This window comes from Heloderma suspectum, chromosome 5, assembly GCF_057233095.1.
Source record: "Heloderma suspectum isolate Gila_16-S chromosome 5, 16-S_ref, whole genome shotgun sequence".
Taxonomy (NCBI): Eukaryota; Metazoa; Chordata; class Lepidosauria; order Squamata; family Helodermatidae; genus Heloderma; species Heloderma suspectum.
The window spans coordinates 4,111,495-4,243,032 of record NC_139462.1 but is presented as its reverse complement, the minus strand read 5'-3'; the positions used below and the strand labels follow the sequence as shown (position 1 = coordinate 4,243,032).

Below are 131,538 nucleotides of genomic sequence, written 5' to 3'. Positions count from 1 at the left end.
AGGCAGCCAGTGCAAGCCAGAGTCGGTCTTATATGTTTGGACCTTCTGGTCCCCGTTAGCAATTTGGCTGCCGCATTTTGCACGAGCTGCAGTTTCCAAGCTGTCTTCAAAGGCAGCCCCATGTAGAGTGCATTGCACTAATCTAACTTGGAGATTACCAGAGCATAGACAACTGAAGCCAGGTTATCCCTGTCCAGATAGGGGCGTGGCTGGGCCACCAACCGAAGTTGGTAGAAGGCACTCCGTGCCACTGAGGCCACCTGAGCCTCAAGTGACAGAGATGGATCCAGGAGGGCCCCCAAGCTACGAATCTGCTCCTTCAGGGGGAGTGCAACCCCATCCAGAACAGGTTGAGCATCCTCCATCTGGTCAGAAGAACCACCCACTAACAGCATCTCAGTCTTGTCTGGATTGAGTTTCAGTTTATTAGCCCTCATCCACTCCACTGTCACAGCCAGACATTGATTTAGCACATCCATAGCTTCACCTGAAGAAGATGAAAAGGAGAAATAGAGCTGCGTGTCATTAGCATACTGATGACAATGTGCCCCAAAACTCCGGATGACTGCACTCAATGGTTTCATGTAGATGTTGAACAGCATGGGGGACAGAACTGACTCCTGTGGCACTCCATCCTGGAGAATCCACGGGGCCGAGCAGTGTTCCCCAAGCACCACCTTCTGGAGCCGACCCTCCAAGTAGGAGCAAAACCACTGCAATGCAGCGCCTCCCCCTCCCAGCTCAATCGCCCCAGAAGGATACCATGGTCGATGGCATCGAAAGCTGCTGAGAGATCAAGGAGAATCAACGAGGTCACACTCCTCTGGTCTGTCCCCCGACATAGGTCATCATACAGGGTGACCAAGACTGTTTCTGTGCCAAAACCTGGCCTGAACCCGACTGAAATGGATCTAGATAATCGGTCTCATCCAAGAGCGTCTAGAGCTGAACCACCTGCTCAAGAACCTTGTCCAAGAAAGGAACATTTGCCACTGACCTAAAATTACTAAGATTTTCCGGGTATAGGGAGGATTTCTTTAGGAGTGGTCTCACTACTGCCTCTTTGAGGCAGCCTGGGACCACCCCCTCTCACAAACAGGCATTAAGCACCTCTCTAGCCCAGCCAGCTGCTCCTTCCCTGCCAGTTTTTATAAGCCAAGAGGGGCAAGGATCCAGTACAAAAGTGGTTGCACGAACCTGTCCAAGTACCTTGTCAACGTCCTCGAGCTGTACCAACTGAAACTCATCCAGGAGAACAGGACAAGGCTGTGCTCTGGATACCTCACCAGATTCACCTGCTGTAACACTGGAGTCTAAGTCCCGGTGGATGCGAGAGATCTTATCCTGGAACTGCCTAGTAAATGCGTTACAGCAGGCCTCTGGGGGGTCTACAGTGTCCTTAGGGCTGGCATGTAATAGACCCCGGATGGCTCTGAAAAGCTCCGCTGGGCAGCAGAGAGAAGATTCAATAGAGGCAGCAAGATCATTTTTTTGCTGCCCTCACAGCCCCTGAATATATGTGACCATTGGCACATACAGCATTCGATTGCATCCACTACGAGTTCTTCTTCATCCATACTCAAGCCATCTCCTATTTTGTTTCATCGCTCTCAGCTCTGGGGACATTAAATTACCAATTTTAATTGGTCATTTGTGAGCCATGGGGAGCATTAATATGAATCCTTTCAATGAACAAATATATTCCCTAGGATCACGGTCTGCTCCCAGCTGCTGGCCAAGGCCTCCCAGACAATCTGGGTTTCTTTCTGACAGCTGAAGGAGGTACAAAATTATCAGCCTCGTGTAAGCAGAAGATACTGTTGTCTCTGCCAAGCAGGTTTCTATAGTGCTTCAAAAAAGGTTAGGTGTGGGTAGCGAGATGTCCCAAGAGCATGTGTTTGATATGGGGGAAGGCTTAGTTGCTCCAAGGGTGGTGGGGGGGGGATGGGGGGAGAAGTGTGTGTGTCAAAATCTGGCAGGAAGGGGAAGACTTTCTAGAACGTAGTGATAGGTGGGTGAAAGGATTCAGAGTGGTCATGACCGACAGGCTTGTGCTGGATCCAGGAGCGGACATGAAGTGATGCAAGGAGGGGTGCCTCAGGACTAGAGTGACGAGAAAGTTTTGCCAGACTGCTGGATGAGCGTGCAAGGGCTGAGACAACACAAGACCAGAAGGAAGGTTACAACGTTTGGGTCTCTTTAGCTTAAAAAATAGGCAAGTCAGTGGGGTCATGACAGCGGAGAACAAAATGATACATGGTGTGGAGAAAGTGGACAGGGAGACCCTTTTCTCCCTCATAATACTAGAACCCAAAGGGGTCCTCCCATAAAGCTGATGGGTGGGAGATTCAGGACAGATGAAGAGACAGACTTCTTCACACAGTGCAGAGTTAAACTATGGAGCTCGCTACCACAAGACGTAGTGATAGCCACTAATTTGGACGGCTTTTAAAGGGGATTGGACAAATTCCTGGAGGTGGTGGCTACCGATGGCTATTAGTCCTGATGCCTCTATGCCAACTCCAGTATCAGGCAGCATGCCTATGTCCACCAGTTGCTGGGGAACATGGGCAGGAGGGTGCTATTGCACTCATGTACTGCTTGTGGGTTCCTTATAGGCAGCTGGCTGACCATTTTGAGAACAGAATACTGGACTAGGTATGCCTTTGATTTAATCCAGCAGGGCTCTTCTAATATTCTTAGGGTGCAATCCTATTCAGATAGGCGGCCGCCTCCGAACTTGGAGGCGACCGCCTATCCAATGCAGGGCAGAAGCACAGAGGGAATTGTTCCCTCCCCACTCCTCCTGCCCTGCATTTTCAGCTAGACAGCCAATTGAGGCTGTCTAGCTACGGGAGGGCTGAGCGGGGGAGGAAGCTGCTGTACAACACATTGGGTGTGTCGTACAGGCATTTCCGCTCTCCCCGCCCTGGAACACCCTCTGGGAATGCCCCCTTTTGGCCACTCAGCGCTCCTTTTGCGAGTGCAGAGCACAGGGTTGTTCCTTGCTCCCTCCGAGGCAGCGCGGCAGTGGGGGGGAGGTCAGTTCCTGGAAAACCAGATACCTATGCCTGTCTAGCCACTGTCCAGCAGCCATAGGATTGCTCCCCCCATGGCTATTGTTCCTAAGCAAAAGACGTTCACCAGGGCAGCCTCTGCTGCAGGTAGTTCCCATGAGCCCTGCTGGATCCAACCAGGTGGCAGCGGTGATCTCTCCATCTCATCCAGCCTCCTGTTTCCCACAGCAGCCAGCCAGATTTATTTGCTGTATTTGTATTCATTTATTATTTCAGAAAAAAATCACAATTTTTCATTAAAAAATAATAATGACCCCAGAGAGGTTCACAAGTAAAACCATAACAAAATACAATAAAATCAATCTATACTAAAATAAAGATAAAGCAATAAAATATCTCATTAAAAGAACTCGGGGTAGCTGGCACTGCTAACATATGCCTTCCGTTGGTGGTGGAAACATTCCACCCAAGGAGCCCACCCGATCTTGACAGGGAGATTGCTCCACATGGTGGGCGCCACAACAGAGAAGGCCACCCTCCACACCGCGACTGTGTGAGCATCCTTCGCCGCAGACCCTTGGAGACTGGGGGCTGGGCGGCTGATATGGGGGAAAGTCCTGAGCTCTTCCGCAGCAGCGCCTTGAGCACAGCTTGGTAGCCCACTGGCAGCCAGCACAAGCCTTCAGCGCAGGAGTCGTATGGGCCCTTCGAGGAAGCCCACGTGGGCCGCAGGAAGGAAAGAGCCTTCCCTGTTGCTCCCCTGCTGGTATTCAGAGATAAAGCACACCTTACTTTTGTTTGTGTCTAGCAGCTACGTCTTTTATTTTTCGCCCTAAAGTAGGTGCAGGAGCTCCCATCCCAACCTTAAACCCCCCATGCCCCCTACAGTAGGGTCCCAACCCAGATCCGGCTCCCTGCACCTGCCCTAGAGTGAAAATGAAGAAAAAAGGCGGAGCTGCTGGGGACACATTTAAAAGAATGGCTGCTTTGGCCCGCAGACTGCCTCCGGACACGCGCTCGGCTATCGCAGGCAGCGGGCAGGATGAGCTCTCCGCCGCCCCTCGGCCTCCACATTCGGGTTGACGAGGCGCTCTGCCAGACGCGAAAGCTTGCTCCACCGCGGCTCCTGCGAGCGGGCGCCTCCTCGACGCCAGCCGCCCGAGAGCGAGGGTGCGTGGAGACGCTCGCGCGCGACGAAGCGCGCAGCCGCCGCCCTCCGAGGGGCTCCGCCCGCCCGACCCGAGGGAGCGCGCCATGGGCGGCTTCCCCCCGCCCCCCTCCCCGCTCCGCGCAGGCGCCTTGTGGGAGACGCGCGGGGCCCTGGCGAACGGCCCACGCGGGAGGGGGAGGTCGCTGCACGCGTGCGCGGCGGCCTCCCACGGCGAGGACCGCGCATGCCTGGGCGGCGGAGGCGGGAGCTCCGCGGCCCTGAGGCGGCCGGCCGAGACAGGCGGGCGCGTGGCGGGAGCGGCGCGGCAGGCCGCTCCCCGGCCTCCTCGTCCCCTGCCTTCTCGGCCTCGCTGCGGAGGCCGGCCCGCGTTGGGCTGCACGGGCCGGAATGGCCGTCCGTGGGGGGGCGGGAGGGGACCCCTGCGCGTGGAGAAGGAGCGCCTTGGGGAGAGGCCCAGCCCAGCCCTCCCGCGACGCGCTCCCTTTCTCTTCTCCGCGCTCGGCGCGGGGGGCGCGGCCTGTCCTGCGACCGAGCCGCGCTCCGGAGCGGTGCCGGCCCACGCACGGGCTGACCACCGCGGGGAGCGCGAGGCCTCCCTGGGGGTGAGCGACGCAGCCGCCCAGCGCCCCGCCTCGCCCGCGCGCTTCCCGGTGCGAGGGGGCCCTGGCGAAGGGCGCGGTGGCGCAGGCGCCTTCCTCACGCCGCGTGCTTAACTCGCGTGCCTCCCTGTAGCGCACCGTCCCCGGCGCACCATTCCCGGCTGGGGAGCCCGCCGCGCAAAGGAGACGGGCGAATTTCACACCCGTGTTTCAAGTTTCGTGACATCGCTTACGCTCCTTGTGGATTTGGGGGAGGCTACCGTTTTCAGCTGGCGCGTCGTGTGGGGCCTCTGCAGCTCGCTTAGATTAAGACGCCGTGGTCTCTCTGCAGTTGAATTCTCCTGCTTCAGACCATCCTGCAGCGCTTGGTGCTTTGCTGAATTGGTCAGAGCTGTACACTGTCATGACATGGGGGCCAGGAATTGGAAACCCCCGCGCTGCCCCTGCAGAGCCTGTCACCTTCACCACCTGCAGGCTTGTTGGCTTGGAGAGGGGTAACCTGGACAGGCAACACACCACATCTTTGCTATGAAAGGCCAGGATTGGAAGTGGTGGCTGCTGTGGTGCTCTGAGCATGCTGGGGTCAGCCAGGTATAGGATTTGGGAGGATGACATGGAATCAGCACTGTCTCATCCCTAGGAGCTTCGATATCTCCATGCAGCTTCGAAATGAATTCTAATTATTTAGATGGGAGACCTAGCTGCCTTTATCTCGCTTGTAACTTTTGTGTTTTTTATCCAAATTTCATAATATTTTCAGGCCTTCTACTCTCCGTCCAAAGGATTGGATGTGACAAATTTCAGATAGAGAGGACAAAAGCTTTCCATTTTATAGACCCCAATTTATGTTGGTCAAATTCGCTTTACTCTTCCTCCCCTGCAGCCCTAATATCTTTTCTATGACCTGTAGAGACTGTTCCAGACTTGCCATTTTCCTTCCCAGTAAAAACAAATGAAAAATAAATGCAAAGTATGAAAAACAATTTTTATTTGGGACACATTTGTCAGAATTTCCATTCAATTTTATAAGTAGAATGAATGAAACAAATGGGGTCATTCATTTGGTTTTTAGACAGTTATTAAACAAATGAAAACCCCTAATTTGACCTATGGTGCAAAAGTGGGAGAGCATCCAAAATAGACCCATGAATAGAAGAGAAGCCTCTCAGGATGCTGAAACAAAGATTCGCTACAAAGCCCAGTTTATCTATCCTGCAGGAATGGCGAGATGGCAGCCCCCAAATCATTTTGCTGCACTTGCTGGATCAGACCTGTAAAGGATTTTTTTTTTTTTTTTAAGATTGATCAGGTAACTTGGCCAAACTTCTCTCTCTCCCTCTCCCTCACGCACACACACAATATCTTGGTACAAGACAATTAAAATCATACAAGGGCAGGGGGTGAAATTATGTCAACACTGTTCTGTATGCCAAAAAATGTTTAAAAGATAAAAAAGAGTCTATAATGACTGTGCAGATGGAGAAATTACCAAACACTAAAAGTGAACATAGTGAATTCACATTCTGGATAGCCATACATGGAAGGGGCCAATCCTTCAGGTAACCTAGCTGCAAGTTTTTTAGGGATTTAAAGGTTAAAACCAGCACTTTGAACTGAACCCAGAAACTGACTGGAAGCCAATGTAGCTGACAAAGCACTGTCGTACTATGTTCAAAACGTTCGGCGCTACTTAACTATCTTGCAATCCTGTTTTGAAGTAATTGAAGTTTCTGGATCATTTTCAAAGGTAGCCCCGTGTACAGCTCATTAAAGTGGATCTCTCTCATAATACTCAAAACTTCCAGTTTCAGAGGCAGTATTCATGTGTATACCAGTTACTGGGAAACAAGAGCAGGAGAGTGCTTTCTTATTCATGTCCTACTTACCAGCTTGCTAGAGGCATCTGGTTGGCCGCTGTGTGAACAGAATGCTGGACTAGGTAGGACTTCAGCCTGATCCAGCGCAGTCCTTAAGTTCTTAAAGCAGGAGGTTACCAGAGCATGGATCACAGTAGTCAGGCTGCTGCTGTTCAGGTATCGTTGCAGCTGGTTTACCATTTTAATAGGTCTCCCATCCTTGCAGATGGGAAAGGCTGTTGAGAGACTAAACCTCAACGGCAAGCGGCCTCATCATCACAAGGGTGTGCCTTTACAAGTAGATGACCATCCCCCTGCCTAACAGAAAACACAATCATAGGAACATAGGACACTGCCTTATGCTGAGCCAGGGCATCGGCCCATTTAGCCCAGCACCGTTGGCTCTGAGTGGCAGCAAAGGCTCTCCAGGGTATCAGGTGGGATTATTTCCAGGTCTTATCTGGAGATGGCAGGGATGGAACGTGGGACCTTCTGCGTGCAAAGCAGTGGCTCCACCACTGAGCTATGGTCACTCCCTTTTGAGTGCGTGTCCTGTATGTATCCCCTTCATGGATCACTGCCTTGTTGTGGTGAAGGGGCTTGCGTAACTCAGTGAAACCATAAGCTATGCCGTGCAGGGCCACCCAAGATGGACAGGTAATGGTGGAGAGTTCTGACAAAATGTGGTCCACTGGAGAAGGAAATGGCAACCCACTCCAGTATTCTTGCCAAGAAAACCTCATGGAACGTATCACAAGGCTAAAAGAGATGATGCCGGAAGATGAGCCACTTAGGTCGGAAGGTGTCCAATATACTACTGGGGAAGAGCAGAGGGAATTCCCAAGTAGCGCCAGAAAGAGTGAAGAGGCTGGGCCAAAGCTGAAAGGACACTCAGCTGTGGATGTGTCTGGTGGTGAAAAGAAAGTCCGATGCTGCAAAGAACAATATAGTTTAGGAACCTGGAATGTCAGATCAATGAATCAAGGTAAGCTGGAGGTGGTCAAACGTGAGATGGCAAGATTGAACATCGACATCTTGGGAATCAGCGAACTAAAATGGACAAGCATGGTGAATTTAATTCAGGTGACCATTATATCTACTACTGTGGGCAAGAATCCCTTAGAAGAAATGGAGTAGCACTCAATACTCAACAAAAGGGTGGGAAAAGCAGCACTGGGGTACAATCTCAAAAATGATAGAATGATCTCAGTACAAATCCAAGGCAAACCATTCAACATCACAGTAATTCAAGTCTATGCCCCAACCACTGAGGCCAAAGAAGCTGAGGTTGATCGGTTCTATGAAGACCTACAACACCTTCTAGAAGTAACACCAAAAAAAGATGTCCTCTTCATCATAGGGGATTGGAATGCTAAAGTAGGAAGTCAAGAAATCACCGGGATAACAGGCAAGCATGGCCTTGGTGTACAAAATGAAGCAGGACAAAGGCTAATAGAGTTTTGTCAAGAGAACACGCTGATCATAGCAAACTTTTCCAACAGCACAAGAGGCGACTCTACACATGGACGTCACCAGATGGTCAATATCGAATCATTGATTATGTCCTTTGCAGCCAAAGATGGAGAAGCTCTATACAGTCAGTAAAAACAAGACCTGGAGCTGACTGTGGCTCAGATCGTGAGCTGCTTCTTGCAAAATTTCAGCTTAAATTGAAGAACGTAGGGAAAACTACTAAACCATTCAGGTATGACCTAAATCATACCCCTTATGAATATAGAGTGGAGGTGAGGAATAGATTTCAGGGATTAGACCTGATAGAGTGCCTGAGGAACTATGGACGGAGGTCCGTAACATTGTTCAGGAGGCAGCAACTCAATCCATCCCAAAGAAAAAGAAATGCAAGAAAGCAAAGTCCCTGTCTGATGAGGCTTTACAAGTAGCTGAGGAAAGAAAGGAAGCGAAAAGCAAGGGAGAAAGGGGAAGATATATCCAACTGAATGCAGAGTTCCAGAGAATAGCAAGGAGAGACAAGAAGGCCTTCTTAAATGAACAATGCAAAGAAATTGAGGAAAACAATAGAATGGGAAAGACTAGAGATCTTTTCAAGAAAATCGGAGATCTCAAGGGAATGTTTTGTGCAAAGATAGGCATGATAAAGGAGGGACCTAACAGAAGCAGATGAGATTAAGAAGAGGTGGCAGGAATACACAGAAGAACTATACAGGAAAGATCTGAATGTCCCTGATAGCCATGATAGTGCGGTCACTGAACTTGAGCCGGACATCCTAGAGAGTGAAGTCAACTGGGCCTTAGGAAGCATTAGTAACAACAAAGCTAGCGGAGATGACAGTATTCCAGCTGAGTATTTAAAATCCTAAAAGATGATGCTGTTAAAGTGCTGCACTCAATATGCCAACAAATTTGGAACACTCAACAGTGGCCACAAGACTGGAAAAGGTCAGTTTACATTCCAATGCCAAAGAAGGGCAACGCCAAAGAGTGTTCAAACTACCGTACAATTGCACTCATTTCACATGCCAGCAAGGTTATGCTCAGAATCCTACAAGCTAGGCTTCAGCAGAATGTGAACCGAGAACTACCGGAAGTACAAGCTGGGTTCCGAAGAGGCAGAGGAACTAGAGAACAAATCACCAACATTCGCTGGGGATCATGGAGAAAAAAACGTCTATTTCTGCTTCATTGACTATGCTAAAGCCTTTGATTGTATGGATCACAACAAACTCTGGCAAATTCTTAAAGAGATGGGAGTACCAGACCACCTTACCTGTCTCCTGAGAAACCTGTACGAGGGTCAAGAAGCAACAGTAAGAACCAGACATGGAACAACCGATTGGTTCAAAATTGGGAAAGGAGTACGACAAGGCTGTATATTGTCGCCCTGCTTATTTAAGTTATATGCAGAGCACATCATGAGAAACGTGGGTTTGGATGAATCAGAGGTCGGAATTAAGATTGCTGGGAGAATTATCAACAACTTCAGATATGCAGACGATACCACCCTAACGGCAGAAAGCGAAGAGCATCTAAAGAGCCTCTTGTTGAGGGTGAAAGAGGAGAGTGCAAAAGCTGGTTTGAAACTCAACATTAACAAAACTAAGATCATGGCATCTAGCCCCATCACTTCCTGGCATATAGAAGGGGAAGAAATGGAAGCAGTGACAGATTTTATTTTCTTGGGCTCCAAGATCACCGCAGATGGTAACTGTAGCCATGAAATCAAAAGACGCTCCTTGGGAGGAAAGCTATGGCAAAGCTAGACAGCATAGTAAGAAGCAGAGACATCACCTTGCCGACAAAGGTCCGTATAATCAAAGCTATGGTTTTCCCAGTAGCAACGTATGGCTGTGAAAGCTGGACTATAAGGAACGCCGAGCGCTGAAGAATTGATGCCTTTGAACTGTGGTGCTGGAGAAGACTCTTACAAGTCTCCTGGACTGCAAGGAGGTCAAATCAGTCAATCCTAAAGGAAATCAACCCTGGCTGCTCATTGGAAGGACAGATACTGAAGCTGAAGCTCCAATATTTTGGCCACCTAATGCGAAGAGAAAACTCTCTGGAAAAGACCCTGATGCTGGGAAAGATTGAAGGCAAAAGGAGAAGGGGATGGCAGAGGATGAGATGGCTAGATAGCATCACTGATGCAATGAATATGGACTTGAGCACACTCCGGGAGAGAGCGGAGGACAGGAAGGCCTGGTGTGCTATGGTCCATGGGGTCACGAAGAGTCAGACACGACTGAACAACAACAACAATCTGTATGTATATTGTGCCATTGACATTTTGGGACAGCCTTCTGGTTGTCAAGGCAGTCGTGAAGTCCTGAGCTGTCCCAGATCCAGTGGCCTCACCATTTATGTTGAGATCGTCCGGGACAACCATCCTGGGAGTTCTCAACACCAACTCTGGTACTGCCTCCATAGCATTTCATAGCAGCACTAAGGGCAGACTGGTAAGACAACCAAGCACCTTCTCACTGGGTGGAAATACTGAGGAGGGAACAGCCATGAGGTGATTAACCATTCTTTTCTTCAACTGGCTAGTCAGTCCCACAATGCTATTCCTCCCCTTACCTGTAACTGCTTCAAGAGACATACCCGCTCCCTCTCCAGGTCATTCAGTACCTCTCCCAGGCACATCACTACTGCTTAATCAGGGCCTGTAAAAGAGACAGGCAAGAGCAAAGCAAAACAATAGCAGGCATCTTAAAAACAGGCCATCAAATGGAACATGTTCAAACCCTTAAAAATACATAAAGTGGTCCTTGCCCTCACATCACCCCACATGGCTCCCTGCCCCCACCCGCCAAGAATCAAGTTAAATCCTTATAAGCAAATTTGTATTTACCTATAAAGTGCTTTGCCTGTTAGAAGGAAGCCTTGGATTTCTGAGGGTTCTGCGTGTCCTATGCTCTGCTGGGTTGCTGCCAGCAGAGGTAGAGGAGCAACAGGCAATTTTCACCTCTCCATCCTCTTTTTTTCTTTTTCTTGTAGACAGGCCTCTAAGCTCATCTAGAGGCCTCTAAGCTGCTGGGGGCAAGGTTGGGGCTGGAGAGGCCATAGGATTTTTCGTATCAAGCCTCTCCCCTTCCCTCCCTGCCCACCAGAGTTCCCTCTTTTTAGCCTCTACGAGGCCATCCAAGGTCATAAAAGCAGGAGCTGCAGTTCTTTCTGCTGCAGCTGGGGGGAGGCGGGGGGAGGGATCGGATCTTGAAGCGTCCCTTGTGAAGTCGTAGCAATGTCTTTGGCTTTGGGAGGGGGAATCCAAAAAATTCTGTGGTCCCTGGGATGCTCTCTGGGGACCGTAGGATTGCGCCCTTAACTGGAATTTAGTCATGTGACTTTGGTGACTAGAACCCATTTGTGTAGGGAGAGAAGAAAGGCCATCGCTTCTTAAATCATCCATTGCTGCGTACTGAAATTCTGTTATTGGGCATTGTACACTGTCTTGAGCACTGGAAAAGCAACTAATAAAGGATTTAAATATGTGCATCCATACATAAATATAGTTTGTGTCCGGAACAGACAAGGAGGCTGAGGCTGTGACCTTGGATGTTCCAAGAGGCTGTGACTCTTGGATGTGTGTAATCCAGACTGTTAAGAAAACAAACCCAACACTGTGTGTGTCAGTTGCCCAGCCACATTCCAGGCCTCATGTCCTTCTAGCCAGCTGGAACTGAGTGACAGGCAGCGGTGCTTTGGGGCTGTGCATTCCAGGGAGAGCTAATGAAACCCGCTCAGCACATGGACACCGTGGAGGACAGCAAGTCCCTTCACGACAGGTGGCTGAGCTTTCTTTTTTTTCTCAGCTGACTTCTTCTTGCCATGAAAAGGAGGGAGACTGTTCTCTTGAGGACAATTCCAGCTACAGGGATAAAGAGGAGAAGGCTGGGAGATAATAGATACAGCCAAGGTCAATGGGGGACTAGGAGCTTTAACTAGATGTGGTGAGAAGGATCCCGTGTTCCCAGTGCCCTTCATGTCCTCTCGGTTTTCCAACACACCCAACATTTTGGAAGGGGGATTCTGGTCTGAGCACAAACCCTGTCCATTTGGGGTTTCCCTCTCACGTTGGTAGAGAAGCAGAGAAGTAGGATCAGGTTGGATTGGATCCCCTTGAGCAAATAGCTCATGCTGAGCCCGCTGCACCCTGGTGATGCTCCCAAGAAGTCCTGGAGAGAAAACTTTCTGCACAGGTTCCTACTGGCTTCTCCGATGGGAAAATGCAAGACAGCAAGAGAACAGCCGACCCCAGCAAGGCACAGTGCGGGGAGCTGGCTGCTCAGCTGCCTCTTGATCCGCTAGGACGGTAAGTCAGCGCTGGAGCAAGGGGGTCTAATCTGGAGGGCGGGGGCCTAGAATTCATGGTGGCAGTGCAGTGACGACCTTTCTGTTGGCTGACAGTCTGCCCCATCCGTTGACAAGACTTGGAAAGGCTTTTAAGGGACATCTCATCCAAGCTCATATACCCAGATAATAATGCCTGGATGTTACTCCAGTTTTCTTATCTTCCAGGGACACAGTTGCTCTATATTCCTAGGGCACTTTGATCCATTGCTCAATCATGCTTTGGTGAAGGAGCAGGTTTATTTTATAACATGTATAAATAAATGTTTTAAAGCTGACAAAGAGACTGTTCAGGAGAGAAAGTGAACGATGACCAAGTATTGTGCTCCAACCTGAACACGACAGTTCAAGAGGGATGCTCAGTAACTATGAGTGATGCAGAGAAGAGTGGAAAACATGACCAAGGGTCTAGAGTAGTGGTGGGGAGTTTCTGTCCTGTGGGCCAAATGCAGCTCCGGCCAGCCTGCATGGTCTCCTCTTCCCCCCATGCAGGCATCAGACTTGAAAAGAGGCTTCCATTGGAGCCCACAGAAGCCCTTTTCCAAGTCTAATAGCAGTGCAGCAGAAAGGGACATCTTCCTATGTGTACGAATACATGTGTGAATGTGTGGGCATACATGCGTACATGAATTAATATATGTGTTGAGTGGGAATGTATATATGTGGGGGGAGGGGATGTGGGGTGGCCCTATCCACTTTTTGGGTGAGTCACCGACCTTTGCCATGTGTTAGCCATAAGGGAATGTGGCCCTTGGGCAAAAAAAATATTCTGGTGTAGAGGGTGCATTCTGTAAAGGGGAACCAAAGGAATTGGGTATATTAAGGGAATACAACAATGGCTTTCAGTTGTTTAAAAGATTGTTGGAAAGAAGCCATGATTATTTATTTGTTGGGAATTTCTTTTATAAATGGCACCTTCATCCAAAAGAGGATTTCAAGGTGTTTCACATTAAACATCCTCAACACAATACAATATAATATAATAAAAGCAATCTAAATTATTTTAAACCACCTGGAGATAGAGTTAAACATGATGAAGAACCTGTAAGAGCCTTTCTAGATTAAATAAACCCTCTCACATATATTTAAAAAAAAAACATTTTAGGAAAGCAGAAACTACTGTGAGAAAGGTGAATGGATTCTTTATAATACCTAAGTAAAAATTCTGCAGTGGATTTTCAAGCAGTTATAATACAACAAGCTCTTTATAGAGTCTATATGCAACCTATTTCCTGTGATGTTTTCAAAAAGAGAATGGACAGGCATGGTCAGGTATCATCTGTCAAAAGCTCTCTATGATCTGGTTCACACGTAATGACAACCCAAGGTAAGGGTAAAGTATGGGTTGAATTGTGGGTTGTTAGGTGCGAACCCTCTACTGTGGTTTAACTATGGGTGGTTACCCATGAACAACCCAGAGTTCACAGCTCAACAACATACCATGGGTTCTCTTACTGGGTTTTCGTGGTTAATAACCCATAGTTAAACCATAGCACAGGGTTTGCACCTAATGACAACCCACAATTCAATGACAACCCTTACTCAGCCCATACTGCGGTTTGTCGTTACATGCAAACCAGGTCTCTACAAAAGTGCTAGCTTCCCCATTTGCTCTGGAAGAATATGCAGCTCCGCATGTCTCTCCCTTTGCACTCAGAGCTGTCCTCTCTATTGAAGGAAGGCACTGTATGCTCAAGAGTGCATACTTTGCATGCAGAAGGTCCCAGTTTTGTTGCTGGTATCTCCGGTTGAAAAGAGCTCAGGTGGCAGAGAATGGAAATGCCTCTCTACCTGAGCCCCTGGAGAGCTTTTGCCAGTACGAGTAGGGAGCACTAGACAAGATGAATCAATGGTCTGACTTGGTACAGCAGCTGAGAAGTAAGTTAATATACTGGATTGAGGCAGATTGTTCTAAAATTCTATGTCACATAATAATTATGAGCCCTTCTGGCAAAATCCAGAAATGAAATTAAATTGGTCTCCTACAGGAGAAGTGCAGGGTTGGCATCTTGGTCTCGTGAGGTCCTGAAGCTCTGTTCAGTATGGACAGTACTTTCTGGTGATAGTGGTACAGTTGGGTACCTTTTCTCTGCTTTGGCTGAATTGGAAAGACCAATAACTGGTTTCCCATCTAAACAAGGACTGCAGCAAACCTGCTCCTGCATCCACCATGTATTTGCGACTTCTGGGCCAGTGTCTTCAGAGCAGGTGGCAGGTCGGACAATGGATGCAGGCAAGTAGCTGTCATCAGAGATTGCATCAGGCCATGGGAAATGCCTCATGCCCAGTCCTGACTTCCTGCAATTGAAATCCATTGGGTACAGGATGCAGGGAGCTGCTCCTGCACAAGCCAGCTGAAGTGAATGGGAACTGCACTGGAGTATATCTATAGCGGGGCTGGGTGACAATATAGTTAGGACCATATTTCTTGGGCAGCAGGAGGGGGAGAGAGCAAGGGAAGGGAGGCATTGAGGGTAGATGCAGACTTGAGCTGGCATGAAAGAGCAGCCTTACCTTCAGGGAGATGATTCCACAGGATTCTGCGGTGTGATTGAAGCTCCTGGCATGAGATCCTCCCTGGAGATCAAGTGCAGGGGATTTTTGTAGCTCAGTAGTTTCTCTAGCCTCAACAGTGAAGGAAAACTAGGCACCTTTGGAAAAATAAATGTATTAGCCCAGCACGTGAATGGTTAGTTCCCCTTGGTCTGATATTTCACAAAACACACAGCAGCAGCTGCAGCAGCAACAACAAACCCCCAATTGTAGTAAAATAGGTGAAGACATTTATTTGAAAATATGCAAGATGGGATATGGTAGAGGTAAGTAGTAAGAGATTTCTAAATGAAATTGCAAATTTACCCTATATTGCATACTCTGTCTTTAAGGCTAACTGCTTAAGATGCTTCTGAGGATGCCCATTTCATTTCCCTTCTAATCAACCACCCATACTTGTCCTGCAATTCTCCTATTTATCAGAACTGGGCCAAGATATTTTGCCACACTTGCATGGTCTGAGCAGTCCTTGCAATGTTATGGAAGGTCTGTGTGTGCAGATGGTGCAATCCAAGAGTTGCACCCCACCATTCTCAGAGGCATTGCAAGAAATTCTGGGGCACTTGACTTTAACTGCATTTTCTCAGGTGCCCCTAAAAATAGCGCTGGCCCAAAAAGCTAGGTTGCTTTGTGCAGCCAGGGGTGGTGGAGGTGGAGCAATTGTTCTACCTTTGTTCTGTAGCCGTTCCCCCCACACCCAAGCCACCGCTTGAAAAAACCCTCAGTAACTAAGCAGCAGCCAGACCAGGCAACATGGCTTTAGCCTCCGTCATTGCAGGTCATCGAAGGACCTTTTCAGGTGTGTTCTCACTGAGGTACTCAACCCGTGTCTGGGCTGTACCACTTCAGACTATGAGTGGAGCTTCACATGATGAAATCTCTGCCATGCAGCATAAAAACGTAGGAAGTTGCCTCATACTGAGTCAGAGCATTGGTCCATTTAGCCCAGTATTGTCAACACTGACCAGCAGCAGCTCTCCAGGGTTGTGGTCAGGAATTTTTCCAGCCCAACCTGGGGATGGCAGGGATTGAACCTGGGGCCTTCTGCATGCCAAACAGGTGCTCTATACCACCGAGTTACAGCCCCTCCCTCCAAAGAAAATCCCCACAAATAGAAAACTATGTGCTAGGCTGGGCTTCAATTCTTTCTGACATCCGCGCAGGGATTTTTTGTCATGTGAGTGCTCAGCTGTCCCCTGTCATGGTGCAGCCCAGACACAGGTTGGCCATCTCTGAAAGCTGTAGGCCTAACTACCATGAATGAGCATCCGTTGTCCCCATCAGCTAGGTTGTTCCACCATAATCAAGACAGAAGACATCGCCTTTAATTGTGAAAAAACTCCATGCTCTTCAGACAAAAGTCTCCAGGATATGCTCTTGCATAGTGTCCTGCCATTCTGCCTCATTCCTCCCTGGGTGCTGCTGCTGCTGATAGGTCAAATGACTAGGGCATATTGACAGTGTGCTTTTCCAAGTATCATGACCAGAAGCTCTTTGACTTATTGCCCAGAGCCAGATGTTTGAACAGCTATTCATGCATCCCTCTGTCTTCTGGTTGCTTCGTAACTGTGGGCAGGGAAAGGGCTTTCTTTGATAATGCCCTTCAGAAATAAAAAAATATTACCTTGGTTGGGAAGGGCTGGCAAGATCCAACCCAAGAGGAGTTTAGGCTTAACATTTGCCTTTTGATATGGAATATTTCCCTTCATGCAGGCTTTGCAAACAAAGTTCTCTGATGTCATGGTAACAGCCCAGGCCAAAAAATGGCAACCCAGGACTGAACAGAGATACTTAAGGGCTAGAAGCTGATGGAAATTACTGATATGTGAATCAGTTGTAGCAAAAACAGCACAGAGCATCACTGAAAGACTAACAAATGTATTGTGGTACGAGTTTCAGAGTTCCTTAAGAACTTACTTAGGCCCAGCTCTTGATGTGCGTAGTGGGGGCAGGGGCAGAGTCTATCAGGATTTTTTTCAGCACAAACATCAGAGAAATTAGTGGAACATTTGCAAGAGCATGGATAGGTGGTGTAGGGAGGCAGCCCCAGACTGGAGTTTCAGGTGGGATGTAGGTATGCAAGCTACTTTGGGTGGCTTTGGAAAGACCATTATTGGTAGTGGCCAGTATCTCTAAGAGAGCTGTCTTTTAAACGATAACAAGAACTGAATGCAGTGTGGCTTCAGCCAGGCATGATACTGTCCGTCCCCTCTGATGTTCTGTCCTCTTGTACTGCTGAATGAATAAATCTCTGTGCTGTCGCCTCCTGTGGGGGATATCACCTTGCGAAACTGGCAAAATGTACACAAAGAGCGCCGGGTGTCAGCCACCCTGTGTGCGCCGTTTCACATTTTCCAGGAAAGCGATGGAAATAAGCACACGCTTGCTTGGATTCTGTGCGTGTGGCGGGGAAAACTTTCCTAAGGCAGGACTTGAGGAGGCAATGCTTTAATGGTCACTGTGGAAACCATCTCTGTGTGTGTGAGAGAGATAAATTCAAGGGGAATTACAGAAGGTATTAATGAAATAGTGAAGGATGTGACAAATACATGACTGCAGAGAAGACTGAATGGAGAGATCTGCTTGCAGGCGCCAGGGGTTGTGAGCCTGCGAGCATTTCATTCAGTCCTCTACCTGGTCTGAAGCGTGGGTGACAAGATAACTTGAGCTATGAGGCTTGTTGAGATCATGAAGCGTTTCCTAATTTCAGCAAAGGGTGTGTGGGCGTGTGTGTGGGGGGTGTAACTGTCTAGGTATGTGGGCATTGGGGAGTGAGGAATTGGGGTGGTGCAAAAGCCCTCAGCAGGGCTTGGCCCTCTGTTGCTTGTTCACTTCAGCCTCAGCCATACGTTTGGAGGGATGCGATTAAGAATGCGCAAATGGAATCCAGAGAATTGCAAGTGGGGGCACGGCAGACTTCTGGCATGTGTCGTCTAACTTTTGCGCAACAGTGACTTCTGTTTTGCTCCAGCTTGCATGCTTTATATCAAAAGTGTAACTCTGTGGAGAGTGGTGACGTGCTGAATAGGCTCGTGGCCATTCCATAGGCATCTGGTTGGCCACTGTGGGAAGCAGGATGATAGACTAGATAGGCCTTTGGTCTGGTCTGGCAGGGCTGTGCTTATGGTGCAAGACTAACCCTTGAACGAACTGGGTTGTTTGGGTGCCGCTGGTCCTGGATTTGGTTGGCAAGTTGTGCTGTTTTGTAAATGAGCAAATAAAGACATCGAAGCCAGGCTGCTGTCACAACAGCACAGTCAGTCCTCACAGGCTGACCTTTGGCATCATGTGTCTATGCCAAATGCAAAGAGATCATCCTGCAAATGAGGAAGCCACAGGCCTGGGAGATGTGACCACCAGCATGGCGCAGCTTCTGATGGGAGAGCAAGGTGTTTGGCAGCAGGCTAAAGAGTCACACCCCCAGGACTGCAAAATAGCCAACCTCTCCGCCGGAAAGGCATGAGCTACTATCGAACTGTAGCAATGCCTGGAGGTGACATTCACTCAGGAGTTGCCAACCTGCCTACAACCTCCAAATGCCTGTATTCCTGTGCCTGTATTAGCTGGCTCTGCTGGCCTCCCGCCTGCTCCATTTATGGCACAGGATGCTCAAAAAGGGACCGCTAGGAATAGCCAGGAGTAGATGGTGCTGAAATAGTAACGGTCTCATTTTAACGAGCAATGTGCTATTCTGCCAAGATGCCGAGTGCCCCGTAGTTTGGGACCCGGGAAGCTATTTAGAGGGAAGAGGCTACGAGAGGATGAGGAGTCAGGCCCCTTCTGGATATTTCCCTGAATGGGGTGTAGCCAAAGAGGTTTCCTTGTATGGCATGTCAAATCACTAAGGCAACAGGTCTGGAGACTCCCAAGGTGGATATGAAGCAAAGTTGACCGCAGTGCTGCCGTCTAGGTTTTAATTGCTGACCCAAACTAAAGCAAAACATACAAAGCAAACGGAATATTGTCTTCTTCCTCAGCCTGCAAATAGCGCAGTATTTCTAAAGCTGGAGTCCCCCCTGCTGTACATAGTTTCCTGTGGGTGGTGAGGTGCCCATCCCTCAGTGTAGGACGTCTGAGTCTCCTCATGTCAAGAGCAGACGCCAGAGGTGTTTGGTCAGCTGGTTATGCCACAGTTCTAGTAGACGGGAGGTTGGGGCTAGAGGAGCGGAGGTGGGTGGGAAGGAACGCCAGCAGCTCACAAGAGGTTCAGGCAAGCCGTGAGGAGCCAGGCCAGTGTCAGCGGTTATAGGTGGCCAGACAGGTCTCTGTTGGCTCCTCAGGAAGGTGTACTGTAGGTCGCCCCGGTGGGCCAGCCGTCTGCAGTGCCGGCACTATTATTATCGCAGAGGGCCAGCCAGCAATTCCGTTTGCCTTCAGCCAGCCCCAGTATGATGATGGCGTTGTTGTTGTTACTGTTGTTAGGGTTACTACGACTATTTCCAGTTATTCCTGTAATGGCATTAAGGATACAATTCCTTTCCAGGTGGCTTACAAATTACATCAGCAATCGTTAATAAAATCACAATAAACTGTATTTCTTTTAAAAAAGGATAAGTGATCAGGATCCTTCCCACAGGACGGTTAGTGGTAGAGGGCTGTGTAGGGGAAGGGGACAGCCTGGCTAGAATAGGCTCTTGGGGGTCTCTGCCTGCCTCTCTCTTCTGGGATCTTAATAGGGCAACTGGGACTTACTGCCAGAGTCCCCAGTGTTCGAACACCCCCAGAACATTGCACATAGACTTTGGTCCGCTGGTATGTTACTGCTGCACTGTTTAATGATATGCTGTGAGAATATTGGGAAGGGTTTCAAATGGGCTGGGCTCGGAATATGGAGTCTGAGCAAGGTGGGTGGAAAAGGGCTGATGCTGCATCAACCAAAATCAGAGGGAGGAGGCTGGCCGAGGTCCTGTCATTGGAAAGATGCCCCCTCTCCCTTTTGGTATAGTGTGTAGGGAGTGGGGGGGCATTCTAGGTTGTGGGGACAGAGATGCCCTTCCTAACCTCAAGTGAGGCCTTCTGCCCAGGGGTCACACACTGCCTCTGTGTGGGGCAAGCAGGGCTCGATGTCTTGAGGTTTTGCAAGACTTTGGGCGACTGGCTGGAAAGGGGCAGACAGGAGGCCCTTCCTGCCTTGGCTTGTGATCACGGGGTGGCCAGTGGTGGAACGGGAACCAGTTTGCGGATCAGGCACTGTTGGCTGAGCGTGAGGCCTCGGCAGGGCTTGTGTGTCAGGCGCTGGTCCTGGTCCCTTGTCTTCTGCTGAGACTTGGTTTCAACAGGGCACCTTGTTGTTCCGTTCATCCACTCCAGGGGTGGGGAACGTGTGACCCTCCAGATGTTGTTGGACTGCAGCTCCCATCATTCCTCTCCATTGGCTCTGCTGGCGAGGGCTGATAGGAGTTGGGATTCTTCCCAAATGTTCAGTTCAAAGGAGCGACAAAATGTACTGTTCATAGTAGGTAGTGCCAATCACTGAAGCTGCAATCCTATATGCACTTACCTGGGAGTAATTCCCACTAAACTCAGCAGGGCTTACTTCTGAGTAGACATGTATAGGGCTGCACTGAAAGTATCCTGACTCAACAGGCCGGGAGCCAAGAAGTGAAATGTTATTATTTGGATATGGTTTAAATGGGTAATGCGTATGTTGAGGTATATCTAGACTGAGCCATGTGAGATTGTATTATAGGTCAGGTTGCAGACTGAATGCTCCTCCATACAAAAACTGATTTCCTACACGCAGAAAACAAACACACCAGGGAGAAGTCTAGGCTTCGTCCCTTCTCCCAGACATGCTTGATTTCTACATGCAGGGGTGTAAAAAATGTTTAATGCGGAGGAACATTCAGTTGCGTGAGCCCCAACTTGCTGCCTGCAGTGGTGCGGCATGGATGCAGCCTCACCACTTCATCTGCTGTTTGTGAGAACCAGGAACAAGCACTCTAGTGCAGTGGTCTCCAAAGCGGGGTGCGCAAGACGATCCACTGAGGTGCGCGAGCTGCCTGGTATGTGAGCAGCCTCCTGCTGTCCTGACGAGCTGCCATTGTGTGCAGTGATGGTGGTGGCGGGGGCAGCAGGCTGGGACGGGCACCGAGGGGGAAGCTCTGTGGCATTCCTCTCTCGGCTCCAGTCCTCTCCTGCCTCTGCCGCGGCCACCAAGGGCAACTGCGCCAGTCTCTGACAGGCATGGCAGAGGAAGGCGCAGTTGCTCACTCAGCCGTGGCTCCGTAGCAGCTGCCATCCTGCAGAAGGAGAGCAAATTGCCCCAAACTCATGCGATGGAGAGAGCATTTTGAAAAAGGATGTTTGGAAATGTTTCCATCGGTATGTGATTTTGTCGCCGAAAACCATGCAAGTGCATCACCTATAAAAACTCTCATATTTGCACACTTTAAAAATGTTGTTGTTGTTGTTGTTGTTGTTATTATTTTAGTGAGAGCAAAAAGGGGTTTGGCACTGTTAATAAAATAAATTATTTTTAAAATGTTGTTTATTTCATCTTTATCTCATCCTTTTTTAATTTCCATTTTTGTGTATGTTTTATAATGTACGTAATATATCAGTACAGTAGTACATGTATAACATTTATAAATAAATGTACATATATTGGGGGTGCTCAAAAATATTTACTGATGGGGTGCACGATCAAAAAAAGTTTGGGGGACGCTGCTCGAGTGTATTAGTGGCTTCTGGGACTCAGGATAAGTGTACTGCCTGCGCCTTCTGTTTTCGACAAGATGCGGGGATGGCCGTTGGCTCCAATAGCTTCAAAGGGGGTTAGACACATTCATGGGGAGTGGAATGTGTTTTGTGCTAGTTGCGCATCCTGTGCTGTTCTTGATCTACAAGTGGGAATGCATGCTGTAGACGCTGCAGAGATCTGTAAGAAAAATCAAGTCTGGACATAAGCCCATCTTCGCTAATTAAAGGCCAGCTGGTGAAACCTAGTTAGTGAATTTGATTTAATGCAAGGAAGTGCAGACACGCCTGGCAGGGCTCCTGAGGAATGTAGGCCAGATGGCGAAAGCTGGAAGAGGCCAATGTGGAAATAGGAGCTTCAAAAGTAAACACTTGAATAGGGCTGCGCCATTTGCTTTTATTAAACATTGCATTTGTTCTGTCATTCTTTCAAGTTTACTTTGTTGATATTAGTCTCTGTTCTTTCCATGTCCTGGTTCTTTGCCTCCCAGGGCAGTGGCAGTAGGAGAGTTGCCTGTGGTGTCTGTTCCTCTGGCTTCCGTTCCGCCCCCCATCCCCAGCGTGTCCCATGTACCTAGGACATTTTGGGGAGGGTGTTGGAATGGTGGCCACCATGAATACCCACTGAAGTCAGCTCTCCTGCTCCCACCAAGCATAGGTCATCCACAGATATACCCCGAATGGTAGGAAGGGGAAAACTGAAACATGTTAGCTTTGGAACAAATGAAAATTGAACTGAGTGGGCCCATTCAACTCAATTTTTCATTTTTTCCAAAACAAATCCACACCCTTATACCTGAAACGGTTGTCCTTATCTGTACCCACTCATATACACACATTTGCCCACACAGGCATGTGAACTGTGAATCTAAAGCTCACACTCATACCGTGAATGAAACTGGACTTTGGTCTATTTCCCCCGGTTCTTCTCCTTTACAGGCATCTCTAAAAAAAAAAAAGGTAAAGGTGTCCCCAACCAGTCGTGTCCGACTCTAGGGTGCGGTGCTCATCCCCGTTTCAAAGCCGAAAAGCCAGCGCTGTCCGAAGACGCTTCCGTGGTCATGTGGCCGGCATGACTGAACACCGAGGTGCACGGAACGCTGTTACCTTTCCCGCCGAGGCGGTACCTATTTCTCTACTTGCAATTTCTTGCTTTCGAACTGCTAGGTTGTGGCAGAAGCTGGGACTGAAGACGGGACCTCACTCCGTCACGCAGCACTCGGGTCTCGAACTGCCGACCTTCCAGTCTGCAGTTCAGCATCTTAACCACTAAGCCACCACGGCCCCCAGCCTAAAACTCTGCATTTAAAACGGTAGCAGAAAGCCCCGTTTTTGCGTTCTGCTTCCATTTTAAATGCAGGATCACGACTCCCCTTTTCACCCACTTCCTTTCCCCCTCCTTCCCCCTGTATCTGAGCCTTCCATCTCTTTCATGGATCTTGATCCTCTCCTTGCCGCTTTTCCTCTTTTCATGTAATTTAATAGCTCATTATCTGCAATCTATTTAAAAACGGAACAAAGGGCATTTAGCGCAGGAGACGCCCTGGAGGGTCACGGCGTCATGTAAAGAGCCTGCAAGCTTCCGTGAAGGAGCAATCACAATCGCAGGATAAAAGCTCCATGTGAAGAAAGACTACATTTAGATGTATGGCCTGGGAATGCCAAGTGATTGAGGTAGGTAACAGTGACCTAAAATAAATGTTATGTGTACAATTAGGCAGAAAATCACATTGTTAACTGCTATCATTTCAATAACATTTGCAGCATATAGATGCTGATCAGTCTATATAATGAAATATTTGTTTAAAACTAGGATGATATTTTATTAAGATATTTGGACACATCCATCATGAACAAATTCTAGGTTGATGTACACAGTTTTTGAAACAACGATTAAAACTGGAAAAAACACAATAAAACAGGCTAATTAAGCTAGGTATTAAAATCAGCAAATGTGTGGTTAAGCCAATAAGATTAATAGACATAAAAACACCATCAGGGTTGGTGCCTGTCATACTGTAGGTGGGGAGAGAATTCCAGCGGCATGTCACCACAACCAAAAAGGCCCTAGATGCTGTCAAATGGACATGTGCAGGTGATAACAAAACCAGGAGGCCCTGATCCGTAGATTCCAATGAACGCGCAAGTTAATATGGCAGAAAGTGCTCCCTTGTGTATTTTGGTCCCAAGTTATTAATGTAAGTCAATAACATCTACTTGAACTTGGCCCAATAACATATTGGCAGCCATTGTGGTTCTTTGAGCAAAGGTGTAATGTGCTTGTGATAGGTTGCCCCACTCAGTAACCTAGCATTCTGCGTGAGCTGCAATTGTCAGATCAGTTGCAAGGGAAGTTGCAGCAATCCTATCTTGAGGTTACCAATGCATGGATTACTGCGGCCAGGCTATTCCTGTCTAGGAACAGCCACAGCAAACATACCAACAAGCTGGTAGAAGGCATGCCTCGTCCTTGGGCCACCTGGGCCTCCATTGACAGAGACTGGTCAAGGAGTACTCCCTAATCTATGAACCTGCTCAGGCCAGCTAATCAAATAATTATCTGACCGTGTCCTAGCACTTGTGAGCAGAGGATCCGAGGGCTAATACAGCTGAGGGACAACTTGATGCAGTCCAACCGGAACCAAGCAACCTGGGTGAGTCTCATTCTCACAATTCTACCACATCTCACAGCGGTCCAGCTCTAGGGCCCTGGAACGCTCCCTTAGGGTCACTTGGCCTGGCATGGCCATTTTTACTTTCTCAGGTTTTCTTTCAGACCAGCTGCTGTCATGATGGGCACAGGTGGCCTCACAACCTGCCATGCCTTCTTGGATGGTTACATGCAGCCAGAGTTGGCAAGGAGCCATGGCTAGCTCTGCCCATGGGTCTTGGCCCATGCCATGGGTACCAAACACTAGCTACAGTTTGGACCCAGTCCATACTTTACGATATGGTGAGACTTCCTTGTCCCTGGATGCCCACCTTCTGCCCGTCACAAAAGAAAATATTTAGGTGGTGAATACATAGATGCCTTCTCCTTGCTCTTTTGGCAGCTGGAGGAGGAGGAGAAAGACAAGGAGAAAGACCAGGAATCTGCCAGGAGACACCAGCTAGACAGGAACTGGGCAAAATGGGTGCCTGGGTTTCCAGCTTATGCAGGTGCTGTCCTTCAGGTGAATCCAGAGAGGCGGGGGGCACTGTTTAAAAATCTCTGGGCATTATATACCAGGCCTATACAGACTTCTCTATCCTTCGGCATAAGGGCAGCCTTTACCCCATCCCTCAAGTGGAAGAAAGAGGACCCCTGCAAAACTAGTCCAGGGTGATCAGGTTGATAGTGGTCTCCTGTTGACCTGATCAGCTATGGCGGCCTGGCATAGGTGGTGGGGGTGGGCAGAGGGTCCAACATTCCCTACTATGCTGGGAGTTTTGCTCCCAGAGCTTCTGCAATAAGTGCCTTGCCGATACCGCCACGAGTGCTCAGTTTGTGGTGGGCCACACACCTTTACCGGGCGCTCCAAAGGAAAGGGTTAGGGTGGTGAAGGAAGGGATTTCCAAGGTGAAACAAGGGGGCCAGCTTCTCCCAAGGCCCCAGCCCAATTAAACGTGCCCCCTTATGCAAATGGCTACAGTGCAGAGCAGGTGCTGAATAGGTAAGGTTTTTAGATCTGGTTTCAGAATCTGTTATAAGGGCAGGTCCCCTTCCATTTCCAGGGACATAACATCCCGGAAGGGAATGGAGGTGTGGTCAGGGCCAAAAATAGATAAGGAAGTCCAAGAGGGTTGAGTCATAGGGCCGTTTACCACCCCGCTCGCCCCCAACATCCTGGTTTCCCTCCTGGGAGTTGGTAGCCTATAGGCTAATTCTGCCTTATCCATCACTTGTCTAATCCCATAGGAAGTCAGTAAACAACACCATGCCAGCCCATCTCCGTACAGCATGCTACATATCATTTGATACTGCTGTACAGCTGATTCAGCCATGTGTGTATGGCACAGCGGTGGTGAAATGTGGACCCCCATCCCGCAACCAGATAGAGTGGTTCTGGCAGCTGGCCCCTGGGGCATGTGCCACAGAGGCAATGCTGGAATGGCTATGGGAGATTGGCGGGCAAAAGTACAGCATGCCATCAACCCAGCGCTCAGCACCAGGGTTGTGTGGCTTGGGCTGCTGAAGAGTTTGCTAGATCCCTGGCCAGCCTCACCAGCAATTGGCCCATCCCAGTAGAGGGGTGGGGAACGTGTGGCCTGCCAGACGTTGCTGGACTGCAGCTCCCATCATCCCTCACCATAGGCTATGCTGGCTAGGGCTGATGAGAGTTGTAGTCCAACAACAACTGGCAGGCTATGTGTCCCCCCGCCCTTGCAGTAGAGCATTTTATGCGGTATTGTGTGCAGATGAAGGAAAGTGGACTAGCTCCCCACTCTTTAAAGGGCAGATTGGCCACACTAGCCTTCACAGCAAAGGCCAATGGATGGGAGGACAGAACAGGCAGTTCAGGGTGTGCCGAACGATAGAAGGCTGGGCCAGGGAGAAGGGCCCCCTGAAATGCCAGGCAACTAGTTTTGGCTGGCATGTTGCCACCCTTTTAGCATTTTCCGGAGCCATGCAGTCAGTGAGCTGGTGGCGGCAGCCAAGAAGACACTTCAGGGAGGGCTGTGGATCAGAGGGGCTCATATCCACTTTATTTTTTTATTATTAACATTTATATTTCACCTTATCTGCTAAAAAGCCATCACTTAACGCTGTGGCAGACTGGCCAGAATCAGAAAGGGGCAGCAGTAGTTTCATGCCCAGGCTCTGACCCGGAGTTGTGCCTGGTTAACACCACGAGCGTTTGTTTGGAGAGCAGGGCGAGGAGCCCCTCTTCTGCAGTACTGCCAACAGCCCGTTAACCAGGTATCAGTCTTGGGCCCTTAGGAAGGCTGCCCTAACCAGGCTCGGTGAATGCCCAGTCTTCCGGCAGCCGTTCTTTCCTCTATGGCTGCTGCCCTGGGCTTCCCAGAGCCCAGACAGGTGGCAGTCTTGAAAGTTTAAAAGGTATGTTCACCCCATAACAAGTAGTTATAAGCGTGTATTGTTACTATCTGATGTCCACATTATCGTGTTTTGTTTCAGTTTTGAGGGCCTTGCCATGAGCCACAGTAGTCATCTGTGGCCATGGCATGGTCTTTTGGGCTGCCAAATGGGCTCAGTCTACCGACTTCGGCTCCCAGCTGGGCCTCCGCAAGCTTGCAGCAGCTGAGTGGCTTGGCAGGGAGGGCATGCTTTGGAGCCCTTTCCTGCACATCGTCCTGGGTGAGCCGACTGGCCTGTCCCCACAGGTGCTCCTAGTGCCACCATCAACCTCTTCAGCACCTTGTCCCAACGGGGTGTGTTTGCTATTGGGCAGCAGTTATTGTGTAGCTCTGGGTCCAGGGCAAGCTTTCTCAGGAGCAGGCGCACGTCCGCCTCTTTAAGGATGGCCAGCACCACGCCCTCATGCAGAGATGGTGCCCCAGACCCACCAGCTCAGACCTCCCCAGCTTGCTCAAGCCAGTCAAGATGGGCAGGGATCAAGAGGGCCCATGGTTGGCCAAGTTGCTACCAGCACCTTGTCCACGTTCTCAGGCCTCAGAAGCTGAAACTGATCTCACAGCTCTAAACCAAACAGCTCATTGGAAGCCTCGACTGAATCCGCAATATCAGTGGCCTCGAGGCCACTGCTGAGGTGAACGTCGCCTTCCAAGTACCAAGCCACTGATCGCTGTGAGGCTTTGTGAGTTCCGACAGCCCCTTCACCAGGTTCGATGTTGCCAAACTTCAAGCCACAAAGAATGACTCTGCCGACTGGCTACTAGGTGGTGTAATGGAGGTAGCAAAATAAGTCTTCCTTGCTGCCTTCTCTGCCATGCAGGAGGCACAATTATGTGCCCTAACAGGTGTTTGGTCTTCCTCGCTTAAGAGTCTTTCGCCATTTGTGCTCTAGCTGCCATTCTGCCTGCTTCATTGCCTGTGTCAGGGCCTTGTAGCCGGGATTTGATTAGCAGTCGCCTGGAAGGGCCTGGGCCTATTCTTCCTCTGGAATGTCAGAGTCCGTGTGAGCTTGTCTCTGTCAGCGTTCTCAGAGCAGAGCCGGCGGAGCCACCCAACTCCCTGTCCGCCTGCTGGCCTGGCCTTGGCAGGCAGGGAGGCTGGAAGCGGTCCGTGAGGACCAGCAGAGGCGGGGTGGGGTTTGCCGAAGGGTCGCCCAGGTTGAAGCGTCACTGCCGGAGGGCTGAGCAGTGCCGCCCTGTTCAGACAGCGGCCTGGCTGAAGGGCGAAAGGCCCCTGTCTGTCAAGGGGTCCGGAGGGGGTGTCCTACAGTCACGCCTCCCCTTTTAAGCCGATGCAAAGGCGAAGAGCCTTTGCTCGGAACATCTCGTCTTCATTGCCCGAAGCCTTCTGTGTTTGGGTCCATCATCGTCTGGGCTTCTGGAAGCACTCTGCACATGGACTGGAACTCTGGATTGTTAAGGACTTGCCATGAAAAGTACTGTGAGGCTTTTCATAGTCTTGAACTCTCGTTGCTATGGATTATGTGTGTCTGTTTGTCATCAGCTCAGCATACTGGCAGGCTGGGTTTGATCTATGACTTTTGGACTTTCCTCTGCCTGGACGTATGGAGTGTGGAGCAGAGTTACCAATGTGAAAGCAGTAATATGGAACTCCCTGCTAGACTGGGTTTACCCTTCCTTTGATCTTGATAAGCCTTGACCATGTAGCCTGGAGTTATCAACAATAGATTCAAAGTTGGACTCTCTATGGCTGTGGTTTGTTTAGGCCCTTCAAGAAGTTATCCCGATTACCTGATGGTAATTCCAGGAATCACTCCCTTTCCATGTCCGGGGTTAGAACCCCATGAAAGGATTGCTGGGGTTAGGTGCCCAAAAATCTAGAGTCCCTTCCCTTGTGTTCAGAACCGTGGAGATGGCAACGGGGAAACCACATTGATGAGGATCTCAGTCACGGTAGTAGTGTTTAGCTTTGGACTGTTCTGGAATTACCTAGAGCCTATAGCTACCGACCATCAGCTGTATGACTTCTGAAGAGTGTAACCATTAAGTTTTTGCCATGCGATTTCCTGCAATAAAGAAATCTCACTGATTTGGGTTTCTGGTGTCAGATTGCCTGAGCGTGTGCACTTGGGGGGATCGAGAAACCTGACAGCCTGCAGCTCCCTGGAATACCAAGGAGCAGTGCAAGCTCCCCCAGGCCAGAGGGAGCACTTGGGAGTGATTGTGTTGTAGCCCATTGCATATCGCCATTCCACAGTGAGACTACAGCCTCCACTGAATTACTAGGTCTCTCTCTGAAACTTCTGCAGACCATTTAGGAATACCTTGGCTTCCATAGTCTCTGGAGGCAGACTGTCTTGGTGGGTCCTCCACTCCTGCAGCGGGAACTGTCAACATGATACCAAAGCTCACCAAGAAATGGTCTGACCATGACAATGGGAATCTTTCGACCATCCCTCTCACACCCGGGGGCACAGACTGTGGTATAAACCCAACCCACAATCAGCTTAACTTCAGTTACCATAGCTTTGAACCTTGTTAAAAGTACAGACAAGCTTGTGGTGAGCTCCTCTTGCTTGCGCTGCACGGTCCAAATTACCCATGCAGGAGGAATGTAGCTGCTTCCAGTGTGCATAAAGGGTGTGATCCAAGTGCAAACCACCATCTGACAAATGTCAAACTACAGTGTGCCACAAATGAGGGTCAGAAGGAAGGATGTTATCTTGGTGCATGAGGGAGGGAAGGGGGCCCAGGGAGAGCGTGAGCTTGGGGCTTCTTGGCACTTGTTCACATAATGCCACGTTCCGGAGCTGTGACTGAACGTATCCATGTTCAGCTGCTGTGACCCAAGTCTCTTCTTACCTTGGCATTTAGCAGATGGTGATGTAGCAGCCATATCGGGGTCAGACTAAGTAGCCTCATGCAGTCTCATGCTTCATGTTCTTGCTGAGCTCTTTCTCCCTTGAATATATTGTTGTAAGCTGACGAGACACAGGAATTCCTTATCTTGTCAAAGGTCATACAATTGTATATCTTGTTCTCTGCTGTTCTCTTCTGTTCTCTCCTTATCATGGCTACCCTATAACCCAGTTCTTGTATTATAAACAATGGTGCTAGGAGGAAAAATGTTGAGGATTGCAACCCCATGCGGGAGGGAGAGGAGGAGCCATTTCATATATGTCACAATGTCTATAAAACCAATGTGCTAATGTAAATCGGGGCTTCTGGCTCTTTGGAAACGATTCCAGCCTTAAGCCCGCGCGTTAAATAAAGAATCTCTTTTTCCTTCACTCCGTGGTCTCTCTGACTCTGGGTTCTGCAACATAAATGGTGCCGTGACTCGGATGTGGCAGGCTCTGAGCCAGACAGGTGGCAGTTGCCTGCTCTTGATCGCCGCACCAGGAGGACGAGCTCGGCGCATGCCTCCCTTTCTTGGCGCCACCGACCTTTTTGTCGAGTGAATGGGAGAAAGCCTGCACCGGGATCGCCCAAACGGCAGCGAGCAGCAAGAGAACCTTGGGAAGCGGAGGAAGGAACTTGAGCCCTGCCTATATCGCAGCTGCAATTGAGTTGAAACCCACATTGGAAGCCTTCAGGAGAAAGGCAAGTATATGGGAAAAAGAGGGCCCCGCCTTTAGGGAGAAAGGCCACTGGGCAGAAAAAAAGAGGGCCCCGCCTTATGAAGAAGGTCAGTGTTGGTGGTATACGTATACAAAAGAACCTACTCCTTGCGGGTAGAAGGGGGGCCTGATCACACCCCCGAGTGGGCGCCAGTACCCAGCACGCCAGTACTCAGTAGGAAGCTGAGGAAGCTGGGGAAGCCGTTTTCCGCTCTGGTAAAAAGTGGGAAAAGTGGGTGGCAGGGACATATGGATGTAGTGGAGAGATTGATGATTGTGTGAGTGGCTACTGCGGTTTCTGACGCATACCGTTGACCGTCCGGGTGCCCAGGCCAGTAGCAAAGTGCGTGGTGTGAAAAATCCTCTTGTGTCGGCCAGTGAGACCCCTTACTCACTGACCAATTCCCATTCCCTAATTGTGTCTGTCTTCAATTTAGGAGGGAGGCTATGGGTGGTGGGGGAAGCAAACCTTGCACCCCCTTGAGATGTATGTCAAACAAAGAAAGAAAAAGGTGTTTTTTTAAAGATTCAGAATAGAAAGAGAAAACAGCAAAAAGCTCAAGGTCGAGCTGAGAGGAAAAAAAACAAGATCTGAGGCTGTTAATTAAAAAAATGTTGCAGGACAGTCTGGCTTTTAACAAAGCGTGGGAGCGTGAGAGTGTAAGGCCAAAGAAGTAGCTGTTAGCCTAGCGCGCCGAGAGAGGGGGGGCAGGAAAATTGCCCACAACGTTCTGAGTTGTGCAACATCATCACCTCGCCTAATTGAGATAAAATCCCTAAGAAATGGAAACTGAAAATGAAGACTCAAAAGATGAAGGCAAAATAGAAAATAAAGGTGAAGAATCAGCCCCCAGAGCACAGGCTAGACCCCTCTTCGAGTGAAAAGTGTGCCATAAGACTGTCCCAAAGCAGAATGAAGCGGAAAGACCATGTTGAAGATCTCTGTCAAGGTAACCGTGTTTAGCTTTGAACTGTGTTAGAATTGCATAGAGCCTGTAGCTACTGACCATCAGCTATATGATTTCTGAAGAGCGTAACCATTAAGCTTTTGCCGTGGGATTCCCTGCAATGAAGAAATCTCACTGATTCGAGTGTCCAGTGTTACACTGCCTAAGTGTGTGTGCTAAAGAGACCGAGAAACCAGACAGCATGTTCCTGGCCAAGCCAAAATCGCGCTACTACCATGCTCCTGAAAGCTGCAATAAACTGTGTAAGCTGGGAGACCCAACCTGATTGAGAAGAAAAGAAAATATTGAAGCAACTGTCTTAAAAAACAATGAGATCTGTGTAGCTGGCTGGCTGACGCTGTCAGTGATGTTACAACTTTAAATTAAGACTGTTTTCCTGTTTGAGACCCCAGCGAAGAAAGCTGACCCGAGTTATTTGTTGCCCGTGCCAAAGCAAAGATTTGGCTGCCCTGTACCTCATCCTGTCCTGTTTTAAGCTTGGGATTTACAAATACAAACAAACTGAGAAGCTTGCCTTTGAAGTCCTGCAAATCACCCCACCGCCTCCACGAAGATTAATGGCTGCCTGAAAAATGCAAGTATAAGGCGATGCCCATCACCCCCCAGCGTCCTGAGTTTCGGCACTCAGTGTTTCAGTGCTTTTGTGTACCAGGTTAGAAAAGAAAAAAAGAAAGAGTAAGTTTTTAAAATGTCTGTGAGAGAACCTGACAGAAGTAAATAAAATTTACAGAGGAGTTGCCCAAGTTAAAGCATCATGGCTAGAGAGCTGAGCTGTGCCGCTCTGTTTAAACAGAAGCCTTGCTAAAAAGTTAAAGGCCCTTGTCTGTCAGAAGGGGTGTAGGGCCACACTTTCCCTTTTTAAACTCATGCAAAAGTAGAGAGCCTTTGCTGGAAACATCGCATCTTCATTGCCCAGAGCCGTCTCTGTTTGCCTCCATCATCATCTGGGCTTTTTAGAGACACTCTGCACATGAACTAAAATTTTAAATTGTCAAAGACTTGCCATGGACAGTGCTATGAAGCTTTTGATAAACTTGAACTCTCATCGCTGTGGACCGTGTGTCTATGTTTGTAGTCAGCTCAGTGTACAGCAGGCTGAGTTTGATCTATAACTTTTAGATTTCCTTCTGCCAGAACTCATGCAGCATAGAGTTGCCGATGCAAAAATGGTGACCTAGAACTCTGCGTGTGTGGGTATGCCCGTCCCTTGATTTTGATGAGCCCTGAGCTTTCAGCCAGAAGACCAGTATAATTGCTGGATCTGCTCCATCATGCCTTACCATGCAAGAAGTGTTTTCCATTCATTGTGTTAAATTGCAGAAAAAGTTTGTTGTGTATATTTTATGATTTCTTAAATATCATAAAATATATGTGATATTTGCAGATTAGTGTTAGTTGCAACTCCAAATGATACTAAGTGTGGTTCCCGATGGATAACAAAGAGAAAAGACAAAAGCAAGTAGAAAAAAAGGAATAGAGAAAGTAAAAGACAGATAGAGAAGAGAGAAAAAGAAAAGGCAAAAGGCAAAGAAAAAACATTTGTAAAAAAGAAGCGTGGCCATAGTTGCCCCCAGGGTAAATTAAAAGCAGCTGATTGTGCCTGGAGCTTATTACCTGGGGTAAAGTAGCCACAATAATCTAATAGTTCTTTAAGATAAAGAAAATCTAACTAGAAGGAGAAGAAGAGCCTATCCCAAATGTGTGTCATTGGGACTAGTGTAAGGCAGAAAGGTTTAAGTAAGTGAGTTTAACTTGAAAAAGACAAATAAAGAGACAAGGCTGGTGCATGGAGCAGAAAGTTTTATATAAAAAGTTTGAAACATGATCTGCAATACAGGCAGATCAGCAAAGAAAAAGAAAGCAAAAGAAAGAGAAAAAATTTGTCTTCCCATACTAATAAATAAAAAGTGTTATCAAGCACTTTGGGAAGCGAAGTTGTTTACAGGAAGCTGTGCCTGAGAACCAAACACTTCTAGCCTATGCTGAAAATGTTTGCTAGTGTTATGGGTAACATGTATAGTATAAAAACCCATTTAGTGCAATAGCTCGTGGTTCAGAGAAGCTGTCTGATCCAAAAATTAAGTACGCCTGTGTGCTGTAAGTTACCCAATAAAGTCTCCTTGTAAATAAATCTCCCCCTCGCTGGAATCCCAAAACACAAGTGGGGCTAGAGCGCCTCACCCAGTATCAAACCCTGCTGTTAAAAGCCATGAAAGCAGGTATAAAGAAGTCAATTAATATGACCAAAGTGTCTAAAGTGCTGCAAGGTGCCACCGAGGCCCCAGAGCGTACTTAGAGCATCTTTCAAATGCCTATCGCCAGTACACCCCCCTCGACCCAGAGGCCCAAGAAGACGTAAACGAAAAAAGAAAAGAAGAAGACCCGGCAGAGGCAGAAGATTCTTAAAAAAAGAACCAGTGTGCCCAGTGTGGACAAGATGGACATTAGTGGCATGAATGCCCAAATAAAATAAATCAAATACACAAAGGAAAAAACCAAAGAGGCCAGAATGGGCGAAGAGGGAGACAGCTTGAGAAGGGCCGTGACATTGACTGTGAGGGGCAGTGACATTGACTTCATGATTGACACTGGAGTGGCATCAAGAGCAAGCAAACGTTAGCCTTAAACAAGAAGTCCAAACACTGAGCAAAGGTCTTCAAGCCCAGCGTCGCTTTGTCTTAAAAAAATAAGCCCCCAATTCCCATCACAGAAGTTCATCCTTTCCAACCAAGAGTTAAAGTATGAGTTAAAGAGGGAAAAATAACCCTTTGACTCCCAGATAGAGAAGACTGAAAACTGTCATACTTTCCACCCCCGCAGCTATGAAAGCAGCTAGAGTTAAACCCTAGATACATTGGACACGAGTCAAGAGAGCGAGAGGGGGAGAGTAGACTATAAACAGAAATCCTGAAAATCCTTTAAAAATCATTCTGAAAAAGCAGTAAGAAGACTCAGGCTAGACCTTACTGTGGACACACCGGGAAACTGTCCCCCTGCGTACGGTCAGACCTGCAACTGGAGAATTGAAGAAGGGGACTAGACCCTACTGCAGCTTGCCAGGTGAATAGCTGCCCAGCGTACGGTCAGATCCCAAAGAAGATCAAACATGCGTGTTGTAGTGTTAGTAGTGTTGCATTGTGTCTCCTTAATAAGGTGCAAAAAGGGGGGTCTGCCCCTGGAAAAAGAAGTTTGTCCCAGGGATTTGCTGATAATTACTGGCTTCACCTGGCTAACATCACGAGAGTAAAACATTTTTGTTTGCCAAGAGGTATACCTGCAAACAGGCTTATTAGCTCTTGCCTAATACCTGTCTGTAAACATCCTGGGAACATTCAAAAAGATACCATGTTAAAAGTTTATGGTGTAAGTTTAACTTATTCCCAAAATGCTAATTGGGGCGTGGTTGCAAAGATCCTACCCCCTACAGAGTTCACTCTACGCACCCCCATCATTGCTGAAACAAATGCTACGTGTGCACGAATGCTTAATTGTCAAAAATTTTTCCAGAAAATATAAAGCTATCCCTGGCCCCCTTCCACTGAAATAAAATTCAAAACATATCTTTTAATGATGCCCACATACTTTTGCCTCATGGATAGTTTTAGACATGTAATTCCCGCACTTGGTCATTCATTCCTGCCAACTTGTCTGATAACCACCCATGTTGCCTCAGCCGCCAATTGAACTGGTGCCAATTCTTCCCCTGTAGCCTGAGAAAATCCGTCAACGGCAGCCTCGAGCACTCCAACTAACTAAAAATTGTAATAGTCATGTGCAGTTATATTCTGACTCAGAAAAATTGGCCTTAACAATGTCACTAGTTGGGGTTCCAGGTTTAGCCTTGGCTGATGGTCTAGAAATCAACCGGTTAGCTTGCAGCTTAGCCAAAAGCATAAATGCCACCTCACAGGCATTGTCATTGTTAAATAAAGAGTTGCGTGATCTAAGAGGTGCAGTTCTAGAAAATAGAGCTGGTATAGATTACCTCTTCCTTCTTCATCATTTAAGTTGTGAGACACACCAAAAGCTCTGTTGTTTTAACTTAACTGATAATGGCAATGCTGTAGATGAACAGATCAACAAGCTGCACAATATAGTAGCTAACAAAACAATAAGACAAAACAATTAGCTCAATTAGTTAACCCCTTAGCTTCCAGATCTTAGCTAGCTTAAAAGCATTGTTCATCCTAATTCTACCAGTATTGTTCATAAAAGTTCTGTTATGTCTCTGCGTTCCTTGTCTTATGAGCTGTTTAACCAATCTGTTTTATGTCTCAGCTAGTAAAACTGCTGCCCTCTACGCTCTAATAGCCCAACAAAAGGCTAAGTAATATGTATGTCACAAAAAGCTTTGTATAGTTATCAGAAATGCTATAATTGTAATGAAATTATGCATTTAAGGAGGGAATGTAGCAGCCATATCGGGGTCAGACTAAGTAGCCTCATGCAGTCTCATGCTTCATGTTCTTGCTGAGCTCTTTCTCCCTTGAATATATTGTTGTAAGCTGACGAGACACAGGAATTCCTTATCTTGTCAAAGGTCATACAATTGTATATCTTGTTCTCTGCTGTTCTCTTCTGTTCTCTCCTTATCATGGCTACCCTATAACCCAGTTCTTGTATTATAAACAATGGTGCTAGGAGGAAAAATGTTGAGGATTGCAACCCCATGCGGGAGGGAGAGGAGGAGCCATTTCATATATGTCACAATGTCTATAAAACCAATGTGCTAATGTAAATCGGGGCTTCTGGCTCTTTGGAAACGATTCCAGCCTTAAGCCCGCGCGTTAAATAAAGAATCTCTTTTTCCTTCACTCCGTGGTCTCTCTGACTCTGGGTTCTGCAACAGTGAGATGGCTGAGAAGATAACTGAGTAGACTTAATCTTGGTTCAGTTTATATCTTAGGAGCATTTTATGTTACATTTCACTTAATCTCCTTGTATCTCTTTTAAAATACGTTCACACATGCCTGGAGCCATAAAAAAAAGACATTAGGATAAGAATGGAAATAAATCAGTGAGCGAATTGGTACAAAGTCTGACAAGATTTGTACAGAGAGATGTTAGCCAGAAGGAATCTGCCTCCCGGGGCCAAACAATTCCCTTCTGGCAGTTGAAGAAGGTTTGGCTTTGTGTTCTGCTGTTCTTGAGCTTCTGAAGGATAATTCAGACTCCATTGGCACCATCTCCTCCCCTGGTCCGTGCCCCACCTGCTGTTTACAAATTTCCCCATCTTGTGGCACAGTGCCTTGCATGGAAACAGGACGGGGGAGATGGACTTCACAACTGATGAAATGGCACTCCCATTGCTACGCATGTCAGAGGCTGTATTCTCCTGTATGGAGGAGTGTGGCGTTCGGAGGTAGAAAGCAAAAAGACTCACTGCTAGTCCATCTGCTTCTATCTGTGCAGCAAAATGCTCTGAACACAGAAAGTTTATTTTAGAGTCCATAGCAGGGCCATCTATAATAATAAGAGGTTGTGTGTCTGTCAGTGCCATAGCACCAAGACTGTGAAACCTAGACACCTGAAATGTGGCATACATAGTAAAGGGGCCCTAGAGGTGTGCACCTAGGGGTTTTGATTTTAAAATGCATTAATCAATTTTAATTAATTTTAATGTGTCTGTGTGGTTGAAGCCTGCAGTAACATCTTTAGCCACTATGGCTGAATTTCCTAATGAGCCCCATAGTTTTGCAGTCCATACACTTTGCAGCCAGGGGAGATTAGTAGGCTGAGGGACAAAGTTATACACCTGCCCCTTCCCTCCAGCCTCCCTTCAGGGAAAAGGAGTGGGGAAACCCATCCCTCAGGCAACTATGGGGATGCACCATGGCAGGGGCCATGCGTAGGGGTGCCAGTGGGTATGCCTTCACTCAGGCAGAGTGTACACAATGTGTCCAGCCAGTGGCAACTGGTGCCCATCAGGGCTGGCGGGGCAAATAGCAGGGCAGCTAATAACTGGAGGTGGAACCAAAGGTTCTGCTCCACAGCGTGAACTCGTTGCACAGAAAGGGCGAACTGAGCCGTGCAAGTTAACTTCAGAATCATGAGTTGAAAGGTTTGGGGCATGTCTTGGACCCATACAGCGACACAGAAGTACCCTGTTGAGCTCATTGCTCCAGTAGCAGCCCACTGCAGAGAAAAAAGGCCAACTGAAGCAAGCAATTTCAAAGCACTCCTTGGAACCCACATTTTTCTGCTCCATCAACAACCCATTGCGCAGGAAAATGTAAATTGAGCTAAGTAACTTCCAGAGCATAAGTGCAAAACAGACTGAAAAATAGATGAATAAAAGAGACAACATTGGAAAAAAGAAGGGGGAAAATTAGGGAAAATAGTGAGGTGTTGGTGGTTCTTACAACACGCCCTACAATTGTTTCCATGTCCCCCGGATGCAATTTAAAAGTATACACAGAAAACAGAGAGGGGGGGATTAAACATTAAATAGGAAGGGATTAGAAACTTGAGGGAGACCCTCCCCATACCTTGTTATCACCTGAACACCTCCAGTTTAAAGAGAGATTTTTATATTTGAAAAAATAGGCACTCCCCCCACCCAATTTCTATTCACACATGCACACAAAACTCACAAATGAACCAAGGAAGCTACTTTTGGACTACAGCTGCTGCTTCCTCCCCCTCCTCAGAATTAATGTAGCAAGGCCCCAAAAGATCCCTTTGTCCACCACTGTCAGGAGCGCCCTAGCTGCCTCTTACAGTCCCCTCCAACAACCAACTCAAGACACAGACGAAAAGGATTCTTTTCAAGGCTTTATTCCTTTTACAACTTAATGACTCTTTCAGATGCTAATCACCAGCGACTAAACAAAAAACAGCCCTGGGGAAAGATAACAGAGTGCTCCAGATTAGGCAGTTGGTCCCCGTTTGAAGGGGAACTACAGGAAGACTCTGAACTTATGGACTATGGAGAGATCCTCCCTCTTTCCCTTGGGTCCTCGGGACGCGACTGTTGCTTGCGCGCCAAACTAACGCTGCGCCTCCTTTCCGCACCCTCCATCGCTCGTCGCTCCCTGCGTCTGCGTCGAGCGTCCAGCAAGCCCCCTTCCAGCGCTCTCTTGCTGCCAGGGTCACTATCTATCTCAGGAATGCTGGTAGGAGGAATCTCTGCCAGCTGCTGTGCCTGTGAGGAATGAGCGAGCTCCTCTCCCACAGATTGCTGTTCCTCTTCAGAATCAGAACTGCTCTGGGGTTCTATCGGCTCAGTTTCCACCCTGACATCCACCTATTAATCACAAATAACTTTTCCCTAACTATAAACAATTGCAGAGACTAGAGGATGGGGGGGGGGGAATCTGTAATGCTTTCAAAACTACGCCCCAAAGCAATCTGTTCCGCAGAACAGCCTCCAAAGCAAAAGCTTTAATTCCCAAACACAGCAATTCACAAGCCAAACTATCCTAAAGGGCACGATTGATCGTTTTCCTTACCCCACAGAATACACGCTGGTCTGAATCAAGAGCACCTATAGCGAAAACATTACTACAGAAAGGACAATGACCAGAGCCCAAAACAACTTGTTTCACTCGACTATGCACAATCAGCATGCTGGCCCATTCCCTCCAGTCTCTCTCAAAGGCCCATCAGGCGCACAAAGCTGCAGTTTGAAAACCCCTACAAGTACACTGATAGGCTGTTGGCATCTGAAGGGCTGCCCCCTTCGGATGCAAGTACCTGGATCCTGATTGGCTCTGGGGGAACTGATCAAGGCCAAATATGGAAATCCAACAGAGCGGGCCTCCTGGGCATGCTGCGCCTGCCTGTTGTTACCTTAGAGAACGCCCACGGGGGGGCAGGGAGGAGGGGAGCCTTGGCCAGCCATGACTCTAGAGCAGGGAGTGCATGCTCAGAATAAGTGATTTGGATGGTCGTTGGTTGTTCACCGCCCCCCTCCCATTAATAAGAAACCACCTCTGGGCTATGCAAAGACCGGCGCTCAGAGAATGAATTTGCTATGCATATATAGGGTAGGGTATAGGTCAGGATACGATCACAATCACAAATGGGGAGGGAGCTGAGGAGCCAGAGGAGCAGACTACGGACTGTGGCTGGGTGGCCACAGATGTGCTCTTTTGGACTGCCCATCTCCTTCTCACAGCTGCCACCTGCAGGTTAAGAGCTTCACCTTGCTTAGGGCCGGCCTATTGAGAGAGAGACATTCACAGTCACTAGACAGTTTTACAAGTGTCTCTCCTTCCTGTCCTATACAGTATTACTAATATGGGGGGGCGGGATGGGGATTTGGAGGAAGTGACTTGAGGCAAAGAAAGAGTTTACAACCAAGCAAGGTTGTTAAAAGAAGGAAAGTGTATTAATTTTTTTTTTAAAAATGGTACATACTATGTAATCAAGTTGTCTGATCCAGATTTTAATGCTGTATTTATTGGACTTAAAATCTCTTACAAGCCTCTTAAGCAGGCACCATTTGTTTCAATGGGGCTTGTTGCACAGGAAAACTGAACAGCTTGCACCTCTAGAAAGTTTCTCCTAATGTTTAGCCAAAATCTATCTCCTTGTAATTTCTACCTACTGGTTCTAGTTTTACTCTCAGGAGCAACTTAATGTACACCCTCATTTTCCATTTTGTTTGTGACCATTTTCAGTGGAGAACTGTGCCCCCCCCACCCCCGCTTTGTGTACACACCTTAGGAAAAGATGCTGTGACCTTCCGTGGAAACCAAAACCCTGTGTGGTGCGGGTGTGCTTGTGTTCCACACACTCAGCCAAGGTATACATAGGCCTTCTGGTTGCTAGTGGAGTGTGAGTGCGGACAATTTGTAAAGAAATAGAACTGCACTGTCTGGCAGTGCAAGAAAGAGCCACTCAATGGGCACAATCCCGTTGGCAGAATCTGTTCTGGCCGATTCTGCCACAACATAACAATGAACCTTGTGGCATCTCCAAGACTTAACATGCATTTGTTCTGGCATAAGCTTTTGTGGACACTGTCCATTTTATCAAATGCACCCCTTTCATCAGACAGCGTCCACAAAAGCTTATGCCAAAATAAATGTGTCCGTCTTTAGCCTTAAATAAAAATGGTGGGCAGCCTGAGCCCAGCACTTCATCTTGCCGTGTGCCAAACCACTCGCCTCCCCCAAGGGAAAAGGTACGCTGTAAGTGATGGCAGCATCGGGGGGGGGGGGTGGCTAGTGGGGATGGCAGGAAGTGAAGGGGCTGTTTTGCTTCTGGGGTGTGTGTGTGTTGCCTGGGTTGGGAGGGGGGGTCACTGTACGTTAGCTGGCATGTTTGCTTTCTTTGATGTGTGCGTTTCTCTGAGCATTGCTTGTTGCCTTCTGTGAAATGGGTATTTTGTTGGGCTTTGTGGGGGCAATATGTTTAGAATTCAGACTCCAACTCTTGTCTTGTACTCAGTTTCTTGGCCAAGTTACATGTCCCTGAGCCTCATCAGTTTGCCTTTTGTGCCGTGGACATTAGAGCAGTAAACTGAGGATTCAGACGAGTGATTTTGAGTTTTGGGTTTAAGACCACACCTTGTACTTAGATTTGTTACGGGTTTTGTAGCCTCGCCAGTTTGTCTTTGGAAAATGGATGTTGTGTGACTGCCTGTGCCCATCATGACAGCCATGTGAGTGTGCCCACAGCACTCTTTCAAAATTCCGAATCTATCCCCCCGCCCCTCAAAGTTGGGGACCGCTGCTTTAAGGTGCCACAAGACTCTTCTTTTTGCTGCAACAGACTAACACAGTGGCTATCCCTCTGGAAACTGCCACAATGTTGTTTGATTTAGGACTGCAACCCTTAATTAATGGGTTAGATTTTATTGATTAAATACTTTGTAAAAACACCTCTAATTAACTATGCAACTTTTTTTCATATGTCACTATAAAAAACATGTCTGAGTTCCCCCTTCACCCAGCAGGAAACACCTTAGGATGGCACCTGCTGTGGCATTTGCATGCACCTTCTAGCTATAAAAAGTTATGCAAATATATGCAATTTAATTGGTTGACTAATCAATCAAAACTTGTTGCTTAATTGGTAGTTTCTTTAATCAGGTGTCTGACAGCAGCCATGATTTCAACAGTTCCATTGCAAACAAATCACCAGGCCCAGATGGTATCCGTCCTAGAGTTCTCAAAGAACTCAAATATCAAATTGCTGATCTTCTAACCAAAATATGCAACATTCCCTAAGATCAGCCTCTAGGCCAGAGGACTGGAAGTTGGCCAATGTAACACCAATTTTTCAGAAGGGATCCAGGGGGGATCTGGGAAATTACAGGTCAGTTAGCTTAATGTATGTTCCAGGTAGCATCACCGATGCAATGAATATGAATTTGAGCACGCTCCGGGAGAGAGCGGAGGACAGGAAGGCCTGGCGTGCTATGGTCCATGGGGTCACGAAGAGTTGGACACGACTTAATGACTGAACAACAAATTATTTAAGATAACATTGGTAAGCATATGGAAGGACAATCCCTACTGAAAAAGAATCAATTTATTTATTTATTTCATTTCTATACCGCCCAATAGCCGAAGCTCTCTGGGCGGTTCACAAAAACTAAAACCAAACAACACACAATAAAACAATTTAAAATATATAGAACATTAAAACCACAATATAACAATACAACCACAATAAAACCTAGCAGCGGTACAGGAGTTTAAAATACAGATTTAAAACAGTAAACCTAAAGTCTAGAAAGCTAAAATGCCTGGGAAAATAAAAAGGTCTTCACCTGGCGCCGAAAGGAGTACAATGTAGGCGCCAGGCGAACCTCACTAGGGAGCTCATTCCAGAGCCGGGGTGCCACAACAGAAAAAGCCCTCCTCCTAGTAGCCACCCGCCTCACTTCCTTTGGCAGGGGCTCACGGAGAAGGGCCGCTGATGATGATCTTAAGGTCCGGGCAGGCACATATGGGAGGAGGCGATCCTTCAGGTAACCTGGCCCCAAGCCGTTAAGGGCTTTGAATGTTAACATCAGCACTTTGAATCGGGCCCGGAAATGGACTGGCAGCCAGTGCAGCTGGAAAAGTACTGGCGTAATATGAGCTCGCAGGCCAGTCCCTGTTAACAATCTTGCTGCCCTATTTTGGACCAGCTGAAGTTTCCGGACCGTTTTCAAAGGCAGTCCCACGTATAACGCATTGCAGTAATCCAGACGAGAAGTTATCAGAGCATGGATAACTGTAGCTAGGCTATCTCTGTCCAGATAAGGGCGTAGTTGGTATACCAGCCTAAGCTGATAAAAAGTGCTCTGTGCCACTGAGTTCACCTGTGCCTCAAGTGACAGTTCTGGATCCAAGAGCACCCCCAAACTACGAACCTGATCCTTTAGGGGGAGTGCAACCCCCTCCAGAACAGGTTGATTATCACCTAGCCGGGCAGACGAACCACCCACTAACAGTACCTTCGTCTTGTCTGGATTGAGTTTCAGTTTATTGGCCCTCATCCAGTCCATTACCGTGCCCAGGCACTGGTTCAGAACAGCCACTGCCTCACCTGGTTTTGATGAGAAAGAGAGGTAGAGCTGGGTGTCATCCGCATATTGATGGCACCTCAGCCCACACCTCCGGATAACCTCCCCCAGCGGTTTCATGTAGATGTTAAACAGCATGGGGGATAGAATAGAGCCCTGTGGAACCCCATGGCACAATTGCCATGGCACAGAGCAATAATCCCCCAGCACCACCTTCTGGAATCGGCCATCCAAGTAGGAGCGGAACCACTGTAGTGCAGTGCCTCCAACTCCCAACCCAGACAACCTATCCAGAAGGATACCATGGTCGATGGTATCGAAAGCCGCTGAGAGGTCCAGGAGAATCAACAGGGTCGCACTCCCCCTGTCCCTCTCCCGGCAGAGGTCATCCCACAGGGCGACCAAGGCAGTTTCCGTTCCAAAACCAGGCCTGAAGCCCGATTGAAATGGATCTAGATAATCCGTTTCATTCAAGAGTGCCTGGAGCTGTCCTACAACCACCCGCTCAAGCACCTTGCCCAGGAAGGGGATGTTGGCCACTGGCCTATAATTGTTAACATCCTCTGGGTCCAGGTTAGGCTTTTTCAGGAGTGGTCTAATTACTGCCTCTTTTAAAGCGGCAGGCACCACTCCCTCTCTCAAGGAGGAATTTACAACCTCCTGGACCCAGCCGGACAACTCCTCCTTGTTTGATTTAATAAGCCATGAAGGGCAAGGGTCAAGCACACAAGTGGTCGATCGGACTCGGCCAAGCACAAGCAACACAGCTTCTGCAAAGATAAGTCCTGCCTCACTAACATTTTAGAGTTCTTTGAAAGTATCAATGAACATGTAGACAGGGGTGATCCAGTAGACATTGTTTACTTGGATTTCCAAAAGGCTTAAGACAGAGTCCCTCACCAAAGATGCCTGAAAAAACTTAGCAGTCATGGAATAAGAAGACAGGTCCTCTTATGGATCAGTAACTGCTTAAAGAACAGAAAGCAGAGAGGAGGAATAAATGGAAAATTCTGCCAATGGAGGGAAGTAAATAGTGGGGTCCCACAGGGATCTGTATTAGGACCAATGCTTTTCAACCTGTTCATAAATGATCTGGGATTGGGAGTGAGCAGTGAAGTGGCCATGTTTGCGGATTTGCACCAAATTATTTAGGGTGGTTAAAACAAAAACGGGATTGTGAGGAGCTCCAAAAGGATTTCCCCAAACTGGGAGAATGGGCATCTAAATGGCAAATGTGGTTCAATGTAAGCAAGTGTAACGTGATGCAAGTTGGGGCAAAAAATCCCAACTTTGAGTATAGCCTGATGCTATCTGAGCTAGTGGTGAATGACGACGAAAGAGATCTTGGGGTGTTCAATGGAGATGTCACCCCAGTGGGCAGCAGCTGTAAAAACAAAGAAAAAAAAAAGGCAAACTCCATGTTAGGCATAATTAGAAAAGGGATGAAGACTAAAACTGCCAATATCATACTACCCCTATACAAATCTATGGTGTGGCCACACTTGGAATATGGTGTCCGGTTCTGGTCACCACGCCTATGAAAAGATATTGCAGAGCTGGAAAAGGTGCAGAAAGGGGCAACTAAAATGCTCAAGGGGCTGGAGCATCCCCTCTGAGGGAAGGTTACAACAGCTGGGATGGTTTAGCTTGGAAAAAGGGAGGTTAAGGGGAGACATGAGAGAGGTGTGCAGAATTATGCCTGGTGTGGAGAATGTGGGCAGGGAGACCTTTTTCTCCCTCTCTCAGAATACTAGAACCAAAGGGGTCCTCCCACAACGCGGATCGGTGGGGGATGCAGGACAGATAAAAGAGCTTCTTCACACAGCACATAGTTAAAGGATGGCATTCGCTACCGCAGGACGTACTGCAGGCCACCGATTTGGGCTGCTTTAAAAAGGGGTTAGACGAATTCCTGGGGAAAAGGGCTCCGGGCCCCGATGGCTCCGCGCGGCCCCAGTACCGGGGCAGCGAGCCTCTGTGCACCACTGGCGGGGGCGCTGCGCTCACGCCCTGCTTGCGGGCGCCCGGGCGCCAGCCGGGAGGCCGCTGCGCGGACGGAGCGCCGGGCCCCTCGCGCGGGGCGCTTGTCCTGCCGCGGAGGCTGCTCGCTCGCAAAGTCCGCGGGTCCCGCACACGGCGCGCCCTCCTCCAGCGAAGCCCGCTCTCCGGGAGCCCCGCCGCGCTGTTTCCCGCGACGGGGAAGTCCGGCGTCCCCCCCGGAGCCGCGGGACTTTCGGCCTGGCGGGATGAGGCCCCCGGGCCAGGTGGGCGGCCCGGCCCGGCCCCTGACCCTCTTCGGCGCTTATCTGCAAGCACGAGCCAGGGCACCGAGCCACCGGCCCTGGCAGGCAGCCTGGGAATGCCTCAGAATGAGCGCCCGCAGTAGCAGCGGCGCCCTCGGCACGAGCCTCGCCGCGCAGAAGGCTGGTCCCGACCGCGGGCTGGCAGTTGAGCGCCCCGCGGCCGGCCCAACGGGCCTCCGGCAGAGTTACTGCACATGCGCGGCTGCCGCGACGTAAGACGTCTGCGTGGCCGTTCCTCCCGGAACCCCGAGAGCGCGCACGCGCACAGCCCCCGGACGGGTCTGCGGACTGTTTGATCCTTCCCTCCCGCCCCGAACCCGAGAGCGCGCATGCGCGCCACGGCCGTCCCATCGTCGCCCCGAGTCTACGAAGCACATAATCGACGTTCGGGTTTCCCTCCTTCCTCCCGCGGACTCCGGGTCCACGCATGCGCACGCTGTCCGGGCAGCCCTCCGTGCGGCCTCGTTTCTGCCTCAGCGCGGCCGGGCCGAGCGGCGTTTTCGCGCCCCGGACGGCGGAGCGGCACGAGCAGGGCGCGCGCGCGCGAGCGAGCGAGCCCCCGACCAAGGCGGCGTGAGGGGAGGCGCGCCGCCCGCCTGGGCCGAGCGGCTGGCGGAGGTAAAGGGCGCCGCGGGGTCGGGGGGAGAGGAGGCGGCCACAAAATGGCGGCGGAGGGAGGCCGGGCGGGCGGGCGGGCGGCCGCTCGGGGGCGAGGCTGGCCGGGCCCCGCCGAGGCTGAGCGACGCATCGGGAAGGCTCCTGCTGGCCCCGCCGCCGCCTCAGCGGGGCGCGTCCGCACTGGCCTACCTGGCAGGGCGGGTGCCAGGCGCGGCGCGGTGATGCTGAGCGGGCGGCGCGCTTTGCGGACAGGCCGGGCGGCGCGGTGGGCTTCGCGAGGCCGGGAAGGCGGGCCGGCAGCGAGCGGCGCGGCCGCCTCTGCCGCGGCGCGCCCCGCAGGCCGGCGCTCATTCGGATCGGGCCCCGGCAAGCCCTCGCCGTCGGCCGGCCGGCCCAGCCGCGGAGGCGCCCTGCTCTCGAGCGCGTGCAGGGCGGCGATCCCGCGAGCGCGCGGCGGGTGCGCGCCGGCGCGGACGTGGCCGGTGCCGTCGTCGTCGGGAGCTTTCTCCGGCCGCCCTCCGTGACCCTTGTCTCGGACTCGCAGGTGCGCGCCGATCGGCTGGGGCTACTCCGCGGAGCTGGAGAGGAGGCAAGCCTGCACGCGCCCAGAGGCCCCTCGGCCCCTCCTGCGCTCTCATATGCTCACGGGCCGTGGACGTTGCTATTCAAAATGGGGTCTGAGGCTCCTCTCTGCCTCTCAAGGTAGAGGGATACATTGTGGGGAAAGGACAGTTGACAGACATTCTCTCTGGTGCTCAGCCTCAGTCTTGGCTGTACTACTTGTGGGTACAGCTGGGGGCTTGCGTCCTGGAATGGGCCTCCCTAAAGAACAAGAAATCCTCTGCATATAAAACTGGTGTGTCAGGGAGAAAGAAGGCTAGGCCAGAATCCTTTTCCCTCATATGCTTGTACTCAGTGTGCAAGGAATGCCTCTCTTTTATTGCATGGAAGAGCATTCAATCATGTGAGCCCTCCACTGGCTGTCTGAAGTGGCAGTGCTCAGCTAGAGGCTTGTTACTTTAATGAGAAAAAGAACTAGGCCTGAGGCTCTGTTCTGCACGCAGGATGACAGGATGAAGTCTGAAGGCAGTGCTGTTGAACTAACGGGGGCATAAAGCAGCACCATCAGTATGCATGGTACTTTACAGCAGCCTTGTAAACAAGCCCACAAAAGTTACTACCCCACATGTTTTCTTACCAGACTCCAGATGAAGAGAACAGAACAAGACCAACCCTTGTTACCAACCAACATAATTATTAGTGCTGCTAGGCTATACATCAGTAACAATAGCATACACCAGATTTAGTGCAGTCTTGTTAAATCTACCAAGCTAAGTTAGGAGTCCACAAAATTTCTGAAGAAATCTCTTGTTGCTTCTAGTGTATAGCTAAATCTTCCATTTTTTTGGAGTTCCAAACAGTGGTGTATGGTTAAGCATTCTGTGGCTTGTAAACACAATGGCATAATAATTCCATTAACTCCTCACTGAGTTGGCAATGTTTACAGTAGGGCAGTAATGTACTTCACTGCTGGAAGAAATTATTGTTGTAAATTGCCTGGAAGACATTGTTAATTGGGCAGTATACAAATGATGTAAATAAAATTGATAATGTTGGTACAAAGTCCTCTCAGCTATGATTGATTGGTCGAGGCCTGTATAGTAAACAGAAGTATGACACTGATACTGAATGTAAAGGTTGTCTTCTACACATTGAATGTCTTTGATGTTCATAATTGGGGATTGATAAATTTTGGCTGGTCTTGGTGGCCAACAAAAACCTTGTCAGGACCTTCCTCCCATGGAGCATGGTCTTGTCCCCTCTTGTGCTGTGCTTCTGAAATGCAGCATGAGGTAATGGAAAATTCTATTTTCTTTCTCCAGCTCTAAGCTTGGAGGGATTCTGCCCAATGCAAAATGCCCCCCCCATCTCTCCAAGTCAGTGCTTGAGGTGGTGGTGGGGCAATCAAAGTGTTGCTTCGGTTCTGAGTTTGCTGGCCACTCAGGGGGCCCATCAGGCACAGAAGTAACCTACATGCCTCTGCTTCTTATCTTCAGCTTGGAGCTGGAGATAGGAGGTACCTCTGCTTCCTCTGCCTCTACACCTGATGAGTAGTTTGAGATTGGAGCATCTGCTGGCAGCAGATGCAAGCCCCTGTGTTTCTACCTTCCCATTCCAGCTTGGAGCTGGAGAAGGAGGCTTGTTATGGTTCTTCACCTGACAGGCACTCAGCAAATGCACAGCCAAAACATGTCTCAGGCTTCAGCTGAACTTTGATGCTGGGGTTCCTCTCCTTTGCAGCTCCAGCTTTGGGAGGACACCTTGGGCTTGTCTCACTTGCTAGAGCCTCACTATCCCCTCACCAAGGTGAAGGGGACAAGCAAGATTGTTGAACCCTGTTCATCATTTCTACTATTTATTGAACACTTCATTGATGGAACTTTCCTAGAGCCAGCTAAGGTTTGATTCTTGAAGTAACTTGTAGCTTCAAAGCTCATAAGTGTAGGGAAAGACTAATATCCTTGGATTTGTGTCATCCCTGCATTAATATACACTTCGGTCTGTGAATGTGGTGTTGCTTGGTGGTGTTTTCCTTCTCTTATTAGACTTTAACTGAGGTTTGTGTTATAATGCATCAGTTGTGGTTTATTGCAGGTGGATTCTGTTGCACTATCATCAGCTCTGCATTGAGCATCTCTGTTCCTTTACAGAGCTCCACTGAAATCTGGGAAACTCCACATAAACACACACACCTGGTTATCTGGAAGGACTCATAGTGGGATCTTGTTACAGAAGAAAATGCAAATAAGAGAGGAAAGGCAGGATGGACTGTCCCTGGTCTGGGCATGTGCATGCCCACTCTTACCTTCTCTCTTTCCCTGTTACCTGGCCAAAAAAACTCCTGTTGGTTCTCCTGGACCTCTCAGTGGCTTTCAGTACCATCAACCATTGTATCCCTCTGTAATGCCCCTCTAAAATGGGCCTTGACAGCATGGTGTTACAATGGCTTCAGGCCTTCCTAGAGGGGGCAATTCCAGAAGGGGGTGCTGGGGTACTTCTGTTCCACCCCATGGTAATTGGCCTTGGAGTTCTTTGGCTTCTATCTTGTAGATGTTAAAAAGCATGGGGGACATGAAACTTGAGGACAGTCATCTGGAAATTTGGGTGGAAGTGTCATCAGAATACAGATGAGACAGCTGTACTATCATGTCCATCTTCTAATCCCAGGAAAGTGGTAGAAATCTTAAACTGGTGTCGAGATAGTTCTAGGATGGGTGAGGGCAAACAGATTGAAACATAATCAGATCAGACAGATGTACAGTTGGTTGGGAATACTACTGATCTAGATGGAAGTTTGCAACTGGTTCTGGATGGAGTTGCATTCTTTCTAAAGAGCCAGGTATACAATCTGGGAGTTGTCCAGGACACAGTGTTATCTATGAAAGTGCAGGCAGCTTTGCTGGCTTGCCGGCTTCATCCTATCTGGGAAAAGGACCTGACTTCAGTTACACATGCCCTGGTTACATCCAGACTATATTGCTGTGATGCTATCTACATAGGGCTGCCTTTAAAGAAAGTTTGGAAGCCCCATCTGGTATAGAATGCAGCCTGAACTGTTTGAGACCAAGCTGAACCTGCCTAGGCCGTAAGATTGGCTTCATAGGTGTCAAGAACCATCAGAATGGTAGGTACTAGAGACAGGGCCTTTTCCTTGATGGGCCCATGTTTTTGGACTTCCCCCAGGAAGTGTGTACAGCTTCCTCATTAGTGACTTTAGCCAGCTTTGAGAATTTATTTGTTCCTGTTAATGTTCTGTTGAATCTCATGGTTTTATGCTGTTTTCATGTTTTTGCTGCTGCTGTTTTTATTGGCCTATTTTTAAACATTATTTGGCACAGTATTGTTTAGTTGTGTTTTTGTAATATAAATAAGAACTTAAGAAGAGCCATGCTGGATCAGACTAAAGATCCATCTAGTCCAGCATTCTGTTCCCACAGTGGCCAACCAGCTGCCGACCGGGAACCCACAAGCAGAGCATGAGCGCAACAGCACCCTCCCACCCATGTTCCCCAGCAACTGGTGTAGATAGGCTCACTGCTCTGGTTCTGGAGGTAGAACATAGCCATCAGGACTAGTAGCCATCCATAGCCTTCTCCGTGTATTTATCCAACCCCCTTTTAAAGCCATCCCAATTGGTTGTCATGACTACATCCAGGGGTGGCGAATTCCATAGTTTAAGTACTTAAGTGAAGAAGTACTTCCTTTTATCTGTCCTGAATCTCCCACCAATCAGCTTCATGGGAGGACCCCTTTGGGTTCTAGTATTTTGAGAGAAGGAGAAAAAGGTCTTTCTATCTACATTCTCCACACCATGCATAATTTTGTAGATCTCTATTATATCTCCGCTCACCCTCCTTTTTAACATGTTAAAACAATTCCAGTTGTTGTAACCTTCTCTCATAGGGAAGATACTCCAGCCCCTTGATCTAGTTGCCCTTTTCTGCACCTTTTCTAGCTCTACAATACCTTTTTTAGGTGTGGTGACCAGAACTGGACACCGTATTCCAAGTGTGGCTGCACCATAGATTTGTATAGGGGTAGTATGATATTGTCAGTTTTATTCTCAATTCCTTTCTAATTATGCCTAACATGAAGTTTGCCTTTTTTGCAGTGGCCACACACTGGGTCGACATCTTCATTGAGCTGTCCACCACAATCCCAAGATCATAGAATCAGAATAGTAGGGTTGGAAGGGGCCTATAAGACCATCGAGTCCAACCCCCTGTTCAGTGCAGCAATCCAAGTCAAAGCATCCCTGACAAGTTGCTGTCCAGCTTCATCTTAAATGCATCCAGTGTGGGAGAGCCCACTGCCTCCCTAGGTAATTGGTTCTATTGTCATATTGCTCTAACAGTCAGGAAGTTTTTCCTGATATTCAGCCGGAATCTGGCTTCCTGTAACTTGAGCCCATTATTCCGTGTCCTGCATTTTGGGATGATGGAGAAGCCATCCTGGCCTTCCTCTCTGTGACAACCTTTCAAGTACTTGAAGAGCACTATCATATCTCCCCTCAGTCTTCTCTTCTCAAGGCTAAACTTGTCCAGTTCTTTCAATCTCTCCTCGTAGGGCTTTGTTTCCAGTCTCCTTATCATCTTCGTTGCCCTCCTCTGAACCCTCTCCAGTTTGTCTGCATCCTTCTTAAAGTGTGGTGCCCAGAACTAGACCCAGTACTCCAGATGAGGCCTAACCAGTGCTGAGTAGAGGGGAACTAGTACTTCTAGTTCCCCTCTTTCCTCATTGGTCACTGCTAGCTCAGATTCCATCAGGCTATACTTGAAGTTGGGATTTTTTGCCCCAATGTGCATCACTTTACACTTGCTTACTTTGAACCACTAAATTTTTCATTTAGATGCCCATTCTCCCAAGTTGGAGAGATCCTTTTGGATCTCTTCACAATCCCTTTTTGTTTTAACCACCCTAAATAGTTTGGTGTCATCTGCAAACTTGGCCACTTCACTGCTCACTCCTAATTCCACATCATTTATGAACAAGTTGAAAAGCATTGGTCCTAATACAGATCCCTGTAGGACCCCACTATTTACTTTCCTCCATTGGGAGAATTTTCCATTTATTCCTCCTCTCTGCTTTCTGTTTTTTAAGCAGCTACTGATCCATAAGAAGACCTGTCTTACTCCATGACTGCTAAGTTTTTTCAGGCGTCTTTGGTGAGGGACTTTGTCTAAAGCCTTTTGGAAGCCCAAGTAAACAATGTCTACTGGATCACCCCTGTCTACATGTTTATTGACACTCCCAAAGAACTCTAAAATGTTAGTGAGACAGGACTTACCTTTGCAGAAGCTGTGTTGATTGTTTTTCTGCAGGGCTTGTCCTTCTATATGCTTACTAATTTTATCTTTAATAATGCCTTTAACCAATTAACCCAGAACAGATGTTAAGCTAACGGGCCTATAATTTCCCAGATCCCCCCTGGATCCCGTTTCAGAAATTGGGGTTACATTGGCCACCTTCCAGTCCTCTGGTATAGAGACTGATCTCAGGGACCTGTTGCATATTTTGGTTAAAAGATCAGCAATTTCATATTTGTATTCTTTGAGAACTCTAGGATGGATACCATCTGGGCCTAGTGATTTGTTTTCAGCTTATCAATAAAGTTTAGAACATCATCTTTTGTCACCACTGTTTGCCTCAGTTCCTCAGACTCCCTTCCTGAAAACATGTGTTCAGGTACAGGTATCTGTCCTGTATCTTCTGCAATGAAGAAGAATGAAAAGAATTCATTCAGCTTCTCTGCAATCTCCTTGTCCTCCTTCAGTATTCCTTTAACTCCACTGTCATCCAGTGGTCCAACTGTCTCCCTTGCTGATTTTCTGCTTCTGATATATTTAAAGAATTCTTTATTGTTGGCCTTGATGTTGTTAGCGATATGCTCTTTGAAGTGCTTTTTTGCATCTCTTATTGTCTGCTTGGATCGCCTTTGTGCAAGTTCGTGCTCCCTTTTGTTTTCCTCACTTGGGCAAGACTTCCATTTTCTGAAGGAAGCTCTCTTTCTCTAATAGCTCCCTTAATACTGCTCGTTAACCATGCCATCAACCTCTTGGACTTGGTGCTACCTGTCAAGGGCTCCTTGGAGGCCTCCCTCAGTCTAATCCAGTAGCCAAGTCCAGACACAGACAAAGGGATTCTTTTCAAAGCTTTATTCCTCTTTTACAACTTAACAACTCTACTGTTAGCAACTAGATATGAGCAGCAGAGTACCTTTGCCCTAAGTTGGAACAGTTGGTCCCCGTTTGAAAGGGAATAACTGGCAGACCCCTGAACTTAAGGGCTAAGGAGAGTCCCTCCCCTTTTCCCTTGGATCCTCTGGGCGCAGCCGTTGTTTGCATGCCAACCGGGCACTACGCCTCCTTTCCGCACCCTCCATCTGGCGCCGCTCTCTGCGTCTGCGTCACGCGTCCATCAAGTCTGCTTCCCGCGCTCTGTCACTCCCAGGACTGCTATCTAAGCTAGGAATGCTGGTGGGAGGAATCTCCGTCAGCTGTTGGCCCTGGGAAAGAGGAGCGCGCTCCTCTCCCAGGAGCAACTGCTATTCCTCAGAATCAGAACTACTCTGGGATTCTATGGGCTCAGTGTCCACCCTGACATCACCTTTCCTAACCTGTGGTATACGTTTTAGCTGGGTTTCTATTATTGTGGTTTTGAGTAATCTCCAAGCATTCTGAAAGGGCTTAATCCTCTTGACTCCCCCTTTTAACTTCCGTTTCATCAGTTCCCTCATTTTAGAGAAGTTTCTTCTTTTGAAGTTAAATGTGATTGTGTTGGACTTCCTGGGCAGTTTTCCAGTTAAATATATATTAAATCTGATAGCACTGTGATCACTGTTTCCAAGTGGTTCAACAACATTTACATCTTTTACTAGGCCCTGAGCGACACTACTTAGGATTTAATCCAAGGTTGCCCCCCCTCTGGTTGGTTCCATGACCAACTGTTCTAGGGCACAATCGTTTAGGGCATCGAGAAATTTAACCTCTTTCTGGCGGCTGGAACATGCATTTATCCAATCAATGTGGAGGTAATTGAAGTCACCCAGTATTACAGTATTTCCTTGTTTGGAGGCTCCCTGATTTTGTTTTCATCTCAAGTTCACTCTGAGCATTCTGGTCTTGGGGACGATAGCATGTTCTTAGCACTAAATTTGTTTTGGAGCCTGGTATCATCCCCCACCGCACTTCTGATGAAGAGGCTTCCCCTTTTAGGTGTTCTAGTCCACTCGACACTCTTTGACGTACAGGGCAACACCTCCCCCAATACGCCCTTCCCTGTTCTTCCTTTAGAGTTGATATTCAGAGATGACCGTATCCTACCGGTACTCCCCACTCCACCAGGTTTCTGTAATGCCCACTATATCCAGGTTTTGCTTTAAAATCAAGCACTCCAATTTTCCCATTTTGGCTCTGAGGCTTCTAGCATTTGCATAGAAACACCTATACACGGTATCCTTCCCTAGATGCCTCTGGCCTGTGCATCTTTGGCTATGGGACGTTGGCCCCTTTGATTGGCTATTATGTTCTGCCATGTACTCCTGGCCTATTCCTCCCCTTCTACATCTGGGCAATCAAAAGCATTTTCATTTTCATCCCTCTGGGATGATTTAACCCAAATCAGATGCTTCCGAGTTCCTGTCGGCTTTCCCCCAGGGTTTAGTTTAAAGCTGCTCTGCCACCCTTTTTATGTTTAGCACCAGCAGTCTGGTTCCCTTTTGGTTCAAGTGGAGCTAAATGTGGGAAAGGAAATCCTTGAACTTGACAATTTCCCTGGTAGGCCATTCACTGCTGCAGTCTTCCCATTTTAAAGTTTATCTGTCACAAAGTTTATTTCTCTTTCTGCTGTTGGACTCAAGAAAAAGGCTCGGTGTTCCTCTGAAAGAATAGGGATGCCAAAGGAGTTCAGGAAAGTATCAGTATCGCCTTGTTTGGCTTTATCGGTAGTATATAAATATTGATAGGAATGTCATCAGAACATAAGAGCCATTGTGGATCAGACCAAAGGCCCATCTAGTCCTGCATTGTTTTTGCACAGTGACCATTTGCCATCATGACTAGAAGCCATTGATCGTCTTATCCTCTATGAATTTGTTCAATCCCTTTTTAAAGCCATCCAAATTGGTTCCATCACAACACCTTGTGCTAGTGAATTCCATAGTTTATGTGCTGTGTGAAGAAGTACTTCTTTTTATCTGTTTTGAGTCTCCCATCATTCAGCTTCATGAGATGACCCTGTGCTCTAGTATTATGACTATTATCCACTTTTACCACACCATGCATTATTTATCTTGTCTCCCCTTGCTTGCCTTTTTTTCTAAGCTCGACAGCCACAGGTGTTGTAACCTTTCCTCACAGGGGATCATTTTGGTTGCCTAACATGGAATTTGCCCTTTTCACAGCAGCTGCAAACTGGGTTGATTTTTTCATTGAGCTCAGCTGTCCACCACAACCCCAAAATCTCTTTCTTGGTCAGTCACCGTTAGCTTGGATCCCATCAGTATATACCCGAAGTACATTGGGCCAAAAAATCCTAACAGCAGAACACCAAGAGCCCTAAACTAGTTTGGTCACTGTGGGAACAGAATCCCAATCAGATAGCTATAGGAAGCCTACACACAGGACATGAGTGCAATAGCCACTTCCCTCTCATGTTCCCCATTACTGGAGGTAATATATAGCTGTCATGGTTTAATTTTTGCTTCATGCAAAATAGTTGTTACCTGTTTTAATTTGCTCCCTGCAGTGCACAGTTGAAGCTGACAGATCCTAACGTGCTTGATTTTGTATGGTATTTCAGAGTTATCACTTACTTTCACTTAGTACAAAAGATGGAGTAGTCAGAGGCAAATGAGAAACAAGGGTAGTCTATTGCAGTGGTCTCCAAAGTGGGGTGTGTGCACCCCAGGGGGTGCACAAGATGATCCATTGGGGTGTGCGAGCCTCCAGGTACGTGAGCAGTCTCCTGCTGTCCTGATGAGCTTTCATTGTGTGCAATGATGGTGGTGGCGGGGGCAGTAGGATGGGACGGAAGCTGAGAGGGAAGCTCTGTGCCATTTCTCTCTTGGCTCCAGTCCTATCCTGCCGCGGCCACTGAAAGCAACTGCTCCAGTCTCTGCCAGGCACGGCAAAGGAAGGTGCAGTTGCTTGCTCAGCTATGGCACCGTAGCAGCTGCCATCCTATGGAAGGAGAGCAAATTTGCTCCAAACTCATGCTGTGGAGAGAGCATTTTGAAAATGGATGTTTGGAAATGTTTCCATCGGTGTGTGATTTTGTTGCCAAAAACCATGTAAGTGCATCACCTATAAAAACTCTCATATCTGCAAACTTAAAAAAATTGGAAATGGCATTTTCTAACCTCTTTAAAAATATTCCAAAAGAAGAGTTAGAAGATTTATAGTGAGTTTTGAACCCATTTCTTAAAAATTTAAAAATGCTACATGTTCTGATTAGTTTGCAAGAACAACTGATTGACATCAGGGAAGATGGAAGTTTACTAGCTGAATTTCAACAAAAACCTTTGCATAATTGGTGGATGGGAACGAAACATGAGAATCATGATTTAGTAAGTGCAGCCAACGATGCACTTTCTCCATTTGGATCTACATATCTTTGTGAGGTGTCTTTTTCAGCTATGACAGCCATTAAAAAAGTATCTAAATAAACTGAACTTAGAACTGGACCTTTGAATCGCTGTATCACAAAGTATTAAACCAAGATTTTCAAAAATAATGAAGCATATTCAGTCACATTGCCCCCACTAAAAAAGTTATTAATTTTTTTTTAGTGAGAGCAAAAAAAGGTTTTGTACCTTTAATAAATAAAATACATTATTTTTTAAATGTTGTTTATTTCATCTTTATCTCATCCTTTTTAATTTCCATTTTTGTGTATGTTTTGTAATGTACATAATTTATTAGTACAGTAGTACATGTATATAATTTATAAATAAATGTACACACATTGGGGGTGCGCGCTCAAAAAAATGTTACTGATGGGGTGCACGATCAAAAAAGTTTTGGGTGCCCTGCTGTGCAGGCCCTGCCACCATGTTGCTGAAACAATATGTTGATCTGATGATCTGCAACATTTGAAAATAAGTTTCCAGTATCAAGTCCAAATATGCTTCTTTCCTGGTAATCCAGTCAAATGCAGCAATGCTGTATCACTTCTAATATTACCAACTTTGAATTGGAGATTTGCAGCAATGTGCATTGGTTGTAACAGTGCTCTAAAAATGTTTCACTGATTCTGAAAGAAATTATTTCATAAGAGGCCTTTAATTTTCCCCTAAATTTCAGTTTTTTCTCAATGTATTGGTCTGGTAGGGGTGGTGTGTGTCTGAAAAACCTTTTCCCTGAATTTTTCAGTCCTCCCACCCTCATATCCTGCTTGAAACTGTGGAGAGCCATTGCTGTCCGTCACTGTCCACAATACTGGTCTGGATGGACCAGTGGTCTGACTCAGTATAAGGCAGTTCCCTGTGTCCTTAAGTACCAGTGGTCGCCTAGTTTTTATAGTGTATTAGGTCACAGGAATAATGCTGGTGTTACACTTGCTGTGTCAGACACATAGCTTATATAGGGAAATCCTCTACATGTTTACTCCGAAGTCTGTCCACTAAATTCAGTGGAACTTCCTAGTACAAGGGAGCCCCCTTCACCCCAAGGGCTGAATTCAATTTCACAGAAGCTCTTGATGGCCTCATTCCAGTGATGGGTCGGGCCAAAGGAGCAGGGCCCCAATCCCCCAAATAGCAGGCCCTCTTGAACAAAACTGATTTTCTAGATCCATTTTGGTATGACTCTGGGCCTGCCTTCGGAACAGAAACTGCCTTGGTCACCTTGTGGGATGTCCTGTGTTGGGGAAGGGACAGGAGGAAGGTGACTGTGTTGGTTCTCTTGGACCTCTCAGCAGATTTCGATACCATTGACTATCATATCCTTCTGGATAGGTTGTCTGAGTTGGAATGTGGGGGCAGTCTATTGCAGTGGTTCCATTCCTGCTTGGATGTCAGATTCTAGAAGGTGGTGCTAGGGGATGATTGCTCTGCCCCATGGCAGTTATGTTACAGGGCTCCTCAGGGCTCTATTTTATTCCCCATGCTTTTCAACATCTATGTGAAACTGCTGGGAGAGGCTATCCAGGGATGTGGGGGGAAGTGTCACCAGTGGGTGGATGGCACCCAGCTTTACCTCTCTCTTTCATCTAATACAGGTGAGGCAATTGATGTTCTGAACCAATGCTTAGGCAGGGTAATGGACTGGATGAGGGCCAATAAACTGAAACTCAATCCAGACAAGATGGGGTTACTTGTTGTGGATGGTTTATCTGTCCAGTTAAGGTATTCAACCTGTTCTGGAGGGGGCTACACTCCCCCTAAAGGAGCAGGTTTGAAGTTTCGTGGTGCTCTTAGATCCATCATTGGCACAGGTAGCCTTGGTGGCTCAGATGGTCTTTTATGAGCTCAGGTTGATATACTAACTACAACCCTACCTGGACAGATATAGGTTTGTGATAGTTATTCACATTCTCATAACCTCCTGTTTGTCAGGGGTGCCTCTGAGCATAGGCAGTGGCAGAGTAGCTCAGATTCCGAAGAGGAACCGCAAAACGTGGGGGAGGAACTTTCCCAGACTCTTCCAGACAGGGAGAGACAGACTCCTCAAGTTTCAATAGTCCAGCTGGACGGAGAGGGCCTCTCTTCAAACACCCCTGTGAGAGATAGCAAACAGGGAGAGGTGGGGCTTGGAGAGCCTGAATTCTTAAACGCCAGGCGCAGACGCAGAGCCGAGAGAGATGGCAGGGGCGAAGCTTAGGCAATCTGCCCAATTGGCCCGACGGGAACAGCTACATGTAGAGATCTCACAAGATAGAGGGAGATCCCTCCCCTACCCCTTAAGTTAGGAAAGCGTGCCCACCTTTTCTCAAATGGTGGGCAACTTTCGATCTTTGTAGCTTCCCTTTGAACTCCCTGAAGGCATTTCCTTTGTAGACTGTGAGTTACTGACAATTTGCATCTGTATGACCCATTGAAGTAAAAGGATTAAAGAGCCGTGGATAGAAGCCTCTTGTCTGTGTTTTTGATTTGGGTTCTGAAGTTTACAGCAGGGGCAGAAAGGGAAACCTGACATTGTTTGGATTATTGCAACGCATTATACCTGGGGCTGACTTTGAAAATGCTCCAGAAACTTTAGTTAGTCCAAAATAGGGCAGCTAAACTGCTAACTGGGGCTAGTCGATGTAATCATATTATGACAGTACTTTTCCATCTGCACTGACAACCAGTCCGATTTTGGGCCCAATTCAAAGTGCTGGATTTAACCTTTAAAGCTTTAAATGGCTTGGGGCCAGGTTATCTGAAGGAAGATCTCCCGTATTTACCTACCTGGACATCTGAGACCCTCCTCCAGGTCCCCTCGCCAAATGAGGCGAGGTGGGTGCTGTGGTGGCAACCCATTTGTGGAATGCACTCCCCAGAGAAGCTTGCCTGGCACCCATGTTGTGGTCTTCGTTCTGCGCTGTTTTATTTTTGTTTTAATGTTTGTACTGTATGTCTTTAATGTATTGTACACTACCCAGAGAACTTTGGTTACTGGGTGGTTTAAAAGTACCATAAATAAATAAATAAATAAAGTAATTTTCATTTACAGCTAAAGCGGGTAACAAAATGATCATATTCGCTTCTTACTAAGCATTAGGAGAGGCAATTTAACCATTCAAAATGGGGAAAAACCTTTGCAAAACCTAGAAAACCACCAAATGATTAGTGGCCAAGGGAAAGGGGAGGGCCAGATTTGGCCTGAGGTTCCCCACCCCTGCCCTAGAAAGTATATATAGGATTGCAGCTTCAGCTGTAGATACACTTTTGTATTAGGATTTCTTTTTTCCTAATGGCATTGTAAATAAACTAGCCTTCTTATTCAGATAGAATGTAATAAAACATTTGAAAACTCTTATTGTAGTTGTTACTGACATGAATATCAAGGATTTTGGATTAAAAGCTCATAGTGCATGAACAACATACTTATGTAAGAACCATTAATTGACAAGTGGATGAAATAAATCAACGCATTTGGTAAAATGAGTAGTTATTTGAAAAAGAAATTAAACAATGAGTTTTTCAAATGATTTCCTTACAGGCAGTAGAACCACTTTAGAAAATAGATTAAAAGATGAATGCAATCTAATCTTTGTGTGTTTAACTTTCAGCTTTGTGGTGTTCTTGGAAAGTTTTGCACCCCTTGTGAATTCTCTGAACCTTGGCATTGCTAGCCCATTTCTGTTGGGCCCTCCTCCTTTACAGCTTGCTCATATTAAGACACAGTTGGCTCTTCATCAGTTGAACTCACTTGCTTCAAACCACTCTATAGCATCTTATGCTTTGTTAAATGAGGCATTCCTGAAAATTGCCATGTTTAACCCTAGAGGAAACATGCCTCCAAGGCCAAGGGGACCTAATGCACCTGGTCCAATCCCACGTGGGCCTTTTCAAGGGCCGGGACCTGGACCGGGTGGTCTTCAAAGGCAGCTCTCATCTAGTCCTACTCACAGAATGCCCCAAAGATTCATGGGATCAGAAATGAGGGCAGGATTCCCCAGGCCAAATGTTCAAGTCACTCAACATAGAATTGATCCGAGACAAGCCGGAGAGAGAATAAATATGGAGCGGCAACAGAAGGAAGAGGGATGTGCTACTCGTTGGGATAATCCATTTCCACCTGGAAATATTAGCCGGGGTCAGCCTACTTCAGGAAGGATTGCAGAACATACCACAAAAGTTCAGAGCCGTTACACAAATGAGAGTGCCTCGAGTATCTTAGCAAGCTTTGGCTTATCTAATGAAGACTTGGAGGAACTTAGTCGCTATCCAGATGATCAGCTAACGCCTGAAAACATGCCTTTAATTTTGAGGGACATCCGAATGCGGAAAATGGCTTGTCAGTTACCTAATTTACCTGCTCAGAGCAGAGAGAAGGAAACCTTTCGTGGTGACGATGGCCGTGTTTCCATGGTCAAGAGCAAGGTCATTGATTATGGACATGAAAGCAAGTATGCATATGCTGAAGGTCCACTTGAAGTCAAAGTCTACAATTCTGATGTACCAAACGAGGAGAGCATGAAAGGATTTCAAGCACAGCAGACTGCTTCAGTGACTGCTGCACCCTCCAGTGTCACCAGTAAACAAATGAACGCAGTTGAAGAACTAATACGACAGATGGGGTTCCAGAGAAGCACACCAAATACCCAGTCGTTCTTCCCGATGGATACGTCCAGTGAGGTGCCTGGGTTATGCCTCCCTTCAGCAGGAGCTGGGGTACCTCCAGCAGTCCAGCCCATGATGCCACCTGTGGTACCACCCATGCCTCAGTCTGCGATGCCTCCTGTTGTCCAGCAAGCTTTGCCACCTCCATCTGTTTCCCAGCCCATAATGCCACCTATGAACCAACCACCACCCCCTTTTGTACCTGAAATACTTGGGGGTGTAAACAGGCGTGACAGGATTCATCATGAATCCAGGGCTAATCCTCCTAATGCTCCACCTGGGCCTCCCACTGGCCAGAAAAAATTCCAGAAAGAAGCTGAGAATCCTATTGAGTCTCCTTTTGGTGTGGTGAAAGCCTCTTGGCTTCCAGTTTTTTCACAGGCAGATGCCCAGAAGATGAAGAGGCTGCCAACTCCATCGATGATGAATGATTACTACGCTGCATCTCCAAGAATATTTCCACATATGTGTTCTCTATGTAATGTAGAATGTAGACATTTGAAGGTGAGTCAATTCCCCACCCAAACACACAGATTGCATACATTTATATGTAACATGTTCTGTGCACTGGGGTTTAGTTGGCTTGTGGATACTTGTAGATTTTTTTCCCTTAAGATGTCCAACAAACAAGACCATTGGAAATAAATGCTTCATCTAATTTGGACAATATGCTTCTTTTATGACTGACTATTTCTAAAGAACTGCAGCAGCAAGATATTTGGGGATTGCAACTCCCTGAGTAAGGAAGTAGAACAGTTAGGCTCTGCTCCATGCCAAGGGAGCAGTCCCTTAAACCCATTAATATAAGCAGGGTTGGCTCAGGGCTGCACTGGGCTCAGCAGCTGCCACGGTCTATCTTGGCCCACACAGCAGTATCATCTAAATACTAAAAGTGTGTGTTGGGAGGTTGAGTAGCAAATCAGATTTACTTCAAATTCTTCAGTGATAGCGTGGAAATACCAGCTATATCATTAAACTGCAGAAGAGGAGTTGGCTCTTTCACTGTGAAAATGGACACCAGAGCCCCCTCAGAAATGCAGCCCACCATCTCTATTGGGGTTAACCGTTAAATGCCAAAGAAGAAACCTTGGTACATGACCTGGATGTTTCCAAGCCTTAACAGAAACCTCTAATTTTCCTTTGGATTCCTAGTTCCTTCTTCTGCCTCCTTTATAGTTTGACTTGCTTGAATAGCTTCTGGGGCCAAACATAGTTAGGCTTTGTGAGTGGACAAGGTATTAAAGTTCAAATCCTGTCAGAAACATAATAAAGAAAGCATTTATTATAGCATTAGAAGGTGATGTAAGAGTTAGGTAATAAAGCTATGCATGAGCTACTTAGATTTTTCTAACTAATCCATCTCATTGAACCTTTGTTGTTTGACCTTAGACAACTTTAAATAAGATTTGAAACCTTAGGTTGACCACAACTTTATTAAAGTTTTCTTAGGGCTCAGTCCTAAGTAGATGGGTGGCCGCCTCCAACCTCGGTGGTGACCGCCTACCCAAAGAAAGGCAGGAGCAGCACGCAGGGATCGTTCCCTCTGCGCCTCTCCTGCCTTGCTCTTTTTCGTTGGACAGCTGTTTGCAGCTGTCTGGCAGCAGGTGGGCCGACTGGGAGAGGAAGCTGCTGTACGACTCATAGGATGTGTTGTATGCGCAGCTGCGCTCTCTCCGCCCCGGAACGCCCCCAGCCCCGCCCTTTTCAGTCACTCCACGCTCACCTTCCGAGCGCGGAGGATGGGGCTTCTCCGCACTGCCTCTGAGGCAGCGTGGTTGCGGGGGGAGGCCAGATTTCTATGAACTGACCTCGGAGCACGGGCTCCAAGGTCAGTTCCTGGAGTAGAGCATATCCTATGGCGCTCTAGACAGTGTCTAGTGGCCATAGGATTGCTCTCTTAATAGTTTAAAGATTATTCCAGCCATATGGTGAGCTCTTGAATTGCCTGTGCATGAGAGATGAACTGTTCATCTGCATAAGAAGGAAAGCATGGCTAGGTCAAAAAGATAGGGAGCTGGTTCTCATGATCACTGGAGCCCACCATAACTTATTTAAGCTACAGTGTGTTGTGGCATGTGCCAGCGGCCATTTTGAATATTCAACCACAAGTTGTCATTTTGTCCAAACCTGGGTGACGGGTTGTTTGAGGACTAAACCCCTGCCGCCTGGGTTTGGGTGACACAACAAACCATGGCAACCCTCACCAGGGGTTGAATATTCAAAATAGTCACCAGCACGCATTGTAACCTGCTGTGGCTTGAATAAGCCCAGTGTGCCGCAGTGATTGTGCGAACCTGGAGTTGGATCCAGAGCACATTAGTCACATTTAGGGTCCGTTGAAATCAGTGCATTTTACATTAGTCAGGATTTGACTTTTCACATGATTTCCATGGGATCTAAATACAGTTAACTTGCTCCCTGTTCAGTGCAGAAACTTAGAGCAGCTATGAGCAGCTCACTGTCTTTTAAGTAAAGGGGATACTAAGAACAGGCAGCCATGATTGTTTGCCTGATGGAAATAGAACCAAACGGTGGATAGAACAGAAACCTAATCTCACTTGTGGATTTAGGTTTTTGACCTTATATTATTGGGAGCATGACGCCAGAAGCATAGAAATGTAAAATTGTCAGAAATATTGAGACAAATTGGGCAGTATCCAGTGCAGTGCTACTGCTAATGTAAATTACGTTGCACTGGTGTAAACTATCTCTAGTGCAGTGTCAATAATGCTTGCTGGCAGGACAGGTTTCCCTGGAAAATGTGTCACAAGCAGGTGCTATTGCTGTTGGGCTAGAGGTCATTTACGCTAGCACAACGTAATTTACATTAGTGGTAGTGTCACATTGGTTACTGCCCATCAGGATTTGCAGGATTGATTTTACTTTCATTTTCCAACGTCATCATATTTTTTGCTCTCTAACAATTCTGAAATAGATCTGACATGACATTATCCCAAACCTGTGCATTTGTTTTATGTCTTCATGCGTGTGTGTTTGTGCATGCAGGCGCGCGCGCGCACACACACAAACACACACACACACACACACACACACACTCTTATTTAAAAAAAACCCTTCTGGTTCAAGATCAGAATTAAGGCTATCTCATTTTGGCTCAAGCTCCACAAAGCCAGGGAATTGGAAGCTAAAGCCTCAACAGATGTGCCCCTTGATCAGTAATGATGTTGTGCTATGTCACAAATTGTGCTTACCTGCAACTTACCTTCATGCGCCCAAACTTTTCAGGGTCTTTCAGACCCAAATCCAGATGGGGAGGATAGACTGCCTGGGACTGGCACAGATGCCGCCCATTGTCCTGGTCCTCTGTTGCCTTATGAAGCATATGAGCCTTACTGTATTGCTAGAGGAATCCTGTGAATTGATCCATGCCTGTTTGTTGCTTGTAAGAAAGCACAATTCCTAGGTTGTTTAGTGAAATAGAAGTGGTAGAACAATTGGGAGCCATCTTGCTCTCGCACGCTCACAAACAAATGTTTGATCATGCAAACTGAGGCATAAAGTGCCTAAACATTTTGAAGCTATGTACATATATTGAAAGACAGTCTCTGTCCTCAGGCTCGCAGTCTAATAGGCAAGATATAAAAGGAAATGGGGAGGAAAGAGAAAAGTAAGTGTTAGAGCAGCAGCTCCTTGGGGCCTGGTTGGCCTCCCCCACCTTGCCATGATGTTCTTCCTGGGAGGCAGGGAGTGCAGCCTCCCAGTAGCCCTTGGTCTCCTGGCTGGTGGATGAGGCCAGAATGCACCGCCCTTCAGCTCTTTTGTCCCAATTCAATTTCTCCAAGACTACTAAAGTACTCAAAATCCTTCGGGGATATGAAGGGTGGAGGAAAAAGTGACATACTAGATCACTTCTTGGAGCTGACTGCAAACGTAATAATTCTTGCAATACAGGAATTGGTTTGGAATAGAACAACTTAGTGTGAAAGTGACCTTTTTGTTAATTTTAAATCTTCCGAACGGATCCAGAGTTCCTACATGTTTTTGTTAATTGTGCCAAACAAAATGCAAATATAATTTATTCAAACATTTTTCTTTGGATGTACTGCATTCTGCATACAAGTTAGTTAAACTGTTTATGTGACTGTATACCCTGTCTATTCAGAAGATCCAGACTGCAAAGCATACATTTTCAGCCTGTTTTTAAACATATCTTTTAATTACAAAAAGGGCCTGCAGAATTGGGAGTTCTTGCCATTCCTTTGGAAAATATTTTGGGTTTTGATAACATCCAGAGAAGGGAGTTCTACATTTGTGAGTCAACCAAAAATAACTCTTCTGTCTGGATCCTTGCTTGCCATGTGAACATAGTGACCTGGGTGGTATTGTTAGTAAGATGTTTGATTGTAATGGCCAGGTTGGGAAATAGAGGCTTATATTTTCTGGGACTTTATATGAAGGAAGTGGACCAGTGTAACGTGTTCCCAGCAGCCCTGAATACTTTTCTTTTATTGGAATATTTTACTTCAGATCTTGTTTCTTAAAATGCATAGAGTTATGTAGAGTTTATGACAAAGACATTTTCTATCTTTGTAACCATGTAGAAAGACTTTGGACATATGTATTCCTTTGTACAATTTGAAATGCCTGTTGCTACCTCTTCCCCCTCCCCAGTTGTTACTACCTACTCATCTTGTAGCACTATTCCAGGTGATCTGATGCTGGAACAGGCAGCCAGAATAGTTCTGCATTGCTCTTTCTATCCAGGGAAATACACTGCAGCTGTATTTGTGGCAGTTGTGGTGTTTCTGTCAAATGTGGATCCTTCTGAGCCTGTGAAAAACAGTGAGTTAAGTACGTGGTAGGCCACAATGCTGTGGTGCATCCAGGTGCCATGAATTTGACAGGTTTGAATTAATACAGAATACCATTACTCTGCTGTGTTGATTTCAGATGACTTTAAGTGTATGCTCCCTAAACTGCCTTGTAGGTTATATTGATAGAAAAAGGTTGAGGCTTTCTGTATGAATTTTGGACAAGAAGTATACATTATGGGCCTGTTGTGAGGATAAATGTGTGGGTGCGGGGGAGAACTATGTACACTGACTTGAGCTTCTTGGAGGAAATACGGGATATAAATGTAATTAGTAACAATACCATATCAATGATTTGTGGCTGCCTGTTCTTCCTGTAGGATTGGATTCAGCATCAGAATACTACTGCCCATCTAGAGAGCTGTCGTCAGCTACGCCAACAGTAAGGACTTTCATTTAATTTGTGTACAAATTTTGCAGTGATGGATTTGGTTCCCATCCTTAATGTACCCATTTTAATTTAATACACAAAGTGAACTATTGAATTCTCTGGGATGTGGATTGCAGCTCTAATAATTTCAAACAGCTTGATCTAACAGATAAATGTATGCTAAAAATGAAATGCTTGCTTATAAATGTCCTGCAGTGCTTCTGAAACAAAATCGTGGAAACTTTCAGTTTAGGGAATGACGATTGCTCTGAGGCAGGGTTCTGTAGTTCTTGTTATATATTGCATGGTATTGTTCCAAGTGTTCACTGGGGCATTATGAAACAGTCAGGAAAAACCACAGTGGCATCTGGCCTGATAATTTCTGCTTACAGGAAAGTGGGATAAGTCTGAGAGATAGGCTTGTGGAGGAGGAAAGCCTTTTTGCACAATTAAAGAACACAAAAATAGGTAAATGGCTCAGAGGTGGACTGGAAGATGGCCAGTATAACACCATTTTAAAAAAGGGATTCAGGTGGGATCCAGGAAATTACAGGTTGGTTAGCTTAATGTCAGTTCTGGGTAAATTGTTGAAGGCATTATTAAAGACAAAATTAGTAAGCATATAGAAGGACAAGCCCTGCTGAAAAACAACCAACACAGCTTTCGCAAAGTAAGTCCTGTCTCACTAACCTTTTAGAGTTCTTTGAGAGCGTCAATAAACATGTAGACGGGGTGATCCAGTAGACATTGTTTACTTGGATTTCCAAAAGGGTTTTGGCAAAGTCCCTCACCAAAGACTCCTGAGCAAACTTAGCAGTGGTGGAATAGGAGGAGAGGTCCTCTTATGGAACAATAACTGGTTAAAGAACAGAAAGCAGGGAGCAGGAATAAATGGTACATTCTCCCAATGGAGAGAAGTAAATAGTGGGGTCCCACAGGGATCTGTACTGGGACCAGTGCTTTTCAGCTTGTTCATAAATGATCTGGGATTAGGAGCCAAGTTTGCAGATGACGCCAAACTATTTAGGGTGGTTAAAATAAAAAGGATTGTGAGGAGCTCCAAAACGTTCTCTCCAAACTGGGAGAATGGGCATCCAAGTGGCAAATGTAGGAAATGTCTCAACAATGAAGAAATTAGTTAAAGTTAAAATAAGAGATTTGGGGTTCAAATCCTTAAGGAATTAAAATGTCTACTGCATTCTGCCTAGAAGTTGTTTGTCCACAACCAGTCCGTTACAAGTTGAAGCTTAATTCAGAAAAGACAGAGATACTCCTGATCACTAGAGCTGACACAGGAATAGGGATCCAACCTATGTTGGATAGGGTAGCACTCCCCTTGAGAACCTATTAAAATGGTTTGTAATTTGGAGGTTCCTCTAGACCTGCCCTTGATCGTAGATGCCCACGTCTCAGCTCTGGCCAAGTGTACCTTTGTCCAGTTTAAGCTGGTACATTGGCTACACCTGTTCCTATAGGGTGTGGATCTGACCACAGTGATAACATGCCTTAGTTACATCATGCCTGGATTATTGCAATATGCTGTATGAGTGTCTGCCTATGAAAAGTTTCTGGAAACTACAATTGATTCCAATATTAGACGCAGTATACCTCTAAATACCAGTTGCTAGGGAACACGAGTAGGAGAGTGTCATTACATTCATGTCTCACTTGTAGCTTCCCATAGGCATCTGCTTGGCCACTGTGGGACCAGAATTCTGGACTAGATAGGTCTCTAGTCTGATCCAGTACAGCTGTTCTTATGTTTTTATATGGCAGTCAGGCTGTTAGTGGGGGCTACATATTGGGAATAACTGCGCTTGTTTCCAGTTTGCTTCCAATTTAAAATGTTCATGATGACTTTTTAAACTCCTTTATGGTTTGGGACCAGATTCTCCCATATAAGCATGCCCACCTACTGAGGTCTTCATCAGAGGCCTGCTTGAGTGTCTTCACATCCCCAGAAGTATGCATACTTGGGACTAGGGAGAAGGCTTTTCCAGTGGCTGTGCTCAGGCTCTGGAGGCTCTGATCTGTGTCCGAGGGAGGTAGAGATGGGCTGAAGATGTGTAGAGTTTGAAAAAGAGAAGTATATTAGTGTTCTTTTTGCCAGGTAGATGGCAAATAAGAAGTGGAGCATGAATTTATATTGGACAGAGTCAGCCAATACATTGTTCTCCTCCAGAGACATTCAGCTGCATAGGAGCATGAGTGAAGATACCAAAGAGAATGAGTGAGCCAGGTCTGGGGACAGGAGTGACAAATAGTTCATAAGGAAAGTGTGTTAAATTGTTAGCTTAGGACAGGGATGAATTGAAAGTGGTAAATCCAAGATTGATAGAGCAGGCAGAATTAGCAAAGTAGAGAGGAGAGGACAACGCTGTTGAGAAAGCCATTGATTAAGATGGGGAAGTGTTTAAGGTGAGGTCAGCCACACAGCAGTTCTTAAGTCAAGAGTGTGCAGTGTGTTGAGGAGTCTGTCCAGAGCTGAAGATCAAAGAAAGGGCAAGTAAGAGAAGACTGGGTCAGAGGGATTAGCAATATAATTGTTGAAATCACCAAGGAACAGACTGAGGGTGGTGTAAGAGAAGGCAGACTAAGCATCAGGATCTGAGATGAAGGTTGAGAGAGAGACAGGATGGTGATATGCAACAGCAGCAGATATGCAAAGGGTAGTAGAGCCTCACAGAATTAACTTCAAAGGTAGAAAATCACCATCACCGTGACTCTCGGTGTGGGAGAAGGCGAGACCTCCAAAAAGGTCAGCAATGGTGGCAGTGTTGGAGGGGAGGAGCCAGGTTTCAGTGAGGGCAAGTAACAGGGAGGATCAAGAGAGGAGAAGGTTATGGAGCGTGACTGCTTTATGGGAGAGGGAATGGCAGTTCCAGAGGCAGCAGGAGAAGGGAAGCAGGGAGGGTGATAGACATCAAATGGGGGGTGGATTCAGAGAAAGAAGGCAGGTGGGTGCCGTGATGCTGGAAGTAAATAGGAGAAAGCTAAGGAAACGTGCAGAACAGTGTTAAGTCCTGGAAGAGAAGTTAGGTAGAGGGTCAGGTGACAGAAGGTGCAACTTACCTTGGGGAGTGGCTTGTTCATAAACAGACGCCAAATGGAAGACTTCCTTGCTACCACCTTACACAGCCTCCTTGGTCAGCTGACTGTGTGCTGAAATGGAGGCTGAACTGGGATCCACCCTCAGGCCTTGGCCCCAGATGCTTCTGGGAGAGAGCTGGAGTAATGTGGATAATATGGTCTTATTCAGTAATGTGGGCTTTCAGTGGAAGTTGATTATTGGTATTGTATGTTCACCTTAAAACCTTCCTAAGATACCAGAACAGCTTCTTCGAGTCTGGTTTAACATTGAGAATTAATTAGTAAATGGAGGCTCCAGCCAGTACCCAGAACATGTAGAGGCATTACCTTGGACACCACAGGAGAGGAAGGGTGATAGTTGTCTGTAGTAATATATTACAGTAAAAATAATATAAAATATATAATATTAAAGTAGTAATGCAGCTGGCTAGAGCCTTGCACTGACAGTTTTATTATTGGAACAGATATCCTGACTGGAATCCAGAATCCCATTCTTCATCAAAAAGGTAACTTTTAAAATATGATTATTTTCTATTATGGTTTTTAGGGTGCAGTAATTTTTACTCTTCCTTATTCTTAAAGACAGTATAGTGAATTGGGATATACTTCTGTGGTTAAGAAAATGGCTGCCCTTGGATGATCAGTGGGGGAAACAACGCGTTATGGGTTGTTTCGCTCACCCCTGCATTTGCCAATCCCGTGACCGGCATTTCCTTAATTACCCGCGCTGTGTTGTGGGTTGCCATGTCATCCAAATGTGGCTTCTCACCCACCCCACAACCCCTACTGCAAACCATGGGTTGTAGGGTGGGTAAGAAGCCAGCCCTGCTGTGCCATGCTGGATTTGGATGGCACAGCAACCCATGGTGCAGGTAATTAGGGAAATGTCGGTTGCATGACTGGCACGTAGGGGTGGGGGAAACAACCCATACTGCATTTTCCCCCCTGCTGATCGTCCAAACCCAGTCAATATTAATTAAGCCTGATATTGTAGTAGTTGTATTGCAAGTTGTCCTATGGAGTTTTTGCGACTGCTTTCTGGAATGGATCCAAAACATATGCACACAGCAGCATCAACCTATTGAACTTTGTCTATCCTAGTTATAGAGCATTGTCTTTGTGGAAACATGGGCTTATCTACTGTTTGAGAATTTGAAGAATTGCATTAATTTCTCTTACATGCTAAGAATGACATCAGTGTGAATACCAAAACTGTAGGGGCACACTCCAGCTGTACTGCCTGATGGCCATGACTGTAATAACACCAAACTCTGTGGCAGCTAGATCATTTAGCTGTTTTCACTCCAGCTCTTCTTGCCATCCAGGATCACCAGTCTTCCTTCCCCTTTTTAGATATAGCAAATCTCTGTGTATCATTCTTTGTTGAAATAAGTTTTGCCAGTAGTCTTGATGTGTTTCTCTCTTTCAAATCTGTCCTTGTTTTCACTCTACTATTTGGGACAGGTAGGATTCTCATTCTTCTACTTATTTTCTACTTGTGGCCAAAGGATTGTTGAAGGGCGGGCTTGAGGCCTGTTCCTGCAAACACATGAGGTAGAATCCGAGGGGTCAAGTAACATCTGAATGAGTCCTTATCCTATTTAATAATTCCCTGTGTTCTTTTTGATTTTAATGAATAAAATACTCAAAATCTTATAAATTAAACCTTTTAAATTAACTAACATTAAACTTAAATGAAGTCCTAGTTTCATTTCCACTGAGAAAAAGCCATGTCGTAAACCATTAAGATGGATTATTCCTTTCATTTTAAATAAGAACTGTTGAGCAAGACCTGAGTTTTCTGCCTCTTCTGTCAACAGACGTGAAGGCGACAGAAAGGAAAACCATACCCCAAGGCGACGTTCTGCCAGTTTTAGCCCAAAACGTTCAAGACGCTCAAGCTCTGGCTATGCCAGACGCCGAACTCGGTCACGATCTAGGAGCCCCAGATATCGTAGAACAAGTAGGCCAAGAAGTCGAAGTAGGCCAAGAAGTCGAAGTCCAAGATGGCTGTCTAGTCCCAGACATAGGTCAAGGTCTCCACGACGACCTCCAAGCTTCAGCTCACGCTTTCGAAGGTCTTCCAGCAGAGAGAGAGGGCCAGGAAGATCAACTAGATCCCCAGGTAAGATGGATGTTAGAGAAGATTTTGTGACAGATACAGTTCCTGATTAAAATATTGGAGTTTTTTTTTCACACAGCCACTCTGTGTGATGATTTTTCCACTTTGGTTGCACAAAATTCATTTGAACATGTGAATTTGTATTGCCCATTTTAGGAGAGAAAACAATCCATATTTCACTGAAGGGGAAAAGCAAAAGTTCATTGCTTGCTGGCATTCCCATGCTATACTTCCTTACTGGTTGTCATAAGGCAAAAATCACCATTCTTTTGCACTCCATGCTGTATAAGGAGAAGAGAATTTCAAACCTAGCTAGTTTTGACTGGGTCCTGTGTTTTCATTGTGATTCTTTGTAGCTTCCTAGTCAAAGACAAACCTGAGGCTGGTAGTGAAGAGCAGTGACTTAAACCCAGTGCTGTGTTAGCCACTTACTGATCCGTTTCTCTTTTTTGGGTTCCCTGCAAAAGTAAAACTTAGTATAAAAACTCAGCCTAGAGGAGGACACAGTAAATAGAAGTGGATGCTCACAGCAGCTTTTGAGTGTCTGGAGACTTTACATAAAGATCTGGAGCAGACAAAGGAAGAATCATCAAGCCAGAAACATCCTGGAAATGACACAAATGAGCCGGGGTGGGTAGGGCAGCCACGCAGTTAGCTTGAACACTTGAAATTGGCTCCCCTTCCAGAAAAAGTGTTCTCCAGACAATGTTACTGCTTCAGTCTGGAGGAGCAGCAGGAATGAGCCAAAATGGGGAGGGCAGCCTATTTGCTCCTGGGGATCTTGTCCCAGCAGCTATGTCCCCAGACCTTGTTTTCCATGATTCAGCTGGTTGCAGCATCGGTGGTTCAAGCTGCTTTAATTTCCAGGGATGCCTTGGGTGTGTAAACAAGCTTGAGTGTGGCCAGTGCGAGTCTCTAGCCAAGTATTTCTGTGAGCCCCAAAGTAGAGAAGCAGGAAACTAAGCAATAACTGGTGCCTACAAGCATTTCTCCTTGCTCAGGTCAGGAATGGGGGGGGGGGGGAATGTGTATGTAGAAGGGGAGGTGCTCTGTGTTAGGTGTCTACTTCAGGATCTGCTTTGATGCCATAACAGAAGACAGGCAATATTTTGCACTAACTCTGGTCAAGTTTAAGTGGGTAGAAGCCTCCCCTACCCCTGAAATTATGTAGGCCTGTGGGAAGCTCCAGTTGGCTTCTCTGATAACAAGGTACATGTAATCATGAACATACCTTCACTGTTGTTTCCAGGCAGTGTAAGAAAGTTGGGATCACTTAGCTATTCTGTTGGTCCTGGGAATTGTCTGGTCAGCATTTCCTGATTGTGTGTTACTGCAGCTTCAGTGGCCAATGAGGAGAATGCTAGCTGAGGATTTGGGAGGCATGCCAGTTGAGCATGGGCGTTTTCATTGCTGCAGATGGATTTTCTGTGTTCAAATACATAATCGATCGTTATTGTCCCTGCTAGTTGGAGAAGCAAGCAACTCTGGCCAAGGGAATCTAGATAATAGAGAAAAATCAGTTGTGTCAAAAGTATAAGATGTTTATCATAGAATCATAGAATAGTGGGGTTGAAAGGGGCCTATAAGACCCATCGAGTCCAATCCCTTGCTCAGTGCAGGAATCTGAGTCAAAGCATCCCTGACAGATGGCTGTCCAGCTTCATCTTGAATGCCTCCGGTGTGGGAGAGCCCACTACCTCCCTAGATAATTGGTTCCATTGGTTTATATGGTTTGAAGTTTTGCTGGACAGCTTACAAATCTTCAAGTATGTTAATTCAGCCTTGTATTTAACAACTTGCACAGTAGGCATAGGCTAAAAGGAATTTCATGCAAGCATGTGTAAGCTACTAGTGGATAGATCTCTCCATCCCTCCTCCACCAGCTCACTCAGTAGAAGGCATTTTTCCTAGCCTGCTGTGTATTTCCTTGCTAGACAGGGAGGGGGAACTTCCCTGCCTCCACGGCCACCATGGAAATGCATGCTTCTAGTCTCTTAGCCAGCAAAGTAAATAAAAAAAAAATCAGGTTAGTAACTTTTGTGTGCTTCCAAGGCTGTGTAAATTGAATAAAAAGTCCTATTACTAGAATTGATAATTTCCTGATGTTGCTGGTCAGCATTTTTTAAAGATAATTCTGCATCTATATACTTTGCTCTGTGTATTCTGCTGTAGATTGGAGAGTAGAAAATACAAATTTAAATTTATTTAATGCAAGTGAGAAGTAGGTACAAGACATTTGCCCCAAAGACAAATTTGGATTTTGGTGGTAATATTTTTTGCCTTCTTCAATATATTGCTTTATTGAAAGTTTGTTCACAGAAACTCTTGTCTTGAAGTAATAACTTCTTACCAATTCACAATACCATTGAAAGAAAACATGGGAAGGATTTGTTAATGCAAAATATCTGGTAGGTAACTTAGGACTTCCACCTTACTTGTCACACTCAGTGATCTCAACAGGTATTGGGTGACCTCTCCATCCCCTAGGAGGCAGGCTTTTTCAGCTAGGCTAGGAGGCAGATCAACAGCCAGCTGGCAGGAGCTGAGATAACAGTAATGTTCTTCTCTGAACCTTTTCTCATTCTCTTTGTTTTTGTACAGCAGTGTTGCTGGATATTTTGCTGAATGCCATAGTAAAACTGGCCAAATGAGCTTTCCCTAAGGCAGCCTTTCCAAATCTGGTGCCCTTCTGTAGGTTTGGACTACAATTCTCAGCATTCCTTACCATTGGCCATGCTGGCTGGGGTTGATGGGTCTTGGTCCAAAATATCTGGAGGGCACCAGGTTGGGACAGGCTGCTCTGTGGCTAGTTCCTACTGAGATGCCTGGCTGTACTGCTTCAGAATGCAAGTGGAGCTGATGTAATGTGACACCATACCCTTCCCACAATCCCTCTACAGAGAAAGCTAAATGTTGTGGAGAAAGGTTCTGCCCTCATCTTTTCCCTGTTGTAATAGTTTTCTGTGTGCAATGACTTGTTTTATTTTGTATGGAGGAGTGTTCAATCCTGTGAGCCCCCACAAAAGGTGCAGCTTTTGTTCACATGATTGAATGGGCGTTCATACGATTGAGCAATCTTTTTGTGGAGCACACTACACTAGACTGCTTCTCCATTTTTTGTGTGTGGTGTTTTCTTCCACCCTGCAAGTAATTACACATCAGAAGAACGTTACAAATGGCAAAACAGGTTTGCCCGCTATTTCGCTATGCTGCTGCAAAGTCCATGAAGGGCACTGCATTTTAAAATCCATGGGGAATAGAGTTGATTCAGGCATGTTGGCAAACTCTTCCTCCTGGTACCCTGGGGTATTCCTTCCCTCACTGGTCTAAGTTGGGGAGATGAATTAATAGTTGGGGTTTTGTTCTTTTGTCCCATATGTCTGCCAGAGTTGATCTTAAAATGAAGCAGGAATGCTTGGTCTCAGCTTTGCAATCACAGAAAAGGCCAGGGATGCCTGCTTTGGGAAGAGAATTACAGGAGCAGGGAAGGCTTACTTGTAAGAGAGCAGGGCAAGAGATAGAGGTGGAAGGACTCATATATCGCTTCAACAGCTAGCAAATTAAGTATTGCCCATGGTCATTCAAATGGCAGCGCAGGAAATGTACCAAATAACTTATTCCATTGTCTAAACTGAATTATGGGTTTTAAAACAGGCCATGTTCTGGAGGTAGAAAGGAAGGTTGCTCTTGAAAGGATGGTACAGGTAGATGCTTGTTCTGAAAAGGGAAATACTGATCTGATGGTTGTGCAGCCATGAAGTTCAGCTTCTAAGAGGACAATGTCATCTTCTATACAGATAACTAACTTTCTGACTGCTATTAACAAAATGTGCAATGTCTTATACTGGCTAATATTGCTTTAAACGTGATAAATTCATTTTGGCTGCTGTGTCCTGCCCTTGGAGAATGGCAGCATCTATTTATATTGGCCATTTGAGATCTTTTTCTAGCCGTTTGAAGACCTGGAGGAGACTATTGGTTTTAGAATTCCTGTGTTCCATTGGTTCCTCTCTTCCCTTTCTTTACATTCTGTTTAAATATCCTTTTCTTGTGATTGTGTGCTCATGTGCATAATTATATTTCTCCTGCTATATCTCACCTTTAGACTGTGCTTCAGGGTTGATTTTTATCCGTTACCCTAGCAATATGCACAATTCTGCCTGCCCGCAGATTTTTTTTTCTTCTGTATGCAAAATCTTCTGCTGTTTTGACTCCTCCGAAGGCACAGACAAACCCCATCATCTCCAACTAGATGTTTTGTAAAATCATTCACCCTTTTGTACTGGAGCCCTTTTAACCCTACATATCTTGCAGACCTTTGTTTTCCAGCCAAGCTCAGGGCTCAAACTAGTTTGTATTTTTGCTTCTGTGAGTGTTCCTCAAAAATTCCTTACTTATTCCCTTGACATATTCAGAAAGGCAAGTATACTTTTGCATTTGTAATGTTTTTCATGCAGTATCGAAATATAGAAAAGGGCTTTAAATAATAGTGATTGACTACAAGACAGCCACTATGCAAATGTACTTTCTCTTAATTTTGCAAAAAAATCACAGTAGAAGGATGTTCGAATAGAAAATGCTCAGCGTAATGCAGCAGGTTATATTTAAAAATGAAGTACCAAAAGAGTAAGTGGTCTCCTTGAATGCTCCAAATCAAAACTATACTTTGTGACAATGGAATGTGGTCACCTGTTTTCTTCCTCTCCTCCTGGACTGACATGTTGAATCATAGGACTGTTTTCTTACATCTTTGAATCCCCAAGTATATCCATTTAGGGAGAGTGCAGATGCAAGGCCGTGGGATAGGCATAAATAGGGCATCACTCACTGTTTAACCTGTTCTTCTACACCAGGATGGTGAACCTCCTGCCCTGAGCCTCATAAGGCCTGAGAGTGTTCCTCATCCACCTCCACAGCATCTTCCCCAGGCCCTGCCCCCTTTGCCACAGAGGGAAAAGCTCTTATGTCTGATCAGAAGATCGGAGATGAAGTGGTTTTCTCTGCTAACCACTGAAAAGGGCTCCCTTTCTGAGTGCTTAGTAGGGGAAATCACTTGTCTCTGATCAGCTGCTAATCGGAGGTGGAAACTTTTCTCTCCTTTACCGATGGGGTGGGGCTGTAGGGGGAAGCTGCTGAGTGATTCAGTCCTGCTTTCTTCTGAGGCTTGTTCTGCTTGCTTGTGAGTAGACATGATGCTTTTGTTTGCTTTGGAGTAGGAATGCTCTTTGAAACTGCTGCTAAGTGATTCAGTCTTGGTTCCTTTTGAGCCTTGCCCTACAGAGGTGTGTCCTGCTTATTTGTGAATAAACATGATACTTGTGCTTACTTCTCAGTAGACATGTTTCCAATTATAAATTGGTAACAATAGAATTTCGGGGAGGTATTGGATGTTTCACCCTGCCCACTTTTGCGTTTGGCACTGCCCACCACTGGAATGTGGCTCCCGAAAGCTTCTCCAAAATAGTATCAGACCCTCAAGCCAAATAAGGTGCCCCAACCCTGTTCTATACTGTCTCTGTCTATGCCCTTGGGTACTTTCTCCAACCAAAAGCGTTACTGTGAACCACCCAGAAAACTTTGGCTATTGGGCATATATAAATAGATGTAATGTATTGATGTAAATAGTAGCCATTGGTGGCAGTCTGTGGAAATCTCATACACTGGCAAAATAGTTTATAGATTTTTTTTTCTTTTTGCTCCCCCCAGATAAGGCCTTGGAAGCTGTGGTGAAATGTTTGGGGCCACGTTTTGTTGAACAGTTCAATAAACAGAAATCCTTCCAAGCACTCGGCCGAGAGACTTCAGGAATAAAAAGAACTCCACCTGAGCCAGGGAAGACGCTTGGAAGTGTGAAGAAGTCCCCAACTCCAAAGCCATCCAAGCCGCCTTATCATGGCTCATCTGATATTACAGCCAAGCCTCCTGAGGTTGCTGGTGGGTCAAACAAAGGAGGAATCATATCTGAAGGGAAAAATAAGAAAACACCTTTGGGAGCACCAGCAAAGGAAACAAATGTTTCCCAGCCCATTCCTTACAATAGGGTCAGTAATGTTTTTCTGCTAAGAGTTCTAAGACTTAACAGGACTGCTAGGCTTGGACACCCAGTGTCAGGATGGTGGTGGAGAGTTTTAACCCCCATCACTCCATTTTCCCCAAGTGCAGTGTTGTACTTTTCCCGGTAGGAGTGAATGGGAGCTGTTCACTTGTATGGGAGAAAGCAAAAGAAAAATCTTGTAGGGTTACGGGTTAAACTTATTCCCTGCTCCTAATGAATTCCAGCCATTAACAATCAAGACTTCTCTCCCTTCAGCTTGCATAATGTATTCCTGCTGTCTACTTGCCACACTGGAGCCCTGTTTAGGTGTTCAAAATGTGTGTAGATTAAACATATGAGGAGGGAAATGTGCTAGCCCCACCTCTTCCTCACGTATTTCTGTCGGTCTTTACAAATGGAGGGCAACTTTTTGAAAAGGAGGGCCTTGTTTGTCCATGGAGGCTCTTCGCATGATTTGGTTCTCTTCAGAAAGTTGTCCTCCATGTGTAAAGTGTGATGGGAACACGAAGGGGCAGGGCTAGCTTGCTTTCCCCCCCTCGCATGTTAAGTATACCTACAACCTGAATGCCTGAATCGGGCTGAGATTGTGATGGAATCTTGGGAATTGGTTCTGTTTGTATAGATATTTTTTGCAGTCATTTCAGTGGGTTTTCAAGGGAAATGATAAATGTAGAGATTTTATTCCATGTTTTCCTTGCTGTAAGATCCCCCATAGTATCTGAGTTTTTTCTGAATGTGTCCACTCTTGTTTGCTTATGAGAGCACACATACCAGTAAATAGATTACAATCTACTTTAAAGTGTTGTTTAATTTGCAGCTTTTGACAAATAAAGCCTGGAGTTGTGGCACAGTTCTTCGAATATCTGATCTACCAGATGACGGCTTTTCAGAGCATGATATTAAAAAAATTGTTCAGCCCTTTGGAAAAGTTAGTGACATCTTAGTGCTTCATTCTAGAAATGAGGTAAGCAGCATAATAAATTCCTAACGTAGCATTTCTTTGAAATATCCCTCTTTTCTCTAAGTCATCGTAGTGTGGATAATATTTGAGCCACTAGCATCAGCAGAAGTTTCATGTAGAATCCAGCTTGCATCTGGAGGCAAATGTAAGATCATCTGAGTTTCTGTATGCACCATCAGTTCTTTTCAGCATTGCCTGGTAGAACTCTACGTATTTGTTACATTTATATCGTGACCATTTCTCCAAGGAGCCCCAGGTGGCGTACATGATCCTCCTTTTCTCCATTTTCTCCTCTCAACAACCATGTGAAGTAGGTTAGGTTGAGAGTCAGTGACTGGCCCAAAGTCACCCAGAGCATCATGGCTGAATGAGAACCCAGGTTTCTTCAGTCCCTGCTAGGGGTGTACGAAATACTCACCTTGTTCCATTTTGTGGTGTTCGCTGGGAGGGAGGCAATCCGTCCCTGTTCCCCCGTCCCCGGAATCCTGGCTGGCCGGCTCTGCTCCGCAGCAATTCCGCGGAGTCGCCAGCTGGTTCCGAAGCCCCAGCAATATGGCTGCCATTGCCATATCGCTGGCTGGACTGATGTACCGCAGACGCAAATGGTATCCTACGTAGCGGATGCCATTTGCGTCCCTGCTCTTTGACATGATAGGCTACATAAAGATTTACGTAGCCTATCGCGCGTCGGAACAGGGACACAAATACACCATTTGCGTCCCTGTTTTTTCACGCAGTAGGCTACGTGAAGATTTACGTAGCCTATCATGTCAAAGAGCAGGGGCGCAAATGGCGTAGCAGATGCCATTTGCGTCCGTCAGTCCAGCCAGTGATACAGCAATGGCGGCCGTATCGCTGGGACTTTGGAGCTGGTAGCAGGCAGGATCCGGCCGGCGAGGGACTTCACAGGGAGGCGGAGGTTCTATTGAATCCAGCCTCATTGTGTTCCGTGGAGGATTTCTCTGTCATCCCTACTCCCTGCAACACTCTACACCACACTAGCGCTACACCACACTAGCTCTCTCACAAGGCATACTTGGTGCCTTGTCTTACATAACCATTTTGTAGAGCTTGGTATAAGGAGATCTTTGCTGTTGTTGTCTTCCTCCCCCACACCCTTCATTCTAAAATAGAAAAGAGTGAAGGTTTTTCTCTTATTGGGCTCGCCAGTCCCTTCTGTGAGGGGCTTCTTCCAGGGAAAGCAATTTCAAGAGAAGATTGAGAATTGGGGTTTTTTGTAAGTCCATGAACACCAAGGAACTTGAATCCTCCTCTCTCCCAGTCATCTTCTATTGATCTTAGGAAGCTGTTGGAAATATGTAGAGTTTAGTAATGTGACTAAACACGTTTTTTAATGCTGCAGTAAAGCTACCATTTTGAAGACTTCGTTTACTGCTAACCTACTTACTGGCTATTTGCCTAGCAATAGGAGGAATATTGGATAGTTTTGTTGCAACAGCATTACAAGAACAATTTAAAAACAAGGAAATGTATCTGTTACATTCTCCAGAACATTGTACATTTAGCTGCCATTTGGCAGTTCTCTAGTATTGCTTTTCTCAAAGAAGGCATCTAAAAAGGAAGCTGTTAGTCATAGAGCAAAATGTTATTTTTAAAAAGTTCTCTCTTCATTAGGCCTTCCTCGAAATGAATTATAAGGAGGCGGTAATCGCAGCTGTCAAATATGGCGAAACAGTTCCAGTTTTGGTTAATGGCAGGCGTGTGAAAATAAGTGTAGCAGAAAAGCCCAAAGCACCTCCCAGCCAGGTAAGCAGAGACATATTGGGGCAGTTAAAGATGGGTGCTTACTTAAGTTGTCATACTCCCATAGCATTTGTTTGACAAGATTTTTTTTTTCCAGAAGGGTGCATCGTTACACTACTTTATTGAAAATATTAATATATTGCCTGTTATCCTACTTGATTTCAGGGTGGCTTACAACAGCATAAGAACATAATACAACCAAAATAATAGCAGCAGATAAAGTATTGACATATACTTTGAGTGTCCAGGAAAATTTTAAATGCCTGAGTAAATAAAAATGTTTTTGCCTAATGCCTAAAGGATGGCTAGGTGCCTGGCAGGCCTCCTTCGAGAGAGCATTGCCTATATGGAACACCATGGCCAAAACTGCTGCTTCCTTTGTTGATACCCACCTCATCTCCGATGACAGTGGAACATGGAGAAAGGCTTCAGCAGACGACTGTAAAGTGCAGGAAGGTTGATACAGGAGCAGGTGCTTCTTTAAGTACTTGGGCCCCAGGCTGTTTAGAGGTTTAAGGGTATCAGCTCCTTGAATTGAGCATGGAAGTTAACAGGCAGCCAACGAGCCTCTCTCAAAACTGAGCATGATGTGAGCAAAATGAGCAGTGGCTGTCAAAATTCTGGCATCTGTATTCTGTACTAAGTGAAGCTTCCAAACAGTGTTCAAAGGTTGGTCCATGTGTAACACATTACAGTAATCCAACCGGGCAGTTACCAGAGAATGGCTAAGAGTAGCCAGACTATCTTTGCCTTGGAGTAGTCACAGCTGGTGAAACAACTGTCACTGGTAGAAAGCACTCAGTGTCAAAGAGGTCACTTCGGCATTTAGTGACAAAGCTAGATCCAGGAAAACCTCCAACCTGTGAGCCTGCTCTTTTAGGGGGAATGTAGCCCTGTCAAGAGCATATTGGCTGAGTACCATCCACAAGATCTATCCACAGCGCCTCCTTCGTCAGGAATCAGCTTCAATTTACTGGCCTTCATCCAACCCAGTTCTGAATCCAGGTACTGATTCAGCACTTCCACAGCATAACCTGTCTCACATGATGAGGAGTAGAGCTGAGTGTTGTTTTTATACTGGTCACATTTAACTCCAAATCCTTGGATCACCTCACCCTGTGGCTTCATGTAGATGTTAAAAAGCATGAGGGAGAAGATGGAACCCTGTGGAACCCTATAGCATAAGCGCCAAGCAACCAAACAGAAGTTCCCCAGTACCATCTTCTGGAGCTGGTCCTATCACCATGGAGAAAGGCTTCAGCAGACGACTGTAAAGTGCAGGAAGGTTGATACAGGAGCAGGTGCTTCTTTAAGTACTTGGGCCCCAGGCTGTTTAGAGGTTTAAGGGTATCAGCTCCTTGAATTGAGCATGGAAGTTAACAGGCAGCCAACGAGCCTCTCTCAAAACTGAGCATGATGTGAGCAAAATGAGCCCCCAAATCACAACGCCAGTCTGGAAGGATAGAGTAGTATTAAAAGCTGTCAAGGAGAATCAAAGGGGTTGCCCTCCCCCTGTGTCTACCCTGACAGAAGATAGCCATCAGACTACTGTGACTTCACAGAAGGAAACTGTAGCCAGAGTACTGTGTCTTGAAAGCTGTGACTTCCATGTCTGACTTCGTTGAAAATGAAAGTGACTTCCTAGAGACTTGCTAGAAATCTGCTATGTTGTTTAAGATACTTTTAGGCTGCTTTTGGGGGCGAAGCTCTCACAAGGCAATTTCCAGCATTTAAAATGCAAAATATATAATCAACATTCACATTTACCCATAAAATAACAATAAAACTAACATTAAAATATCAACCTCAGTGGCAATAACAACATCCAGCCCATTATATTAATGGTAAAAATCAATTAAAATATTTAAAAATCAAATCAGCAGCACAATATTTTTTTTAAAGAAAAAGCCATTCTAAACCAGTGGGCCTTCAAAGGCCACTTAAACGCCTGCAATAATAGGACCATACATATCTTAGTTGGAATAGAGTTCCACAAATGTGGGGCTATCACTGAAAAGGACCTGTCTTGATACAGGTTGGTACAGGTAAAGGCAGTCCTTCAGATCTGGTCCTCAATGTGTAGGGCTTTAAAAGTCAATACCAGCACTTTAAAATGGGCCTGGAAATGCACCAGCAACCAGTGCAACTGATAATATATTAGTGTCACACATTCTGGTTGCCTGGCTCCCATCGATATCCAGGCAGACACGTTTTGCACCAGTTGAGGTTTCATACAATCTTCAAAGACAGCCCCATGTAGAGTGCATTACAGTAATCTAGTCTGGTTGTCACTAGCTCAGTGATCTTCACTATTTTTCAAGCAGGAGCCACTTGGGCTCTAAGCACAGCTTCAGAGGATACTTGGGAGTCTTTCTCAGGCCATGGGGAACATCTCTTCCCTCCTGGTCAAGTGATGGTGCTGTTCACCAGACTTGGCCTCCACGTGATCCAAGCAAAGCTTCATCAGTCAGTCACCAAGTCACCAGAGAGGCGCATTCCAACAGGCTCATTCGGTCCTTGGATTGGGATGGATCTTTTTCTTGTCACTGAGAGTACTCTGCGCTACTCAGTGCTGCAAAATCTCACAGCACAGGTCCACACTGTGTGCACTCCGCGAGGTGTGGCACTGCAGTAAGCTGGTGAACCCCTGCTGAGAGTGAGCAGGCACTGCAAAAAGGGAGCGAGCAAACCAGAGATGCGGAGAGCTGCAGCCGAGGCGACTGGGAGCTGCCAGTGGCCTTGCAGTGAAGAACACTGGCCTATGCCAGCTGTGGCCACTCCGAGTTCCTTTGCTTGGATTAACAAAAGGTGTTTGAAGCGGCAACTGATGCTACGATGCTTTAAAACCTGGGCAGGAGGTAGATCGCATCTTTGGGTGGCTTGAAGTAGATCGGTAAGGATTTCAGTCTCTCACTTGTTTAAGAATGGCAGCAGCAAATGACTCCCCCTCCCGCTCCAATGCACTGCTGAAGTGACGAAAGATCTGCGTGTGTGTGCGAGAGAGAGAGGTCGACGGACCAGGAGTGGATTTTTGAGTGGAAAGGCTGAGTTCAGTTGTAGCACTTCAGAAACAGTTCCTGGGCTCGGAAAACTTTAACTGAAAGTGTGTGTGTTTTGCTCTTCACTGTGGTTGTTAGGTCGTGGGGTTCTAATAAAAAAAAAAAGCGAAGTAGATCCTCCAAACCCAGTCTGCCCAGCCGTGCTTTAAAATATGCTTTTGAAACACCGACATTCTCCCTCACCATGTCGGGCTCTTCTGCAGTTGAAGAAGCATCCTCTATTTCTCCCAAGAATTATGCCTCCTTGGCATTGTGTTAGCTTTTGGTTATGTTCCATCTTATCAGACTACCTTTTTATCCATTTGCTCATATCACATAAGTTTCTTTATATTTTCTTCATGGTATATTTTCTTCATGCCTTTATTTATGAAGGAGGTGAATGTAGTTCAGCCTTCCCCAACCTGATGCTCTGCAGGTGTTTTGAACTTCAGCTGCCATCAGCCCCAGCCAGCATGGCCAGTGTTTAGGAATGCTGGGAGTTATAGTCCAAAACATTTGGGGGCACCAGGCTGGGGAAGGCTGGTATAGATCATTATCCATGCACAAGAGGGGAGGTATCAGCAAACTTGGGGAACCCCAAGGTTTGCAGAAGTAAAAAAAAAAACTTCGGGGGGGACCTCAGAAACAGCCATTGAGGACTGAGCATGCTCAGTATCCAGGGAATGGGTGAGAGGAAGAGGGGCACACAGAAAACCTGGTGAGTTGGGAATGGAGGAGGTCATGGCTGACTGACAGGAACACTGAATAGGGCCCTTCTACACTGCAGCATTTTGTTGCTGGTCCCACTTGTTTGCACTTCATTTTCTTGGTTCTACACATTCTGTGTACACTGTATTCTTTTTTGCTGAAAATAGCCTGTTGATATATGTGGATTCATTCCAGTCCCTCAATATATTTAATGTGTCACCATCTATGGATCAGACTTTCAGTCAGATTGTTTCACTCTGCTTTATTCTGCATCTGCGTTTAAGCACGTCGCTACTAGAAATCCAAGGCAAGCTACAGTCAGGGCCAGAAATATTGGAACAAGGATAGCTGTTTTGGCAGTTGGCCTCTGTACACCACCACATTGAAGCTGAAAGGAAACACACCCAGATGGGAGCGAAGTCGGGACTTTCAGCTGTAATTCAAGGGGTTTGACAAAAGTGGGGCACTACCCATTCCGGAAGTACAACCAGTGGCATACACCACCACCCCATCGTTGGTGGCTCATAAGTAATGGAACGAATGGCTGACAAGCAGCTAGCTGCATGGCCAGGTGTGGCCTGTTTCCTGGGTACCCCATGACCAATCAAGCAGATAAAAGGCTTGGAGGTGGTTCTGAGTGTTACATTTGCATTTGGTAGCTGTTCACTGGAACTCCCAACATGAGGTCCAAGGAGGTGTCCATGCGAGTGAAGGAGGCCTTCATTAGGCTGAGGAAACAAAATAAACCCATCAGAGAGATAGCAAAAACATTGGGAGTGGCCAGCACAACAGTCTGGAACATCCTGAAAAAGAAGGAATTAACTGGCAAACTCAGCAACAGCAAAAGGCCTGGAAGACTGCGGATGACAACTACAGTGGATGACCACAGAATTCTACTCATGGTGAAGAGGAACCCTTTCACAACATCTAGCCAGGTCAAGAACGCTCTTGTGGAGGTAGGCATGTCATTGTCAACATCTACAGTCAAGAGATGGCTTTATGCATGTGAATACAGAGGCTTCACAACAAGGTGCAAACCACTGGTAACGCTCAAGAACAGACAGGCCAGATTAGCCTTTGCCAGCAAACACCTAAAAAAGCCTGCCCAGTTCTGGAATAAGATTCTTTGGACTGATGAAACCAAGATTAACTTGTACCAGAATGATGGGAAGAGAAAAGTATGGAGAAGGAAAGGAACAGCTCATGATCCAAAGCATACCACATCATCTGTCAAACATGGGGGAGGCAGTGTTATGGCATGGGCATGTATGGCTGCCAATGGACCTGGGTCACTGGTGTTTATTGATGAGCTGACTGCTGATCAAAGCAGCAGGATGAATTCTGAAGTATATAGGGCTATATTTTCTGCTCAGATTCAGCCGAATGCTGCCAAACTGATAGGACGCCGCTTCGTATTGCAGATGGATAATGACCCGAAACATACAGCAAAAGCTACCCAAGAGTTTCTCAAGGCAAAGAAGTGGGATGTTCTTCAATGGCCAAGTCAGTCACCTGATCTCCACCCAGTAGAGCATGCTTTTCACTTACTGAAGACAAGACTGAAGGCAGAAAGACCCACAAACAAGCAGCAGCTGAAGGCAGCTGCAGTAAAGGCCTGGCAAAGCATCTCAAGGGAGGAAACTGAGCATTTGGTCATGTCCGTGGGTTCCAGACTTCAGGCCATTGACTGCAAAGGATTTTCATCCAGGTATTAAAGGCGATCCTCAAGTTTGAAATGATGTTGGTTTGTTCCATTACCTATGAGCCAAATGTCAGGGTGGAAACTGAGCCGATAGAACCCCAGAGCAGTTCTGATTCTGAGGAGGATCAGCAATCCGTGGGAGAGGAGCCAGCTCATCCCTCACAGGCACAGCAGCTGGCAGAGAGTCCTTCTGCTGGCATTCCTGAGATAGATAGTGATCCTGGCAGTGAGAAAGTGCGGGAGGGGGGCTTGCTAGACGCTCAATGCAGACACAGGGAACGACGAGCGATGGAGGGCACAGAAAGGAGGTGTAGCGTTGGTTTGGCGCGCAAGCAACGGTCGCGTCCTGCGGACCCAAGGGAAAGAGGGAGGATTTCTCCCTAGCTCATAAATTCAGGGTCTTCAAGTGATTCTTCTTCAAACGGGGATCAACTGCCTACCCGGAGCATAGGCTACTCTGCTGTTCATTGCTTAGTCGCTGGTGATTAGCATCTGAAAGAAGCATTAAGTTGTAAAAGGATTAAAGCCTTGAAAAGAATCCTTTCGTCTGTGTCTTGAGTTGGCTATTGGAGTGTACTGAAAGAGGCTGCTAGGGAGCTCCTGACACCAGCAACGATGGGTGTGTGTGTATGCCTCTGGCTGTCCTTCCTGAATGGTTAGTGCCCCACTTTTGTCAAACCTCTTGAATTATAGCTGAAAGTCCTGACTTCACTCCCATCTGGGTGTTTCCTTTCAACTTCAATGTGGTGGTGTACGGAGGCCAACTGCCAAAACAGTTATCCTTGTTCCAATATTTCTGGCCCTGACTGTATTTGATTTCCTGCTTAATCATTGGGAAAGGTGTTTGGATTGGGGTTTTTTTTGTGGGGGGGGGGGGTAGATGTGCATAGGCATATTCATAGAAGAAGCCAATATATTGTTTTGTGGAGATTGGTAAAGACTTCCTTTAAATTTTAGAACAAAGGAGATGGGAAGAAGGCTGCACAGAAAGTTAAGAAGTCTCCTCTGAGTACAAAGTAAGTTTGATATTACCTAGTTTGGTCTGTCAGGCCAAATCAGCTTTTTGACTTCTCATTTTGCTTCTTGGTTTGTGGTTTTATTTCTAATGGGACTGAATTCAGCAGTTACACTCTAATTTCTTTTTAGGAAAGAGCAAACTAAACCTGCTGCAAACCAGGACAAAGCAGCTGCACCAGTTATCTCTACCTGTGAGTTCTAGTTGCTTTCTCTCAACATTCTCCTTCACTTCTGCTGCAGTTATGTATGTTTTCTCCTGAATGTGGGCCAAAAACTAGAGGAGGAATCTGTCTGGTCTTCTCTTGTTACAGCCATCTTTATGCAAAGACAAAGATGATTTGGTGTATTTGGGCCAACTCCAAATATGGTAGCTGCACAGAGATTGAGACAGTATTCTTCAGGGCAGCAGGTTCAGCAAAGTTATGCCTTTCACAATGACATTCAAATTTCTGAAACCTATTAATTTTAAATGAATACATTATAGCTAAAATACGTTAAACTGAAATCCTCATTAACTGTGGTGTTTTGTTAACACTAGATTCACAGATCTCTAACATGTATTATTGTACTTATTTCAACATTTATGCATTGTCTTTTCTCCTAAGTGTCCAAGGTAGTTAACAACAAATGCAATAAATAATAATAATAATAATAATTATACCAACATTATATTAAAACATCCTTTTAATTTACTTTGTAAACACTAAACATTAAAACACAAAAACAGCCACAGAAAATAACACAATGGTAATCAAAGTACTTTAAACATTCAGAAGAAAGAGAGACTAAAACCAGCAAGTTCAAATCACATGCCATAAGCCTTCCTAAAAAAGGAAATTCTTTACCAGCTTCCCAAAGATCATCATCAAGGAAGTAGGACAGGCCTCCCTTGGAAGGGAATTCCAGGTTCTAGGCACAGTCACCAAAAAGGCCCTTTCCCTAGTCCCCAAAAGGCAGGTATCTGGGACATACAAGAGAGCCTTTGAAGATGGTCCCAATAGGTGGTCAGGCGTATGCGGGAGAAGTTGGTACTTGGATATCCTTGTTCTAAACTAGGGCTAGGCAACATGGAGATCGTGGGTTGCTGCCAGTGCTGCCGTTGGGTGCCCTGTCTCCCCATTTCCCCCCCACACATGGGGAAGCACCCAACTATGCAGGATGCTTGAGGAGCATCTTCCCTGCCTGCCCTGTGTAGCAGCAGAATTGGGGTCCTGATAATCTGCCAATTAGCTGTTTGGTGGGCTGGCAGGAGCCTGATTTTGCTGGGAGACAAGTGTGTGGGGATGACCCTCCTCGTGTGCTCATTTCCCAGCAGGACAAGCCTGCCCACTGCCCAGCTCACTGAACAGGTCCTTGGCGGGCTGGTAGGGGCCTGATTCTGCTGGGAAATGGGCACATGAGAAGAGCCAGCCCCTTGCACCATTTGGCAGCAGAATCGGCAGTACCCATTTCACAGAATACAAAACACCCATTTCAAAGAAGGCAAACGCTCTCTCTGCCAGCCAGTGTACAAGCTTCAAATATCTTTCACGCTGTCGGTGCCAGCCAACGTGCACACCCCAAAACTCTTTTTCCCACTCATGGCCCTGGATTCCATCATCTCCCCATGGCCATTTCTGCTCTTCCCCCCCCCCCCCATGCCCCATCCACTCCATTTTCCACCCTTCCTCTACCTGTCCTCCTTCGGTCCGCAACACACTGGCACAGCTCAGTCACCACCGGTCTCCCTTCAGCCAACCCAAAGACGTGCTGTCCAATCAGAATGGAAGTGGGTGTCTGCTGTGAAGGCCTGACAAGGAACAGTAACCAAGCAAAGTAGCAGCATAGACTGGGGAGACTATTTTAGTCACTGGTAAACAAATCTAGTACATAGGGGAGCAGGCAGCCACCGTGGCAGATTTTGCGGGTGTACTATGTTGGAAACCCCATATTTAGGTAATCTGTTTCATCCAGAAAAACCTGGAGCTGGGAAGCCACGATGCACTCAAGCACCTTGCCCAGGAATGGGACGTTAGAGAAGCTTTCTTCCATCATAACCCACAGAATGCTTCAAAATCACAGAAAATAGCATTGTCTGGGAGCACCAATGTCAATTATGAGTGTGCCCAGGAGTTGTAGCATCCCTACACATGTGAATGACATTTTATTCCAAAAACTGTCTTACTGGGAAACCTCCCTGTTGTGTAAGATAGACTAATACACTGTGTTGCAGGAGTGAGGTTTCCTAGAGCGTGTACCAGGACTTCAGGATGAAGCTGTCTACAAAGCGTTTAATAGATTGCAGGTTGCCTATTGTTTCTCTATAATGTTGGGGAATCCTTCCAATACTCTGTTCTGCTATACATAGTTTATTGGCAACCTGCCTACATTTCAGAGGCAGTTACTCACATCTTAGGTTGTGATGGTGTCTTTGGTGTTCATTTCTTGATGACAGAAGAGGGTTGTCTTTTCAGTGAAAGTCTTGGGTTCTAAAGGTGTTATCTGTTACAGAGATGAAACAGATATAAGAAGTAGGGTTTTTAACTTTTGAAGCATTGCATTTCTACATTATTCTTTGAAAGCAATCCAGACTTCTGATTTTAATGTTACCTTCATTTTGCAAAACATATATTACTAGAACTAAATTTTTGAATTAAGGATTTCTTAACCTGACTTGACCATACATAGTCTTATGGATATTCTAATTGGGCAAAACTCATTTTAGGTTTAATGGCATTGTATCAACACATTTCTTTAACAATATCAACAAATGCTTTGTCTAACCACAGCAAAAACTAATGTCAAGGATCCTGGAAAAACTCAAAATATTGGGAAGACAAAGGCAGCTGTCAAACAGAAAAAGGTTGTAGAGAAAAAGGTTGCAGAGAAAAAGGTTGCTGATACAAAGAAGCCTGGAGCAACAAAGACAGCCGTAAAACGAAAGAAGCCTGCAGATTCCAGGAAGTCTGAAGAGGCCAAGAAAGCTCTAAAGAGCAAGAAGACTACAGAAACCAAGAAAACTGTAGAATCAAAGGCAAAGGAATCAAACAAACCTACAGCTGTACCAGGTATCTCTAAAGCACATATGGACAACCTGTAGCCCACAGGTCGTATAGATCACCCTTAAAACCACTTGGGGGAGATTTGGTGAGGGGGGGTATGGAAGGGGGAAACCCCCAAGAATAAGTTCCATATTTCAGAACTTGATAACTATCCTAAGGGTGTGATCTGGTTCCATTTCCCCAACCTGTAATTTGTGCACACTGACAGTTGTCAAATTGAGGAAATGGGACCAGATCACACCCTTAGCACAGTTATCCTCAAGTTCTGAAGTGTGGAACTTACCCACGGGGGTCCCCCTCTTGTATTGTACTCCTGAGTCTCCCCCAAGTGGTTTTAAGGGTGACCTAGGGTCCACCCCATTTTCTCAGCTCCCATTTGCAGTAAAAGGGGAGCTCCAAAAATGGGGTAGACCCTAGATCATACCTAAAACCACCTGGGGGAAACTCGAGGAGGGGTGGAATGGAAGGGGGGACCCACAGGGGTAAATCTCACACTTTAAAGCTTAAGGATAACTTTGCTAAGGGCCAGTCTGCCCCCCACCGTCAGCTGTCAAAGGCTGTCAAACTAGGTATATGCAACACCATCTTGTCAGTTACCTTGTAGGTTTCCTACTACACTTTGTTCCCTTTGACAGCTGAAACACACAAGGCAATAGACAGCGCAAAGCCATATATAGTTTGACAGCCGCAATTACCCCCCCCCACACACACAATTGCAAAACCAACCAAAAAATAAAATGACAAAGACATTTGTGCACATTCCCAAGGCTGAAAAAAAAATGGCTCCATTTTGCGTAAATGTCAGGGCTCAAAAACATTTTAAAAGGGGGTGCTGAACAAATGACAGCCCCTCCAAAATTCCACTTGGGCACCAGTGAAGGGGCTGTTGCTGTGGCACAAGCAAATTCGCTCAGCAAGAGCAGCAGGGGTTTCTGATGCTCTTGCTGAGCAGCTCGCTCATAGATGCCTGTAACCCACAATGGGTTGGCAGTGCTGTGTTTGGTTGACATGCCAACCCATCTTGGGTTCAACAACCCCTAAAACAAGCCATGGGTTGTTGGGGTGACTTGTTGCCCACACACAAGCCAGCTTGCAGGAATCGGTCTGAGTTCACATGACATGACATCCTGCCATGGTTTGTCACCCACGATGGGTTGTCATGTGTGAATGCAGCCCATGGGTTCTCTTCATGGGTTGTTCGTGGTTAACAAAACTTGGTTTGTTAGTGTGGCTGGATTCAGACAGTATTATAACCTGTTTCAGTGACAACCCACACTCAACCCTTGAGTGTGGGTTATCGTGTTGTGTGAATCCAGCCTTTACCCTGAGGGAATGCAGCCCTCAACCCCCAAAATGTTGCCTACCACTGTTTTAGAGAGACTACTTTTGAAGTATTATTTTCATTGAAGTTAATTTTTACATATTACTAAGACCGTTGTCCCAAACCAAATGACTAATTTCAATTAAAACTGGGATTTCCTAGTTACAGGATTTGGGATCTTGGGTCCCCAAATAAGTCTTATTCCATGACAGTCACTTCAGTTTTTCCTCTTTTAAAATTACAGATACAACAGAGGCTGTAAAGAGCACAGAAGCAAGTGAATCAGTCACCAAGGTAAATATCCTCCATATTGTGCCTCAAAATAATTAGAAGTTTGCCCCCATACCCCCACTTTCTCCAGAAAACAAGAGTCCTCCTGCCACTACTTCCTTAGCTATCAGACCATTTTCCCCTCTCAGTCTTTCCAAGAGCGCCTGAAGGTGTCCAGGGTTGGGAAGCTGATGTGCAGAGAGGCCTCTTAGCCCATTGTCTAGGTCAGTCTTCCCCAACCTGGTGTCTTCCAGATGTTTTGGACGATAACTCCCAGAATTCCTCACCATTGGCCACACTGGCTGGGGCTGATAGGAATTGAAGTCAAAAACATCTGGAGGGCACTGGGTTGGGGAAGGCTGGTCTAAGTCATAGTGTTCTGTTAGGATCCCCCCACCCGGCCGCCCTTCTCCCAATCATCATGTGTGCTCATAAGGAGGAGACCATAAATTCCTCCAACTCTTTGTCCTTCTCTTGGGTCCCACATAGCTTAATGTTTTGCAGCCTTCAAAAATGTCACATATATGCATAAAGTAAGTGTGTGTGTGTGTGTGTGTGTGTGTCTCTCTCTCTCTCTCTCTCTCTCTCTCTCTCTCTCGGTTCTAAGCCATAGCCTAAGGCGGTCATTACAATTAACAATAAAATTAATAAAAACAATACCACCACTATTTGTCTCAGCTTTGTATTGTGACATATCCCAGATGATGTCAGCTCCACAGATACTGACTTGACTTACTAGTCAGCTCATTTTGTGCTCACCCCTCCCCTTTCCTCAAGAGAGACAGCAGTGTCTTTTTCACTGGGTATGGGAGAAGATAGGAGGATCTCTCCCACTGTTTCCTATTTCCTATCCAATCCTTAGGGCAAGTGAGAGTAAAAATCTAACACTTCCAGAAATTTTGAAGCCATGAAAAATTCCCTCCAGGGACTTTTCTGGGGAAAAAACTGAACTTTCTGGGGGAAATTGAAATTTATGCAGCACTTAGGAAACCTAAACTTATTTTGCTGCTTTAACAACATAAAATGTATCATTTTATAACTTGGTTAGCATGTACAATTGTACTATTTCGCATATTTATAAAATTTGCAGAGCAATCTGACGCATCTTTATTCAGAGTACGACCTGCTCTGTTTAGTAGTGCTTACTTCCAGGTAAACACACAGAGGATTGTAGCTTCAAAAATAGAACTGCCTTAGTTTTGTACAAGCAAAATCATGAATGAACCCCATGTGTGTGAGAGAGAGATGCAAACTGCTGAGCCCATGTATCTTCATTTTTCCATCTGAAAAATAGGAACAAATAAAGGTTCAGACACCGGATTTCCAAACTTCACATGGGAAAAAGTATTTGCGGTGGAGGGAATGGAGGGGGAATCATCCTCCCTGCCCTTCACATCTCTTAAGTCAGCGAGACCTCACTGCTCTTCATACTTGTCAGAGAGCTCAAGAAGGGGCTCACTTGGCTGCAGAAGCTTAGATAAAGCATGAGTTCCTCTGCTGTTTATCAGCTCCATTGTTGTTGTTCAGTCGTTAAGTCGTGTCCGACTCTTCGTGACCCCATGGACCAGAGCACGCCAGGCCTTCCTGTCCTCCGCTCTCCCAGAGTGTGCTCAGGTTCATATTCATTACATCGGTGATGCTATCCAGCCATCTCATCCTCTGCTGTCCCCTTCTCCTTTTGCCTTCAATCTTTCCCAGCATCAGGGTCTTTTCCAGGAGGTTTTCTCTTCGCATTAGGTGGCCAAAATATTTGAGCTTCAGCTTCAGTATCTGTCCTTCCAATGAGCATTCAGGGTTGATTTCCTTTAGGATGGACTGATTTGACCTCCTTGCAGTCCAGGGGACTCGTAAGAGTCTTCTCCAGCACCACAGTTCAAAGGCATCAATTCTTCGGCATTCAGCCCTCCTTATAGTCCAGCTCTCACAGCCATATGTTGCTACTGGGAAAACCATAGCTTTGATTATACGAACCTTTGTCGGCAAGGTGATGTCTCTGCTTCTTACTATGCTGTCTAGGTGTGCCATAGCTTTCCTCCCAAGGAGCAAGCGTCTTTTAATTTCATGACTGCAGTCACCATCTGCGGTGATCTTGGAGCCCAAGAAAGTAAAATCTGTCACTGCTTCCATTTCTTTCCCTTCTCTATGCCAGGAAGTGATGGGGCCAGATGCCATGATCTTAGTTTTGTTAATGTTGAGTTTCAAACCAGCTTTTGCACTCTCCACTTTCACCCTCAACAAGAGGCTCTTTAGATCCTCTTTGCTTTCTGCCATTAGGGTGGTATTGTCTGCGTATCTGAGGTTGTTGATAATTCTCCCAGCAATCTTAATTCTGACCTGTGATTCATTCAACCCGGCGTTTCTCATGATGTACTCTGCATGTAAGTTAAATAAGCAGGGCAACAATATACAGCCTTGTCGTACTCCTTTCCCAATTTTGAACCAATCGGTTGTTCCATGTCTGGTTCTTACTGTTGCTTCTTGACCCTCGTACAGGTTTCTCAGGAGACAGGTAAGGTGGTCTGGTACTCCCATCTCTTTCAGAATTTGCCACAGTTTGTTGTGATCCACACATTCAAAGGCTTTAGCGTAGTCAATGAAGCAGAAATAGACGTTTTTCTGGAATTCTCTTGCTTTCTCCATGATCCAGTGAATGTTGGCGATTTGATCTCTAGTTCCTCTGCCTCTTCGAAACCCAGCTTGTACTTCCGGTAGTTCTCGGTTCACATGCTGCTGAAGTCTAGCTTGTAGGATTTTGAGCATAACCTTGCTGGCATGTGAAATGAGCACAATTGTGCGGTAGTTTGAACACTCTTTGGCATTGCCCTTCTTTGGAATTGGAATGTAAACTGACCTTTTCCAGTCTTGTGGCCACTGTTGTGTGTTTCAAATTTGTTGACATATTGAGTTTAACAATATGACTTTAACAGCATCATCTTTTAGGATTTTAAATAGCTCAGCTGGAATACTGTCATCTCTGCTAGCTTTGTTGTTAGTAATGCTTCCTAAGGCCCACTTGACTTCACTCTCGAGGATGTCCGGCTCAAGTTCAGTGACTGCACTATCATGGCTATCAGGGACATTCAGATCTTTCCTGTATAGTTCTTCTGTGTACTCTTTCCACCTCTTCTTAATCTCATCTGCTTCTGTTAGGTCCCTGCCTTCTTTGACCTTTATCATGCCCATATTTGCACAAAACGTTCCCTTGAGATCTCCGATTTTCTTGAAGAGATCTCTAGTCTTTCCCATTGTATTGTTTCCTCGATTTCTTTGCATTGTTCATTGAAGAAGGCCTTCTTGTCTCTCCTTGCTTTTCTCTGGAACTCTGCATTCAGTTGGATATATCTTCCCCTTTCTCCCTTGCTTTTCGCTTCCCTTCTTTCCTCAGCTACTTGTAAATCCTCATCAGACAGCCACTTTCCTTTCTTGCATTTCTTTTTCTTTGCGATGGATTGAGTTGCTGCCTCCTGAACAATGTTACGGACCTCCATCCATAGTTCCTCAGGCACTCTATCAGGTCTAATCCCTTAAATCTATTCCTCACCTCCACTGTATATTCATAAGGGATATGATTTAGGTCATACCTGAACGGTTTAGTGGTTTTCCCTACATTCTTCAATTTAAGCCGAAATTTTGCAAGCAGCAGCTCATGATCTGAGCCACAGTCAGCTCCAGGTCTTGTTTTGACTGACTGTATAGAGCTTCTCCATCTTTGGCTGCAAAGGACATAATCAATCTGATTTCGATATTGACCATCTGGTGATGTCCATGTGTAGAGTCGTCTCTTGTGCTGTTGGAAAAGAATGTTTGCTATGATCAGCGTGTTCTCTTGGCAAAACTCTCTTAGCCTTTGTCCTGCTTCATTTTGTATACCAAGGCCATGCTTGCCTGTTATCCCGGTGATTTCTTGACTTCCTACTTTAGCATTCCAATCTCCTATGATGAAGAGGACATCTTTTTTTTGTGTTAGTTCTAGAAGGTGTTGTAGGTCTTCATAGAACCGATCAACCTCAGCTTCTTCGGCCTCAGTGGTTGGGCATAGACTTGAATTACTGTGATGTTGAATGGTTTGCCTTGGATTTGTACTGAGATCATTCTGTCGTTTTTGAGATTGTACCCCAGTACTGCTTTTCCCACTCTTTTGTTGACTATGAGTGCTACTCCATTTCTTCTAAGGGATTATTGCCCACAGTAGTATTATCAGCTCCATACCTCAGCACAAATAAGAGAAGACTCTGACCGGGCTCCCATGGTCACTGCAGTCCACCCTTTTGAATATTCACGCCATGGCAGGCAGTCACCATGGCTTATATCAAGTGAAGCTGGCAAGGGTGGCTTACGTGAGGTTTTAACAACCCTTGTATAACCCTAAAACAGCCCATGGGGTATGTGAGGGTTTAACCCTTGCATAAGCCACCCTCACTGGATTCAGCCACAGTGACCACCCACTGTGGCTGGAATATTTAAAAGGGTGGCCAGCACACAGTGCAACCCACCATGGCTTAAATAATTGTGCAAACCAGCCCTCTGTCGCAGCCACACACCAAGGCAGGGATTTCTCTCATTTGTGCTGGGGTTTGAGGAAGGTAAGAAACAGTGGAAAAGTGATGTGAAACTCTACATGAAAGATTCTGATGTGTCCTTTTTGCTTTTTCAGGAGGCAGAAGACATGTGTGTGGTGGTTATTTCTAGCTTGCCTGAGTCAGGGCTAAGTCTGGATGAGATTTCGAACTTAACCAAGCCCTTTGGAAAAGTGAAAGATGTCTTAATTGTGTCTTCGCATAAAAAGGTATGAGCAATTCTCACGGGGCATTCAAACAGAAAAGTGGAAATGTTTCCTGTTGCATTGGTTAATTAGTATTGCTTAAAGTTCTTGGAAAACCACTGATAATTCTGTACACTGCTGTAATTTGGGAGAGGGATGTCATCCGACTGCTGATGGAGATTCCTTCTTTTTCAAAAGGCATACATAGAGATAAGTCGCAAATCTGCAGATTCCATGGTGAAATTTTATACCTGCTTTCCAATGTGGGTGGAAAAGAACCAGCTATGCATTACATTGGTACCTGATTTCAAGGATCTAACAAACCAGGTTGGTAAACAGGACTATTAAGAATAACTGAAAAATGCTATCTATTTGGAGCCACTTTTCTCTCCTTCCTCACCTGTGGGGTTCTAGGTGTACTTCACTTTTTTCATTCTTCAGACAAAAGTTCTGCATGATGTGGTGTTAGCTAAGCATACCTGGCTTGATATCAAGACTAGAGGCAGTAATGCCTAGAGGCAGTAATGCCAGATAGGATGATCTGAGGTTCTGTCCTCAGAGCCTATATCTGCCTGTTTATCCAGTGAATATTTATTGAATTACTATCTTGGGGAATTCTTCCTGGAGTTGGACAACCATAATGTCGGTAGCACTGGTAATTGACTATCCAGATGAATGTGTGTTCAGAAAAGTTGTTAGCTTAAATGGATATTGGAAATTCATACCAGAAAAGAAGCCATATTTGCTGTAGCATATTGTGAATTTGGTGGTACCTTAAAAACTAACAAGTTTATTGTAACAAAAGCTTTCATGGGACAGAGCCCCCCTTCATCAAATGCATGAAGTGGTGATCTCAGTGGATAGGTGTATGTGTGTATACATACACGTGCACAGACACACATGGGTGGTACAGAGAGAAGAAGTGGGGGGAGGAACATATTCATAAAATAAGGCCAAGGCTGAAAAATTCAAGAAATAACTATTCAGAGCACAAGTGAAAGCTAGATCCAACCAAAATAGGTGTGATTTATGTATAATTCATGAATCTGTAGACATATCCTCTAGTTTACTAAGTAAATGTTCATGGTCCTTTCTTCTTTAGGAGGCTATATTTATTGCCATGATTAAAGATGTCAATCCAAAGGTAAGAAACAGAGACATTACCAGTGGATCATTAATTAGTTCTTGTTACCCAGCTTGAGCCTTCAGGATGTTGGGTGGGGGGAATAAATGAAGTAGCTCTTGTGTTCCTTGATTTGTGAATTTTAGATTTTTCAGTACTTTGCAAAGAATGGGCATTTTTGAGTAGTCTCAATAAAATATCAGCCACTTGTTTTGTTTTGTCAGGACATGATTCTATATGTTGAGGATGCAACACAAAATGGTGTGGGAAGCTTAGCATGGTACTGAATTATTGTGCTCAGTGTAGTAGTGCTGGACAGTCCCCTGTCTTGATTATACCATAAATATATTGTACTGATGATAACCAATAATGGTCCTGACCTTTAGAAGAGAGTTGGACGGAAGCAACAGGCCTCAGAATTGCCAACACCAAGAGCAGGAATGAGCAGCTGAAGCATGACTCTGGTTTCCACAGGATAGACAGGGCAGAAGGCTTAAGCAAGTGAACCAACCCACATGCTGCAGAGAAAGCAGAAAACACCCAGGGTCACTTGCCAGGCTGATGTAGTGAAAAAAATATTGTCCTGACCTCAGACACAGGGATTGATCAAACCCTGAGCAAAACCCACCTGCTGGGAAGTCACTGCTTAGCATGTATGCCTTTTCTTAGGTGAATACAGAAGCTCTTCATGCACAGTTTGTGCATCTGGGCAACTTGCCAGATGCAGGGTACTCAGAACTCGAAATACTTTGTGTTGGACTTCGATTTGGACGAGTGGATCACTACATGGTGATAACAAATAAGAACAAGGTGAATGTTTATTTACTTATTATATTTATATCCCGCCTCCTTTCCTCTTGCAAGGAACCCAAGGTACATGATCCTCCTCTCCATTTTCTCCTCATAACAACCCTGTGAGGTGGGTTGGGCTGAGAGTCAGTGTTTGGCCCAGAGTCACCCAGTGAGCTTCATAGCCGAGTGGGGACTAGAACCTGGATCTCCTGAGTCCCAGTCCAGCACTCTCACCACTACACCACACTGGCTCTCGTTGTGTTTACTGTTGTTATGTTTACTGTTGGCTCTTATTGTCACCTTCTGTAAACACATAGTTTGCCAAGGTATTTTGTTTTGCTTTTGGTTGGAGGGGATGTGAAGGCTTGCAAGCCCTCAGTAGCACAGGGAGGTGTCCGCCATCCCTGTCTTTAAGGAACAACATCAGACTCCTAGAAATTGGGGGAGAGGCCAGATGTGTACCAATGTATTTGGCTAAACAAATTCTATACTTCCATGTTAATGTAATGTATATTTGAACTTCCAAGGCAATTCTTCAGCTGGATAGTGCTGAGTCAGCTGCATCCATGTGCCGCTTCCTGAAAAGGTATCCTTACAGACTGGGAGAGTCACAGTTGACGTTCTCGCGATCACCAAAGATTGAACCTTTGACAGTAAGTGGTTAAACAGCTTTTTAGTTAGATGCTTTGTGCGTTTTCAGTCTGTTTGCAGCTGTGACAGGCTATGAAGAATTAACCTGGATGCGGATGTTTGGTGCTAATGGTCATTGGTTTTCCTTTCCCTCTTCATTGCCTTTATGACCACTGTGTAAGCTGATTGAGAAGTGACTAATTAGAAGTTTACTTGAAAGTTGGAATTAGGCCAGAGTCAGGGGCAACTTACAGAGTTTATAGACAAGAATGTGGCAATTGTATGATTAAAAGGTGCAATGTTGTGACACATGATTTCCCCTGTTCTCCATTTCTTCTTCTCACCCTCATTCCTTTTTCTATTGCTTTGCACAAAATTTGGGTTCAGAAAATTGAGACAGTATAAAACCTCTGTTTGCAGTATTCTTTGTGTGTGTGTGTGTGTGTGTGTGTGTGTGTGTTTGGGCAGGTGTTTTTGTATGCTGTTTCTTGTGAATTACTTTGAGCGTTCAGATTTGGCCTTCTTTTTTAAACAGGCTGAAGTCACAAGAAAGGAAGTCAGAAAACAAGAGCCAAGCAAGGAGAGGTATGTTGTTTTTTTTAAATTAACATCTGAGGGGTGTGTGTGTGTGTGTGTGTGTGTGTGAGAGTGAGAGAGAGAGAGAGAGAGAAATCCATGAATGAGCAAAATAAACTGATTCTCCACCTCTCCTCTCCATGGTAAGCTCTGCATTCTGATTTCTTTAGAGGAGTTAAGAAATATGTGCAACAACTGATTCTGTCTGTATCCCCCTCATCCCTCTGCTCTGTTTTGGACTTGTCACACAGTAATAACAACTAAAGGCAACAAATACATTTTGAATGTGTGGATGCTGTTCAGTTCCATTAATATCAGTGGGACTTTTTCCATTGACCTTAGTGGGATGTGAACTGAACCATACTCAGGTCTTCCGAGTTTCTGCAGTTCAGATGAGCACACAGAAATGACATCTCAGTTAATATGCTGCAATAACATATGTCATTGTATGTATCCAGCAGATTATTTTTTAATTTAGATGCTTTCAGAACTCTTTCAGATTCTTTCCAAGTATCAGATTAGTGCCTTTTAAAAACCTTTTATTATGCAATTCAGTTTTCCAAGCAGTTTACACTTGACTGTGCAACTGGGCTACTATACTCAAGCTATTTGAGACTATATTCAAGCTATTTGAGTATAATAGAACAGATGCCAGAAAAGAGCAATAACAGTTTAAAGTATGTCAAGGAACATGCTAAATGTGTAATGCATCCTGACAGGTGTCGACACAGTATATAACTATGGGTGAGTTAACACAAAATTTAAATGGCTGTATTGGAATTAATTTTATTTCAGTAGAGAATAAATTAATGTGGGAGCACGGTTTATTTTCTGTATGTGGAAAAAGGATATTTTTGTTCTCCAAGTGACTTCTGACTCTCGAGTCTCTTCCCTAGATTCTTCTTAAAGATGTTTACATAGTTGCATAGCCTACAGATGTAGTTAAAATAGATATACTCTGCTTACACTTGAAAATTACACCTGTGGGTTTTTTTTTTTACTTCATAATGCTACAGGCTTTAAGCAGGTTGTATGTATCCAATTTCACAACCAATAAAATGGCATTTTTTAAAGTGCTGATGTACACACATTCAGCCTGCTTAGTTATTGATGGTATGTACCTGCAACAGAAGTATAACACACATTTCTAATATGGTATATATGCACTTTGCGTATGCAGAACACCAGTCTATTCAGCAGTGGTAACCAGTCGTCTCCTTGCTTGTGTGTAAAAGTTTTGTCCTGATATATTGCATCAGAAGGAAGCACTTGCATAACCACCTCTGGGTTAAGTTGGGGAAGTCATGTTAAGGGTGGTTTTTCAGGGTTCCTATATGGGTCAACCTGTTGCATATTTCTGGCCTTGTGTACAAGAGCTGTTCTCTGTAAGGAAAACACCACCATGGTTGGTAGACATACAAACAAAATTGTTATTTTCGAAACTTGTTCTTCACCAAATGATTTAAGCTCATGATGGAATCATTTTTATGTTCAGCTATAAAGCGTGTTCCTTACATTGTAGTATAAGGACAGATACGATGAGAAGAACATATTTCAAGCCACAGAGTACAAAAATTAGGTAGATTTTTCTTTTGCCTTGTTTCCCTTGCCTTACTATATTGGGGAACAAATGGAAACAATATTTCTGGTTTTATGGTTGATCAGACATACTTAAAGAAATCTTGAAATGCTTTTCAGCACTTGGTTGCTAGCCAGTGTGAACAAATGACATATATTTAATCACTTCATCTTCTGGATGAGGTGATGGACTTGCTTGTCTGAATGACCCTGGTCGCCTCCTTCCATGATTTGGTGGCATGTTTCCACAAACTGTTTTTTTTCCAGAGCCAGGTTAAGATGACTGAAGACCGACTGAACTTCGACTGGAGAATAGCTGGGTGTGGCCCTTTTGCTTCCCATACGGCATGGCCTTACTTTGCTCTTCATGGCTTGTCCTGCTATTAGGCTCCTCGGTAGCCTGAAGAGGACACAAGACTTCAACAACTGCCTTTAGTGCAGAAATGCTGTTGTGGAGTGATTCCTTTCAAGTGCGGCTTTATGGGGCTTCCTTAAGTCAAGGAGACTTTTTAAAAATTCTTGCATCTTGTTTAGAGAATGTTTTTTCACATCTCTTTATCATTGATCCTGCATAGTTCCATCTCTTTTGTACAGAGTTTTATTATTGGTTATGAACTCTAGCTTTGTCAAATGCCTTTGGGTTTCTGAAGAACCCAAACCACCAAGAGGCATTTCTTGTCTGAGAGAATGTCCTGGGGCTCTTACATTCCCGAATAAATTGCTTAAGTCCAATTCCATTTCAATAATTGATAGATCGTGTGGATAGCTTTTCTTGTTCCTGGTAGATTGCTCCCTCTTGTTTGAGGACATTGAATAGTCTTTCATTAACTTCCACACTTCATAAGTAAATCTGAATTTGGTGATTTGCCTGCTTAAATTCACCAGAAAAGAGGCACATGCATAGCGCCTCTTTGTGCTTTATTGTGACTGATGAAAGCCCCCAAAAAGGGATGCATATTTTAAGCTGATTTTGAAGATTTTCAGTTTAGACCCCTTTTCTTTGCATGGCTGCTAACACAATTTAAGGTACAGTTCCAAATTCATGCAGCAGCCTCTCCAAACCATGTAACTGTGTATTACTCAGGAATTTTTTTTTGGCGTCCTAGAATTCTGTAATATCACCAGTGCCTTGAAGTTGAACATCGAATCATCAACTACAGCTGGAAGGTCCCAGCTATATTTGCCAAAGGCTGGAGGGATTTTATTTTTGTTCACTTCATTCGTGGACCGTATCCACTGTGCGTCATCACTTGCACTACTTACTCCACTAATTTCATTTCCTATAATTGCATTCTCTGTGCTTGGCTGTTGAAAGTCTTATCCTCAATTGAGAGTACATCATTCTTGCATATATCTGACAGCTTTGCAGTCCTGTTTGACACTGTGTTCTGGAATGGGTCCTGCTTTGTTAGGACACTGTTCTCATAGTTCAGGAGGTGATTATGGTGGCTGCTTTTTTGTCACTGTCACAAAGGTATATATAGTTTATACCCAATATTTGCCTCCTGTCCACTTCCCCTTTTATTTGGTTCTGTAGTCGGCAGTACATTTCACACAACTGTCTTCATTTTGTTAGTTTTGAGTTTTTGTGGTGGTGCCCCCCACATCCCAAGAACAATGACAACTCTCACCTAATAATATATAGAACACCACATTTGGTGCATGGTCATCTTTCTACTATAGTGATACGTGACACCTCACCATCCTTTCCTAGGTCATCGAAGCAAGATTACAACTCCATCTTTGAAATCATCCAACACCATCTATAGATTATTACATCAGAGGAAAATGGGGTGATGTTGCCTCATGCTCTGCTTGTATGCTTCCAGGAGGCATCTGGCTGGCCACTGTTGAGAACTAGTTGGACTAGGTAGATCCTTGGTCAGATCTAGCAGAGTTGCTCTCATGTTCTTAAAAGTCATGTACTTCTTCATAAATGGAAATACTCTATGAAGTGCTATTCTGTTGTCTTCTTACACAAAATTACTTTTGGAGCTGTTAGAAACCTGAAATGTGTGGATATTTCCACTCCCTATGGTCTTATCCTGATTCATTTCAGTTCTATAGGTAACAGCCTACTAAGTGTCCATATTTCTCAAGTGGAACTGAAGGAAAGTGGATAAATTATCTGGAAATTTCCTGTCCTAACCTTAACTTAGTTTTATCCAGAACCAGAGTCATGCATTCTCTATGTGTACCTGTGTTCTGTCTGTCTTCAGACCTAAACTTAAACATACCCTACCAGCTCTAGGGTCCACAGGACACCCATGTATAGTGAATAGTACCTTCTGAGAAACACTTCAAATGACTTAAGATGCCTACTGTGCTGAAGTGGCATAGAAAGAAAGGTAAAATAGCATTTGGCTCAATATTAAGGACAGTTTAGTTGATACGTTAGATTTCCCAGTGCTTCAGGAAATCCCAGCCGTTGGCATCAAGAGGTTATTGATAACTGTGGAGTTCTCTACATAGCTTGATTTCTTCTGTTTTTTTAAATATATTTAGCCCTGACTTGAAAACAATTCCCGAAGGATCAGGAGTGGTGCAGCCATCTGCCGTTCCTTCAGCAAAGCCCATTGAGGCCAAGGAAGAACCCAGTTCTAATTTGAAAGCTAAGGTTCCAGAAGTGGAGACTGAACACTTGGATACTGAGAAAATGGTATGTGAAGTGGCTTCGAAACCAGTGAAAACTGAAGTGTCAGAAGAGGACGCTGAAGTTGGAACAACAACCACACCTACTATTCCAATTGATCTGGAATCATCTGAAGTAAAGTCTGAAGACGTCCTTGCTTTGCCATCTGAACTGGAGAAGGAAGAAAAAGTCACAGATAACTCTAATGCTGAATTGCTGGGAAATGTGTCCACATTTACAGGAGGGAACATAAGTGAAGAATTAGCCACTCCTGCTGATGAACCCTCAGAAGTATTGCATAGCATGACCAAAGTGGAAAACATCGGTGCAGACTCTAGCATGACAGTGAAAGGAGAAGACTTGCCTGCTGTAGTTCCTGAGGCAGTTGCACTGGACTCTACAGAAGGTTTAGTGGAGGAACTGTCAGGAGGTGACCTGCTATCAAATAACAAGCTGATAACTCCAGAAGCAGGCTGTACTGAAGCATCAATAAATGTGGCAGAAATGCCTGCCATTAAGGGTGAAGTGATGATAGATAAGGAATCTGAGAGCCCCTTTCCCACAACTGAATCAAGTATGGAGGTGGAATCTAAGGCAACAGTGATGGAGACTAAGGAAGCCACAAAGGAGAAACCTGAGTTACAAATGGCCAACGCTCAGGCAACTGTAGAGAAGCAACCTGAAGGGCGGGTATCAAATGATGGAGCAGTAAAGGAGGAGAAACCTGAAAATAATGCAAATGAAGAGAGTCCTGAACAAATTCTACCCAAGGCACAGCCAAGTAAAGGACAAGGACAAGCTGAAACTGATGAATCCTGTAAAACTAGTATGCTTACAGCAGATTCAGCACCCAGTGTGGAGGGTACTTCTGTTAGTAAAACTATCCTAAAGGCTCTGATGTCCGTTCCAAATATATCAAGAACAAGAGCTGCAACACGAAGAAAAGAGGAGCAGAAGACTACCACGAAGCCTGTAACCAGGAGCCGAGTGGGTGCTGAGAAGAAACCTGCATTAAAAGAAACGAGTCAGCAAAGGCCTACAAACAGGACAAATTTGCCAGATAGCAGCAAATCTAAGCAGAACATAAGTTCTGTTGTTGTTGAGCTAGGAAGTGGAAAGAGCTCATCGCAGCAAGACAAGGACTCCCAAGTGGAAACTAAGGGTAGCCCAAAGCAGACCCGAGAGCGAGAGAATAGATCATCCAGCATGAAGCGAGACAACGGCAGTAATAAGGTGAGGAGGGCAAAAGTGCTGGCTCATTATGACTGGCTGGTAACTAACGTTGACACTTCTTCCAGATCTTGAAACAGAGGTGCGGTGATAGCCCAGCCCCTTTCCTGTAAACTGTTCCATTATGTGGGGCCAACAAGCAGTTTGGCACCATGCAGTTCCTTTAGGTACCTGGGATACAATTTGAAAAGGTTTTACCAGGACAAATTTGAAGGACGGTAACTTCTGGGTAAATCTGAAGGGTAAGAGTGTCACCTCTTTGCGGTGCAGTTTTGAATGGGCAAGTATTGTTCATTCTTTCTCTTGCTGTTGCTGTCTCCTCTGTTGTGAGGTGATGCTTCTCCTATGTTGAATCCTGACTGCTTTGCACATACCGGCTTCTGGAAAGATGTAAGTTATCCACAATGTAGTTGATGCGCTCAATACCTGGACCTTAAGAATTATTGGCATGATATCAACTTGCTTAGTGTGTAATGAATTTCATCTCTCTTTAAAGGGGAGTCATGTATTATTGTGCTTGTTTTGATTTTTTCACTCACTTTTAAAAACTTTTTTTCAGGTATCTACTGGGAGGAATACAAGAAGTTCCAAAAACAACACAAAACCAAAAGAGGTGAGGAATCAAATGAGGACAGTGTTGCAATTACGAGCATTTCAAGGAGCAACTAAAATACAGTTCTCCGTAGTGAGCTCTTGAAAGGATGTTTTTTCATATCAACTTCCTGTTGAGGAAAAAGTCAGGTATAGTGCACATGGGTGACTAATACCTCAACCAGAGAAGCCTGAGGATATTAGCTCTCAGAACTTTGAATCTTGATTTCCTTAATGGAGGGAAACAAGGTGAAAGCCATCTCTCCCCCCATCCCCTGTTCTGAGTTCTTACTTGAATAACTGATACAATTGAATGAGTTTTACTTGGTTCTGGTTAGGTGTTGGATTAGTAGGGTTGTGTGTCTTGTATAGAGGTGGGAGAGAAAAACAAACCAATCTGTACAATTAACAGTATTAGAGAAAAAGGGGAGTAGAGATTCTAGTTTTCCAATGGACAAAATTGTAGTTTCTTAGAAGTAACAGGTATGTAACTTGGTAGGAAAAAAAAGTTACTATATTATTTTTCCTCTTAGATTGCTTGGAGCTTTAGAGGGTGAAGAGTAGGGAGTCTCTGCATTTGCATGATACAGTCAAAGGCACTTTAGAATGACTCTGATAGCCATGGCAACTTTCCATTTCCCTCTGCAGCTTTCTTGACTTACACGGCACTTATTTTGATTATTGTCATCCTGCTTCTGATAAACTTCTCTTGTTCACTCAGAGTCTTTGTTTTTGTAGGAAGAGGAGCTTTCCCCATTTAACTTGGATGAGTTTGTTACAATGGATGAAGTTATAGATGAAGTGGACTCTCCCTCACAGCCCAGGAGAAACCCTGCAAGAGGCAAAAGAAAGGATCTTGCAAGGAAAGCCCTGCCTTACGAACCCAGCTCAAAGAGAAAGAAGGACAAGACCTCGGTTGCACATGTTGCTGAGAGTGAGCTCTCTTTCGTCACATTGGATGAGATTGGAGAAGATGAGGGTGGGATGGCCCTGGCAGAACTTGCAAACTTTGAAGCCATACCAGATCCCCTGGCATTGGTCACTGTTGATGAAGTAAATGAGGAGGAGGAACTGATTGATGAAGTTATCAAAGATCCTCAGTCACTTGTCACTTTGGATGAGATATCTGAGCCAGAAGACCCCGCTGTTCATGCCGAGCAAGAAGACCCTACTGCTAAAGATGCCTTCACTTCTGGGGATAATCCCGATCTTAAAGCAGAGGCTTTAGTAACTGTAGATGAAATTGGAGAAGTGGAAGAGCTACCTCTAAATGAGCCTTCACATTTCAAGGATGATGAGACCTTAAAACCCAGGGAAGATGAAAAGCACATTGTTGAGGATTCTGGAGATTTCCTTTCTTCTCAGATGCCAGAAGATCCTAGCACTCTCGTTACAGTGGACGAGATCCACGAAGACAGTGATGATCAGCCATTAGTGACTTTGGATGAGGTGACAGAAGATGATGAAGACTTCCTGGAAGAATTTAATCGCCTCAAAGAAGATCTTAACTTTGTTACTGTAGATGAGGTTGGCAGTGAGGATGAGGATGAGGAAGAGGGAAAAGATGACACTTATGCCAGCAGAAATGTGGAAGAGTTGGATGCCAAAACAGTACCAGAAAAAGAGATTATAATGCCAGTTGCTGAACCAGAAGAGGATGGTGAATCTTCTGCTGACCTGGAAGAAATTGGAATTCCAGATGGTACACCACTAGAAGAGAGAGTGGGTGATTGGGATGATCCGCTGGAAGGAAATGAAATAATTAAGGCTCAGACTGAGGATTCTGAAAAGAACAGCTCTACTGCAGAAGCTGCAGAAATAAACAGGCAGGAAATAACCTTAGTAGATCAAGAAAAGGATGAAGCAGGAGAAGATTTAGAGAAAATAAGCAAAACAGTTGGAGAAGGAGAAGATTTAGAGAAAAGCAACACAATTGGAGGAGAAGAAGATTTAGAGAAAACAAGCCGGTCAACTGGAGGAGGAGAAGATTTAGAGAAAACAAACAGGTCAAATGGAGGAGGAGAAGATTTAGAAAAAACAAGCAAGACAACTGAAGCAGAAGCAGGTTATGAGCAGCCATTAGCAGGTAGGAACTGAATTAGTCTTAATACACACACTAAAACGAAACACACACACACACTCACTCTAACTGCAGAACCAATCTTAAACCAGACAAGATGGTCAGAACACAAGAGTAATATGGAGGAGGATCAGCAGCCTCCTGGTAATATTAATGATACATAGCATATGGAAAGAGTAATAACTGTGAAGTTCCTTACAGGTGGTTTATTAAAGCAACTCAGTTGTTCCTCTTTGCAGCGGGCTCTGCTCCTGAAAATACATAAGAACTGAGCACAAGCTTAACTGAGAGAAATGGCCCTTAAGGAACATGTTACTAGGAAGTCTGCATTGTTTTCTCCAGCTTTCTAGACACATTCAGACCAGATCTCTGAATGTGTCTGGAATGCTAAAGAAAGCAATGTAGACTTTCTAGTAACATGCTCCTTAAGGGCCATTTCTCTCAGTTGACTTGTGTAACTTGAACCCCATGCGCTAGGGACTGCTTCCATCCCTGTGTCCCATTTGTGATCTCTGAGATTGCACTGAAATTACCATTAACAGTCATATTGGCCCTGGGCTCAGATATCCAGGGATGTAGCACAGTCTTCTCTGTGTCTGGGTTCAGACAATCAGTGGGGGGAAATGATGCAGTGTTGGTTGTTTCCTCTGCCCCTGCTGGTCCCGTGACTGGGATTACCCTAATTACCCGTGCTGTGGGTTGCCGTGTCATCCAAACCTTGCATGCGGCAAGAGTGTAGTGCATTGTCATCCACCCTGCAGCCAGCGGCCTGCAGGATGGGTTGTAGGGTGGGTGAAAATGTAGTATGCCTGCACTGCACACTGAGTTCGGAATGCACAGCAACCTGTGGCATGGCTCTAGTAATTCGGGTAATCTGAACAACCTCTATAACTGTTCCACCAGAATCCTAACATTCTTAGAAATAACTAATGTTAGGGTTCTGGAGAACATAGCTCTCTCAACATGAGCATGTTTAGATGACGGTATGAGCCCTTTCTGATTGGTTAGGCATTTAAGTAGCAGGGGTTACCAAACAGTTATTGTTGCATACTATTTATTTGGTTTATTTAAATTATTTGTAAGCTGCCTTTTAGGGTAAAAACCCTTCAGAGATGGCTTCCAGCATTTAAATAACAATTCCAAAGCAACAAAACCAAATGCTAACATTAATTACTAATGAGAACAAGCAATAATACTAATGAAATCATTTCTAGCCCAGTAGAAACAGTAAATCCAATAAATGCAGCTAAAAACACAATGAAGTCAACCGCTATAAAATCCAAGTCTTTAGAGTCCTTTTACAGATCTGTGGTGATGAGGCCTGATGTTCCCCAATTGGCACAGCATTCCAAAGACTTGGGCCCATTGCCAAAAAAAATCCCATCCCTTGTGCCTGCCAGCCGAGTTGCCCACCAATGAAAACATATAAGTAAGACTTCTGATGGTGATCTCAAAGCGCATGCAGATAACTTGGCCCCAAACTGTTTGAAGCTTTAAAGGAGCCTTCCCCAGCATGACCAACAGGATCATAGAATCATAGAACAGTAGGGTTGGAAGGGGCCTACTAGACCATTGAGTCCAATCCCCTGCTCATTGCAGAAATCCGAGTCAGAGTATCCCTGACAGAAGGCTGTCCAGCCTCGTCTTGAAAGCTTCCAGGGTGGGAGAGCCCACCACCTCCCTAGGTAATGGGTTCCATTGTCGTATTGTTCTAACAGTCAGGATGTTTTTCCTGATGTTCAGCCGGAATCTGGCTTCCTGTAACTTGAGCCCATTATTCTGAGTCCTGCACTCTGGGATGATCGAGAAGAGATCCTGGCCTTCCTCTCTGTGACAACCTTTCAAGTACTTGAAGAACGCTATCCTATCTCCACTCAGTCCTCTCTTCTCAAGGCTAAACATGCCCAGTTCTTTCAGTCTCTCTTCATAGGGCTTTGTTTCCAGTCCCCTGATCTTCGTTGTCCTCCTCTGAACCCTCTCCAGTTTGTCTGCATCCTTCTTAAAGTGTGGTGCCCAGAACTGGACACAGTACTCCAGATGAGGCCTAACCAGTGCAGAGTAGAGGGGAACTAGTACTTCCCGGGATGTGGAAGCTATGCTTCTATTAATGCAGCCCAAAATAGCATTTGCCTTTTTTGCAGCCACATCACATTGTTGGCTCATATTCAGCTTGTGATCGACAACAATTCCAAGATCCTTCTCGCTTGTGGTGCTGTTGAGCCACGTCTCCCCCATCTTGTAACTGTGCATTTGGTTTCTTTTTCCTAGGTGCAGAACCTGGCATTTATCCGTATTAAATTTCATTCTGTTGTTTTCAGCCCAGCACTCCAGTCTATCAAGATCACTTTGAATTTTGTTTCTGTCTTCCAGGGTATTAGCTATCCCGCCCAATGTTGTGTCATCTGCAAATTTGATCAGCATTCCCTGTACCTCATCCTCCAAGTCATTAATAAAACTGTTGAAGAGCACTGGGCCCAGGACTGAGCCCTGCGGTACCCTGTTCGTTACCTCTCCCCAGTTTGAGAAGATCCCATTGATAAGCACTCTTTGAGTCCAATTCTGTAGCCAACTGTGGATCCACCGGATCGTTGTATCATCTAGCCCACTTTGAGCTAGTTTGCTCATCAAGATATCAGCTTTGCTGAAGTCGAGGTATATTATGTCGACAGCATTCCCATAGTCCACAAGGGAGGTGACCTGATAAAAAAATGAGATCAGATTCGTCTGGCAGGATTTGTTCTTGATAAATCCATGTTGGCTTCGAGTAATCACTGCTCTGTTGTCAAGGTGTTTACAGATGGATTGCTTTATCATCTGCACCAGAATTTTCCCAGGGATTGATGTCAGACTGACTGGTCTGTAGTTCCCAGGTTCCTCCTTTTTACCCTTTTTGAAGATAGGGACAACATTAGCCCTCCTCTGGTCATCTGGCACGTCACCCGTCCTCCATGATATCTCAAAGATAATAGCCAGTGGTTCTGAGAGTTCTTCTGCCAGTTCCTTTCTTTCTCTAGTATGCAGTTCATCTGGCCCTGGAGATTTGAACTCATTCAAAGTAATTAGGTGTTCCTTGACCATATGCCTATCAATCTCAAGCTGCAATCCTGCCCCTTCAGCCTGTACGTCGCCTTTGCCACGGGGGGGGTGTGTGTGTGTCCATAGACGCTCTTTGGGGAGAAGACTGAGCCAAAGTAGGAACTGAGCACTTCTGCCTTTTCCTTGTCCTCTGTTATCATTTTGCCATCCTTATTTAATGAATGACAATTTCTTTCCTCTGTCTTTTAGACTCCGACCACCAGGTTCCTTTTATTCTTTGCTGCATTTATTTTAACTCAGATGCTCTCGATGGGGCTACTCCTGTATTTCTGTGCAGAGATTTGTATTTTTAACAGATAGTGCAACCCCACCTCCCTTTCTGTTCCTCCTGTTCTTTTTGAACAAGTTATATCCTTCAATTGCTGTCCAGTCATGGGAGTTGTCCCACCAAGTTTCAGTTACACCTTTCAAGTCATAATTTCCCTCCTGTATTAAGAGTTCAAGTTCGTTCTGTTTGTTTCCCATACTCTGGGCATTAGTGTATAGACATTGAAGGCTATGTGCTTCATAGTCTGGCTTTCTTCCTACATGTTTGTGAAGACTGTTATTGGGTGTTATTAGAGCTGTTCTCTCCGTTGCGGTGCATGAGCCTTCATCCATTGTTAACCCCCAACTTTACATCTCCCTTCCCCATAGGATTCAGTTTAAAGCCCTTCTGATGAAGTTCTTCATGCTGTGGCCAAACACATTCTTCCCATCCTTTGTGAGGTGCAACTTGTCCCTTGCCAACAGTCCATCTTCCGGGAAGTATAGCCCGTGGTCCCAGAATCCAAATCTCTCTTGTCAGCACCACCTTCGTAGCCATTCACCCGGAGTGTTTTTCTTTCCCTTTCTATCCCTCTTCTAACTAATAGAAGGATGGATGAGAAAACTATCTGGGCCCCAAAGTTCTTGAGTTTCCTTCCCAAAGCTTCGAAGTCTGAAATCACTTCAAAGTGATTTCTTCCTAACTCTGCTTGGCAGTATCATTTGTTCCCACATAGATGAGAAGAAAGGGATACCTGTCAGTGGGCTTTATGAGTGCAGGCAACACTTCAGTCACGTCTCTAATCCGTCCTCCCGGGAGACAGCATACCTGGCGAGTCCATGTGTCTTCGCGACATACTTGGGTTTCGATCCCATGCAGCAAGGAGTCTCCCACCACTACTACTCTTCTCTTCTTGTTGCTGTAGGCCTTGGTTTCATCACCTCTGCTTGACTGACCTTCAGCCTCTTGCTCACTCTCATGCAAGTTCCCCTGTTATTCTTCCTCTGCAGGCTATCCTCCAGTCTCATCCTCAAGTACCTGAAAACAGTTCCCCAGTTCCAATGCTTCCGCTGGTGTATAATGGCTTCTAGTTCTTCTCCTGTCACCCTTTTCCAAGGGGTATCCTCTACTGCATTTTTCCTCACCTCAGCATTTCTCTCTTCTGCCTCAGCTTGCTGTTGCTTTTCAAGCTTCTGGTCTTCACTTTGCTGCTGTAGTTCCAGCATTCTGTCCAAGAACTCTTCGTGTTCTCTTATTCCCTGGAGGGTCGACAGTTGCCACTCCAGTCCACTTACTTTTTCTTCGAGCAGCGTGATCTACTTGCACTTGTTGCAGGTGTAGGCCATGTTGTTCTCAGGCAAGAAAACAATCATTGCACAAACCTTGCAGGTCACCACCACTGGAGAGTCTTGTCCTTCCATAGCCTCTTTTCCCTTTTTGTGTCCAGCTTTCTGATTGTTTTAGAGTAGCCTGTGCCTGGTCCTTTACTCACTGGAGGTTAAAAACAGAGTCCCACTGGTATGGAAGTGTGTGTTACAAGAAAAATAAAGTAAAAAAATGTTAAAAAAATGTTAAAGACCTCCCCTGCCAAGCTCCCCTGGCCAACTCCTGTTTGCTCTCCCTGCTCGCTCGCTCTGATCACTCGCTCTCTGGGAGCTTGCTTGCTTTTATAGTCCCTAGACTAGCTGGAGCAGCTTCCTCTGCTCTGCTCTGCTCTGCTCAGCTGGGAGGCGGGAAACAGACTGTAGCCCAACACATCTGACAGGCACCAGCAACTGGTGTAATGCAGGTATCGCATGATCTGACTGCCTAGTTCCCACCGACACAGAGTGGGTGCATCTTGCACCAGTTGAAGTTAACATTAAAAACATCAGCCCTGTGCTTCTAGGAAATGGGTTCACTAGGGCTAACTAAAAACAATCTGAAAATGGTTGTCTCATACAGTAATATCCACAGACATCCCAAATCTAGGACTGAGACAGAGTGATGTGCTGTATGAGGTACATAGGAAGGACAGAAGTATCCTGAAAAAAATATAGGTGTGCCCCATTGGCCCTCTCAGTGGTTAGTTCACTCTGTATCATGCTGATTGCAAGGGATTGGCATGAATTCAGAAGGTGACTTCCTTTCTCAGTTAAGGCAAACCAAAACTATGAGATTGACAGCAGGGTCACTGTGGCCCAGTCCGGTCTACTTCAGCTGGCAGTAGTTCTCCAAGGTCTGAGGGAGAGAGAGTCTTCCCCAGTCTTGCTAACTGAGATCCTTTTAGCAGAAGATGCCAAAGACTGAACCTAGGATCTTCTGCATGCAAAGCATGTGATTGGCCACTGAGCTAGGGCCTCTCCCTCGTGGCTAAACCCAACCTTCCAGTGGGTTGTCAGTGCTTATTAGCCACTTCAGTCATACTCCATGCCCTCTCTTTGGGCTGGTTCACACGATTAGACAGAGCACGCATTTAAGCCATGGTGGGCTCTGGTGTGTGCTGTTGTGGGCAGCCATTTTGAATATTCAAGCCGTGGCTTGTTATGCCTGGGCGGCAAGGGTTGTGGAAAAGTAAAACAACCCCGACATAACCCATGGCCTGTTCTAGGTTTATGCGAGGGTTGTTTAACCCTTGCAGAACCCCCGCTGCCTGGGCTTGGATCGCATGACAAGCCACGGCTTGAATATTCAAAAACTGCCCAGTACACACCGCAGCCCACCGTGGCTTAAACATGCCACAGTGGGCTACGATGATAGTGCAAACTGAGTCTGTCTGTTACCTTTTTCTCTTCAAACTTAGAATATGCCAAGGTGAGAATGAGAGCATGTACTAAGCGTTCTGAAAGCAGAATGCAGTGACATAAATGCGGATCTTAACCTGCAGAATTCTGTGAATAGAATTAGGGGAGTTTTTTTAAACAGAATTTGGAAAATTTTCTGATGTCAAAATGACCAGAAGAGAAGACTGCAATTTGAAGTCTGCTACTCTGCATGGAACTAAATATTTTAGTGCTTAATCTGCTTAGGTTTGGTATTGATCAGTCTTTACTAATCATGAGCCATTAATAATACAACATCCATTCAGCATTGCAGCCAGAACTTAGATTTTGGAAAGAGCTACTAAGCCACCTGAGATTTCTTTTGGAACAGAGCCAAAGAGCCAAGCAGAGGGTGCTGTGGCTGAAGCAACTGAAATGGAAGTTGAGGGAAGCTCAGCATCCACTTTGAAGGAGGAGGAAACAGGGGAGGATGTGCAGATGCCTTTCCCAGACATGGGAGTTACCATGGGGGACAGTCAGACTGCAGTAGCTGAAGAACTGGACACAGGATCTGAAGTGCCCACACAGAATCCTGACCCATTTCCTGACACAAATTTAGAGATCTGCAGTGAGGCAACACCGTCGCAATCTTCCGAAAAGCCCGAGAAAGGTAGGAGCCTGAGATAGGGTCATAAAAAGTGTTTGTAGCTTTGTTTTGTTGCGGGGGGGGGGGGTACTCCTGTTGGCTTCAACCTAATGGCTACTGACATTGATTGGGTTTGGATGACATGCTGCAGCTTGTCCTGGGTTATTTAACTCATGATGAGCTGTGGTGCCTGCATGCACCACCTTGCATATGCAGCCCCCACTCGGAGGTTGTTGTGTTGTGCAAACCCAGCGAGCGTGGGTTCCGCAATGGTTGAACAAGTTGTGAGGGTTAAACAAGGTTTCCCAAAGTTGTCCACCAATGTGCTTGCTCTGATACAGTGGAAGAGACAGCATTTCTCTCTCATACAGCTCATCTTCGAACCCTAAGAATCTTGAATTATCATTTTATTTATCCTTTGTAGAGGCCACATGTACTTCAGGCTCATGGCTTTATTTATTAAATTTATATCCTGCCTTTCCACAAAAAATATTGCACCAGGTGGCTAATAATAACAAAATGCAAAATCATATTTAAGACTCCCAAGTTAATGTGTGTAGGATTGCAGTCTTAGATTCCAGATGACCATGCAGGAACAGTTCCGTTTTCACTTCCCACATCCCATGACCATCCTGATGGGGTAAAACAATTCATCAGATATATTTGATCAGTTGTTATACACTGTCTTGAGAGGGTTCCACCCTTAAGGGTGGCCTAGAATTTTTTTTAGGTAGATATTGTTTAGGGTCAAACAACCCGGAGCTTCAATCCAACAACAAAACAGGTTTTGGAAAGTGGATGCATGTGAACCAGCAGGAACCATGATGCTCGCTTGCTCCCACGCGCTCACAAAGAACACATGGTTTGTTAACCATGGCAACCTGGGTCATTATTTGGGACATCTTTTTTTGTCTAAATACCTTACTGTGGGTGAAATTGAGGGGCTTTTAGAAGTAGACAGCTTTGTTTTTAATACCTCTTCCAATAATGTTTCTGGTTAAACTGCACTCTAACTGCAAACCGTCTGTGCGTGGGGGTATTCTTCCAAGGACAGCCACCTTGGTTTTAGCATTATTTACTGTAGTATTTTTCTTTTAGATATAATAGCTAAATTAGTTCACCTGCTGTAGTTCATTAACTTCACCGCCCAGCCTTTGTAACTAAGAGAAATGCCATATTCCTCAGCTCCTATACACCCCACCCCGCCCCTATAAAGGCTCTGTGCACCTGTCATCTTTTTCTGTCAGGATGTGTGGAGCTGGCTTCCTTGGGAGTCAGCATTTCGAAATCCCAGGAGCACCTTGAAAGGCTGGTTCCTGAAGGATCAGCTCTCTTCACCACTGCAGCAGTGAAGTGAGAGCTGCTCTAGGGGTGTGTGTGGGTGTGGGTGTGGGTGTGTGTGTGACTATTTGTGTGAGAGAGTGGGATGGCTATGTCCAGTTTGGGCTCTGAACATACCCACAGCTGTCGTGTAGCTCCTGGAAGGTTTCACTGGGGGCACTCTAGCCCTCGGGACAAAACATGGTTCCCCACCCCTGTTCTATAATCTCTTTTTGTGACTGTGGGGCAGTGGGGGGGGGGGAGCATTACACTGGACCACAACTTCTGAGTAGGTTGTATATATGTGTAGCCTGTATACAGGTGAGCAGATGGGCCAGAACTGGGCCCTGTCATTGCACCTTGGATTTTGAAGACTTTGGCGGGTATGACATGAACCACAGCCACTATGGTTCAAGCACTGGTTAGGTTATGACTGGATTACTTAGTGGGCAGATAGCGGGGAAACCATGCATTTCAGTAAAAACATGAAACTTTCCGTAAGTGCTCTACACATATGTAAGATTAATTTTTGAGATAGGGCCCAAACATCATGGCCCCATTTTCAAAATGGCAGCCATTTATGGCAACTATATAAAAATGGCCATAAATAAAACTTTGAATTTTCTTATTGATTTATTTAATAGCTTATTTGTTTAAAAAAGCATGCATTTTTACAATTAAACATTAATCAATGTAAATAACTAATATAATTTTCATTTAACATTGTTAATAAATCAGGGACATCTCGTTCATTGGTTTGTGAAGTAAATAGGTTTCATTGTATTGGCTGTGAACTACATGTTTTCTTTACTTTTCAAACACATCAGTGTTTTCACAATTACTGCACTTGCACAGCATTGTACATTTTAGTAATGCTTTTTTGCACTTGCACTGGCTGGTATTGCAGTTCTTACATGAACAGTTTAATAATTCCTTACATATTGCAGAAGCTTCAGGAACATTTGTCCATATAGGTTTCCAAGTCGAAGTGCGGTGCTCAGAACTGGACACAGTACTCCAGATGAGGCCTGACCAGTGCTGAGTAGAGGGGAACTAGTACTTCCCGGGATTTGGAAACTATGCTTCTATTAATGCAGCCCAAAAGAGCATTTGCCTATTTTGCAGCCACGTCACATTGTTGGCTCATATTCAGCTTGTGATTGACAACAATTCCAAGATCCTTCTCGCTTGTAGTGTGGTTGAGCCACGTCTCCCGCATCCTGTAACTGTCCATTTGGTTTCTTTTTCCTAAGTGCAGAACCTGGTATTTATCTGTATTAAATGTCATTCTGTTGTTTTCTGCCCAGCGCTCCAGTCTATCAAGATCACTTTGAATGTTGTTTCTATCTTCCAGAGTATTAGCTATCATGCCCAAAGTTGTGTCGTCTGCAAATTTGATCAGCATTCCCTGTACCTCCTCCTCCAAGTCATTAATAAAACTGTTGAAGAGCACTGGGCCCAGGACTGAGCCCTGTGGTACCCCGCTCGTTACCTCTCCCCAGTTTGAGAAGATCCCATTGATAAGCACTCTTTGAGTCCAATTCTGTAGCCAGCTGTGGATCCACCGGATCATTGTTTCATCTAGCCCACTTTGAGCTAGTTTGCTCATCAGGATATCATGGGGAACTTTGTCAAAAGCTTTGCTGAAGTCGAGGTATATTATGTCGACAGCATTCCCATAGTCCACAAGGGAGGTGACCTGATCAAAAAATGAGATCATTTCTTGACAAATCCATGTTGACTTCGAGTAATCACTGCATTGTTGTCAAGGTGCTTCCAGATGGATTGCTTTATCTGCTCCAGAATTTTCCCAGGGATTGATGTCAGACTGACTGGTCTTTAGTTCCCAGGTTCCTCCTTTTTACCCTTTTTGAAGATAGGAACAACATTAGCCCTCCTCCAGTCATCTGGCACTTCCCCCGTCCTCCATGATTTCTCAAAGATAATAGCCATGGTTCTGAGAGTTCTTCTGCCAGTTCCTTTCTTACTCTAGGATGCAGTTCATCTGGCCCTGGAGATTTGAACTCATTCAAAGTAATTAGGCGTTCCTTGACCATATGCCTATCGATCTCAAGCTGCAATCCTGCCTCTTCAGCCTGTACTTTGCCTTTGCCGGGGGGGAGGGGGGGTGAGGTGTCATAGACGCTCTTTTGGGAGAAGACTGAGCCAAAGTAGGAATTGAGCACTTCTGCCTTTTCTTTGTCATCTGTTAATAGGACAGCAAGTGTTTCTAAATCATTGGTTAAGTCTTTTATGTCTTGGGTTGTTGGGACAAAAATTTAAATGTTTGGGTAAGTTCAGGAAGAGTATTAAGCGTTTTCCCTACAGACTTTTTTTCCATGACCTCCAAAGGATGAGTTAGTGTTGCATCCTGTGAGTCCATGAAATAATGGTAGAGCAGCTGTCTTACCCACACCAAGAGCACTATAAACTAAAACCACTGTAATGTAATGGAAATGTTTCCCTATGCCAAAAGCAATCCACAGCAGATTGACTTATAAAGCACTGAAAATGGATTATGATAGGACCACGACATCTGTGTCTACTGTCCAAAAGATAATTGACTTGTGTCCATGTTGGCTGGCTTCTTTCACATGTAACAGAATTCTTGTGTCAGCTTCTTCATGAGAACATGGCTCCAACTCATAATGAATACACATGTTGCATCTAATTTGCTTTCCTTGAGTGGTTACTATCTCTTTATCATGATGGGTTGTGAATTTTTCTGCTGATAGTTTGAAGGTGTCAGTTTAGTTTTCATCATTTTAGAGAAAATTTTTTCCAGTTCTTTGGAATGGCTGTGTTATGAAGTACACAACATCTTGTGCCACCACCTTGAGACATCTGGGTTTCTGACTTTAAACTGTTTGGACAGTAGTTGTCCCAGACGACATCGATTCGGCTAGCTTCACTCCATTCCCGAAGAATTGAGTCCATAAACTTCACAACATATTCATCGGAAGTCTTCACTTCTCCGGGAGGTAACCTATGAACTATAGCTGGTCCATCAAGAACTACAGCTGAGGCTGTTGGCTTTTCATTGGGATAATCTGCCAAGTTTCTGCAGCATTGCAGGAGATCTGATTTGTTCGTTTTTCTTAGTTGCCCATATTCTGATAGGGATATTGGGAATGGTTGATTCTTGTGTGTAAAGGAGTCATCTAAATTAACACCCCCTTTGTTGGCAGCCAGTGTACAGTTTTGCAAATAAACTTGCATTATATTTGGCTAGTTTCAACTGTAGGCTTGCTTTGTTTTTTTTTCTAGCTTTTGGGTAAATAATTTGAACTGATTTCGCTTGATTGATGGCTCCGTTAGTACAATTTGCTCCTCAAGTTGCAGGTGCATATAGTCCTTGAACCGCTGAATTTCACTTGCTCGAAGTTCTTGTAAGTCCTGAAGTACAGCTTGTGAAGTTATTACCTTATTGTGAACGTTCATGAGGTCTTGACTGGCTTTCTCAAAAGCGTTGCCCAAATGTTTGATCTTATGTATCAGCACCTTGAATGTTTAAAGAATGAAAGTTATACGCTGGATATGCATTCATGGTGCTGAATTGAAGAGGTGTTTTTTGTGTGTGAAATCCTGTTTCAAAATCATGTATCAGTTGTGCTACTTCAGGCCCCACCACCATTCATCTTCTCAGTGCATTTGTATTCTCAGTTAAACCAAGAGCACCTCCATCACCCTTCACAAGAACATTGTATTGTTTGTGTGCTTGGTCTAAGGCCATTGCTGAGAACATTTTTCCACTAATGTTTGCTGTGAATTTCCCAGCAGTGAATTTAGATTGTATCTCAGGGTGCAATCTTGCCAAATTTGTCATATCCTGAAGATGCACAGGAAGCCATCTTGCATAGTTGGTGTGATTCAAAGAGAAGAACCAAGATGCAATTCTTGTCAGAGCTTTCATGTACAAACTGAAATTGGAACTACGGATTGCTGTTAAGAACTCAAGTAGAGTATCTTCTACTTCCATAACTGCACTCCAAAATGCAAACTGTGGAATAGTTGTGCACTGATTTTCACACCGTGCTTCAAAAGTAAGAGGTTGGTTTCCTCCATCATACTCTTCGACATATCATTTGTAGTTGTTAAACAGTACAGTGCACAGATTGTTACCTCATGTGCATATCTTGTTCTTATGTGTGACACATGAAGGTATGAATCTGCTCTACCACATCATGTGATGCCAGCTTCAACAAGAGCTTCAACCCATCCACTTCAATCAAGTAAATGCCCAAGAATGCTCATTATGGCCTTTTCCAAGTGAAGACCTCCCATCATGATAACAAATTTGTCTCCACCAAATATGTTAGAGGATGTCCATTGTACATGTTTAGCAGTTGCATACAAGGGGGGATTGCATGTAATGACTGGTGTTTGGCCTGGATTTAGATGAGAAGTTGCCTCTGATATGAGACCCATTACACATCTTATTATTGCGGCTAAATGGGCAACATCAGGAAACATAGGTAGTAAAACACATTTGTTGCATTCATGTTCATCTTTCCTTTGTCGCTTCTACAGGCATAAAAAGCAACCCATGAAACATACTCAGCTGCTTCTGAAGACTCTTGTTCTGTAAATTTTTTGACATTTTGTAATGAAAAGTGGCTACACTTAGGTAAACAACCATATTTGACATGGCTGTGATGGCCAGGCTGGTCATACTTGGAAATGGAAATGGGTTATTGTTGATTTTGAAACAATGGAAGTATGTGCGTATATTTTTGAGGTAGATTTAATACTTTCTTTGTAACTTGTATGCTTTCATAAGTAGTTTTTGTTTGAGCAGTTCCATGTTCACCAATCAGTGCATGTTGTTGAAGTGAATAGCTGTCCCATGGAAAGATCCAATTGTCGTTGTTGATGACAGGTTGTGGTCAATATTATCAACAGCTCCTGTAGTAAAGATTCCTCTACAGAGACTTTGAGGGCATACAACACCAATTTCTTCATAATAGTCACATGCTGATTTGGATAAACCAGATGAAATTTGTAGGACCTGGTCATATGATATTCCTAATCCCAAAACGTGTACCTTATCCACTATTTCCTTCTTTCTGGTTCTGCAGTGCAGCATCAGTAACAGATAAACAGGCAAAGGGGTTTCTCAGGAGCACTCATGATGTACAACTTCACCACAAGGAACATGCCTGAGCTTATTGTAGCTGACTAATTGTGCTACTGTTAGCGCTTCTTGTCTGGCATTGTTATTCAACTGCTGCTGACTATTCGGGCCATACAAAATCATTTTAATCAATGCTAATAAAATGTCTGAAACACTTTGTTCTTGGGAGATTTAGTCAAGCCTGCCACTGAATTCCAAATTTGTTTTCAGAGTGACTGATGGTTTCTTCTTTACAATGCGTAATGCATTCATAATATCAGTCTCAGTGTCAAACGCGCAGGCTTCCTTGACAGCTATCAGCACATCACAACCTTTGCTGTAAGAAGTCAATTCTGGAATTTGTTCGAGTGGTACATCTTTGATATGAGTTGAATGAGCAATTTGCTATTCTCCCGCAAGTTGTTCCAAACACATTTTGAAGAGTGGTTACTAAGCCTTTCCATTTGAAAACAGGCATTACTTCACTGCCTATGATTGTATCTTCAACATAAGACACCAACTCTGCTAAGGCAATGGCAAAGATTTCTTTACTAGTGTTGGAAACTTTTGTATGCTTTCTATCCAGTGAGTGCTTTTGATTAAAGAACCTGTTCAGGCATGTCATGTGGTACTGGGCTTCTATCACAATCCTATCACATTCACTCATTTTCGCCAAAATTTTCTGATCCTGAAGTGCAGATGCCAAATTCACTAACCTTGTCAGACATTGTCTTTGTCGTTACTTTATGAAGTCGTGATGTTCCCTCTTCCTCTTGTTCACCAAAGAAACGTTGGTTTTTGAAGTTAGAGATTTCGCCTTGTGATCTTGTAAAATGACGATAAGATGAACTTGCTTCTTCGTCAGTTGTTGATGGACAATTTTTTTGCTGTCAACAGTCTGTTCAATTTGTAACGAGTGTGTGTCGCTGTCAGGGTGGACACTGAGCCCATAGAATCCCAGAGTAGTTCTGATTCTGAGGAAGAGCAGTCGCTCCTGGGAGAGGAGCGCGCTCCTCTTTCCCAGGGCCCGCAGCTGACGGAGATTCCTCCCACCAGCATTCCTAGATTAGAAAGCAGTCCAGGGAGTGATCAAGCGCGGGAAGCAGTCTTGGTGGACGCGCGACGCAGACACAGAGAGCGGCGCCAGATGGAGGGCGCGGAAAGGAGACGTAGTGCCCGGTTGGCGTGCAAACAACGGCTGCGCCCAGAGGCTCCAAGGGAAAAGGGGAGGGACTCTCCCTAGTCCTTAAGGTCAGGGGTCTGCCAGTAATTGCCTTTCAAACGGGGACCAAGTGTTCCAACTTAGGGCATAGGTACTCTGCTGCTCAGATCTAGTTGCTACCTGTAGAGTTGTTAAGTTGTAAAAGAAGAATAAAGCTTTGAAAAGAATCCCTTTGTCTGTGTCTGGACTTGGCTACTGGATGAGACTGAGAGAGCCCTCCAAGGAGCCCTTGACAGTCGCATGGCAATTCTTATGAAACTTCGCATTGTTTTTCATCAGATTTTCTACTAACAAACCTTCACTAAGGCGCTCAGATTGTATTTCACTGGGGAGTAGTCCAGCACTTTTAAACTTTTCCAAATCTGATGATAGTGTTTTATAACCCTCTCCACTTCGAATTTTATTTGCAGGACATGTTAATGGTTCAGTTGTGCTTAGTTGACAAAGAATACAAAGGTCCTAACTGAGTGTCCTCATTTTCTTTGCTGCAGGAGCATAGGGATCTACCAAAATAAATTTCTTCTCCATGGCTATTATTCACGTAATGTAACCTGAAAACATAAAAGCAGATTTTATATAAGTATTTTATATAAAATATAAATTTTATTTACATTTATTTATTTATTTATTACATTTATTAATCGCCCATCTGACTGGTCACCCAGCCACTCTGGGCGATGTACAACCCACCATAAACAATTTAAAACAATAAAATTTTACCATAAATTTTTTTTAAAAAAATACCCTAACCCACCCCAAATGCCTGCCTGAACAACCATGTTTTTAATGCACGACGGAAGCTCATTAAAGAGGGGGCATGACGGAGTTCCCTAGGGAGGGAGTTCCACAGAGTGGGGGCCACCACAGAGAAGGCCCTCTCCCTCGTCCCCACCAGTCTAGCTGTCCTGGCTGATGGGACAGAGAGAAGGCCATCCGAGGCTGATCTTGTTAAGCGGCCTGTCTGGTGTTGCTGGAGGCGCTCCTTAAGATAGGCTGGGCCGGAACCATATAGGGTTTTAAAGGTCAAAACCAACACCTTGAATTTGGCCCGGAAAACAACTGGTAACCAGTGCAACTCCTTCAGCACTGGAGTGATGTGATCTCGCCGGCGGCTGCCTTTAATCAGGCGAGCCGCCGCATTCTGTACCAGCTGCAGTTTCCGAACCGTCTTCAAGGGTAACCCCACGTAGAGCGCATTACAGTAGTCTAAACGAGAGGAGACCAGGGCATGTACTACCGATGGGAGCAGATGGTCGGGAAGGTAGGGGCGCAGCCGCCGTATCAGATGGAGTTGATACAGCGCTGTCCGGCTCACAGCTGACACCTGAGCCTCCATGGACAGCTGGGAGTCCAAAATGACCCCCAGGCTGCGGACCTGGTCTTTCAAGGGTAGCTGTACCCCATTCAACACCAGGTCAATATTTTATATTTTATATAAAATATACATAATTTTATATAAAAGTAGATTTTAATTGGTAGTTACATATTCCTCATGAGTCAGGTGCTTTGATTCATTAATATAAAGTACATATGTAAAACATGAGAATATATTTTCACATTTCTTGTATAGCCACCATTTTGAAAATGGTGGTCATTTCTTTGGGTCCTACCTCAAAAATTAAACCTACATGGATATAGATCATTTGTGGAAAGTGTCATGCTTTTTTCCAAAAATGCATGATTTCCATTAATTAGTTGTTTTATCCGCCATACTAACTGTAATGCACTCTGTGTGAGGCTGCACTTGTGCCTGGTTGGGAACTGCAGCAAGCTCAGAATGCAGCAGCTACTGTAGAACGCAGTACCAGAATGCCCAGCCATGCTCACGGCACACCTGTGCTAAAAGAACTGCATTGGCTGCCTATTAGCTACCGAGCCATGTTCAGTGTTATGTCGTTGACTTACAAAACCCTAAACAACTCAGGACAAGGAAATCTAGGAGGCTGTCTTCCCCTATATATGCCTAGCCAACCTTTAAGATCTTCTGAGGAGGCCTTGTTGGTCATTCTAGGCTGACCATATTTCCTTGAGACAAAAACGGGAGATTGGGATGACAAAAACGGGACAGATCAAACTGAATGTAGAGCAGAAAGAATCTCGATGGGCGGAATGATGGTAGACATAACAGTAAGACTCATCCTCGTGGCTCCTACATGCTGAATGGAGCTTAGCGACGCCTCTTGAATTCCCCGCCACTGCAGACAAGCCAGGGGGCGGAGTCTGATCGTCGTTAGCTCAAGAAGCCTGGCCCTGACTGGATAACGTAAATGGAACTTTCTCTTTCATCACACTAGTAGTTTTACTGCACGCATTGATTAGCATAGAGCCTTATGATAAACGTGTTTAGTTTTTTACAAAAAATTAAAAAACGGGACAAAATTGACATTTATATTAAAACGACGGGACGGTCGGGAAATACAAAAAAAACGGTACTGTCCCATTTAAAACGGTACATATGGGCAGCCTCCGCAACCAACAGAATGTCACCGTGTAACATCTCAAAAGCGGGCCTTCTCAGTGCGGTGTCTACCCTCTGGAACAACCTCCCCCATGCAGTTTGGGAAGCAGAAATCATAGGTTTTCAGTGTCTCCTGAGGGCGCACTTGTTTTAGCAGGCTTTCTCTGGCTTCTAATCAATCATAATCATGATGAGATTTTATTATATTAAGTGGTATATAAATAGTAATAACAAATAAATTTCCTGCCCATGCATTTTCCCCTTTGTCAATTATCTAATAAGGCCATGAGCTCCCTCTTCAGTGATATAAAGTGTTAAGTAGTGATTATATCTGAGGAGATGAACACTAATGCCATTTCAAAAATTCAGCATTAGCAATCACAACATGATGCTGTTAGTGTACTGCAAGGTTAGGAAGAAGGTAGATCTTTGGGTAATTTGCAGTGATCAGCAAGGATTTCTGACTCTTAACTGTTCAACAATTGCACCAACAATTGCAGCAATCTCCCCCGCTGTTGCCTAAATTATACAGCAGAAATGAAGAAATCTTGGGGTAACCAGAGGTGGATTTTTGAGTGGAAGGACTGTGAGCTCTATTGAGTTCTTGTATTCAAAACCAATTCCTGGGCTCAAAATTCTTTGATTTTAAGTGCCTTTTGCACCAGGCTCCAGTTGGTGGATCTCTGAATTCTAGTTAAAAAACAAAGTAGATCCTGCAAGCTTGAAGTCTGCCCACTCCTGCTGTACTGCATGTCTTCGACTCAAATATATACACTAATTAAAATGTTGCTTTAATAGATTTGACTAGCTCAGAGTGTGAAGAACCAGAGTTGAAATGGAGAAAAGCAGATTCTTCAGAGAAATCCAAGCCCCCAAGCCATCTGAAAGGTAAAATCTGAGAGGCTCCCTTCACTGTGTCTGCACTATAGAACAAAAAGCATTTTTATCACCTGCTTCCTGTTTAACTGTTTACTGATCCAAAGGAGGTCATTTGTGGTGAGTAGTTTGATCATTTTGTCTTCACATTTGGGTTCTAGGATAGTTTGAAATGAGTACTGCTGTTTAAGCAGCTTAAGTAGGTTTTGTCTTAGACATGGGATATCCTATGAAAATGGCCTTAGGATTTCTAATGCTTACTCCCAAAGGCTTTATCTACAAGATTTGTAAGAGGGGAGTAACTTAATCTTAGCCAATTTTGTTTTTCTTTCTCATTCTGGCAAATAGACATAAGGCTGGAGGAGGTAAGCGAGTACAATTATGTGAACTGCAGAATCATGTCAGAATCCCCATTCATAGTTAAGAAAAATATATTTGACATCTGAATTAGAAACAAAGAAAATTTGAAAAAGGCCTTGCTTTTCTTTACTATTTGTACTATGTATCAAAATACTTCAGGCAACACGACATCTTCAATTTCCAACAGTAATACTTTTATAATAAGAACAATGCACACTTAGCCCAACATGACACCAACTCTAGCTTGCTATTTGTTACATTGTGTAAAAATGATATGCAAAATTGTCAGATACTTTCAACAAATCCTGCAAATTCGCTGTGATCTTCTGGTTCCTGAGTTCTTATGTAGGCTTCAGGCTCAGTGCTGTTTTCTAAGGACTTTTGCCCTAGAATCAAGTCTGAGGAAGTCTTTCCCATAAAGGAGGCCATGTTTTGGGTTGATGTGTTTGAGGCAAGCACTGTGGATGGGGTTGGGGATGTTCTCTGACAGACTCAAAACTTTGTGCTAACAATGTCCAAATCATGCAAACTTACATAAGTGAAGCACATCTGAAAGGATTTCTGAAGGCTCTTGTGGATTTTCCAGTGGAGAGAGCGAGATGCAGAGGGCCATTGACTTGATTGCCCCTGAGTGCCCACTCCAGCACTGTAGAACCCGCTCCGCTCCTTGGTATACTGGGGAGCTGCGGTTAATGAAACAGGCTGGACGTCGACTAGAGCGCAAATGGCATCAGACTTGAAGCGAAGATGACCGAGCACACCCTAGAGCACATAATCATGCTTATTGCATGGTGGTGTGGGCAGCAAAGAAGGCTTATTTTGCTGCCTGCATTGCATCCTCAAGTAGCCGTCCAGCGGAACTCTTCTGGGTGGTCTGGGGGTTGATAACACCCTCCCCAGCAAATGGGGCCCTGGCCCCGTCGAGGATCTGCTGTGACCTTTTTGCATCACACTTTGAGGGCAAAATCGCTTGTTTCCACAGCAAACTTGATGCTGTTGTTACCACAGTTCCAGTCGAGGTGTCTGATGCCACCATCTGCCCGATTTTGTTGGATCAGTTCCTGCAGCCTGATGATGTGGACGAGCTGCTTGCAGTAACCAACCATGTGCCCTCTCAATCCCTGCCCCACTTGGCTGATAAAAGCTAGCCAAGGAGGTATGACTGGGTGGGTTCAGGGAGTGATAAATGCTTCCCTGTGGGAAGTGGTGGCCCCTGCAGTCCTTATGGAGGCAGTAGTGCAGCCACTCCTGGAGAAGCCCACTCTGGCCCCAGCAGCATTAGACAGCTACCACCCAGTCGCAAATACTCCTTTCCTAGGGAAGGTACTTGAGAGGGTCCTGGCAGAGCAACTGCATGTGCTCTTGGAGGGTGCTGATTATCCAGACCCACTCCAGTCTGGGTTTTGATCTGGTTACGGGACTGAATCAGCCTTGGTCGCCCTGATGGATGACCTTTGTTGAGAGAGGGGCAGGGGGAGTGCAACCCTGTTAATTCTGCTCAATGTCTTATCGGCTTTTGATAGCATCGACCATGGTGTCCTCCTGGATTGACTCCGTGGGATGGGTTTCAGAGGCACTGTGCTACAGTGGTTCCAGTCCTACCTGTGGGGCCGATTTCAGAGAATAAGATTGGGTGACTATTCCTTGGCCCCTTGGCAATTGAGCTGTGGGGTGCTGCAGGGCACCATCTTGCCCCCAATGTTTAACATCTATATGAAGCCGCTGGGAGCCGTCATGAGTGGATTTGGAGCTAAATATCATCTGTTTGCTGATGACATGCAGCTCTGTCTCCCTGCGATATCTGACTCGGGAGAGGCTGTGCAAGTCCTGGATCAGTGTCTAAACTCAGTAATGGGCTGCATGAGGGCCAGTGAACTGAAGCTGAATCCTGGCAAGATGGAAGCCCAGTTCGTGAGTGGTTCCTGAGTCCGGGAGATAGGTTCATTGCCTGTTCTGGATGGGGCTGCACTCCCTTGGAAAGATCGGGTTCGTAGTCTGGGGGTACTCCTAGATCCATCATTGTCGCTGGAAGCTCAAGTGTAGTGTAGTGTAGCCAGTGTAGTGTAGTGGTGAGAGTGACGGACTGGGAGCCGGGAGATCTGGGTTCTAGTCCCCACTTGGCCATGGAAGCTCACTGGGTGACTTTGGGCCAGTCACAGACTCTCAGCCCAGCCTACCTCACAGGGTTGTTGTTGTGAGGATACAATGGTGAGGAGGAGGATAATGTAAGCCGCCTTGAGTTCCTTGCGAGAGGGAGAAAGGCGGGGTATAAATGCAATAAATAAATAAATAAATAAAAGTGGCCTCTGCGGCCCGGAGTGCCTTTTACCAGCTTCGGCTGGTTCGCCAGCTACGGCCTGTCCTGGACAGGGATCACTTGGCCGCAGTGGTACAGGTGTTAGTAACCTCCAGACTGGATTACTGCAGCACACTCCGTGTGGGGCCGCCCTTGAGGCTGGTCCCGAAGCTGGAGCTAGTGCAGAATGCAGCAGCTCGGCTGTTGTCAGGAGCTGCCCCTTTTCAGCGTGTAACTCCTTTGCTGAGGGAACTGCACTGGCTGCCTACTTGTACAAAGCCCTAAACAACTTGGGATGAAGATACCTGAGTGGGTGCCTCCTTCTTTACCAACCTGTCCGGTCACTGAGGTCATCAGAGGGCATGCTCCTGGTGGTTCCACATGGACCTATGGCCCGGTTGGAGTCCACCAGGAAGAGAGCCTTCAGAGTAGTGGCTCCCTTCCTTTGGAACTCCCTGCCTTTGGAGGTCAGGCAGGCGCCAACGTTGTGTTGCTTTCAGCACCTCCTGGAGATGTTATTCCAAGAGGCTTTCCCTGAGTGACCAGCTGTGGTTTATTATGTTCAGAATTTGTTCTTTTAAAATGTTTTAATTGTTTTAATTATGGGTTTTTATTATTTTATCTTGCTGGTCAGTGCTCCAAAATCTTTGATGTAGAGCAGTATATAAATATTATAAATAAATAAATAATCTGCATAATGCTTATTTCACCTTTAGAGTATTTCATCACAAGCTTATAGTGTCAAATAGAGAGGAGAATGAGCTGCATGGGTAAGAAGGCAGGAGCCATGGATGAGGAACTAATAAGAAATAGAAGCCCTGCCTAAGGTGCTCTTTTGTGTGTGTGTGTCGGGGGTGTCAGCAGACATTTCCCACACATCTAGAATGTCCTACATGTCAACATGTCTGTTTTAGTTCATCTTCACCACGGTGAATGACTAGCAGTGAGGGTGGAGAGACATACCATCAGAGAGCTGAGATGGGGGGGTTGTGTTTGGGGAACCTGCAACTTTTCACCTGGGGCAGAGCCCTTCACCGAACTCCCTTTCTCCCTAAAAACTGTCATGCTTTCCCCTACTTTTGAGAACCACCCATGGTTTTGTGACCTCGGCAGGCATTACACAATCCCCACCCTCAACTCAGGCCTATTTGCATGCCTGGCAACCCACATACCTCACAGTGAGGGCAAAGGCTGGAATCCAAGGACAAAGAATGAATGTCCACCCAGCAGAGTAAGCAACAGCCGGCACTGTTGCTGCCTGCCGGGAAACGCAGCGATCGTGGAGGATGCAGGAGCACATCCATCAACATGCTGTTCCTGGTGCAAGTATTCACCCACCTCTAGGCTGCGTTCATGCACATTCTTATCATTTGTGTGGGCATCATGCTGATATGGCAGCAGATCCCAGCAAATGCAAACAGGGCTGCAGCTGAGTCGGGCTACTGAGAAAGGAAGCAGCTGAGGTGAGTGTCCGGACGAGGCAGCTGGCAGCGGCCAGGATTGCAAGGAGGCACGGCCAAGAGGCAGGCAAAGCCAGTGTGGGAGGGAAGCTGGGAAGTGTGCTCCCTCCAGCACCAGAGGCAGTGAGCCTATGTGCACCAGTTGCTGGGAAACATGGGTGGGAGGGTGCTGTTGCGCTCATGCCCTGCTTGCAGGTCCCTAGTTAACAGCTGGCTGGCCACTGTGAACAGAATGCTGGACGAGATGGACCCTTGGTCTGATCCAGCAGGGCTCTTCTGATGTTCTTAAGTTCATTTGCCCACACTTGGCTAGAGTTCATCTTTATGGACCCAGCTTACCCTTTATGGTAAGGGTACCTTTATGGTCCCAGCTTACCCTGCTGGGTTGATAAATATTCCATTCCAGTTCATTGGGTTTGATAGATTTCTGTGAAATTAAGCCCAGGATACTAACTTACTACACACATAAAAGGAAAGGCATACAGTGCATAGTTAAGTTATGGAATTGGCTGTGGCAAGACGTAGTGATGGCCACCAACTTGGATGGCTTTAAAAGCGGCATAGAGAAATTACTGGAGGATTAGGCAACCAATGACCACCTGTCCAGATGGCTCTATGCTACCTCCGGTATCAGAGGCAGGATGCCTATGTGCACCAGGTGCTGGGGAAAATGGGTGGGAGGGTGCTGTTGCACTCACGTCCTGCTTGTAGGTTTCCCACAGGCAGCTAGTTGGCCACTCTGAGCAGAATGCTGGACTAAATGGGTCCTTGGTCTGATCCTGCATGGCTTTTCTGTTCTTATGTTTTCACTTTTTCAATAAAGAAGTTTTTTGGGAAACCTCAGTCTTCATCAGTTTTTGTATAGTGCAGAAATATGCCCAGTCTAAGTTACAGATAACAAGCTCTCTGTTTTGAGCCTTGTTGCTTCTGAATCATTATAGTAAACATAAATAAAGAACAATTGTAAAGAGACTACTGTGGTTATTGTATCCTGTTGTAGTTTTTTCCCTCTTGCCTTGTCTAGGCAAAATAAAAATATATGAATTTGCCCTTGTTAATATTTTATGTATGTATGTATTCATTGGTGTGTGTTCTTTGCTTTTTTAAGATTTAGATTTCCTTGTTCCAAAGGCTGGCTTTTTCTGTCAGATCTGTTCCTGTTTCTGTGTGGATGAAGCATCTATGAAAACCCATTGCCAGTCTCACCTTCACCAGCAAAATATGGAGGTAGTGCTTTTTTCTTTTTCTTTGGAACTATAAATACAAGCACAGTAGTTCTTAAAACAGTATTGTGTTTTGTTTTTAAACCACATTAGAGTGATTGCAATTTTTTTTTAGGGGGCAGGTGCTAGCGTATTATCTTAGAATTTTTGTGCAGGAAATAGCTCCCTTGCAGTGGATGGAGATACTTTATTGTAAAACTGATGTCCTTTTCTTCTGGAGTGCTGTGTCAAACTCATAAGAAGACCAATGGAAATCTTTAGGTTTTGTGGCATTCATCAGTTTGTTCCCCATGTTATGGTAGACGTTGGTGTCAGTTATCTTGCCTAGAATATTGCTCAGCTCAGAAGTAGGCTTGCATCTGCCCAGCCTTCCATTTATTTGTTTGTTTGTTTGTTTGTTCGTTCGTTCATACGTACGTACATACATACATACATTGTATGTACTGCCCTGTAGCAGCAGATTTCTTGCATCGGCAGGGGTCGGACTAGATTACTTGAGATTCCTTCCAAGTCTGATTCTGTAAGATTTCAAGGCAGTACAATGTAGCTGCCAGAGGCATTGAAGTAAAATTCTGGCTGCCTGTCAAAGCAGCATAAACTTGTTGATTAGAGGCTGGGAAAATTAGCGACTAACTCAACTTGATAATGCAAAAAAGACACCGTGTTTATGTCCCAGCAGGGGAGGAAGAGAGAGTCTAGTCCTGTTGATATGGTGGAGGGCTGGAGGAAAAACTGCAGTTATTATCTCCAGTTTATCTTAATATATGTATTCATATGTGCCTATCAATGATTGCAACTTCTCCCTGCAGAAGAATAGTTAAGTAAAAATGCTGTGCTAATCTTAGTTTGACTGTATGAATTTAAGACCTGAGGATTCTGTCTCCCACCCTCCTGATGTCCAAATTCCCAGGCAAATATTGTTGCATACTGGCCAGTCTCTTCCCCTCTCATAAATAAACACTCTAGAAGCCAGTGTTTGTGACCCAGCAATGGGAAAGAAGAGAAGCTGAATATAATGGGAACAATAGTATAGCTGCAACAGTAACACCCCTGCCCCCAGTGCATCTATGAGGAATTTCTTAGTTTGTCACAGGTACCACAAAAGTTTGATTGTGTCTTCCTGCAGAAATTCATGATCAAGAATGCAGTGGAGGAAGAGAAAAAGGAGGGTAAAGAGGATGCCGAAGAACTGAATTCAATGTGATATGAAGATGGAAAGAGCCTCTGCAAATTTTATTTAGGGTCCAGTCAGTTCTGTGTATTATGTTCATGTTTTCATTTTGTTCCTGTGCAAACTTTCATGTTGTGTGCACTTCTATTCATTATAGACAAAGGCTGATAAAGAATTGTGTGATGGTCTTTGATTGCTTTTTGCAATGATGCTGGAAGTGTTTAAATAAATGTTCTTATTGTACAGTCAGCACAGCTATGTGTGGTGCTTTTTATTGGCTGGTGGTTTTACAGTGCTGGTGGTTCTGGTTTGTAGACGAGCCAGATTTGGGGCTATTGCTCTACATTCCTAAGAGATTGAACCACCGTCCCCAGCTGGGTGGCCTCCAGGTGTTTTGGACCACAACTCTCATCAGCCCCAGACAGCATGGCCAGTGGTCAGGGATAATGCCTGCACAAAAGGGGGG

General features: G+C 45.5%; 1 protein-coding gene across 4 annotated transcripts; it reads left to right on the top strand.

The window, feature by feature from the left end:
- Positions 1–45,544: 45,544 nt before the first annotated feature.
- Positions 45,545–131,321, top strand: ZNF638 (zinc finger protein 638). Of its 4 annotated transcripts, XM_084855238.1 has the most exons (26): positions 45,545–45,731; positions 46,276–46,433; positions 59,505–61,062; positions 65,711–65,772; positions 69,315–69,356; positions 70,671–70,975; positions 76,679–77,013; positions 77,845–77,991; positions 79,624–79,755; positions 86,158–86,216; positions 86,347–86,408; positions 88,986–89,264; positions 90,824–90,873; positions 95,504–95,635; positions 95,810–95,938; positions 96,714–96,755; positions 97,404–97,544; positions 98,054–98,179; positions 98,692–98,741; positions 102,816–104,175; positions 104,732–104,785; positions 105,502–106,849; positions 113,319–113,597; positions 124,485–124,574; positions 129,787–129,905; positions 131,028–131,321. In XM_084855238.1, the coding sequence occupies exons 2-26, from the start codon at positions 46,402–46,404 to the stop codon at positions 131,103–131,105; spliced, it is 7,011 nt and encodes a 2,336-aa protein (XP_084711364.1). In that variant the 5' UTR covers positions 45,545–45,731; positions 46,276–46,401; the 3' UTR covers positions 131,106–131,321. The 4 variants fall into 4 exon arrangements, with proteins under 4 accessions (XP_084711364.1, XP_084711366.1, XP_084711363.1 ...); XM_084855240.1 differs by lacking the exon at positions 46,276–46,433; XM_084855237.1 differs by lacking the exons at positions 45,545–45,731; positions 46,276–46,433 and having other exon boundaries at positions 59,319–61,062.
- Positions 131,322–131,538: the final 217 nt, after the last annotated feature.

Coding starts and splice junctions, on each gene's coding strand:
- ZNF638 (XM_084855237.1), top strand. CDS start 59,407: ATGAGTTTTTCAAATGATTTCCTTACAGGCAGTAGAACCACTTTAGAA. Junction 77,992..79,623: donor TGCTTCATTCTAGAAATGAG/GTAAGCAGCATA, acceptor TCTCTTCATTAG/GCCTTCCTCGAAATGAATTA. Junction 104,176..104,731: donor GAGACAACGGCAGTAATAAG/GTGAGGAGGGCA, acceptor ACTTTTTTTCAG/GTATCTACTGGGAGGAATAC.